Source organism: Struthio camelus, chromosome 26 (genome assembly GCF_040807025.1).
Source record: "Struthio camelus isolate bStrCam1 chromosome 26, bStrCam1.hap1, whole genome shotgun sequence".
NCBI lineage: Eukaryota > Metazoa > Chordata > Aves > Struthioniformes > Struthionidae > Struthio > Struthio camelus.
In genome coordinates, this window is record NC_090967.1 from 3,960,200 (window position 1) to 4,101,866 (window position 141,667).

The 141,667-nt window shown below is 44.5% G+C and overlaps 4 protein-coding genes and 1 long non-coding RNA gene across 42 annotated transcripts in view; 3 read left to right on the plus strand and 2 right to left on the minus strand.

The window, feature by feature from the left end:
• Positions 1–389: 389 nt before the first annotated feature.
• On the plus strand, positions 390–12,324 carry ACER1 (alkaline ceramidase 1). 2 transcript variants are annotated; one of them, XM_068919882.1, is made up of 7 exons: positions 390–627; positions 2,563–2,666; positions 7,789–7,903; positions 8,278–8,416; positions 9,788–9,925; positions 10,533–10,670; positions 11,686–12,324. In XM_068919882.1, exons 2-7 carry the CDS (start codon positions 2,574–2,576, stop codon positions 11,852–11,854), a joined length of 792 nt encoding a protein of 263 aa, XP_068775983.1. In that variant the 5' UTR covers positions 390–627; positions 2,563–2,573; the 3' UTR covers positions 11,855–12,324. The 2 variants fall into 2 exon arrangements, with proteins under 2 accessions (XP_068775983.1, XP_009665466.2); XM_009667171.2 differs by lacking the exon at positions 390–627 and adding an exon at positions 2,185–2,402 and having other exon boundaries at positions 11,686–12,323.
• Positions 12,238–17,204, minus strand: LOC138062333 (uncharacterized). Its single transcript, XR_011136388.1, has 4 exons — positions 17,163–17,204; positions 15,638–15,737; positions 15,136–15,230; positions 12,238–14,229 (listed from the first exon to the last, which is right to left on the minus strand). It is a non-coding gene; the product is annotated as an uncharacterized lncRNA (long non-coding RNA).
• Positions 17,205–25,834: 8,630 nt separating this feature from the next.
• MLLT1 (MLLT1 super elongation complex subunit) lies at positions 25,835–55,296 on the plus strand. Its single transcript, XM_068919880.1, has 12 exons — positions 25,835–25,960; positions 28,877–29,057; positions 31,843–31,925; positions 40,834–40,977; positions 42,676–42,801; positions 44,747–45,292; positions 49,032–49,119; positions 49,973–50,084; positions 51,415–51,514; positions 51,742–51,813; positions 53,524–53,595; positions 54,106–55,296. Exons 1-12 carry the CDS (start codon positions 25,949–25,951, stop codon positions 54,232–54,234), a joined length of 1,665 nt encoding a protein of 554 aa, XP_068775981.1. The 5' UTR covers positions 25,835–25,948; the 3' UTR covers positions 54,235–55,296.
• On the minus strand, positions 41,736–87,013 carry ACSBG2 (acyl-CoA synthetase bubblegum family member 2). Of its 19 annotated transcripts, XR_011136387.1 has the most exons (17): positions 86,802–86,875; positions 73,938–74,067; positions 71,110–71,189; positions 70,279–70,520; positions 69,146–69,234; positions 68,461–68,581; positions 67,900–67,980; positions 66,892–67,041; positions 66,497–66,673; positions 65,626–65,807; positions 65,124–65,357; positions 64,181–64,398; positions 63,058–63,197; positions 61,772–62,018; positions 60,954–61,112; positions 42,154–42,331; positions 41,736–41,936 (listed from the first exon to the last, which is right to left on the minus strand). XR_011136387.1 is itself a non-coding variant. In XM_068919871.1 (16 exons), the coding sequence occupies exons 2-15, from the start codon at positions 74,036–74,038 to the stop codon at positions 60,997–60,999; spliced, it is 2,178 nt and encodes a 725-aa protein (XP_068775972.1). In that variant the 5' UTR covers positions 74,039–74,067; positions 80,765–80,953; the 3' UTR covers positions 41,736–42,331; positions 60,954–60,996. The 19 variants fall into 19 exon arrangements, 18 of the variants coding, with proteins under 18 accessions (XP_068775972.1, XP_068775968.1, XP_068775978.1 ...); XM_068919871.1 differs by lacking the exon at positions 86,802–86,875 and adding an exon at positions 80,765–80,953 and having other exon boundaries at positions 41,736–42,331; XM_068919867.1 differs by lacking the exon at positions 86,802–86,875 and adding an exon at positions 74,441–74,578 and having other exon boundaries at positions 41,736–42,331.
• A 7,019-nt stretch (positions 87,014–94,032) lies between these two features.
• The window catches only part of RFX2 (regulatory factor X2), a 64,950-nt gene continuing 17,315 nt past the window's right edge, over positions 94,033–141,667 (plus strand). The window contains exons 1-6 of one of the 19 annotated variants that reach the window (XM_068919888.1): positions 94,033–94,190; positions 125,594–125,706; positions 128,573–128,662; positions 129,627–129,706; positions 131,628–131,892; positions 136,615–136,689. In XM_068919888.1, coding sequence (XP_068775989.1) covers positions 125,602–125,706; positions 128,573–128,662; positions 129,627–129,706; positions 131,628–131,892; positions 136,615–136,689 — 615 coding nt within the window. In that variant the 5' untranslated portion in view covers positions 94,033–94,190; positions 125,594–125,601. Of the gene's footprint in view, positions 94,191–122,106; positions 122,267–124,570; positions 124,857–125,593; positions 125,707–125,759; positions 127,006–128,572; positions 128,663–129,626; positions 129,707–131,627; positions 131,893–136,614; positions 136,690–141,667 lie in introns of those variants that run through there. The other 18 variants (XM_068919886.1, XM_068919895.1, XM_068919887.1 and 15 more) reach the window with 18 other exon arrangements.

Below are 141,667 nucleotides of genomic sequence, written 5' to 3' on the forward strand. Positions count from 1 at the left end.
ATAACAAAAATAAAGCTAGAAGAAGTGTTATTTACTTCTGGTAATAAAATACCCGATAGCAGTTGGAAACAATCCGAAAAGTGGCTCAAATTTAACCCCTGAAAATGAGGCAGCATCAGCTTTTTGAGAGTTTTTTGGTGAAAACTGTTGTTCTTTAACCAGCTCTGCGAGGGAGGCTGTACGGATCAGTCCCTCCCCTGGGAAAAACAGGGCTAGGATTGGGGCGTGTGCGCGTGCGCAGGTAACCTGCCTTGGGGCACACTGATGATTTCAGGCTGCATTTCTACCCACTCTTCCAACCCTTCCAGCTCATGCTTCTCTGCCCTCCCTCTCGGCCCCTGCCCACCCAGCTGCATCAATATAAACCCTCCAGCCAATATGTTGCCTTTGGTGCCCGGGAAGGTTTGCCTGGAGGGTGCTCATGGCTCGTGCCTCATCTCCAAGTTTTCTCTAGAGACGGAGCAAGGGTACTGGCAGCGGCGGGTGGTGAGCTCACACCTTGGGCACTCCTTCAGAGCTAGAGCAGCAGGGCAGGTTACAGCTCCAGCTTTGCTAGAAATCTTGGAGATCCTGAAATTTTGCCTCTCCGCGTGGAAGCGGTGCTTGTCTGTCTCAAGGGACACGCAGGTAAGTGGGATGGGGATGAGAGGCGAGTAGCAGGCGGGTGGCCGCTGGGCGCTCCAGCTGCTGTTTCGATTTTTCTGTTCCCTTTTGCTTCTTCTGGCTTATGTCTTCTCCGTTCCTTACCTACCTCTTGACTGAAGTGTGTTCTTCTGGGATTATTCACCACCTTGGGTCTGATTCTTTTTTTTCACTGTGCAATCACTTGTATCACTGTGAAAGCATAATGCAGAGCATCAGGGAGCAGGAGGATCCATTTGGTGCAAATGAACATATGGAAACCCAGGATGAAGAAGCATCAGACCTCAAATCAATCTACGTACCATCTATTTTATATTTCTTCTGTAGCTGCAGTCTCACCTTCTTCGGGGAACCAGCCAGCCAGGATTGAAAAGAGGGCATCATTAGCTTGCAATTTAAAAAAAAAAAAAAAGCGATGGAGGTGTATCCACAAGTCAGTTTATCTGGTAAAAGCAAGAGGTAATAGAAGAGCTTATTTGTGTTAGTGTTACACTCTTGGGTTTTTCTCCCTTTGAACTTATTTTTGGGAAGAGAAGCAGAGGAAACCCTGGTTGCCTCACACCACTGCACACCTCCAGCCACCACTTGACTCAGCTGACAGCAGTGTAAACAACGACTTGACTGTTTCTTCACAGTAACACAATCAGCTGACGCATGATTTTAAGATAAATTTCCCTTCCCTCTGTTAGACTGAAAGCTGCAAGAGTTGTCAAAAAAAGAAATGTTTTCCAGCCCTTTCTGCTGGTGCCTCGGGAGCTCAGAGAGGCTATTGGAGTACTTGATGTCATCCGTGTGCCTGTTCATTTTTGTGGAGCTAGAGAAGCGCAGCCAGACTGGTTGGTTTAACACTGTCCAGGGACTTAGCTGCTCAGCTTCAGAGATTTTCTGTGGCTCTTGAGTACCAAGTATGCAGTTGCTAGGGGTTGGATCCATCTCTTTAGCTATCTATCTGCCTCTAAGATAGCTCCAGTTTCATGGATTTGAGACAAAATATGCCAACTAAGGGACCTGGTTGTAATTTTTACTTTTCGAAAGGAATAAAAGGGCTGTGAAATATTTGTGTCGAGGAGAGGGGAGTCTTTGGCATTGGGAAGAAAAACAGAGAGAACAGGTTAGATTCTTTTCTATCCCACTAGTAAACACAGCTTCTGTCACCATCAGACGCCAGGGTGGGGGATCTGGCGGTGAAGAGCCCACTCGAGATGTGAAGCTTTCGCTAGGGTGCTAGGACAGCGTTCACATGGGAGGTACATTCGAGGTGACATCCCTGCCGGCAGAGAGCCACGTCCCCAGGGCTCTGCTCCACTCCATCGGTCTCCAGTAACACCTAAGCTCTGCTCTGATGCTCCTGGGCTGAGTATAAGGCAAGCACCAGCCTTCAGGAGGATACTAAGAAAAGACTAATAAGAAAAGAGCCAATGAGCAATAAACCCAGCACAACTGTCCACTCCCAAAAGGTAGCTCACAGCCCTCAGAGCACAGGGAAGTCCTTTCTGCAGAAAGATCTGAGTCATAAAGTGAAGCGAAGGGAAACGACAGGGCGACAGGGACAGGGTTGAAATGGGGAAGCATCTTATGGCAGCGAGGATCCCCAAAGAGGGACATTAATGCCGTAGATGGGGCTGTGGTGACTGTACCCGCGCTCAGAGTTCAAGAACGTTTCCTGGGGTGATTTGTCACTCGTGACTCGTGGGGGAGCGAGGAGGAAATATTCTGCAAAACGATGCGCGCTGGAAAGAGGATGAGCTTTTCACAGCAGGGTAAGGATGTTGCGCTGGAGCAGGCTGGTGCAACACGGGTGTGCATGTGTGTGCAAGGGGCAGAAAGGCAGGCAGAATACGTTTCTCCCCTTTCCCTTGGGTGTGCAGCATGCGCCTCCCCCGGGTGCACAACTAACCCCTTTCTTTCCCTTTTGCAAAGGTTGCCCAACGATGCTGAGCATATTTTCCTACTTGAGCGCAGAAGTCGACTGGTGCGAAGGCAACTTTGAGCGCTCGACGATTATCGCGGAGTACTACAACACTGTGAGTGCTGGTGCATCCGAAGGGCAGGTTGGGCATGAAGGCAGCCGGCTCCTGGCACCCAAGAGCTGCTTTTGGGAAACGAGAGACAGGACAACCTTGTTTTCTCTCTTCCTGCTCATTCCTTTGAAACTTCCTGGTGTTGGAGGGTGTTTGCATGGGGAACCTTTTCTGAGTTTCAGGTAAATCATGGGACTTTTATTGCTTACCAGAACCCGTTGCTCACAAAACTAGCTGGGATCAAGGATACTTTTGGCATATATGGGACTAAGTTCCCACTAAGAAAACCCTGGCAGTGCTCCTTAGCCCAGATTTGTGAGATCCTGTTATACCAGTCCTGCAGCTCTCCTGCCAACTGGGGTAAGTCCCACGCGGGGCTCATATATTCCAGCTAAACGTACAGGAGTGGCAAAACTAGAGACAACACTTGCATGAACTTTCTCAGGCTGGCTGGGAATCCGGAACTCAAAAAGAGGAAAGTTGATGCATGAACTAATTTCACCTCGTACGATCCGCTTTGTAACTCAGACTCCATCCAGCTCCAGTCCCTTGAACGCAGCCTCCTGGCTCGAGTATGACCAGAGCCATCTGCTTCTGTCTACAGAGGACTCGGTAGATAGCCTGTCTCTGTGAGCGCGTCCTTCTACCTTAGTGCCATTAAAAGTTGGCACAGTCATGAGGCATGTGGATTTACAACTCTTCCAAAGGCCTTGTTTATGACTTTTAGCAATTACTGTCTAACACTGGAAGTTCTTGTTTCTCATGGAAATGTCTCTTCCTTTTCTTTTTTTTTAAAGCATTTCCTGCTTTTAATAAATTGCCCATAGTAACAATAATTCCCTCACTCAAGTCCTGCAGCTCGCTGGCTCTAATTGCCCTGCTGGTGTCTCAGAGGAGGGATGCTTGGGCTGTATTTAGTTATTTGAGAAGGGCACTTGGCCAAAATTAGCTGTCCTGCTCAGGAGAGGATGCGTGCTCCTGATCCAGGTAGCCACGTGCAAGAGCAGCACGCCTGATGCTGGTCTGAACCAAATCCTGCTTTCCTCTGGCACTCAACCAAACCTGTTGCACTGTTGCTCATTACCGGCCGTGTCTCCCTGCTGGATGGGCTCAGAGCCCCAGAGCAAGGAAGAACTGGCAAGGAGATACTGAAATCACTTCTTTGTGGATCAGCATCTCAAATGTAGCTGGAGACGTCCAGTGCCTCTGTGGTTTGGAGTCACACTGGCCACACTGGAGAGGGGCTGATTTCCACAAAGCGCACCAGGATCTGATTTGTTCCTAGACTGTCAAAGGGTTTAGCATCCTTAACACACCAAGAAGTGTCTTAGGAGCTTTCCAAAAGCTCTTACACATCTAACTTGCCTGTGTCATGCTGCTAGACACCAGGTGGCACGGCCAGATGCTTAACTGCCTTCCTTAGGACCCAAGGCCTCTGATTTCCATAAAACATTGACTCTTGCTGACTAGGTTACTTGTTGCACAGGCTTCTAAACTGCAGAGCTGGACTGGCCTGAAGGACAGTATTTCGGATATGATCCCAGCACTTCTGGTCTTCCTTTCTCTCCTCCATTCATTTCTTACCCATATTCAGATTGCCTCCTCTCTGTGGCAAACTTTCTGAGCCTTATCTTGTTGGCCTGCCCTGGGATTATCACATTAATATTGGCTTCAGTGCCAGTTTGCCAGAGTTTCAGACAATCTGGGAATCCAGCCAGTTCATCCCTAAGGCTCCTGCACCACTAAGTCAGCAGGGCTTCCTAATGGAGCATCCTCTTCAGCGTCTTCCTTCCAGCACTGCCTGGGGCTCGAGTCGAGTAGTTTTGTGCTAGCAGCAGCAACGCGCTCTGTGTCAGCAGTACTCGCTCTCGGCCCAGCTTGGGATGGATGCTTTTTATTAGAAATGAGCAGCAAGGGTATAAGCAGAGAATATAAACAATATCCCTAAGTACCTAATAATTAATACATGGTGGCTCATGGTGGTGCAGTTCAGCAACAAAGTGATAACTACTTATAGTGACTCAGTGGCCCAGAAATTTATTGTCTTCTGGCTGTTCATAGGAGAATAGGATTGTGCTACAGGGTCATCAGTCAGGGGCCTGTCTTTCTGCCATCATTTCTTTCCTGAAATGAGTGATCAGGATGCTGGTAATGACATCTAGATCCTTAGCAGTCCCTCTGGCAAAGCACTAGTAGCTCTGACGCTGCCGTCCATCCAGAACTCCCCAACATGTCCGTCAACTGGTAGAGATAAGCTCCACTGCAAGCTCAGATTAGCCAGATCTGCCCAGACAAGCACTCACTTTCACACTGTGTCGGAGTCACGGTGCAGTTAGCCCGGCCATCTGCATGGGCTCAGGAACCCCGCTGCATCACAGGCGCATCGCTCGCTCATGTGTCCAGAAATTCCCGCGCGGGAACAGGGCAGCTCCTTCTCCAGCACTTCAAAATCACTACACAAACAGCTGTTTCCTGCCCCAAAGCACTGGCATGATGCTGCCATGTCATGACACGCAGCCTCGTCTTCTGCTACACAGATCTGGCTATTAGGAACTTGCTGTACAGGTTGGGATAGCCTCTGAGATGTCTTTGGCCCTGGAGGCTCTTGTGTCAGCTAAACCTGGTTCGTTGGCCTTCAACTTAATGAATACACTCCAGGCCAATGAGGCTTTTAGAAATCTTTAATTGCAGAAAATATTTGTCTTGAGTAAGGACTCGCATTGTGCCTGGCTTGCTATTACACCGTTGTTGTGCTCACGCATCCAGTTAGAGTCTGAAAACCAGCATCTCCTGTCCAAATCCATATTGGAGGCCCGTTCTCACCTTGTCATGGATGGAGAAGCAAATTGGCTCTCTGCAGGTCTCTCCTTCCATCTTAGCCTGCAAAGTGCTGAGTTGCACAAGCCCTGGGGCCTTTCCCATGCTCCTGCTAATGCACTAGGATTAGAGCCATGTCCCTTATCCCAGTGTTGCTTTTCTCCTAGAAAGAGATCCCGGGATAAAGGGATCCCGTGGCAAATGGGAAAGCATGGGGCTGAGTCGCTCTCGCAGGTCGGTTTGTACTTTGGCTCCATCACCACTCTCTCATCTCCCAGAAATCCTGGGCAGAGGCAGCTGGCGCCTCCTGGCCAGCACAGCTCAGCCAGGTATATGCAGAAGCCAGGGGGCTAAGGCCGAGAAGAAAATCTGCAGAGCTTCCTAATGCGTGTACTGGGAGCAAAGCCCTTCCGACTGTGTTTGCAAAGGAGCTTGCCACGTGCTAAAGGGATGATTTAACACAGCACTTGCAAAATCAGGGCTTCTGTCCTGTCAGTGGTGAAGTCCCCTCATGGATGCAGTTTTGTAGTGGCTCAGCCCCTAAGCTCTGAGTTTGGCTGCTCTGCGCGGATTCATTCTGCAATCTCTGTTTCTGTTGGTGCTGTTCTCCTGATTATTCCTCCCCTCTGATATCTGATCTTGCATTTCTCATACCAACTTAATGAAGCGATAACATTGCTATCATGTAATTAATGACGCTGTTGCAATGCCCAGTGCAGCAGGGATTCAGACCTCTCTATATGCAATCTCAAACCCCCGCATTTCCTCACTTCTGACATGCATGCTGGCACATGCATGCTGTGGCCTTTTCTGCAAGCACTTCGCCTCTTCTTGCAATCCCTCCTTGTTTTCCAAAAGCCTCTTTTAACTATTTCACAGGGGAAAAAAAATGTTTGTACAAGTTGTTACTTTAATACATGGTTTGTTTTCTCGATCGTTTCAATTGTTCCTGAACTATTTGACCCTGAGTACGTGAGTAGGACCAGCACTTCCCTTTCCATAGGTGGAAAAGGAATATGCCTGGATTTGTCTCAAAGCACCTATAGAAAACCAATATGCTTGCTCTGAGAATTGCTGTTAATATGAGCATCAAGTTGTTTCATGGAAACCTTGGTGAAGTTCAAGATTAATCTCTGGGTATTAAAGGGAATAGAGGCGTTACATTGAGCATGACTTGTGTTTCCCTCTGGAATATGAGTGGGTGTGTTTCATATCTATGACAACATCCCTGTGATTTGCAGCTCTGTTACTGTAAGCTTAGATCCCAAGGGACCTCATAAGCCAAGCTTTGATTTTGCAATTGGCTTGTGTATGGAAAGGTCTGCTGAGGGGTGAGATTCCAGCTGTGGAGGTCAGATCCCAGGTTTGGGCCCTCATTTAGTACCTAGCTGGAAGATGAAAGGAAAACAATCATCAGGGGGAGATAAAGTCATCCTGGTAGTTTGCCAAATGGCATTTTAGCAGGTGGTTCTGCACTGCCCTAACAAAGCCCCAGAGAACTGCCTCGCAGCAGCAACTGGGCCCCGGCAGCAGCGACAGGCTGAGCTTCAGTACGATCCCCTCCTCACCCCAGCCAAACCAAAGTCTGCCAATGAAGCAGTTCGGTTGAACTGCAAAACAGGGCAGAATAATTACGCTGCATTCATTTGCAAAGTATGCTTAAAAGATGTTTATGACTTTACATAATTACTAATGTTCAGAGTACCTGCCCTTCCAGGCCAGATGGCTTTGCATGTGACACTACAGGATGTCACCTCCATTAAGTCCCCACCTACAACTGTCCTACTGATCCTGCTGCTCTCCACCACACCCACTCCCGGTTAACGATGGTTTTCCTAACTGTGGCTGCCTTGCTCCTCGTGCCCATCCAGCCCCTCGTGGGGGCTGGCTGCTGGCTGAAAGGGGCAAAAGCCAGTCAGGGAGTTTCTGGCAGGCCTGGCATGGCAGGAGAGGGAGAGGGTTGCAAACAGGAAAGCTTTGGCAATTTGCTTAAGGACACAAGCCAAAGATAAACCATCACCCGAGGGGAGCACGCTGTCTTACCTTGGACTCATTGGCCTGAGAGGCTGCTTATATGGAGAGCGCAGCTCCCTGAAGCCCTTGCTGCCACAGCAATAGCTATCCTTCCAGTTCCAGCCTCGAGAAACACCTTTGTCCTTCCTCCTGTGCCAAGAGTAATACCTGCCTTCATGTGGTTCTTTCCACTAGAGATCAGTATCCTCTTCGTGGAGAGAGATACTGAGGCATAAGGTGGGATGGGACTTGCCCAAGATCATGCAATAAGCTGAATGTGCCTCTTGTTTTTCAGATCAGCAATGTAAGCTTCTTTGTCCTTTCTCCTGCCCTGCTCTACCTGAACCGGCAGTACCGCCAGCAGCGTGCCTTGCCCTTGTATTTCGTCTCTGCCCTGCTCCTCTGTGTAGGTGAGTGCCAAGGTTGTGAGAAGACCAAACTGGTTGCCAGAGTACCCAGCTGTTCCTCTGCAGTACCTTTGGCTCTGGAGACTGGTTCAGTGGCCAAAGCACAGGAACAAGCTGGGGTGGGAAACAGGACACCATGTCTGTACGAAGCCCTGCAGCTCATGATTCTCAATGGCTAGGGCTGCACAGCTCCCAGCCCGGTAAATCTCTGTGGTGCTCTGTGGATTGACTCACTCAGGTCTGCATTAACTCCAGGGTCTGTGCCCTGCCCTTGAGGAAGGGAACATCCTCAGGAATTGCCCCCAAGAACTTCCTGGGCAAGATGGGCTTGCTCTATGACAGAACTTTGCTGACACAGTCTGCCTTGTTCCTTGCAGGTGTCTTCTCAATGTACTTTCACATGACCCTGAGCTACGTGGGGCAGCTCTTGGATGAGCTCTCCATCCTCTGGACATTGGCTGTGGCATATTCCTTTTGGTACCCAAAGGTTTACTTCCCCCGATGCATCAAGAACAGGTATAACTCAGAGAGACATGTGGTTGCAGGTAGCAAGGGGAGGGATGGGACTTTGACATTGACGCAGGTGATCCACAGAGTTCCCCCTATCCCAGCTAGCTGCCCTGCAATGGGTCACCCATGAGGTTACTGCAGTTTGCTCTGGGGCCAGATCCTCCATCACTCAGCACTAGACACGCTGACAGTGGAAGAGTAAGAAACTTCCTCTGAGGAGCACTCGGCTGAGCTCCTGTTGGCTGGAGCTACCAGTCTTTGCGAAGCTTATCAGGAAATTTTGCATGGAGAATTTCAAAGTCAGAGATTTGGGCATGTTGTTTCTTGCATGTGGTGTGGCTGGACTGGACAAACCTGTGGTTTGCCATGTCAGGAATGTGCGGACTGCTCATCTGTGTAAATTTGCCAAGGGGCTGGAAGTCCTGCTAGCCCTCAGGGAGAGCACAGAACCATCTGGGGAAGTGTGGGACCTGGGGGCTTCACATAGAGTAGGAAATTGAATGTTCCTGAGCACCAACATTCAATTACCTGTGCTGTCAAGTTGTCACAGCTTCCCCTGCCATCCATAGAGAGTTTTCCCTGAAGGCTGATGGGGTTTTCCCTAGGACAAGCTGGCCCAGCTTAACTCTCCCACATTGCAAAGGTTGTTTGCAGGGGGGCTGGCTGGGCTAGAGGAACTCAGCACAAAAGATGGGGAGACTGGGTGGGCATAAAGCAGCAGAAACAGGAACCCAGCGGGGCTTTGCTCAGAGGATGCTCACACCCTGGCAGGCTCGCCAGACCCCTCTGAGCCAGCCCAGCTAGGAGCCTTGCAAAGGCCTGCTCCAAGCCTGCGCTTCCCATGCCAAAGAGGAGGTCATCAGGAGTTCACTGTGGAGACATGGTTGGGGGAGGCAGGGAGTGGGGAAGGGACCTGAGAAGGGATTTGCATGTGAAAGGCCTCTTTAAGCTCTATTGTTGTTCAGTCAGCCCAAATCTGCATGTTTGCACTGCTGAAACCCCTGCCCACCGCTGCCAGGGCTCTTGCTCTGCAGTCCTTCCTTGCGCAAAGCTCCCATTGCCATGCTGTTCTTTGGCATCACCATGAAAGTGCCCGAGTTACCTTCTAGGTGATGTTCCCAGCTCTGCCACAGACTCACTGGGAGGCCTTTGGCAAAGCACTTTCCTGCTCAGTGCTCGATTAAAAGGGAACAGTTACCCCTGTCTTCCAGTCAGGACTACCACAGAGGCTGAGGTCAGCTGTGTGGGACAGATGGGAAGTGCTGGAGATGGGTTACCTCTCCCAGGCAATGAGCAGGACCTCTCCCATCACTATCCTGCACTACTGTGAAACCCTTGGGGCACTGATACTCACTCCCAACTCTGTCTTCTCTTTAGGAAGCACTTCCTGTGGTTGAGTGGTGTCATCACTGTGGTCAGTACCCTCATGTCCTTCATCAAACCGGCCTTCAATGCCTATGTGCTCAACTGCATCGCCTTCCACTTGCTTTACCTGACATGGCGAGAGCTGAAAAAGTAAGGAGGGGTCCGGGAAGGGCTATCTGCACATCCTGGCATGCTCACAACATGGCAGTAAGTCTGTACAGCTCCGTGCCCATCACTCAGTGAGGCCCAGGGCTTCATCAGACACATGTTGGGCCATCAACTCTGCAAAGAGCTGGGGTAGCCTGGGACAGATCTAGGAATGGGCACAGGCAGGACTGTGTGCAGTGGGATATGAGAAGGCCACTTGGCCCAGCTATCTCTCAGCATGAGGACAAGCCATGGGACAAGTTGGGACAAGTGTGTCTTATCCTCAGCTGCTATCTCTGCAGCTCCTTCCTCTTCATGTGGGCTTTGAGAACCAATGTGGGGTTGGGAGGAACCCACTAGGATGTGGGGAGAAGGCAGGAGGGGCCTCAGCATCTCTTAACATCATTCTGGCCCGGGGAAAGAGTCAGGAGCCCCTGACACACAGCCACGCTTCTCTGATCTTTGTGGTCCTGTGAATCCTTTCCAGTAGAAACTCAGTGGGTTTTGCCCTGTTGCACTAATAGCAGCAGACAGAAACTCACAGGCCCTCTTGAAAACTCACTTTCCTTCTAACATAATACCTCGCTCCCTCTGCACTCATGTCTTGCAGATGCAAAGACAAGCGGGTTCACCGGATGGCTGCAGTCATGGTCATGTGGTGGGGACTGGCCATCACCAGCTGGATAGCTGACAAGTGGCTCTGCAGCCTCTGGCAGACGATCAACTTCCCCTACTTCCACAGCTTCTGGTAAGGGCTGCAGCAGAGAGGCAGGAAGCCTTGCTCAGCCATTTGAGGAGTGGAAGGGCCACAGCTAAGGAGGGATGGCTGGACAGCCATGGTACTTGACAAGGGAGCAGATGCATCCTTGCCCAGTCCTCTCCCCCTTTCTTCTGTGACCACTGATGCTGCTCCTCACCCTGGCCTCAGCCCAAGGATTTGGACCTAATCACTGCTTAATATCCCTTACCTCCTCAGCACCAACCAAACGATGTTTTGCAAGCTGAATTGTTGTGAAATCACTCCTGTTAAGAATCTTGCTTTCAAAAGGTTGCATCTGCTCCCAGGAAGCTGTGTCATGAGAGCTGTGACTTGAGTTATTTTAATAACCAAACTGAAAGACAGTGATTTGCTTAAGCAAGACATTTCAGTGCCTAACCAAGTGCTGCTCTAAGTGCTACACACTAAGCACATCTCAGATTCATCCACACAAATCACTGGGATGATTGGGTTGCGGTTTAAGATACCCAAGGTCACAAGGTTATTGCTAGGAGAGGTGGAATGGGTGGTTTGCTTTGAGGTTTAAGTCCCCCTCTGTGTGTGGAATTGCCTCAGACATCCCTGTGCTCACCGGGCTCTTCTAGGATTTCCCCTTCGGCACAAACCTGCCAGGACTCATGCTCCCTGCAGCCCTTGTGCATCATGGGATCCGGATCTTTCCCTGTCACTCAAGTATCCCAGGATCCATTCCTCCCTCCACCCCATCACATGACCTGATACAGGGATCTGATGGAGGAACAGGGGGAACAGAGTCCCTTTGAACAGGGCTGGTGTCTTGAAAGCAGTAGATGACGTTGGCACAGCGTCCATGCATATTCATCCTTATGGCAAAGATGGCCTAGTGTGTGTCTAGTCTAGCTGAGCTCAACCCCGTACTGGCTCCAACCTCATGGCGATGATGCTGGCCACACACCATAGCAAAGTGCAGGACGGGTGGGTGGTTGAGTTACCCATCTCACATATGTCTTCTTGGATTCCTTGCCAGGCACGTGCTGATAGCCATATCTCTCCTCTACTGCTGCCCTCTGGTCATCTACTTCAACATCACCTACGAGATGCCATCGTTTAAGCCAAAGCTGGAATACTGGCCCAGCAACTCCTGGCCTGTTGTAGTGCCTTATGTTGCTCTGGAGCAACCCCACAAACAGTGCTAGAGCCAGCTGCCCTCAGGCATCTTTTGGGCACAGGGTGCGTGGTGCACACACGTGTATCTGCACGGGGAACACCTCAGCTGCGCACTTGCTCCTTGAACAAAGGCAATCTGGCTAGCAAATGGGTCAGGGAGTGGCCGAGGCCTCATGATGCTGGGCATGAAGCAGGGTGGCAGCCCCCAGCTGGCTGGAAGACTCTGCCCAGACCGACGTCAGGGAACGAAAGATCTCCTCCTCCAGCAGATCCCTACAGAGAAGGGGAGGGAAACGGTGCTGCTTTCATGTCTTCCTCATTAGTCAAGCTGTGGCACCCCTTGCTGACAAGGGCACAGCTGAGAAGACAGAAGCCAAAGTAGTGAGCCAAACTAGTGACAGCTAGGTTTTTTGGGGCTGCTGTAAATATTATTATTAATTTTATTTATTGATGTATGTGGTCTTGCTCTGGAGAGTCGTACATTAAAGCTATGGACACTAATTTGCAATGGGCCCCTTTCTTTCCCCTGACTGCACCATGACCCCTATTATCTGCCAGCCACTCAAATAGGGTGGCCAAAGCTCTCTCTGATCTTGGGAGAGCTATTTATAAAAATAAATCCTCCTGTGCTCAGAGGACAGTGATAGCCCAAAAGAGACTCTGCTGGCCTGGGTCCTGGGGTGCTCTACCTGCCACCTGGGTTCACACCAAGCTGCCAAGCTGCTAAATCTGCAAAAGACCATGCTCTAGTTTCCTCTCTCCTCCCCTTCCCTTCCCCCTCTGCTGCACCTCACCTTTCCATGTGCGTCTCCATCCCCTTTTTCACCCTGCAGTGATGATGGCCACGTATAACTTGGTGACTTCCCTGCTCATGGAAATGGCTGGCTGGTGGCAGAGAGTGAGAAAAGGAGCCAATGCATTAGCTAAATGCTTGGGGAGCTTTGGAAACACAGAGCAATAGAAGGCGTAAAGCCCCAGAAAAACATCAGCGTCATGCCATGGGCACGGAGCAATGCTTTCCGGGTTCTCCTCCCAGTGTGCCAAAGATGAAGGTGCTTCCACAGCCACAGGACGTTCTCAGAGCCTTGCTGCGTTATGATGACAAGTTGGACCATGCCAGGCATCCGTGTCCTTCCACGAGCAGCCAAGACGATCTCTGGAGAGCACCAACAGGCTGGCAGAGCTGCTGAGGATGGCTCCCTGCAACGCAGCCAGAACCAAGTAACGCAACCCCAGGGAACTGCAGGGTCTTTGGGCCCCTGCAAGTAAAGCAGAAGCAGAAGCACTTCGGGCTTAGCCCCTGTGGGAGAAGGTGCTGCACAGCCTGCCATGCAATGCCGGTGCTGTGGCCCTCCTGCAGCCACAGCTGCCTTGTGGGTCCCTCTGCAATGGTCCCCAGAGCCACTAGATGGCAAGTTTGGCTCATGAACCCCAAGCAATATTTCATCTTGGGAAAGGGATGCCTTGTGCAAGGGCTGAACCCCCAGGCCCAGTCCCTCTGCCTGCTCCATCCCTCGCACAGGGGACAGCCGACTGCACGGCCACTGGTGAAATGCCTGCACAAGACACAGGACAAGGGGGACTCAGTGCCCTGGCCTTTGTCTGCTCTTGTCTCCCCACGCCGGTGCCTGTCTCCTCTCTGTTCTCCTCTTTGTCTCTCCCACATGCCATCAGTCTTGCCTCTCCCTCTGTCACCCTGTCTCCCTTTCACTTATCCTCTCCGTTTCGCTCCCTCTTGCTCTCTCCCTCCCCGCTGCACCCCTTCCCCCGGCCCATCACATTCTTCTACAGCCTATTAATAACTTCTGGGCAATTGCACCGGGTCCCCGCTGGGTCCAGCCCCTCCATCGGCGCTGCCCTGCACAGCCACTGAGCGCGCCGGCAGCAAGTTCAAAAGTGCAGCAGGGCTTTCATATCCTTTCTCCCCTTCAGGGGGTGGAGGAGGCCGGCTAGCAAAGAAAGGCCTTGTTGCCAGGGAACCTGGCACAGGAAAAGGGGTCACCTTCACCTCCGCCAGGGCAGCCGGGGCCCTCCGGAGATGGACAGGTTCCAGCAGCCCTGAGAGCCGGGGATGCTGAGAGATGCCATGAACGGAAGGAGGCCGGGGTGAGGGCGCGGAGGGCTAATTGGCCGTCTCCAGCGAAGCAGCCGGTGTGATGCACTGCAGAGAAACCCAGAGGCAAAATTCCCTGTGTCTTATGGTAATAAGGGAGGTGTTCCAGGCGCCTCTGCGTTGAGAACAATGTTGCTGCAGTTGAGTGACTGTAACAGGCCCTGATGACAGCCAGGGCCGCGTTAAAAATGCCTATTCAAGCAGATCAAGACATTGAGAGGCCTCGTGGGGATCTGAAACCCTCAGGGATTTCTGGATGAAGCCAGAAGCTGAATCCCCAGCCCTGGGAACCTGCGGGGGGAAAAAAAAAAAAAGAGAAAAGAAAAGAAATCCACAAAGCAGCTTTAAAAGGACGGCAGCGCCTGAGGCAGGGCCTCCTGCTCCAAGCAGGGCTGTAGCCTGAGTGAGGGAAGCAGCCCCGGCATGGATACGTGACTGTGGTCTGGGCACGCCAGAGCTGTACAAAGTTATTTGAGGCTTGGGTGCCACCTCCAAAAGATCTCTGAGCTGCTGGGGATGCCCTATCCTTCCTGCAAGTGAGCCACGCTTCCAGCTTGCGGGGTGTAGATTGCACCGTAGAGCTGACAAAACACCCCACAAAAACAAGCGGGGCTGTCAAGCGGATGAGCCAGGGCTTTCCTACTGTGAGCTGAAAAAGATCCTGCAGTGACGGACCAGCACGCTAGAATGGTAAAGCTGGGAGCCCTCAGAGAACCAATGACAACTGTGGCCCCGTTTCAAACCCCCGAGGCCGTGGGGAGCTCTAACGGTACCTTCTGCATCGGGACCCTTAGACGTGCGTGTGCCTCTCCAGGCATAACCAGCCAGCTCATTCAGCAAAGTAAGCAAAACAGGAAAGCAGGCAGGGCAGGCAGAGCTGCAAACCCCCGCACTCAGGGATCTGAGCTAGAACTGATTAAAATTAAACCTTTCCTTTCCTTATTTTTGCCAGATGAGCTTTAACTCGGATCATTTCCCTGATTGGGTTCACCATGTGGCTGCCTAAACCACAAGAAAAGAGGCAAAAGAGGGAGCAGGAATGAGGAAGAGGACAGAGAGGCTGCTTCTTTCAACTGACGCCAGATTAAAGAGGTTGTGAAACAATGCCATCAGTTGAGTCTATCTGGTGCTATTGCAACACAAATGAAATAATATTGATAACACACCAATCTTGCAGGATCCAGGATTAACACTTACCTGTTCTGCCGCACTGAGTTGCCTCCTGCTGTTACAGATTTACACTGCAGGATTTGGCCCGCCGACTGGAAACTTTTCAAGGCAGAGTGATTTATCTGTAAAATACATTGCACATTCATGAACCTGCTAAATAATGCAGGAGTACTTAATAATAACCCAGCCCCTGCTTTTAACAATGCCAGGAGAAGAAATTATTTCACTGGAGAGTCTCTTATGCCTTTTGCAAAAAATCTCTATTTGTTAACTGTCTCAAAGGGCAAGGAAGATGATAGTTCTGTAACATACAACGAACGTCGCTAAGTCTCGGGATTTTACTGCAAGCCTGGCAATCTTTATGATTGATTTAAAGAACCAATTTCTGGAGTCATGTTAAAAAAACATCAATTCAGCTTTGATTTTTTTCAGTTTCAATCTCTTAGGTCTGCAGTGAAAATCTTGAAACCACGAATGCAAAGGGCTGAGAAACTCAGGAAGCAGATAGATAAACTCCAAATATCATTACCTTCAGAAGTCGTCCTTTCAATTCTCAGCGCTACTTTTGAGGTTTGACCCAGGATTTGCAACTCAGGGGTTGGCAATCTGTTACACACACCTTGCAACTGCTAGGAAAGAAGAGGTTTAATTTTTGTTACTGTTTTACCCACATCCTTGTTATCCACATTTCATATAGGACAAAATTAGCTGTAGGGTCATTTAAAAAAATGCCAGAATTGTCCAGACTGACAAATCATTCCAGATGATTTTGCTGGACCGATGAAAGGTATCAGGTCCTTATTAGCTGGAAGCTGCATTTCAGCAAACACTCTGTCATCATGTTTGCAGCGGTCAGGGTCTTGAAGGTGCCTGCCTATGCCTTACTGTATGTGCTCACACGGTGGATGCACACATGATCAGGGACGGTTTTGACCAACCAGCCTAGAGGAGATGTGGGTAAAAGTTGCTTCTTAATAAGGAGGAGCATGGCTGCTACCTGGCCAAATATACAAGTTGACAGAAATATTTTTGATCAAAAACTTAAATGATTTTTTCAATCATTTTTATAAACCTTTATGAATTAGTTTCACTTGGGAACACACTTTCACTGCTCTTTCTGGAAGAAAAACAAGCAATTCATATTTGTGGTTCAAATAACTTCAATTCTCTAGTAATGGTTGCTATCAAAATACCTAAAATTGATGGATTAATTTTTCTGTGCCTTCACATTACATTTCAGAACATTGGTTCAATTAGGACTGTTCTCTACCTTTTTTACACAGTTTCTATGAACATTCAGTCACTTAGGTCCCAATTCATGAGCACACTTAACATGTTTTTCTAAACATGCATTTAAGTGTTGAACTGAATTAGGTTATTCTTCTGAACTGGCACGTTTAATCTCACTAGCACAAATATTTAACAAAAGGCAAAGATACCTCAAATGCTGAAGTATTCACCGAAAGCAACATTCAGTTGTGCACTGAGTTATAAAATTCACAGTCTGCAATTGATGCTGCATTGATTTAGATAGGTCTTCCATAAGAGACCAGATGTCTCTGCTCACTAAAATGGTTAAGCATATGTTTAATTTTAAGAATATGAATATTTCCATTGGTATCAATGGCACTTGCTTACACTTAAGAATATATTTGGCTGGGCTGGAGCCCAGAAATAGTGTCATGTAATGCCAATAAAGTGCAAACTGTAATATTTCTCTAAGTGCTTTCTGGGATCAATCTAAAAATTAATCAATGAAGAACTGTAATGTGAAAATGTAAAAATTAATATACGTGAGATTTTGCTGTTTACTATTCTAATACTGCCAAGAATTAACATCCACCAGCGCACTGCCAAGTGAAATCAAAAGCAAATCTGTGCAGAGCAAAAATGGCAACAAGTTGAATTTGTTATTCATCGTGAATCATCCCATCCCAGACTTCAAGATTTACTAATGTAACATTAAATAACATTTACCATCCTGACAGAAAGACATACATAGAGATCAAGGACGGGATCCGATCCCATTTGTACCACTTCTAATGTGGACTAACCTCATTCAGCCCAGAGGATCAGTCCAGTCCTATGTGGATGCCTGAAAGAGAGAACAGAATCTGCTCCGTAACCCTCGGTACAGCAGGGAAGGTCCTTGAGCAAGGGTAACTTGATCAAAATATCATAGCACAAAGGATTATAAAAAGAAATTTCCACTCCTGCTTACTGTGCCTTACAAGACCCCAGGATTACCCTCTTACGAGTCAATGATACTTTCCAGGCACAATACATTCTAGGTATTTAAATTTTTTCTCATAACTTCACTCATCACCAGCCCAACAGTACTGCTGTTGCCAGTGACCCACATGGACTTGGGACATACTCCTTTTTCCCCTATGATGGTATTGTAACATAAGCAGCTATATATCCATATGCAAATGATTGCTGTTTTCAAGCTGTTCATGAGTGACCTAATACACTGCCCATACGGTAGAGTAATATGTTTTCCACATATGTCAGATGTTTCATGACACATTTCATGCATATATTTAAAATAGATAACACAGCATATAAAAATACACAGGCAATGAAAGAAAATGCCCTGCATCTGCAATGTTTACATAATGCATTTCAAAACTGCATGAAATGTGTCCAAACCGATTGTATTCTTCATCTATCTAAAATACTGATGGCATAAAAAACGTATGTATAATGGATTCATTCATGAACATGTATTATACGCCTCATACCGATGCCGGAGTAACAAAGGGAAGGAATTTGTTACAGCTCTGCCTAGAGAGAGGTTTTTCTGTGTCATACTGCAACCACTTCACAGTGTAGCTACAGAGATTTGCAAGTCAGTTCTCCCCGTCTTGGTTAAAATGGTATTTGCTGCACGTGTACGTTGCTTTATATTCCAACCTGTCTCCCTTGCAATTGCTATGCCTGGGCCTTTATGCAACAAAACTGAGCTCCAAGGCATTTGAGATATGCCAGGATATGGCTTTGCTGCAGTCAGACCGACGAGTGTCACACAGGTAGCTACATCATCGACAGCAATTAAATTGCAGTGGTATAAATTTCAGCATCCTAGGCTAGCCCAGTTCCCTGAGTCACTGGCAAGTTCGCGTAGCCCATACTGCAGCGTACTCAAATGCTATTGTACCTGAGCTAGCTAGATTAGAGCTGGTTTGCATACATCTACATACGTTGCAACCCCCCCTTCAGCTGCTCTGTAGACAGGTGAAAGCCACGAGGAAGCTCTAAGCTGTTCTTCTGGAGTCTGTCCTGACAGTAGCTGACCCAGAAGCCACAAAAATCAGGAACTGCCATTAATTTGAATGTCACAGGCTCTGAAATGCTGCTCCTCCAGCTCTAGGTTGCCTCACAGTCTGCTCTGAGTGCAGAGAGGATCAGACCGTGAGGCTGGGTATCTGCTGATGTCAGAAACGGCCAGTTGATCTGAAAACTACCAAGTGGGACTACTGGGGCTGGAAAGAGCAGAAACACCAGTCCCCAAAAGGAGAAGGCACCACACGATGCGAGCCAGCGCTCAGGACGCTCAGAAACACGACAAACAGAAGTGTAGGGCTGCAGCACTGCTACGTGCCAGAGCCCTGGGAAACTCCAGACACTGGGAGTGCCTTGGCCATGGGCAGGCTATATCCCAGACAATGTATTTGTCTGGGATAGTAATTCCTGCCCCATTCTTTTGCACTCTCTTTTCAATTCAGAAAACAATTCAAAATGGTCTTTTTGGTGCCGGTCAGGTGCCCCTTCTGATCTCCTCCTATCATGACCTATATTTTTGGAGCTACTTTTTCCCCTCATCTGCTATTTTTGAGTGGCCTAAAGGTTATCCTGCCTAGGGTGACAGTCACCAGTCAAAGTGTGGCCCCTCTCTGAGCGAGCAGATGAGCACCTTCCAATGATTTTGGCATCAACCAAAAGAAGGCACATTTAAAGCAGACACGAATGTCAGCAGTGAATCTCCCTCGCTCCCATTGTACCATGATTGTGTTAGCTTCAACGGGCACATAAGGCATCTGGATCCATCCTCTCCAGCCTGCACTTCTGCACGCAGCTCGTGTTCAGCGTTGCACAAACCCAGCCTGTGAAATGCTCTTCGTGGCAGGTCTGGCCAGCTCGCGGGTTTGGCAGGACCCAGGCCGCTACATCACTTGGCCAAATCTGACCTCTGACGGTAGCGTACCAGAGAAAGGTACTGTCATCTGACGGCTGCTCTATAGCCAGGCGAAATGAATTGATAGGTATCAATTCAGACTGCTGTGGATCAGCAGCTACATTGTAATGCCAACCTCACCTTTGGTGTTAATGAGGCCCCTTCATTAGCAGCCTCGAGCGGAGGGGTCAGGGACTGAATAGAGACAGACTCCTTTCTCACCCAGAAAGCTGGTCCTTCTCATTCAGAATTGAAGCACGTTAGCGGGGCAGTTTGAAGACGCTTGTGCTGCCCATGTTGCATCTGCAAGGGACGTGACGTATTTGTGACTATTCATCTGGCGCCTTTCACCAGCGCTAAATACACAGAAAGAATAAAATAAATTCTCATTGTGTTCCAGCTTACTAAGAAAATTCTCCCTCTTCCTTCTGGTGTGGAGGGGTATTGTACGTTAAAAGCCTTTTGCATTTTTCAGTAGCTATAGTACACTATAATTTAGATTTTCCTCAGGCACAAAAGAATTTAGTTAAGCTAAACTGTATTACAGTGTTTTTTCCTACTAAGTCCTTCATTAATAAGGAAACTAAAGAATTTCCAAGCTGTCTGTAATTTTTCCCAGATGCAGCTAGTAGTTGCTAGGAGTATCTTTTTGGCAATCAGAGTTTCTGGCTATTAACAATCTGGACTTTCACTGTACTATCCTGGTGTTAAATATGTGCTGCGAATACTGTAGTATGGAGTGTGAACTGGAGAAGCGGGGGGAGGGCAGTGAACAAGCAAAGCAAACTCATTTTTAGAAGAATAAATATTGCTAGGATTAACAGCTGATTCAAATGAACACACTTCCCTGCAGGGATCTCAGTGCCGATTAGCAAACCAGGAGCCCTGCTACATCAGAAGAAGCCATCGCTGCAGAACTAATTTCTTCTCGCCCACAATTGTTTTCTCTCTTTTTTCCCTACCTGTTCTTCTATTTTCTCCCTGGCAGCCAACACGGACAAGCCTTACAGTGAGCCTGTAGAATGGAGTCAAGATGATGAAGGCCACAGGCAGTAATACACGAACTGAAGCAGCATCCAGCTCCCCTTGGTGGGCTCAGGAATCTGAATCCTTTTTTGACTTCAGGTTCAGAGTGTTTTCTCAGGCTGAAAGCAAGGATGTGACACCATTATCGGCAAAGCCAGGAGAAAGATCTCCAGTCCTTATTACCTAAAATATTATCAGTTCTTTGTTTCAATTGCAGTTATGTTCATCTTGGAAACACCACAGAATATCTAGCTCATCAGATGTGCTGTACAAAAGCAGTCAAGTACCATTATAATCATTTTACAGATGGTAAGAGACAGCAGTGGAGTGACTGACACAAGCCCAGAAGAGCACACAGGGGTCTTTCCGCTCGGTTGTGTTGCATATGTACACACAGTGGAGGAGCACATTTTCTGAGAACCTTTGCTCAAATGTAAGATCTGTGTCTTTAAGTCCATGGGACCAGCTATTACAAAGATCACCGTTTGCTACCCTGTCGGACTCTCTAAGCACTGGAGAGCTGCTGGCTGGCGGGAGTCCAAGCCTCTCCAAGCACAGACCGACCACAGAATTTGTGGTCTTCAGCGCACAAAGGAAAATCTATGTCCTTGTACCAGTTCACCAAACACACCAGGGAAGATGCAGCTGAGATAGTAACGAGAAAATAATGAGGAAGGACAACAAACAGTGAAACAAGCTTGTTTCTCTGGGGATAGGAAGGACAAGATAGGGCTAGACAGGCGGCTGGATGTTGTGCTTATAATGTACATGCAAATGTACACACACACACACACACACACACACACACAAATGTATACATTGATCCAAGGGTCTTGGAGGGGATGTGTCAGCCAACCATCCCAATGGGTGATGCTAAGCCTATACAGCTGCAGGATGAGACGTGTTGTTTGGAGGCTGCCAAGTGGGCAATATAGGGGCCCTGGGTTGCATAGTAATTGGGACTATTTGGGGGGCTCAGCAGTGTGTTCCCGCAGAGAGGAGAGAGCCGAGGAAGAGGGAAGCAGCACAGGAGTGAGGAAAGGTGTCCCTAGGATCAGTTTGGATGTTTCTTGCCTGCTCCCCTCCAGTCAGAGCCTTGCAAAAGCCAAAGTGGGATCTGCAGCGCTTCAGTTCCTGCTGGCCCGGTCACCCCCAGGAGGTGTCTTGTGGATGCCTGAGCGTGGTCTTGCTGGTCCAACTTGCATATGACGTGGCTTGGACTCATTTCCTTGTGAACATCCCAGTTGTTGTCTCCTTCGTTGATGCTCCCCATAAACAGTGAGGTTTGGCCTGTAGAGCGGTCACGGTGTGTGTTGGCAGGGATGAGAAAGGATGTGTTGCACCTTCCCAGGGCTGTGGATTCCCCTGTGCTGGGCGACATAACCCAGAAATCGTTGCCATCCCCAGGTTTAACTGCCCGAGGCAGGGACAGGTGTAGTGCAAACTCCTTTTTCTGCTTTATTTTCCACCATCCCTGACCCTCTGGGGACAAAATTGGTCTTTGACATAGCTCTCTACTGTGGGCCAAGCCGGGTGAAACGGACACCTTTCAGCCCAAGACAAGGATCTCTGAGGCAAGGCTCTGGAAGGAAAAATATAAAGCCCAAGCAAAAATTAAGGCAGAGCTGTCGTGCCTGATTTGCATATTTGAATATGCAAATCAGATCTGTTTCTTATCCATTGGCACTGGACCTACTGTAGATGGCAGCAACACAGCGGATCTCTGCCAGAATACAGTGCCACAAAGAAAGACGCTAATTGGATTTGCAGACGCTTATTGCAAAACCCAGAAGTTGCTGGAAGAGATACAAAGAAGCAGGAGCTCAGCCCACGGCTGTCTTGGGTGCTAAGGCACTCAACTGACAGCTTGTTAGTTTGAGATGTCCCTACAAAATTAGAAGTTTGGAGAAGCCTGAGTGACTGCTGGCTGCACCTTCCCCAGCACTAACAGGCACCTGAAACTCCCAACGCATTCCCATAGAGCCTGGCAAATTTTCTGCCTTTGGCTGTGATTATTTCTTTGGAGCTTCAAAAGAAAATCGGGGCTAAGTTTGGTCAGCACGTGGGCTGGAAACCCTCCAGAACAGGGAAGCACTAGTAGAGCTAATGTCAGTAGTAGGAATTTGTCTCCTAAAATATTTCCACACTTGAGTGTAAAGATACCCCAGCAAAGTTTAATCCACTCCTGCTACCTGTCCCAGCATGGAGCCGGGATGTGTTGGTCGCCTTTGCCCCTTGGAGCAGGCATCAACATAATGATGTGCTTAGCCTGAAGATGGTACCTCAACTCCTTCATTATAGCACGGTTTAATAGCCGGCTTTTGGATTGCCCTTGTGAGATGCTTTTCTCTGTTGAGATAGAAAGCTGAAGTGCCTGACGCTGGGTTTCCAGCTCCTGACTTGGAAGTTTGTCTGACCCGAGGCCACAGAATAATGAAAAGCTGGAGGAGCGACTTGTGTCCAAACCAGCATACGTAAGCAAGAATGGGGAAATACGGTGTCTGTGCTGAAGTGGGAGGGTAGCCTGGGTACTGCGCTCCTCTCCTGGACTTCCAGGTGTAGCAGTTTGGGGAAGAGCATGAAAAGAACCGTAAAACAGGTCTGGAGAAAATAAACGCGCACGGAAACAGTCACCAGTAGAAACTCAAATACAGAGCAAATCCTACTGATGTTTCAGAGAGAGAGAGACAATTTTGCTGAAAAGGGGAAAAGTTCAGGGTCTTGTCTAAGCAACATTTCTTGTGTCAGAAGCAAGTTCAAGACAGCAAGAGCAGAGTCATAAGCACCGGAAAGATGGAGATATTTCCTGGAAGGATGCAGCCTTGGGAGCATGTAGGCACCAAGGACTGTGATGAGGCTATGAGTGAATAGGGAGGACTGGAATTAGGAGTTAGAAAACAAAAGATTTAGAGCACAGAGTCACGGGCAGGGGAATAATGTCCACAATTAAAGATATAAATGAGAACTCCCAGAGAAAGAGGTCCATTTCTATGGAGAAGAAAAGAGATTGTCCAAGGAGATGTTTCTTGGGACTGCCTCAGACAGAAACATGGCAAACTAAAACTAAAGCCAGTTAAACAAGAATCCAAAATAGGCTCTTTTTTTCTTTTTTTTGTTAACTGAAGCGATTAAGCATTTTGCTTTACTAATAATCTTCTATCAGGCCGATGAGGTAAACTGGCTGTTTAGAAAGATTTGGGAACTGATTAATCCTTGCCTGTGGCTATCAGTTAGCAACACGCACACACAATGTTATTGGCTAACACGCATTTTTCTGCTGCCTCGCGGAGATCAACAAACTATTTCAAACAAGAAACCTGCGCGAAGGAAAACCCTGCCTTGCTTCCAAAAGCACATTTGCTCAGAAACAAGTCACAAGCCGCACTCCTAACGGCAGTCCAGCACTAACAAAATTGGGCAAAATAATTTAGAGCTCTAAGAAAATGTAAACAAAACCCACTTTTCAGATGCAAATGTCACACTTCGAGTCAGCAGCGGCGCTGAGAGAACCCGCGTTCGCAGGGCGGGCGGCTTTTAATGATGCCTTGGCCACAGCCAGCGGTCCCTTTCTCAGCTAGGACAGTGACCTCCGGGTCTGGTCCCACAGCTGAAGCCTGCGGTTGAGAACCACCGTCTCACTGAAGGCATCCCTCGCCGCATTTGCATTGCAAATGCTCCCCCGGCGTACACCAGCAAACGAGATATTGTTTCCCCTGCCAATTTGCTCATGCAGCAAACAGCCCTTTCCCCGGCGGTCTCCATCACGGCACAGCCGCCGGGAGAGAAAGATGCCGCCGGGCCGGGCGGCTGGAGCACGGAGGCAGGCGGCGGGCAGCGGCTCGGCCGGCCGGGAAGGAGCTCGGGGCCGGCGCTGGCGCGGCGGCGGGATAAAGGGAGATTTGGGGAGATGGTGGGAGAAGGAGGGGGGAATCAAGGAGGCTGAGGGAGAGCGAGGGGGAAGGAGGGAGAACGGAGGGAAAATGAGGGAGGTTGAGGGAGAACGAAGGAGACGGAGGGAGACGGAGGGAGATGGAGGACGACTGAAGGAAGATGAGGGAGACTAAGAGAGATTGAGGGAAAAATGAGGGAGGCTGAGGGAGAATGAAGGAGATTGAGGGAGAATGGAGGAAAAATGAGGAAGACTGAGGGAGATCGAAGAAGGCTGAGGGAAAACGAGGGAGACTGAGGGAAAAATGAGGGTGAATGAGAGAGAACAAGGGAAAATGAGGGAAACTGAGGGAGGCTGAGGGAGAGCAAGGGAGGCGGAGGGAGATGGAGGAAAATGAAGGAGAATGAAGGAGACTGAGCCGAGAGTGGAGGAAAACGAGGAAGATGGAGGGAGAACGGAGAAAGATGGAGGGAGAAGAGAGGAAAAGGAGAGAGGAGGAGGGAGATGGAGAATGAGGGAGAATGAAGGAGACTGAGGGAGAATGAAGGAAAAATGAAGGAGGCTGAGGGAGAGCAAGGGAGACTGAGGGAGAGCAAGGGAGACTGAGGGAGAGCAAGGGAGACTGAGGGAAAAATGCAGGCGAATGAGAGAGAACAAGGGAAAATGGGGGAAACTGAGGGAAAATAAGGGAGACTGAGGGAGAAGGGAGAACGAAGGAGACTGAAAGAAAAGGAGGGGACCTGAGGGAAAAACGAGGGAAACGGAGGGAGAACAAGGGAGAACAGCACTGTCGGCTTCCTCCTCGACCGAGGCTCAGCCCTGCCCGTCCAACCCGGACGGCTCTGACCCCGTACTGGGAGCGGTGGTTTCCCTTGACCTCAGCTCACTCGCGTAGGAAATTAATAAACGGACGAGATGAACTGACACAAGCGGCGGGGAAGCGCAGGCCGAGGGAGGGAAAGGGGCCAGGCGGGCAAAGCAGGGGCGCCCAGTAAAGCCCAGCGCTGGTGCCCGTGGCAGTCCGCTGCCTAGCTGGGCTGTGCTGGGGCCGGGGAACCGAGCAGGGCGGCCGGGAGCGGGGCCGCGCCGCGCCGCGCCGCGCCGCGCCACGCCACAGGCCGGGCTCGGCGGGGCGGGAGCGCGCTCCACGGCGGCGCGCGGCCCGCGGGCTGGGGCGGAGAGGCCCCGCCCCCCTCCCGCCCACTGCCCCGCCCCTCCCGCCGCTGTCCCCAGCTCAGGCCCCGCCTCCCATCCCCGCCCCCTCCGCAGCCCGCCCGCCGCCTATTGGGCGCGGCGGCCGCCCGTCAGGCGGAGGCCGGCGGAGGAGGGGGAGGCCGGCGGCGCCTGGGCGGAAGCCCCGCCTCTGGGCGTGAGGCGGCGCCGCCATTGGTGGCGGGCGGGTGCCTCTCTGGTGGCGTCGGTTTCCGGTTCCGCGGGGCGGGCTGCGGGCGGGGGGGGGGGTGGCGGGGCTGCTGCCTGTGAGTGACACACAATGAGGCGAGCGGCGGCGGCGGGGCCGTGAGGGGCCGCGACCGAGGAGGCGGCGGCGGCCGAAGACGACGACGACGACGGCGGCGGCGGCGGCGGCGGCGGGGAGGGGGGTGGGGGGAGGACGGAGAGCGGCTTCGCTCGGGGGGGGGTAGCGAGGGGGGGGGAGAGCGCCCCCCCCGCCGTCCGCCCGCCCGCCAGAACCGCCGCGGCGGGAGCGAGCGAGCGAGCGAGCGGGGCCCGCGCCGCTGCGCCCAGCCATGGACAATCAGGTGGGGGGGGGCCGCGGGGGGGAGGGGCCGCCCCATGGCGGCGGGGGTGGGGGGGGCGCGCACCGGCTCTCCACCCCCGCGGGGGGCGCGGGCCCCTCCCCGCCGCCCCTCTTTTTTGGGGGGGTGGGGGGAGGGGGCGGTGCGGCCTCGCCGGGATGGCAGCGGCCTTCGCGCTCGCCTTGGGCGGCGGGTGGCGGCGGCGGCCTCGCTGCCCCCGCGGGGTGGGGGGGGGGGTTAACGGCGCCGGCGAGCTGCCGCCGAGCGGGGCGGGGAGCCCGCTGCTGGCGGGCGGGTCGGTGCGGCGCTCGGGCGAGCGGCAGCCGAGGGCTGGAAGTTTTACCTGAGGTGATCTGGCAGGCGGCCGCCGGCCTTTTGTGCGCCGGGGCGGTAGGGCGGGCAGGGCGAGCTGCTCGCAGGTTACCTGCGAGCCTGCGGTTGGCGAGGTCCGCCCGGCTGCTCTTTGAATAGTAACCCAGAGGAGGAAAAGACAACGTCGATAGCTTTTTCAAGCGATTTGCGCAGCAAACAAAAGCCGGGATGGACTTGAGGGTATTTAGTAAGAAGTTGAAAAGGATGCATCCTTTGTATCATTGAATAGGATTCGGGTTCCCCTTTGTTGAGCGACGTGCTTGGAAAAGAATAATCTCCGTTGTCCGTGGAGCAATTCTGGGGGTTTGTTCTGTGGGGAGGGCTTGTTTTCAAATTTGTTTCGACTTCTGGCCTAATTCATAGCGATTGTTAATTGGACCTGCGTGTGAGGAGCGTAACAAGTACAACTTCTCACTCTTAGCTAAGCATTTCTATTTTATGTTTAATTTTGTTCTTCTCCAGATAGTCCCATCTGTTTCTCAGCTAAAATTTCTCAGCCGTTTCAACCAGTAAGGCGAATGCTGTAAAGTGACAGCCATTTGCACCCCTCAGGAGAGGGGTACTAACTGGCAACAGTAGCACAATTTAAGGGGTAATTATGGAATTGATAACGTGAAGCTGCAGAGCAGACTGCATCAGTTGATGAGTGTGGATGAACACTTGCCTGAACACTCTGGGAAATATCCCAGATAAAGCATACCCACAAGCACCTTCCTGTGTGAGCTTGGGATTTAGGCAGACCGTCTCCACGTAATGCTCCGCCACCACAGAAGAGATTTCTCTGCTTGGCGTGAAACACATCCGTGCCTTTTCTTCCTTACTCCGTAAAACGACATAAAAGAACAGACTGCAGTGTGCCTTCATTTTTAGTGCAGGAGTGAGATGGAGCCAGTGTAGGTTTGTCCTAAAGCACAGAAAGGGGGAAAAATGGCCTGCCAAGAGAAGTAACTTGCAGGGGAAGGTAACATAAAAATAGATTTTTAGGTAGATGAAGCAATTAAATTGGATGCGTTTGTCCCTGCGTCTTAGAATTGATGCATTGGATGGTAGCCGAAGGTATTTCACTGTAAAGATAATAGCCTGAAGGAATATGTTAAGGTTTTTTCAGCTGAAGTTAGAACTGGACTAGGGTTCAGGAAGATCAAGCTTTGATGCCTTGTGCTGTGTAGACTTCCCGTGTGATCTTTGTAAAACGAAGAAGAATACTGAGGTTTTAGAGTGATTTATGCTTTCTCAGAAAGTGCTAATCATACTCTGAAAATCATTCTCCTGTAGCATGCCAGGTTGGATATGCAAAATATCTTTCTGAGCATTAATCTTGATCTTAATCTCTGTTGCATTTTCTCAGTGGCAAAATGAGGCTAATACTCTCCCTAAGCATTTGTCTAGATCTGAGGGATTCCCTGAGTATATGTTTGTTTTCTAACATCATGCTCTCAGTTTGGGCCCGTATGTACTTGTATTATAGACAACAAATAATGATACCTCTCCTAATGCCAATGGAGAACCGACAGAAAGAACAAGGCGTTTATTTTCAAGTCTTAAGTGAAGAAGGGGGTAAAGACTAATAACTGCCCCGTTTGTTAAACTTCCATTTGCTGAGGCTGGATTTTGTTGTGCTGAGTTTGAGATGGTTGTGCTGCTAGTCAAATTTGTATAATGTGCGTGCACAAATTTAACCTAGTAAATAGACAAGTAGCTTAGGTGTGATTCCTTGTCTCTACAGGTCTTGCCCTAAGATTTCTTGGCTTTAACTTTTGTCTGACTCATGATTGCCTTTCCTAGGTTACATTTTTTTTTTTTTTTAATTCCTTTGCTTTCTTTTGACTGTGCGGGATCTGCAAAAATGTCTAGATCATCGCAACTAATTTCATTTGACTTCTAGACATCTAATTTTTTTGATGTGCTTTGAATGAGGCACTGAATACACCTTTTATTCTGTGATTAGACTAGGATTCAGAAATGCAGATCAAAATTAGGTCATTTTAGTGCAAGCTTTTGTTATACCTTAGGCTTTGTCTTTGAAAGTCCATAAATAAAATATGTAATAAATACATGTAATTCATTAGAGTATAGCTATCATGTTCCATGTTTATTCTAGACAATATCATAATCCAGCACTTGATCATCTAATTTCTTCTTTTCTTAAGATTACTTTTCTGTCAGTGCTATGAATTCTGAGAGCTGTGAAAATCAAGTTGTTCCGTCTCTGACACTTTCTAGTAATAAAGATTCTGTGATTAGAACTTTGCTGACAATTTAGTCGATACATGACGCAGATAATGCTACCCCTCTTCTAAAGCTGTTTTCTCTGCAGTGCTAATATTAGGAAAATAATTAGGTGGGAAATGGCACTAGGAGCTATTTTTATTAAATCTTTTCTGATCGACAACAGTTTAGTTCTCGGAATAAGACTGATCTCCTTATGGAGGCAGTTGTGTTCTTCTCCTGCGGATACCTAGCATCATCTGTCTGTGAAGCTCAACGTTATACGTAATATGTAATCTGTTCCATTTTGCTTATAGTATTACCTCTGTCCTAAAACAGTGCACAGTTCAAGTAAAATTGGAGCTGGGGCACCGAGCCCAACTGCGGAAAAAGCCCACAACCGAAGGGTTTACTCATGACTGGATGGTGTTTGTCCGTGGCCCAGAGCAATGCGACATCCAGCATTTTGTGGAAAAGGTGGTCTTTCGGCTACATGAGAGCTTCCCTAAACCCAAACGTGGTGAGTATGTTTTTGAAGATGTGTAATTAGGCCTTTTCTGCATGAGAGAGCATTGTGCATCTTGGTTTGGTCTTGTACTGTCACATTTCTATAAAATATTTTCTTCAAGAGGAGCAAAATGTGCATTGTATGCACTTGAATCTTGACCTTTACCATCTCTGTTTGAGGAAGGTCAGGGAGAACGGGACCTTTCTCCTAATGAAAGGGTCAGAGGTGAGATGCTTGCTCCTCTTATTTAAGCATTAGTATTTTCAGGTTCCGAAGACGCTTAGTGACAGCAGAAGGTAAATAACGTTGCAAAATGGGAAAGAGGGGTTTGATTAGTTAATCTGAGCCTACAAAAGCTGGAAGCATGTGATTGTTGAGAGGTTCTCAAGTACTGGGATGGTATATATACTCTTAGGTATGTTAACTTTTACATTGGTCAGCAAGCAGCTATCAGAATTCCTGTGATTTCTAGTCTGCCAGTGCCAAGTCAGGTAGTATTTAAGCCAACGTAAATCAGTGCTGCCAAAGGGGTGGTCTCTTTACCTCTGGCTGTACGATTCAACTGCATGTGTACGTACAAGCGCTGTGCAGTCAGCTAGGTTGGGGAGGTGATCTGGCTGGGGAGGATATAAAAATTTTGTAACGTTATTTTCTGCTGGACTGATTCTTTGCTCTTTCCAACTGCGCAGCAATATGAACCTTATTGTTGGCACAAGGACAACAGGAATGCAAGGTTGAGGTGGAAAAGCAGGAATTGCCCTTTTCAGCAGCAGCACAGACTGAGATCTGCCTAAGATTGTGCAACTGCGTTTGCAGTGTTATTGTTAGGTAGTGTTACCAGGAATGCTGACAGCTAAGAGTATTGCTATAAATTACTTCATAACACACATTCTTTGAAATACCATTTTTGGAAGCCTGCTGGTCATGCAAGATGTCTTAGGACTACTGACTTCACTGGTTATTTGTGACAGTCCACGGTGGAAAGTAACTCGAAGGTGTTCAGCCCATAAAGATGGGCATCTAATATGTATGTTGATCATATCTCCTTCAAATTGATGCGGTAAAACTGATGTATGATAAGCGATTGTGATACTGAGCTGGAAGCTAATGTATAGAATAAAAGTTACAGTCTGCTGTTACAATAAAAGTTACAATCTTGTCAGCCAGCGTAGTTAGTTTATTACAAACATCTGCATTGGGATGGTGTGTCTTCTTTGCTCAGTAGGTTGCCGTAACATCTACCTTTAAAGAGGCAATTTTTCCCTTCTCAGGGTTTTTAAGTACTTTCTTAAGCTTGCTCATAATGCCAGTTTGCTTTTGACCGAAGAGTGTCAGGATTGTACATAAATTGTGTGGCATATGTATAATACTTCTTGATTCATTTGGAATGTTTCTTGAGATGGTTCTCTCTTACTGGAGCAAAAACTACCAGTGAGGGTAGGCCTGTGCTGCTAGCAGATTGCTTGTATAGTAATTTTAATTTGTTAGCATAGGGTGGCAAAAGAACAAAGACTGCCTGGCAAATAGTCTTAAAATTCCTGATGCCATTTTGGCAGTGCTGCTGGGTTTGGGTTTTTTTCCCCTACATCATAGGATTTTAATATGATATCGGAGATAAAGCAAGTCAAGAGATTTTGATTATTTTTAGATGTGCTCTTCTGTCATAGTTGAGTGCAGGGAATTTTGAGTGCCGCTTACTAGTGCCTTTATGATGGTAGAAGTGCTTAGAACTGAGGATAATTTATCTACGTTAAAGGAAATTAGTTTGTGTGTGTTTTAGGTTTGCAGGAAATACCATTTCCTAATCATATTAATCACTTGAAATTCTTTAGAGAAAGTAAAAAGACTTGCATTAACTTTCCCTAATTACTTAATTGACTTTATTTACATGTACTGAAGTGCATGAATGATATGCAAGTGCATCCAGTTCCCAAGAGGGAGAACATCTGTGTTGATCTCATGTCTCTGGTGACAGCAGTTCTGTAAGGTTAAGTCATGGCCAAATGGTCCTAGAATCCTTTGCGTCAGCTACCAGTGCACTGAAACGCAGTGGTAGATGATAGGAAGGATTTTGTAACGTAAAGATACGACTCATGGTGGAGCAGGAGAAATTGGGGCAGCAAGCTTGTAGATTCAATTCTTGAAAGTGATTACCTTCTGTTATTAAAGCTTCTGCAGAAGACAGCCCTGTGACCCTTAACAGCAAGCTGTTTGACCTTTTGCTATTTCCTTGTATGTGAAATATATAACTGTTTACCTGCCCTTCAGGTTTCTTGTGAGGTTTGGAGGAAACAGTTTGTAATATAGCTATTATGTAATTATGATGATTGAGCATTGCGGGAGAGCATTTCAAGGGAAAAAAAATCACCTTGCACATTATAGAGTTTTGGTGCATGAATGTCATCCTTCGAAATGTGAAGTTTACTTTTTATACTGCTGGGATTCCCACCTCTTGGGAAGTCACTTTGTTGCAAGACAGCTTTAACTGGCAGTTTGCATTGTTGTGGAACAGCAGAGAAATGTAATTCTGTTCCTCTGTGAAAGGGAGAGGGAAAGAATCTGGTTGAGTCTTTGGAATGGAGTGTGTTTTATGCTTCCTTTCTGTGGGAGGAGCTAAGAAGAGTTTTCATGCTCTTAACTAAGCCCATGACCACCATCTTATTTTGGTTTTCAGGAAGGTCAATGCTTTAAATGCATCCTGAGTTGTCAGAGACTCATTTCTCATCTTGCAACTCCTTTTTGGCTCAGAATAAATTGCACTATATTACAAGATAACATTTGTATGTTCTGTTTTCAGTGTGCAAGGAGCCCCCGTACAAAGTGGAGGAGTCTGGCTACGCAGGCTTCATTATGCCCATTGAAGTGTACTTCAAAAATAAGGTAGAATCTGATTTCTGGTCTTCTAATTGTTTTGAGCTGTGCCAGAGTCTGAAAGTGCCTGACAGAAAGACTCTAAATTATGTGACTGTTTTATGTGTGTGTTTTTTATTACTCTAATAAGTAGAATTTAACTGGGAGTTGGAAACTCCTGCCAGACTTAAAAAGAAAGCTTTTAGTAGAAATGGAAGGGTATAGAAAACTAATATTCAGACAATGTGATGGACTATGAGATTCTAAGAAGAGATTGTGCTACTTGTCACGAGGTTTTCTACCATAGATAATATTGAAGCAGTTTAAAATGTTTTATGCGAATGTGGAAGTAAATCAGCATTAAAACACTAATTTTATAAAAAATCGTAAATACTGTTTTGGGTATGATCTATATTAAAAAGTTGGTTTTATTTACAGTCTTGTTAAAATAGCTATACGAGTAGCATAGGCCCAATACAAAGGTTTGCGCCTATAGGTAATGTACTTGCAACTATATTAAAAATATTGTAGTTCTGATTCAGTACTCTTCCAATAAGAAAACACTAAATATTTTAAATCTTAAGATGCATTGCCAACAAATATATGAAGATTAGAATTTGGGGTTTATCACATGCTGTAAGTCCTACCGCAGAGGCTGCATGCTGCATGACTCGAAGAAAGTTACAAAAATAGGGATTTGGTCACTTGCATTCATATTAATTCCATTTCAGTGCAATTGTTTTGTTAAGCATAAATACTGGATCTTTTCTGGTTTTGATTACTACTTTTGGAATAAAATGAAAAAGTTAAAAGTTGCTATGCTTATTATTCTGAAGAGCAACCTAGATAAACTACAAATTTAAGCATTAAGTCACCTCACAGTATTGTATGCTCTCACCCACTCTCCGCCCAAGCACAAGCCGTTACCACAGGTTTTGTGTACAAACAGACCACATATAATAACCTAATTCTACTTAGTTTCACAGCATCTTTTACCAGTGCATCTCCCACAAACATATCTGACTGTGTTTTCCTTCTCACCCTAATCTAATGCAGTATACTATTCTGGTGGTGTCACTTATGAATAATTTATTTTTTAGTTTGTTTTTTGGCCTACCAGATTGCTCTTGCCCCTCTCGTTAGATTTTATGAGTCTGATATAGTAATAAGTCAAATAATGAGGCTGAAAACTGCCAGACTAAATCTCATTTTCTAAACCTGGGAACGTTTTGCCCGCAACTTTCTTGGGGGTGGGGTAAGCCAAAAGGATGTGAAGAGAAATGGCAGTTAGAGGGTAGGGGATGAAAGTTGTTGATAGAAGCAGCTTTGCTGGCAAGTACTGAAAACTATGACTTGAATGCAAAAAACTCAAAGGCTTAGAAGCAGTTTGACTTCTGGTGGCTTTTCTGAGGTTTTGAATAGAAATCAGGAAACTGTTCATCTGCACTTTATGTTGGCTCAATTCAGGTTCAAAATTTACCTTTACGTTCCTGATCAAAAAATGTGCGCTCCTCCTGTCTAATAGCTTGGGAGGGGAATCTTGCATGACTGATGAGTGACCTATGTTTTGTTGCTACTTTTATCTCTTTTTTTTTTTTTTTTTTCTCCCTTCTTCCTTCCTTTTTCACCCAGTGTTTTCTCACGCTTGCTTTTTCCCTGCAGGCCTCTTTTACATGTTCTCAAATCCTTCTCTCTCATTGCTGCCTCTCCTTTATTTTTTTTGTATTTGCACTTGTTTGTGTTGTCTGCTGTCCATATTCATATGTTTTCTGTCTCTCCGTTCTTTATATTCACATGCTCCTCGCAGAGTATGGAACTGACAGCTTTTCTGAATATAACTTGGTTTCACGCCCACCAGGGTCATCGCTTCTCATTGTTTCTATAAACACGTGACTGCATACTTGTTCTTTCTAATGTTAGGGATGTGATGGCTTTTTTAAATAAGGGAAATAGGTGGCCCCTGTTCTTAGTGGAAACAATGGAAGTAGCAGTTACTTTGGGAGAAGGCAACTTGTTTTTGACATTTTTGTCTTCAGAGAAATGAAAAATAAATAGGAAAATAGCTTTAGTTCGAAATCTTTTTTTCAGATCTTCAAAATTGCCCAGTTTTTTAGATGAATGTATTATGGAGAAGTTCTCTTCCACTTTTAATCTGATTGCTGAACTGGTTAATTATGGACCTTAGGACAGCACCTCCACCGTGTTAAATCAGTGCAAGCAGTGGTTGAAGGGGAGAACATAACTTCCGTCTTCCACCACATCATTTGAACTGACCCGTGTTTTCAAGTTCAGCCATGAACTTGAAGTATGTGACCTATATCTAAGTTTTCTGAAATTTGCTTTTATTGATTAAAAGTGATTTTGTAGTCCTTATGGCAGGAAATGTTATATTCTCTATATATTTGGAAGTTAAACTTGGTATATACAATTCTTGGAAGCTTAGAAGCTGCCTGCAATTGTGAAAGCTGGGCTTCTCTGACCGCTCTTGCCCATCTTGAAATACTGAGTTCTGTGATTATTTCAGGAAATGGAAATGTAAGAGCTGAATGGTGCTGCAAAGAAAGAAACGCAAAGACAGAAGATGAGCCCAGCCTGGCACGTAGTAGAAATAAAAAGATGGAGAAAGAAGAAAAAGAGCAGGCCTGGCAAAGGTTTAAAATCCAGTCTGTGTTCTCCTTCACTGGTGAATGTGATGTTAAAGCACCAAATAAATATTTACTACCTGAAGGCCATATGTTCACTCTGGTCTCTGTAAACCTGTTGACACTGGTGGGGATCAGCTGTTTTGTGTGCAGCATATATTGTTCTCAATTTCCCTGAATTGATTACAGCGTTTGGAACTCATCCTTGAGTAACTCTTTTCAAGTAGAGATATTATGAATTGATTCTGGGATTGCATAGAAAATGCTGTGCTTCATAGGTGACTAGACAGGATGGGCAGGGTGGTGCTTTCTGGCCATATGTTCCCTATATTCTAGCACGTTTTTGTTGAGGACGGAAGTGTCCTTTCAGTTGAAAGGAGAATTGCAGTGGCTTTGGGATTTGTTTAGCTTTGTAAAGGTGAGAAGGAAAAGGGTTTGAAGAGAAAGTGAGCTATCTCTGAAGGTTCATCTTTTCTATAGTTGACTGAAACTTTTAATTCCATGGTTTAAGCCTCCTTTCTTAGCTTTTTCCGATCTCTGTCCTAAGTTGTTACTAGGTGATCAGTAGTGGTTGTCAGAGCCAATGTACTTCTTGCTTTGGCTAACGAAAACATGGTCCTGTTCACTGCTACAGGAACTTTTTTTTTCTTTTTTTTTTTTTCTCTTTTACTAAGAATGTCTTAAGAATGTATCTAATGAACTTCATCAGGGACTTTTTTTTTTTTTGTTTAAGGCAACTTTGCATAAAACTGGCCATTAAAACTCTTCCTCTGTGTGCTTTTTTCCATTGCCTGTTTGGAGTAGGAGAGTCAGTGCTCTTGGCACCTCTGAAGCTTTTGATGCCTTTCTGCCTCACAAGGAAGTGTCAGCAGAGTATTAAGTGGAATAAGAGCCGGTTTTTACCCTGTGCAAATATGGCTATGCATTGGTGGCATGTGTTTATCCTTCCTGTGCTGTATTTACCTCCCCATTAAGTAGGTGCCTTCTCGGTCTTCTCATTTGAACTATAGAATATGTATTTTTAAATGCTGATGTGAACCTGGGGAGTTTGTATTTCTGAATTTTCTGGATTGTCCTAGTAGCTCATACAAGCAGTAAGATTTGCATTGTCATTTGATATTGGTGACCAGCTAGAGTCTTTGCCTCTGTAACTGAACCTGGAAAATAAATGGCAGGCTCTCAGCAGATTAAATGAGAAAGCTTTTGAAAGCACAGTTGAGTAAAGGTACCAGATCATTTGGGATTGTTGGACTGAAAATGTTAGTATGCTATTTCTATTTTTAAACCCTTTGTGTTTCTTCCTGTAATGAGGGCTGCTGTTAGTAGCTTCTGGTGCTTGAATCAATACGAGCTGGGTACAATAAATGCATTGCTGTTTTTCTATAACTCTTCCCCTTCCCTCTCCCCCACCCGATTTCAACAATCTTGAAATTTTTTCCTGGTCTCATTGTGATCTCCAAATACAGCTCTTAAGGTGATGGCATACATTTTAATCTGGAGGCTGTAATACAGATATTCCTTTGGTATTCAGCTACTGTTACATTTTTGCATCCTAATCAAATTGGAACCAAAAAGGGGGAAAAAAGCGGAAGACCTAGTCCTTCATGTTATTCCAAAGTAAGGCAGAAGATATGAATGCAACATGGATAAGCTGTTGTATTAAGGTCTGCTTAAAGATACTACCTCCAAATTTCAGAGTTAGAGATAAAAGGGTTCCAGTATTTGCATAATGGAATACACATAATACATGGTCTTTTCTGTTAGCGAAAAGGGAGATGTGTGAGGGGGCAGAGAAATCAGTTTGGTTCTTCCAGTTAGATTCAAAATAAAAATATATATATTTTCCCCTTCCTCAATATTTATAGTTATTATATAAATATATAAAAATATTGGAGGAAGGGAAGAATGATCTGATTGTGACTTTCAAAGCAGTACATGAGTGCATGTATAGCAGGGTAGATGAAACTAAAGAATGCTTAAAACAAGGTATTGGGAACAGTACCTTCAGTGAGATAATAGTTCACGAAAGTCTCCTAAGAAAGGCTGCTGAAGAGCTTATTTTTACCCGAAACACTTTTACTCAACCAATTGCTGAATTATTGGGGCAAGGTTTGCACCAGTTTGAGAAAAGCAGATTTCAGCTGTTACTATTTACTCAGTGTTGCTGAAAGTTGTGCAAGGAGGAGTTAAAATTTGTTATTTTGTCTATACCGTAAGCACAACCATTCTATTGCTCGTGTTTTTATATCTGTGCTGTATCATCTTAGGTACCAAACCTTCAGCACTTCCTTGTGTGCTGCTGGTGAGCAGTGCATAGTTTTTACTTCTGTTCTGTTGTAAATTCATATGTATTATCAGTGTACCCATTCTTCCATGTGAGCAGACTGTTTTCCTAGCCAAAATACTCGTGCTGTGTGTGTTTCAGTAGCCCTTCAGCTTGGCATATAGGTAAGCAGTTCTGTAGGCTAGATGTATTGCAGTGCCTGGCAAGGAGGCATTGTCAAATGTAGCAGTTTCACTAGCCATGCCAGCATCAACATCTTGCATTTGTAAGAGCTAGTACGTTATTAAACGCTTGTCTTCGAAAATTAGAAAAATATACTCACGGCTTAAAGAAAGTAATTGCCTTAAAACAGGGGAGAGTTCCAAAAAGCAATTATTGATTTAATTAGCCCTGTACGATCTCAAAAGAGGTAAAGGTGGTTCACGGACTTGCTAGTAGAGTGGTATCATCAGGCTACTGGCCTTAGAAATGGATATTGGGCTATTCACTTTCAAATGTCCTATCTCAAAGCTGGGTGGAAGACTAGTCAAACGGGTTGTGCAGGCCTGGAAAGGGGGTTTCATTTATATAGGCGTTATGAACCGGTTACGGATAAATAACTCTGTCAGGCTAGATCTATGGCAAAAGGGAAGTAGTGTTAGATGTTATGGTTATTGAATAACTATGAGGCTGCTTCCTTGGTGTGCTAGATTTTTGTAGATAATTATGTTTTATGGCTTTCTAAAAGTGATTTATGAGCCTTAAGCACAGGCTACCAGTGAAATTCTTTTGATTTGTGTAAGTGGCAAAGGGCACACCCTGCCTTAAAAACAGGACAAGGAAATTTTAACAAAAGACTTTGAAAAATTCCTGCTCTTATGAAAAGTGCCAAAAGAACTTTAACCTATTACTTCAGAACTCAAAAGTAAAATAAAGTGACTGTAGTATTCATAACAGTGCAGTAGCAGTCAGTGCAGACAGGAGGCTAGAAAATAGCAAGGTAAAAGCATAACGTGTTGAGGTTTGGAGACCGGTGAGGCGGGTTGGATGGAGGGAAATTTATAGTATCTGAAAATGGATTATAGCTTGGCCCTAACTTTGCAGTACGCTCTTCTCATTTACTTCTCTACTGGCATCTCAGACTCAAGGGACAGGTAGAAACTGAGGTTCTGAGGTGGCTTCCTCAGAGATCCCCTACCAGGTTAACAGTTTCGGGTCTGAATTGACAACTGAATTGTAATCTGAATAATAACAATATCTTCCACTTCAAAATTGACGTGATCTAAAGCCTTTCTTGGAAGTGAGGCCCTTTAGAAAGGGTTGTGGTTTCTGAGAACAGCAGAATATTCACAGAAAGTCTCTCCCCTTTTCAGTTTCTTGATTTTTATTTATTTATTTTTTCTTGTCAACATCAAGGGTTGAATGTAAGAAGGTGGAATCATCTAAGGGTAAAGCTTGACTTGCCTGTCTAGTTGCTCAAGCAAGTAACCCAGGAGTGCATAAAGTGACAGATGTTACAGTGAGGATGCTGACTGCCTGGACCTGAGTTCTTGGAATGAAAAAGTACCTGCCCTCCATTGCACCTCCAAGTCGGAGGACAGGTAGATCCCAACGTCTTATTCAGAAAGGTCTCAAAAGTGCAGCACTGTGGATTCAATGTGGCTTTCCACTTAGATGTGTAGGACCAGGTCAATTCAGAGAAGTGTTCCTGGGTTTTCCCACGTGCTTTTTTGGAGAGGGAGAACCTTTAGGAAGACTGGGTGGATTAAGATTTGGAGTGCTTTGAGCCGTAATTATTAGCTGTCAGTGAAAGCAGTAAATGAAAGGAGTATTTGTTAGCAGCTCTTTGCCTTGAGACTTTTGCACTTTTCTTGTAGGAAATATTTCTTTCAAAATTCTTGCTGTGGAGTTAAAACTTGGAAATGCAAAACAGTGCTGTAATCTTTGATGGAAGTATTCGCTTGGATGTGGGCTCCTGATGTCCTGAGAGGATGGAAAGAATATTTTATGATGATACTTGAATGAGAGACAGTTCCCAGAACAGTCATGATCTCCGGGTCTGAGAAAATCACCTTTTAAAACTTTTAATTTTACAAACAGTGGAAGCTAATCATAGAGAGAGAAGTATTTGGGAGGTTCTGTGATACTTTTGAATCCATGTAAATAATGGGGTATGTAAGATAAAAGGCAAAGAAAGAAAGCAAACAGGCAAATGACAAAGCAGAGCTCTGATAATGTGGGATGAAAATCTTTGGCTAAAGGCTGTTTTTGCTAACATATCCAAGATCAATTTGATTCCATGTTGTAAACTAGGAAAAGCATTTTAGAAACAATTCTTTTTAGGCCACGTTTGGATTTCTATTCATCCTTCATTTAAGTTTATTAGACTTTGAGGGACCCTCTACAGCTGCTGTTGTTAGTGCGTGCTTACACTGGAGTTACAAATGCAGAGCTTACTAATGATTCAGTTAATGAAAATGGTCCCTGCAGCAAAGCAGAAAATGATGAGGCAGTACATTTTGCAAGTATGTTTTTTTCCTTTTCCCATTCATGTGCTTTAATGGACATCGAACAATTTCAAGTATGCATGTATTCTCCAGAACTCTTCCGGGAGAGATCTTGAAGACCCTGCCTTGTTCATAGGATATTCTTATTTTCTGAGATGAGACCTTTTTGTTGTATGTAGTTGCTTGGATGTCTGTCTTCCCCTGTTCTGGGGAGTTAGGATCCAAGAACTTGACTCCCAGGTAGGCTCACGGTAGTGATCTTGTTGTAAACCAGGTGGGGGTTACAAATACAAATTTCATTATTAGGAGTACTTCAGTTTGTACAAGCAATGGCTTCTCTAGCTACATTAGTATCCCCCTAGCAAGCAGCAGGAATCAGTGTGGTCTGAAGCAGTTTGACGCTTCAACCTATTTTCAGCAAATCTAATGGCTTGGGCTAGAAGCCTGCGGCATCTGTTCCCATACAACAATGCAACTGCACCAGGAAATCAAGCTGCTGGATATGAATTGTGGAAGAGACTGCTGTGCAGCTGCTTGATGTTGCGCATTGAATGAGGCATGTGGGATGCATTCATGTCAATACTGAATGTACTGTAAGGCTCTGCATGTTTTACAGGAGGGTCTCTTTTGCAACATTTGAATTTTCCTCTTGAAATGCAGTAGACAACATAATACTAGGAAATGGTGCATTAATATTTGTAATGAACAAATAGGATGCAGTATTTCCAATTTTTAAAATGGGAAGGGATTCCAACAGTGTTCTGTTCTGTATAGCAAATGCACAAGGGTTTGCTGTGCTTCTGCAGCAGGTGGAACAAAACCAGTGAGCCGCAAATGATCCCCAACACGCATACAAACTCCGGATTTCTTCAGTGAAAGTGTTCTTAGAAAGTTCAAAAGCCTAGGATATCTTCCCATTCAGCCACTGCAATATGCATATTGAAAAGGATTTTCCAAAACAAGTTGTTCTTTTATCGTTGCATTTAATCTTTTTTTCTGTATCCGCAGATATCCTGTGAGTTCAGAAGTTGCCCTTTCCCTAAATAAAGGATTATGCTTTTCTTAATATTGATATTTACAGTTCCGTTGTTTCCCAAAAAAGATAGGATCTGACTTTCAGTGAAAACAGAATATTAGATAAGGCTTGTGAATTTGTTTTGCTAGGATCACTTGATCTGCTTTAAACAGACAATTATCAGTTAGTATCCTTGTCTCTAGTTGTGCGTGGTGTTCTGTTTGTGTGTGTGTGTGTAGTTTCCCTCTCCACCCCAAGAAACGCCCATGTCTGACTTTCTGGTGAAAGGTATGTTGACTTCAGGCATGTTAGACACAATTTTTTTTATTATTATTTTTATTTTTTTCCCCCTAGCTTTGGAAAGCTCTCTGATCTCATGATGAAAAACTGTGAATGCAACACTCAGTGGGATTTTTTTTCAGGATTCTTAGGAGTGACCGTTTGAAACCTTTAACCTAGTACACTTACCAAACTTTTGTTTTTCCAAAGTCTTCTGCTTTCTTGGTTTTAGGAGGAACCGAAAAAGGTTTGTTTCACATATGACCTGTTCTTAAATTTGGAGGGAAATCCACCTGTGAACCACCTTCGTTGTGAGAAACTGACTTTCAACAACCCCACTAAGGAATTCAGACGCAAACTTATTAAAGCTGGAGGGGTAAGTGCCAGGGGGATCAGAGATCTGAAGAGGTTAAAATCTGTAGTCTTACTGTTTTGTTCTGTGGCTTCTTTTTACCTGCAGCCGAGCAGGCTACGGTTCTCTATGTTCATCTAAAGGGATGACCCTGTCAGTTCTTGCTTCTGGTTATGTAACTGCAGCGCCAGAAGCAGAACTAAGCCATAGCTTGTGTGATTGTTAGTACTTTATTTTCTATTTAAGTATAACTGTTAATACTAAGGCAATAAAACCTCTCCAGAAATGGGGAGCTTGTGAATGGTGCGCTCTATCCATCAGGCAGTTAGAGCTATCTGTGACCTATCTAGTGTCATGAACTATATCAGTAGAGAAGAGCTCAAGAAAAGGGAGGGCTTTCTGTGTGTTCCTGTTTCGTTTTGGCCACAGGAAAGCTTAATACTGAGCGCTTCCGGGTTAATGCCCTTCCAACCTGGAATCAACTTCTTGTTGCTTAGATAATAAGGAAAAGTGTTAGAGTTTAGAATAGAAATAGCTGTGGGGAAAAAAGAAATAGATATAATCTTAAAGGCAAAGTAAGGATATAGGTTGCTACAGTGGATAAATTACTACTACTGGGAAATTAATATGCGGTGGTAGACTAAAGAAATTATCTTCAAATAACTATACAAGATCTAGGCAATTTAGTACCAGTCACAGAGTGCATGAAATTATTGATCGATCTGAGGATGTCATGATGGTATTTTGGGGCACCTCCATATATGATAATATATAACTCCATTCTGTTCAAGGACTTTATTCAACATAGGCTTAATTGCTGGCAAGAATTTCTTCTGGAAAACATCTTTCCAGCCTGAACAATATTTAAAAGAAGAGGAGGGGAAACTTATGTGAGGAAGTCTGTCAATAATAAGTTGCAAGAGTGGCAAGTATTCCAAACTGATCTGTCCAGGTCTTTGTCAATAGTCCAGTGCTTTTCTGCCCTGGAAACAAAGAAGGTGCTTATTTCAGCCATAGTATGACTAGAACATAATTTACTTATTAGGATTTTGGTCAGGCATTACAGTATTCTTGAAATATCAAAGTGTTTCATCCGCGAATCTCTTTTGATGCCATTCATCTAAAATCTTTTTGACTCCGTACTTCATCTGCAAAAGCTAGGGAATACATTTTTTCAGCCAAACTTTTTGGAGGGATTACCTTGACTGAATATAGGGAAGGTAAGAAGGAAGGCTGTTTCATGGAAGTCCGCACGTTGTGCTAAAATCTTGTCAAGAGATAGTCCCATGGATTTTTTTTTTTTTTTTTGAATTGAATCCAACTTCTGCCACATTGATGGAATCTTGCACATTCCTTCCAGATTTACTTTGCTTCCAAACTGTTTGAAGAAAAAGAGCATTTGCAATAGAACATACAGTTCTTGTCCATAGCTCTGTTGCCTGCTTGTGCTCAGAACATCAGAGTTCCCTTTGGGAATGACACTTGATATTACATCTTGCCTCTCGTTCTTTGTGATTTTAATGTTCTGTATTTCAGGCACTGGCTTGGGACTGAGCATCTTAACTGGAATTATATAGACAATATCTTTTATGGCCTTTAAGGGGAGAAAAGATCTAAAAGATGAATAACAGTGTATTTCTTGAGCAAGTGACTTAAGATAAACATGTGTTAATAGCCAATGTTACTTTACTCCTATATAATTTTTCTCCTCTCTATTACTAGGTGATGGTAATGCCAGAAGGAGCAGAAACTGTTTCAAGGCCAAGTCCTGATTATCCTATGTTACCCACAATACCACTCTCCGCCTTCTCTGATCCCAAGAAAACCAAACCATCCCATGGGTCAAAGGTCAGTGAAGCTTGCTTTTCAGTCATCCTGAGGTGAAGACTTTTCAGGACTCTTCTACTAAGAACTTACTTAGCACCTGCTTGTGGCTATTTCTTATTCTGAAAACTTCCCTTGTGCTCTGTGACTGAGTCTTTGGGCAATCTGTATCATCCTTTCTTTCCGGCAATTTCTTCCCACTTAGAGCATCGATTTCCCCCATTCCCCCCCTTCCCCCCCCCCCCCCACAGTAATTAACAGAGGAGATGCGGTGGTCAGCAGCAGAAATTGTCATCTCGTGTAAGCGTGAAATAAGAACATCTGACTAGGATGTTTCTTCTCTTGCCCTCTAAATTTAGAAGGCCTCTTTATGGTTTGTTAGCCTTCTCTTTTAAAATTTCCCTATAGAGAAGTAAATGCCCAAGACTGGGACTCTCTGGTGAACCAAATCTTCCTACTGAACTGGTAGGGCACATAAAGTTGCATTAAGTCCTCGCTGATTGTTCTGACTTATATCCGTGATGCTGAAGATGAAATATGTAGATCTTTTGCTGCCTGTCATGTAAAGCTGTGTTCTAAGTCCTGGGGGATTTCAATTTCATAGCAGCAAGTAGAACTATCTATCAGTAGAACTACGGGTATAGTGGTGTAAAGAGCATAAAATATACTGTACTTGGTGAAACTAGTGATTTCAAGATTTGATGTTTGCCTCTAGCCATATCTAGTTCCTGAGACTTCAGAAGAAGCCTAAGTTTTTTCCTTTCACTTGTCTGATGAAACTCCCTTTGTGTAGTTGCACATAGGAGAAACAATTCTCTTTATGTTCACTGGCAGTGTGAATTGAAGCAGATTACGTACACTTCATCAGTCTGAACTGTCACAAATACTAACAGCAATTCATTTTATAGCATAATTCAATTCTGATACCCATTTTCTTTAGGGCTCTGAACTTTTATTATGCTCTGGCCATGTCTTCTGATCTTGATGTTGTGGAACAGAATAAAGATGGCTTATCTGTTAGTGGCTGATTTAATTTTTGAATTAAGCATTAGAAAATGGAGAAGAAGGAAGAAAAATACAGGCTACATGAGCTCTGGTGAAAATTCTCAGTGGCTAAAGAAACAGCCATCTCCTGCTTCCCTTCCTCCAGGTTGCCCTCAGAGATGCACGTGTGTTTGTATCTCAACCTGTCCAGTTCATGTTGCAGTGTTTCCCTGCAAGACTCATTTCTATAAGTGTTTTGAGGTCATATAAGTTGCAAAGGGAAGTGCTCCTTTGCCATCCTGTATACCTGTCTCCTGCGATAGGCAGGGACCAAATGATTGCTGTCTCAGTGCTCTCATTAAGGTTGATAAATACCTGCTGTTATCAGAGACTTTGGCTTTCTTGTGGTTGTGGGGGAACTGAGTGTTTTTGCCAAGATGCGATTTGGTTGACATGCTGAGTTCTGGGCTAGGCTGCCAAAATAACTCGCTTTTGCTTTGGACATGATTTAATCTAATAGATCTCTTCAGTTGACTGAGTTTGGGGTTTTGTGGGTGTTTTTTTGGTTTGGTGTTCTTTTTTTTCCCCCCTAAAGCTTGGGTGTACTGAAGGAACGGTATGGTACAACTTTGTGTAACACAGCTTGACTGGGTTCCCTCTTATCTGGCTGTAGACGTTTGCCCTGCAGATGAAATCTGAGCTAAACATCTAACCTCCCTATATAGACCATGGGAAGGAACAGGCATTTCTGAAGCATGTTCCATCCTGTCCTGAGGTAGATGTTTAAGTGCCTAGTGTCAATTTCTGTCCATCACCTGTAAAGATATCTAGATGTCTACCTCAAAGGTAGATAAGTTATAGACATCTGTGGGTGGATGGCTCCTCAAAAACAAATGCCTCTGTGATTTATGAGAATGTGTTTTATAATTCTGTGCAAAGTTTCAGTTTTTGACCTAGCTTGCATGTTTCTTTTGCTGAATTTTAGGATGCAAACAAGGAAAGCAGTAAGGCATCCAAGCCACACAAAGTAACCAAGGAGCACAGAGAGAGGCCAAGGAAAGACTCTGAGAGCAAAAACTCCTCCAAAGACCTTGAAAGAGAACAAAACAAGCCTTTGAAAGACTCCTCCAGAAAACCAACGGAGAACAAACTGCCCAAGGAGGAGAAGGCACCTCCAAAAGCTGCTTTCAAGGAACCAAAACTGGCCGTGAAGGAGACCAAACTGGAGAACACTTCTCCAAAGGGTGGGCCACAGCCGGAATTAAAGTCTTCCAGCAAGAGGCCCTCCAATGTGGAGTCACCAAAGCCTAGTGCCAAAAAACAAAAAAAGAGCAGCTCCAAAGGGGTAAAGAATATCCTAGGGACATCTCCCAGGACCTCGTCTTCCTCGTACCCAGAGAAGAAACAAACCAAGGAGAAGATGAATGCCAAAGTGGAAAAGGTAAAATCTGAAAGTGAGGCCAAGGAGATCAAAAAGCCTGTGGAAATGGAGGAGTCAAATTCAGAGGATGAAACTTCTTTCAAGTCAGAGGTGAGTATGGGTTCATCCTTTATCAGAATTTTTGAGCAAGCTGGTTAAATCACTGCATGGAAAAAAAAAAAAAAAAATCTTCAAAACACTCCCTCAGACAAGACAGAGCACCAGACTGGCAAATGCTTAGGCGTGGTTGAATCTCGAAACTCTTTGAAAATACTATCAGTATCATCACTACTGCTACCTGCTTTACCTCCTGTTTCGTGTGTGCACTTCTATTTAGATTTATCTGTAAGCGGTTATCTAAATGTCAGAGTTTAGGGTTATGGTCTCTTGTTCATTTCTTGCAGTGACGTTTTTAGAGCACGAGTATAGGCTTAGATATGCTTTCTACCTGCTTATGATAACATGCTTTTGAGCCTGACCTTACTTTAGAAATGGAGTGAATAATTTCAGTTTTGCTTCTGAAAAAAAACCAACATGAAATGTAAACAAAAAAAACTTGTTCCTGACATGGCCTCTGAGAAATGCACTATTGGCTAAAGCTCAAATACAACCACATGCCACTAAACCTAAGTAAGTTGTGTTGTAAAACATAAACCAAATTATGTGATTCTAGTACTATTTTAAAAAGCTGTCTAAATATTTCTTTCGTTTTTACAACTCGGAACATTCCTCACTCTCCATCTTCTAAAAATTGTTTTCCCAAAGAAGGCAAAAAAAAGTAGAGGGAGGGGAAAAACACAGCCCAAATCCAAACTCTTGCTACTTTTCTCTGGTGTGTTTCATATTTACTGTAAAGAAGCCATACATGCCTTTATAGGAGTCACAGAATAATGTCACGTGAATTTTTAAACTGCTTCCTACTGACCGCTTCTAGAAAGATTTGTTTTGCTAGAATAAATCTGCTAGGGACAATTTGTAGTGTGATTTAATTAGCCCCATGATACAGTAAGTATTGATGGGTTTATTCCAAAAAGAATTTTTTGGCAAAAGAGTCCCGATAGAAGAGTTTATTGAGGAAGTGGTAATTTAAGTTATTCTGTGAAGCTTTGTGTAAATTAATTAAATGTGTAGCTTGGGGGCGGGGGGGAGGACCCAGCAGCTCCTCTCCACTTTTAGCCTTGAGCCTAAAGCGCATCAGTGCATAGCTAGCCCCTTATCTGTGTGACATACGTGGCCCTCGTTGCAAACTTCTGTCCTCTGCTGATCGCTGTTAAGTCCTAAATATCTTGTAGTCCGTTATGTCTTAGGTGCCATCCCTCTGGGACTCGCCATGCAACTGTAAGCTGATACCGCTGTTTGACTTTGTCCCGTGAAACCACAGACTGTGGCTGTGGTTCCACAGCGTCTACTGCAGTCTTGTCCTTCCCCCGCCAAGCTGTACGCTTCCTTGTCCTCTCGTGCACCAGCTCTGATGTTTGTCGGATGCTTTACAGGGTTATTAGAGTGCTAGCCCGGGAGGAGGATAGGAATACTCAAGTTTGCGAGGGGGAAGGAAATGTGGCAGCTGCCAGTCAGGACAGCCTAGGTTGCTGGGGAACTTGAAGCTTAAGGGTATAACTGCATAGTACATCGGCATCAGCAGAGAAGACTGAGTTCCTTTTCCACTCTGGGGGTTGCTTTTTCCTCCCAACACAGCAGTTTGCTACTCCATCGTTTGCACTGGTACAGCTGTTGGTGGATCTGTGTGGTAAGCCACATCACTAAAGCGAATGAGCAGCTGGAGGTGGACTGGGGCCCGGAAACTCTTAAATCAGCTTCGCTGCTGAAGCCAATGTATTGTGCAACGTGCTCTGAGGCTGCAACTCGGCGATTGCTTTGAGTTGACATCTTTGCAGGCTGCTGTTGAAAGGAACAGCCTTGCTCTCATTTGTGCTGCTGGCACGAGTGCTCATGTGACTTTGTAGTGGCCTGGAGGAGTTTCTCCTCTTCCAGCTCCTGCTGAAAATTAGTCGTCCCCTCACTTTTTTCTTTTCTTTAAATTCTGTTTTATTTTTCAGCAAGATCAGTTCCCTGATCTGGCCTCATGCTTGGCTGCCTGAATGCTGGTGCTGACAAAAGGGAGAGGCTGAGATGTGAGGGCAGGATTGCTTTTTTTCCATTGTCGGCATGTGCTTTTGTCATATCACAGTGACTGTGAAACGGCAGCCCGAGCGTGTCCAGCTGGATGCCTCCTAAATGGCTGAAATAACTGACAGGGTTAATGGCAGAAGGAGAAAAGAGGGGTGCATACGACTTCTGACGTGTGTCTGCATCGCATCTCCCATTAAGTCCCTGGGGGGAACACCTGCTAGACTATCGGGAGTCAAAGATATAATAGGATTGAATCTGTGGGTAAGACCCGAGAGCTGTGCTCCCTGATCTTGAAAATACTACTCTTTACTTTGATGTCGTTTTTTAAACAGACGGGGCTACTGCAGTGTGCCAAAATATCAGATATTGCCATTGTTGAATGACTCTGCTTTGGTATTGAGTAATTTTTAAGTGTAGTAATATCACTTTTTGGCACTCTGTTTATCCCTTCTTAGAACTGAATAAATGCAACTCTAATCTTCGGATGATAAACTATACAGGGGGGATGCTAGGATGAAAATGCTGCTGCCACCTCTACTTGTTAATGCCCAAAGCTGCTGATATTCCTCTTCCTACCTGTTGGCAATGTTCTCCTTATAATATTAACGTTTTCGATAGTAAGGTATGTTGATCAACAGGAATGTGAGCTTTTTAGCCCCAGCGTTTGGTTGCAGAAGTGATAGGTGTATTCCTAGGAACGGTGCAATGAAATTGAAATGCCCAAGGGAATTACTTAAATAAAGCAATATCACAGTACTTGGAGAATCTTTAATCTAGATCCCAATGAGAAACCAGATAATCTTTGAGAATACTGTAATGGTCACTTTTGCTCTTGGGGATGAAATATGTGGTTTAGCTTTCACTGCCACCTTGTGGTCCTTTACACTAAAGCATGTGATTGCTATACAAATACTCGATTTTATGTTTAAAATGTATACAGCATTAAAATTTTGTCTCTGGATGCTGTTAGTAGCTATAGTTCGTTGCATCTTTTTACTCTCTTCTTGCATGGTGTGCTTCTGGCGTTTCTTTAGAATAGTGACAGTCAGTGGAGTTGGTTTCACAAGAGTTTAGCTAGTTTCTATTATGTTTTCAGAATCCATTTGGAAACTGCATGGTGGATCACTCAAATTGGCATAGAAATAACTATGTTGAGGGTGTAGTAATAGTTCATAATATTTTTAAATTTTGGAGTCAGATGAGCTAGTTAGGAAAAGCATCCCTTCCGTGTTTAATGTCTATTGAAAGAGGTGCTCAGAAGGAATCTTGGTGGGTTAAAATACATACACATCTGAAAAGAAAAACTGATGTTTTTAAAGAGAGCTTTGACAATTATGCAGGGCTGTATGTTGTGTGTATATCTCTCACACTTCAAAATAAGCATTTTTTTTTTCTTTCCACTTTGGCATTTTTCAGGTGCTATTTTGCATCATTTGAGATGATTTGAAGCTAGTGGCATGAAGGGTTCTGTTGGGAGCTGTTGATGCTATTGCCCAGGTGTGCTGGGTTACAGGAAACCAAAGTTTTCACAAATGTGTTTGTTTATCTTGTGTTTTGTATATTTTTTGTAATTGAGAAACTGCATTCAGTGATGTATGATGGTGTGGAGTTCTTGAATCCTTTATCTCACTGTGCTCTGGTCTGGACTTCTGGATTAGAAAGGTTAAGATTCTTTTTCTTTTTTTTCTTTTGTTTTTTTTCCCTTTTATGGGGGGTTAAGTCTGTCCAGTCCAGCCCTTCCAACTCCAGCTCCAGCTCCGACTCCAGCTCTGACTCTGATTTCGAGCCATCTCAGAACCACAGTCAAGGTGTGTTGCAAGAAATAAAATTTGTTAAAGTCATCCCTACATAATTTTGAAAGGCTCATGAGAATTAGATCTGTTTTTCCAACACCATATATAAGGCTAATATGACTTTATTTTATAGAACCACCTGCTGAAGTTGTGACACTTCATTTAAAAAAAAAAAAAAATGTTAATGACACAGCATAACCATGAACAAATATTTTTGTTGTTTGGCAGTTAATTTATGAGTAGGTTCTCTCTCTGGATTTGTCTCTTTTCCTGTTGACTTTGGTTTCTGCCTCAATTTATAAATGCTTGTTGCTGCTTGATCTGTAGTAACCCCAGACTATTTCTTCTCCAATCTCAGATATGTTCTAATAGAAAATAGGGATGTTAGAGGCCTATTAATGATACTTGTCATTTTGGCAGTGCATAACATTGCTTCTTGTTCTGAATCATACAATGAGAATGCAAAGAGATATACTGTGGCAATGGTAAATTTTCTTACCTTAACAAATGCTGTGTTGCTACAAATATTGTCTTTTGAGTGACTTTTAAAACAGTCCCCAAATGCATGTAAAATGTGTCCTTTTGTTTTCATTACAGAAAAGAGTGGGTGGATTTGGAGGTGGGGGGGGCTTTTCAGAAGTTAGGCAGTTCTTAAAATTTCAACTCTGCTTTAATTTTGAGAGGCAAGAGTACAGTGTCTCCTACTAGTGTCTTTGAGCAAAGTTAAAATACCTGTGACATCTTTCTGAGAAATCTTGTTTTAACTTAATTATAAACTAATCCAAGTTTAGATCAGAGTGTTCAGGTGGAAATTCTGCTGCGTATGTCCCAGATGAGTGTTGAACTGCTGTGTCCTTTCTCCTCCCAGGCCCACTGCGCTCCATGGTGGAGGATCTGCAGTCGGAGGAGTCCGATGACGACGACAGTTCTTCTGGAGAAGAGGCAGCAGTCAAAGCAAACCCAGTCAGCCGGGATTCCAGGTGGTAACAAATCAGGAGGAAAGATGCATTGTTGTTTCTTTGCCCTCCATATTTTGTGTTTTCAGGTGCCCTCCTTTGAGAGAGGAATCAAAGAGATGAGGATATGCATGAGGGGAAAGTGTGAGAGAAGGGGAGAATGGACAGATGCGTGGGGTGCTTAGCACAGCGTAGGGACACAGAAGAGTCGATGAAAACAGCAGGGTGAGAACAGAAGTGGATAAGGAGAATGCCACTGAAGCTCAAAGAGAGGAAGCTACTGGGAAGTAGTGTGTATAGAGCTTGCAGGTGTTAGTGACTGAGCCCCTTGAAATAGTCATCTAATTGTCTTTTTCAGATCTCTGCTGAGCTGAAGGGTGTGGGACACCTTTGATCTGCAGAGATTAGAGAAGTGTCGTTGAGGCTGTTGGCATGTGTGCTCTTCTTATTGCATGTTACCAAGACAAAACTGAGAAGTCTTAGTCTTTGCTGATAGTGCTTGCTGACAGTTGGTTACTTGACTCCTATGGGACTTGGTTAACAGCTGTTTCCTGCTTTAGTCAATCGAAATAGTTGAATTTCATCCTTCTCCCCTCAGGAAATGCTGTTGTAGCCAAACCTGGAGTCCCAGGCTACAGGATACTTGAAACCAAATGCTTGGCCCAGATAGCAGCTGCAGATTTCAGATGACACTTGTGTTCACCAAAAAATAATCCTTTGTGTTGCACTGTGTCATTATCAGCTCAACAGGAAGTGAGAGACTGAAAGATAATTTTTATACCTTTAGGAGATGATAAATAAATGCATTGTTTTTCAAGCCCTTCAGAATCAGGATACCTGCTGCAGATGATGCCACAAGATGATTAAGATATAAAAAGGAAATCTCCAAGATCAAGGCATAGCGGGAAAACTAAATGTTTTTTTTTTTTTTTTGCCTGTGTTCTTAGTGGAGGTCTTAAGAAGGTTTTTATGCAGGACCTCACAGTGATTTTTTTTAGAATAAATCACGAAAATGAATGCTTGCTGTTGGCCAAAATCAGATGGTACTTACTCAGCAGCTCTAAAGAGGCTTGAGTATGAAGTAGCTGAACTGCTAGCTGCAACGTATAAACTAACTAAAAAACCTACCTAGTCTGCCTCCCCAGGGAATAGAAGATGGCAAAGCTGATGTCAGCTGTGACAAAGGGGATTCTCAAGAATTACAGGCAGTTTCTCCTGGGCAATGTAATATGGTGTAAAATAATAGAATTAATGGGCATTTTTTCTGTTTCACTTAACTCTGTGTGGTTCAGCTGACAGCAAAATAATTTTCCCATTGGCTGATGGTGCTAATTCTGTGCTGCTTGGTTTTCAGACTGAGCCTTAGCGACAGCGACAGTGATAATAGTGCAGACTCCTGCCTGCCAAGTCGAGAGCCTCCTCCTGGTCAGAAACTGCCCCCAGCAAATAATAAGGTATTGCATCCTACATGTCCATACAATGCTGCTTTCCATCAGTCTCGGTTCCTGTATTATGTTCAGTCTGTGGTGCTAATTTTGGCTGGTGCCAAAGCTTCACTGTTTCACTGTCTTCATCAGACAGGTAATTTTTTTTCTATTTGTTGCTGTTGCATCCAAACGATTAAACCACTGTGGTGTCTGAACTGATTTTGGTCCCTAAAGGCTATTTGTTTTACCCTCAGGCATCTGGAAGAAAAAGCCCAGAGTCTTGTAACAAGCCAGAGAAGATCCTGAAGAAGGGAACTTATGACAAGGTATGTTTGAAGATTTGCGTGTAATAGAATTGTTGGTTACTGGCTAACGTTTGTGAGTGAAAATAACTCGAGTCATCCTAGCCTGTTCAGATTGTTCTGCCTTGGCAGGTTAAAGGCTTGAATACAATGAAAAACAGATGTTGAAAGAATAGATTTGGGAGATTGACACTACAGAAACAATATCGTTTTAATAAACAGACACCCGAGTCTTTTCCATGTGCAAAATGCCAAAATTGCTTGATTGGTTTGTCTTAACAGCAGTGTGGCCACTGCTGCAGCGGTGAGCGCCTCTTCATCAAAAGGCAGTTTTCATCTATCTTTGATCTTACAAATTAAAGATTGTTTTATACTCTGCTTTGCCATTTTAGTTGAAACCTTTGTTTATTCAGTGAATTTCCCTTCTTTCTTGCCTCCAAGGAAAGTTGAGCATGCTTCTAAAGCATGGCTAACTCGCAAGAAATAGCTGAATTCCAAATTGTCCAGGAAGTTCTTCCACTGTGTTTTTCTTTTTTTTTTTTTTTTTTTTGGCAAATAAATCAATTGAATAGAAGGTTAATACTTTTCCTTAGTCTACTCATTGAGGTCCTTAGACCAAAATTACAGTATCGGTCTGTAGCTCACTTTTCTGTTTTAACACTTCCTCAACAGGAGAATAGAGCGCAGGTTAATTAGTTAATGTTAGGTCCAAGTATGATCTTGGAGACAACTTACATCTGAGTCTCCTGTTAGCTACAAAATCTTCTACCACTGAGTATTGTTAACCATAGCTGTGGTCTCTTATTTGAGACCAAGTTTGTAGGTAATATCTTTTATATTGCTACTTAGTATAGATAGAAGCAGACGCATTTGAGACCCATTGAAGTGACAGAGTGCCTGAAATATCATGAGTGCTTTTATAAATATATCAGCTCGTGCTGCAAGAGTATCATTCAATGCTGTTTGGGTGTTTTGGGAGAAATGCTTTTTCTCTGTGTGAATGAATCTGCTGGGCAGGGTGCATCTCATGATTGTTTTCTTTGCCTTGGTACAATTACTTAAATGAGTTCAGTTTTGCAGATACAGACATGAGTAACTCTGGGACAGCTCTTCAGGTTAAGAATCTGTCCTCTGTGAGTGCTAGCGGGCCAACAGAAACTTGCTTTGTTGGCTTTTTATAAGTTTTTTCTTTTCTTTTCTTTTCTTTTGTAAGAACCATTAAAATGCTGTTGAGCTTGTAAACAATCTTGCACTTCCCAATGTGATAGGTATAAAACTACCTGGGAACAGAGTGCTCGCAAAGAATTTTTTCTTACCTACTACAAAATGGTGTTCAGCAGCAGATTGCTGGGATGTTGGTCACTGACCACTGATGCAGGTATTTTCAGGTAACGAGTAGTTACTAGTACAAACTACTGATAAAGAACTAACACTGAAGTACACCAGGGTTAACTTCACCATTTCCTAGAAGCCATTCACAGATGTTTATTTAATAGAGTGCCATTAAATAGTCTAGCTGGTGATGTTCAGACCATCTGTAATTGTGTGAAGTCTTTAGTCTCCCAGTACTTAGTAAGGATGGAGGAGGCAGTAGAAAACTTAGGGAAAACTTGGGAACAGAAACATGCCTGAAAGGGCTTCAGGTTCCTCTGGACCTCAGTAGGGAAGTCACTTTGGCAGTCGTACGTACATGCCAGGTATGTCACTGTATTTCTGTTCATGCCTCCTTTACAGGCCTACACGGATGAATTAGTAGAGCTTCACAGGCGACTAATGGCACTACGAGAGCGCAATGTGCTACAGCAGGTAGAGATTATTTGTCAGTTTTTTGGCAAGCTGTTGTACTCTGATAATCTTTGTGTCCAAGGGTCTCGATCAGACCCCTGCGATGCTTGAAATTTCAGTTGCTTTTCCTTCGTGAGAGGGTAAGGTTCACTTTGAAAGCAAAGATGTGTAGAAAAAAAATCAGATATGCATGCAATGCTTTTGTTGGAAAAGGTACACAAGCGTGGTTTGGGTATCCTTTCTCTGTCATCCCGTCAGCTATCTCAAAGCTGGGCTCACCTGGTATACCTTAAAAGGGGAAAAACGTGCCCATGTCTTTTTCTGGACTGAGCTAGTCTGGAGCGCAGGAGAAGCTGGTTTGCTTTCTTGGGAGAGGGCTCCTCTTGTGGTGGGACACTCTTGCCCTCTGAGGCTATTTTAAAGGGATGAGGAAAGGACTGGATGGGTTGCTTCGTATCTGCTGGCCTTTCTGGTGTACTTAATCTTTATAGGCTCTTTGTATGCATCTCTGCTCATCTCCTTTCTCTACAGATTGTAAATCTCATTGAGGAAACTGGGCATTTTAATGTTACCAACACAACCTTTGACTTTGACCTCTTCTCCTTGGATGAGACAACCGTCCGTAAGCTGCAGAGCTACTTGGAAGCAGTAGCAACATGACGCTTGGCCTTAGAAGCAGGCTGCTTTTGAAACCAGAAATCCCGTTTATTTGGTACCAGGAAATAAACCCATGGAACTAGGCCTTCTTATTCTCTTGATTCTCCCGAAGCACTGCCTTAGAGAACAGCCATGCTCTATGAATGCACAGCCAGCTGCACTTTCTTGTAGGCTTCAAACAAGCACCCATATTGCTGAGTCTGTCCTCCCTAGCTTCATAAATAACGCTTGGGCACAGGTCCTGAGTAGAGCAAAAGATGTGCTGCTCCTAGCTGCACAGTGTGACCTTTTTGGGTTTTACTTCGAGAAACTGTGTTGTAAGAACGCATTTTTCAGGCGTCTCTGAGATCTGAAGAAATGTGAACGATGTTTTCTTCACTAAATCTAAGGACCAGCCTGCCTGCAGAGAGCTCTAGTGAGTCAGATTTCCTCCAGCTCCGTGAAGAATTGTTCATGCTGTGTAAGCAAGATTGGCTTTTACAAAGCTAGCCGAGTGACTAATAACAGAGAAGGCTTCCCAGGGGTCCCGCTGGTCTGTTCCAGAAGCGGACAGATTCCAGTTTTGATCACTTGCAAGTTCTGTCGCGGTTTGGTACAGAGTACTGCTGTAATTTGGCTCCCCGATTCCTACGAGGCATCGCTCCACATGCAGAACGCAGGACCTTGCTCTGTGTTTCAGCTTCCTGGAGAGACAGTTTGTGCTCTTTGAAGAGGTCTCTAGAATCTGCTGTCTCCCGTTGGGGGTTTGAGACATCTTGTTTGTTGATCTAAGCTCCTAAACAAAGTCTCACTCCTTTCAGTCTGCTTTAACTGTAATAGGACTACAAAACTGTAAGCTGTATATTTTATATATATATTATATATATGTATGTACTGTATGTATAAGAAGGGCCTAGTTGGGTCTTATGATTTTAAGGGTGTGTTTTTTCTGTTATGTTTTTTAATGGCTATGGCAGGGGAAGGGCGCTTAATAAGATTTGACTTGTTTGTTAAAATGCCTCTTGTGGACAATTTTTAGTGTATGAAAGCTGAACAGCAATCTTCAAAGCGTTTTGTGCTCTGGAAGGGACTCACCTGTCTTATTTTCATTTGTCAGTGTTTAATAACTTTGCCAAAATACGTGATTGGTTTTTGTTCTGTGTTCTCAAGGATGAATCTTTCCTACATTGGCCCCTATAGTAGTGGCTGTACTTTGGGAAAACCAAAACAAGGGAGAATTTTTATCTCGGGACACACCTGGAAAACTCTGATACAAAAACAAGTGAAATCAGGTTTGTTTCCTCCTCCCTCTTCCCTCCCCCCTGCCTGTTCAAGTAATGGCAGGAAACAGTAAACAGTGAACACTAATCCAGAAACTTTTATATATTTCTAGTTAAACTAGTATTGACTTTCAAGTATTGTCTGTATGTTAGGTGGGTGTGGGGAAAGTCTTGTAACTTTTATCAAAATTGTATTAAACTCCTGTTTCCTAAATTCAGTATTTTCTTAAAGAATTGCTCGGTTTTTCCAATCAGTATGTAAGCTTTTGCCAAATGTTAAGCGGGCTGCTGGCAGTGAGGAGGAAAGCAGCAGTTCAGAGGAGCCCTCCGCTACTGAACAGACCTCCCACGGCTGTAAAAGGCCCCTGTGGGAGCTGGGTGAGTTGCATCGTTCCAGGGTTTGCTGTCCCTATCCATTATGAAATTGTGGTCCCTTGTTTTGGGTTGCCCTGTTCTTTATCATGGAAGTGTTGCAACTGATCAGTTTAAGTGGCAATATGATGATAAGCTTGTTTGAGTTGGGTCATGTTGACCCGATTCCCATTAATTTTGTCTCTTTGTACCATCTTTCATGTGTCTTGTATATACAAGTCAAGCTCATGCCAGGTGCGTACCCTGTCACAGCAGTGATCTTAGCTGTTTTCTCTCCTGATGGACAATGCCAAGCCTGGATAGAAACCCTGTGCGCAAACGTACAATGAGAAGGTGGAGGACTGCTAGAAAAGGAGGAGCTACAGTTCTGTCTCGAGGCCTGCCGCTGGATAGCCCTCGGAGGAGGAGGTCACGCGCAGTACGCAAGCTGCCACAGATTTCGCCCTTGTGCTGCGTCAGGCTTAGTGGGTATGTGCGAACTATTAATAGTCTCTGTTCAGTCGGTCGCAGAGAGGAAGCGAGCCTCGTAATGTCGCTGGCATCCCCGGCCCTTACTCGCTTGGCGTTTGGAGCAGCCCCAGGCGTGCAGTGCCGTGTGCCAGCTGCCCCCCTGAAGGGCTGGGTTTGGTGACACTGTCCCGTCCCTGAAGCAATAGGAGCAACAGTGTTAGCCGCTCCGCGTCTTAAGATCTCCCAAGGTTTTTGCCTCCTCTCTCCTCCCCAGGTAACTTACCCCCAGAACCATTGCATCTGTGTCACCCGCACTGACAGCGTTTCTCCCGGGACTGTAAGTAGCCTCCAGAGTTATGGCACAAGGGTTAAGAGGTGCGCCTTCCTTCTCCCCCTTCTCATCTTAAGATCTGAATCGTTGTGTTGCTCCCAGCTAGTCCAGGAACAAGCGTTGGAGGGTGTTCCTGAACTTAGCTGGAAGCACCTGGGGCTCTCACCCAAGGCTGTGGCACCATCCTGTCCTGGAACCAACTTTATTTGTGAAGTCTAATGAGCATTGGTGGGAATTTTGTTTGGTTTTATAAGAAGTATTTTACACATGGATTTTTTTAGACTGTTTATAATCTCCTTGAAAACCTGAAATAATAGAATTGTTCCCCCAGCAATAGTTCTTCTCCACTGTGTGCACATGCTGATTTGTTACTAAAAGGTTTCTTGCAAGTACTTAGTTGTTCTACAGAGTTGTTGTTTTTTGGGGTATGTGGTAGCATTGGGGACCACATGAGGAATGACTCTGCAAACAAAGAATGGTCAAATTTGGGCCTCATCTTGTGTCCCCTTCTAGTTACATATGAAAGAGTTCCCTGTGTAGATTCTCTATAGGCTGGCTGAATGCTGTTCTGAACATGCCATGTACAGGTATTTGTGGATAAAGTGTTTGTTCTTGTGTCACTCTTGAGAGCATGGATGGATTATTGTAAAATAGGAAGGAGGTGGCAGTGCTGCTGTTAGCATTGCTTCAGGTCTTTGAGGATGTGTAGTAACTTGCATTGTTTAAAAAAAAAAAAGGAGAAAAAAAAATACAAAATTGACTTCTAGCCATAATGGTTTTTCCAAGGAAAATGGACAGAACTCTGTTACTTTTCAGTGTCCTTCATCTTGTTACTGAAGGCATGAACAAGTGATGATCAATCTGAAGGCTTTCAGAGTTGCTTTGAATTGAATCATGTGGAGGTAAGATTAGGACACAGCTTTTCCTTTGTCCTTGGCCTTTGTATTAAAGGGCAAAAGAGGGGTCAGGAGTACTTTCCTGTTGTCTTGGTCTGATATGTATTAAGCCTTGAGGCTTTGATTACTGACATTTACTATTAAAAAAGGATAGGCTGGCTGGATCCCAGAACGCCAGCCTGAAGAATATTGGACACATTGGTAACGAGACTGGCTCTGTTGTGGTCAGACTGAATATATGGAAGTGCAATGATTTAGCCACCGGTTCTTATACTGTTGTGTGCGGTGGCAGCATCAGAACGAGCAAAGAAATTGATGCAACAATCCAGGAACAGTTTTTGTCAGATCTTGAACGTATTTGATGGTAAGACATTAAAATTCCCTTGTGGAGCTTGCCCCATCATGTTCTCTGTGAGCAGAGACCTAAGTCACTATGGTTCAGCAAATTTCAACTGTAATGTTCTCTAATGCACTATAGCACAGTCGGTGTACTCAAAAGAAGCTTCTCTTATTAATTCGGGTGCCTGGCACTCACTAGTGGGCATGCTTCTGTCAATGCTATAGACAACCATTGTGCACCTTGTACGAGTATTACTTTGAAAAAGATGAAAAATCAATTGGTATTGCTTTCATGGGGGCATGAAATAGCCATCAAAAACTAAAGAGATGAGTTTGCACTCCTAAAGAAAATGTAAGTACTTCAACGTCTAGATAATTTTTAATTGTATTTCTGCCTAGAGCCAAGGTATTAAATACCTTGTCACTTGAGGATTTTAAAAGTTGTGTTGGGAAAGGAGTTCTTCACTCAGCTGTAAGAAAGGCAGCTGGCCCAAGACTAACTTCAAGATTTAAAAAAAAAAAAAAAAAAATCATGTTTGTAATACATCACAGGATTGTTTGTCCTGAATTTTAAACTTTTTGTTAAATTTGTGGAACTATGGAGGAATTTTCTAGAAAAAGTGAAATAAAGTAAGATGGAAAAGCAAGACTTCAAGGGTTTTTTTTTTGTTCCTCACATTACTTCTCCCTGGAAAGCACAAGGCTCTTCTAGAACGCTTTATCTAAAATGTTTTCCATTAGAAATACACAAGCACTGGCCTTAGCCCTGGCACCACCTTAATGTGTGCTTTTTGCAGCTCCAGCTGTAGCTCCAGTGCCTCCTCCACAATGCAGATGATGTGGTGCTACTTTTGCTATAGGCTGCAACTCACTTGTAAGAGCATTTCCCTGCCTGAAGTAATCTCAGCTATGGTCTCGCCCCAAACAGGGGGAAGGCAGAAACTAGCACTATCAGGAGCAGCAAAACTGCCAGTCCTTAACTAACTGCAGTACCCACACCTGCTGCTCTTCAAAAATGCCCTTGGTCCTTGGCATTGCAGGCAGCACAGGAGGTAAAAAGCAAAGAAAAAGTAAACTTGTTTAAAGTGCAGGCATTTGGGGGAAGATAAGGCATAAATGGAGAACAAGTGAAGCAGAGCTAGAGCAGGGATTCCCTAGCTGCAGAAATGTGAGCTTAATCCCCCTGCCTCTGACTAATACAGTATTTTCTACAAGCTGGTCCTCCTTCTTCTGCAGCTGAGGGAAATATCTTTGACCTTAGTTGATAATTATCAACTAGTCAGCTCTATCTCCAGGTTTCCTTTTTCAGATTGCTGTGCTAAGGCAAAGTTGACCTTTTTCCTGCTCATCAAGGTGTATCACCCTGGACCCTGAGCTCAACTCTGAGCTGGGGGTTATTTTGCAAGAATTCCTGAAGGGGTAAGAGAGACAAACCAGAGAGTTTTCAACTATTTATTACGCATTCATCTGAAAGTTGAGACATACTTCAAATCATCCAACTGAGAACAAGATCAGCAGTGGTTGTAACAGTGCATCAACCATACTGTCATACAAGTGCTGTCAGCATGTGAACATTTCCCTTAGCTGTTTGCTCTGGTAGTAAGCCTAGAGCAGATGTAGCATTTAAGGCTCAAAAAGCTCCTTGAGTGCCCAGTTCTGAGTACTGTCAACCAGCAAGGTTGCCAGTACCTATCAAAACCTTGCCCACCCCAGCAGGGTTTTGATATTGAGTAGGGCCCTAGGTACATAGCCACTACAACTTACAGCCAGCAGCTTGCTTGAGCTATCTGCATTTATTCAGTAGCTTAAGGATGCCCCTCCCCTGCATGGCACACATCCCCCTCTGCCAGCTTAAGGGTGGGAAACATGCAGAACCAGAGTACAACTGTTCCACTTTTATTGTATTAAGATCAATGATTTCTAGTTTGAAATAAGCCATTTTACAAGCGATCTTTCATTCACTACTGTGATTAACAGTCCCTCCGTGCATTCAGCAGATTAGAATAGCTGCTCTGCTCTAATATGCCTTGCAGAATGGTTTAGATGACCTTCAGGAGTTATTTTTAATAGGTACTTTCAACATGCACTTTGTAGAAGGCTTTCCAAATCTACCCCTAGCCTACATTTAATTAATTAAATGTAAAGGCTCTTTACATTTGCTAGAGTGGTTGATCACAGTTCTGCAGACAAATCACCCTTTGAACAACTTAGTTCCCACTGCTGTCTCCTATCTACACATGCACGTATCAAACCTCAGGCTATTCCCCCCCCCCCACCACCCCAACAAGTTTTGGCATTTTACCCATTTAAAGAAGTTCTAGACAAAGCTTCTATGATTGCAAGACTACAAATTTCACACATATTTGTACAGCCTTATAAATAGTCCCTTTGTGGAATGCTTCTCAAGACACAGGCCATGTATATTTTTCAACAATATAACTCATGGCTTTATTATAACTCAACAAGCTAGAATTGAGGCTCAAAATATTGCACAGACAGACCTAGTAAACCCCAGGTTTCATATATGCCTATCCCATGCATACAGCCATATACCATGCCTCTTGTCTGAGGCAAGACAGGTTGCAGGGGAAAAAGATTTAAAATAGTTCAGATGTCAATCAGCATGCAATTAAACATGCATCTAAAAGAAAAAAGTACACTGCTTAAAAAAAAAAAAAAAACCACACACATTGCCTTTCCTCCTCAGCAGGAAAACTGCTGTTTGTTTGTTTTACATTCAGCTCACTGAGAGAAACCTTTGGTTAAAACATAACATAGGCCATGGTTTTATAAGATAAATAATGAATTGCCACAGGAGCTATTCTGCAAACATTTTTGTCCTTATAAAAAGGAAAGAAAAAAATAAGATGCAAAGATATTTATAAATAATCTCAGCATTAGAACATCCATACAAGAAAACACTGGGCACTTAACACACAACATACTATATAGTAAAAGGGTCAAGAGTCATACAGTTAAAGTGATTCAGAGGGGCTGCATGATGACTGAGCCTCCTTTATTTCAGCAAAACCCACTTAATCCGTCATTAAGAGTCCATGCTGATAGTACACTTACATAGCAGGGGAAGAGTTGCATACCAAGTCACAGAGCCTCCATGTTACTTCCGAACAGCATTCTCTGTTGTAGTTGGCGTATCCGCATCAGTATAAAACCGATCAATTTGGTCTTTATACTTCTGTGCCACCGCTGTTCTCTTCAGTTTCATTGTTGGGCCTGTAGGGAGGGAAATACAACACAGGGTTTTAAGCAGGACAATTTCTACAGCTGGCGTTGTTTTGAGACACAGATCAATACTAGACTGAAACAAGCCTAGCGAAAGCTTCAGAATGCACAAACAGAAGCCGACTGCTACAGTGCTCCTTGCGATTAACACAATCGCCATTCCTTCCCCCGTGGGTTAGAAACAGCACAACCCTGCAAGCAACAGTCAAGGCAAGACCGATTTGGAAGCACTGCTCAGCACCACCAGGCAAGTCATTGCTGCCCAACAGAATTAGGAAGTGCAGTATAATCCATCCCACCCTGCGGGCACAGGAACTCCTTCCCCAGCTCTGCTATACAAGAAAAAAAGTAACGAGCTACGGCAAACGCTTTTTGCTGACCACCAGCGCTTTGCAAGGCCACGATGGCTGACAGTGCCTTGTGCTACCCTACCTTTCTGGAAGGGCTTCCATTTCCCAAAGTTTAACTGTTTGACAGTAAGGAATTGTAAAATACATTTTAAAAAAACAAAACAAAACAACCTACGACACGGTAGAGCAACACAGAGTAAAGGCCTTGGGTGGGTTTGCGTATTAAGAGGCCCTGGCTGTGTTATCTGGCATCCAAGAAAAGGAATGATGTAGGGTAAGCCTAAATGCACCACCACTCACCGAGCTCTCCCCCAAAGAGAGAAAAGTCCTTTTCCAGAAGGGCCCACTTCTGGACTTTCTGAGCATTCGAGACTGCTCTGTCATTGACAGCTGAAATTCCCTTCTGGATAGCTGCATAAACAGCTTGGTCTTTGCTACTTATGATTTCAGAGACTTTGGTAGCCTTGCTGCCCAGTTTGCAGCAATATTCAATAGCTTCTGGAGTGAGGTCATCTCCTGGCTCTCCATTTTCTTCATTTACTTGGCACTGCAAGACAAGTTAGAACAGGTAACTTCAACATTACTAAACACTTGATTCCTTTTATATTAAGATGCTTTACAACCGTGGGAAGCTGCCAGATTTCCTTCCCACCTCAGTACCAATTGTAAAAATCAACCACTGTAATTTTCATAAGCTTTACGCAAAAAACCTCTGCTTCACATGAAAGCTCACCGAGGCAAAATCCAAATTAAACACCCTCAGATCTCCGCATACTCAACATCTGTGTTCAGTATTAAGGAGTGAGTGTGGTACAGAACAGCCCTTCCAAATTCTTCCTGTGCCATCCCAAGTAGATCAAGCTAAGCAAGACTCTGCCATACCCCTTTTCCTGGTCCACTGCTTTACTTTACTACATCCCACAGCAGCGCAACATGTTGTCTGCTGGGAATACACACGTGCAGCCCAACTAGCTCCAGAGCCTTGCTCAGTGCCTCTTATGCAAGGGCAAGGAGGCTGGCAGTCAAGGTCTCACTGAGAAGCAGTTTCCAGTGTCCTAAAAACCACAGGCCTGCAGGGTCTCCAATCCTAGACAGAAGAGTCAGTGTAGGCCACCATGTATGCGTCACTATAGAGTTTAAAGCCAGAGTCTTAAAAAGAAATCACGTGACAGCTCGTTACCATCTAGACTGCTCTGGGAGATGCTGAAAAATGGGTAAGAAAAGCAGAAGGGTTTCTTTATCAGTCTGACTTTTGTGTCTTTTGCTTCTGTTTCCTTCTATTTTCCTGTCCTACGTGGTACGGCGAAAGACAGTTGCCCTGAACAGCAAAAGAATCTCATCATCTGATCAGGTGGCAAATACTCATTTTCCTGTGCTGTTACAACTGGTGTTGGCAACTCAGCTAGCAAGTCACGCTCTGTGATGCCTCCAGTCTCTAGAGGAATACAATACTGTTGAACAGTCAACAATTATCCTTCCCACTAGAATTAAACACATGCAAAATAATCTACGTCCTTTCGGCCCTATCCCATGGTAGATTCCCCATCCTATTCTCCATTATTTTAAATAGGCAGACTCAATCCTACCTTTAGCGTTAGAAGCATAGCAAGGAATTTTGCTTTGTCTCCAACCAACATTGCGTTGCTAATGATGGGAACAGCCTCTTTTACAGCATCCTCAATCGGAACAGGAGGAATGTTCTCACCTCCAGCAGTGATGATGAGCTCTGGAACACGTTCAAATTTGATTAATGCCTAGAGCTTTCCTCTTCCTTCCTTCACAATCTGAAGTTACTTTATATCACCTTTGTGTCTGCATAGATCAAACTGTGAGCCTGTGCCCCAACGTTCTTGTAAAGCAGCCAACCAGAAGGACTCTTGTCAGGCTAGGACAGACAAGACTGAGGTACGTAAGCGAACAGCATGTCCAAAGCCACCTTAATGCTGCAGAGATGTTTGTAACTTGGAAACATGGGCTTTGGAGTAGGAGCACCAGCACCTTAGTACTCTACCAGAGACAGTCATCTTAGAGAAGACGTGCAAGTTGGTACACCCAAGTTGTTCCGAAACTTTTAAGCCAAAACTTCACTGTGGCAGAGCAGAAAGTTTTAGAAGCTACATATACAGTGTGATACAGAGCACAGGTAAACCTGCCTTTCTTGGCTGTCTTTTATAGAATTCTTAAAAGGAGCCTCTCCACATGACTGTTTTATCTCTTTGTAATGATTGCAGCCTTATGTGAAGTTGGATTTGTTTAGTGCTGGTCAAAGTGCTAGACACTCAGGCTGCTCCCAAGAATTGCTTTGCTGCAAGCCATTTTCACAACAAAGTTAAGCTATTGTTTTCTATTAAAGGTTAACTAGCAGAGCTAGTTGAAACTGGAGGGAGTTGACAGTCAAGACCCGGACAGGTCCAGCACTGCAGAACAAGCCAGTGATGCATTAACTACTGCTTCTGAAAGCAGGATTTCTTCTTATGCTGAAAACTCACTCTTTGGTTCAGAGGTCACCTTCCTTCTCTGATAACACAGTATGTACTCATGCTGCAGGCATATTCCTATTAAAAGCTTCAGTGGGAGAAGTGCTCTTTAAACATTCTCTGATGCAAGCCGTGACACAGGCCCACTTAATTGGCATGATCTGACACGTTGTATCATGCATGGTCTTGTGTAACCTCAAGACAACAGCTCAAAAGTGAGGGGATGCATTACCTTTAATTCTGCCAGTGATGTAGAGGAATCCATCTTTATCAATCTTGCCAAGGTCACCTGAATGCAGCCAGCCATCTTTATCAATTGCCTCTTTGGTTTTTTCTTCCATGTTCAAATAGCCCATAAAGACGTGTCTTCCTGAGAAGCAGATCTCCCCATTGCCCTCACCATCTGGCTCGTGAATCAGTGTCCGGCAGCCTGTAATTTCCTTTCCACAGCTTAAACAAAGAGAACACAAACCCAAACCCAACTCATTTTTTCAAATGCAGTAGCTAAACAGCAGAGCAAGATTATAGCAGTACTCACTCAAGCTAAAGTGTTTGAACAAAGCCAGGCAGCCTTTTATTACCACTGCTGCAGCAGGAAATTTATAAACTTAAAAGGCATCTGCTTATGTAATGGAAACTACAAAAAAAAAAAAAAATTATTGCAGAGAGATCAGTGTTCACACACCTGGTGTTTTCCATGTTTTGTTCTTGAACACCTGAGGTTTAGAATTAGAAGATTTATGTTCTTGATAGCAAACTATTACTGATGGTGGTATTTACTCTGTAGACTAAACACTTGGGGACTGAGTAAGCCATTCAAAGCAACAGCAGTTTGTTCACTGCCTTTATTAATTTGATGTTAAGGTGGATTGTAGGCTAGAATTACTAATTCCGCTTTCCTCCCATAAATCCCCTGCTTCCTCCTCAGTTCCTAAAGAACCCAGGCCAATTTAAATTTAAGTAGCACTGTTTTCCTTGGCAAGTCTCTTCGCCTCCACTATGTGGCCAAAACAACTGGCTCCCTAGTTTAAAAAAGAAAACCATGCACACAACAAGACTCTAGGGCAAGCTGAAAGAGCTGAGCTCATGAAAGAGCTGCAACTCATGCCAAAGAAACCTTAAAGCAGTGCTGCTGCTCCCCATCAGCACTGCCCCACTCACAAAAGGATATTTACCTGGTAATCCTGAACGCGTGAGGCAGAGAGATTGTCTGAGGCCCAGAGCTCTCGCTCATGCCGTACAGCTCATACACAGGAATGTTCAGACTCAGAAAAAATTCTAGCGTCTCTTTGGTAATTGGAGCAGCTCCTGTGTAGCACTTTGTGCACCGATCCAGTCCGAGAGCCTTTCGAACTTTCTTATATACCAAGTGCCTGGCTAAGCGGAAGTTCACTGGGACTTCAGTATTCCTGTAAAAGAAAAGTTATTACAGAATCTCAGACAAAGTAAAAACTCTTCCCCACTCCTCATCCTCCTCCAATTTTAGCGTTTAAAAAACCAAACCAAACCAAACCAAAAAGCCACGCTCCCCCAGCTAAGCCCCAAGCCTTGGTACCACTGCTATCTTTGGCTTTTATTGTCCATGAGTCCTGGCCCATTACATGCAACATAATTTCCAATCTGATACTAGAGTTCTCCTAAGATTCTTAACACCCCTTAAACGCAGGTTGTAATTACCCATTCATCCGTTTCAGGTTTGTCTGCAACCCGACTTCCTTGGCCCAGGATGCCACTGTTCTTTTGAGTGCAGATGATTTTGCGCCTACACATTTCATTTTTTCTTCCATTTTTTCCCAGACACGAGGAACTCCCAAAAAAGCAGTTGGCCTCACCTCCCGCAGGGTGTCTACCAAGGTGCCCTAAGTGAAGTAGAATTTAATACAGCTTTCAGAACTGCTTTTGTACAGACCTCAGGACAACACCGGTCACTAGCTGAGGCCTAGGACTCTGCCATCAATTTTTAGTAATCACTCCAATTTTAAACTGAAATGCCACCACAGCTGAGGGCAAACAAAGCATCACCAGACAATACCAGCTCTCGTCTTGCCACGCTCCACAAGAGTAAAGAAGCCCAGAGATACTCGAGCACCACGCTGGTTTTGAAGAGGTAGCAAGAGTCAGTGTTTTCAATGCCCATGCTGACACAGCATCAAGGCAAGAATCTCATTGTTCTCTTCTCAGGACATAGATTTAATTGTGGTGGCATTTTGCAATATGGACAGAGCAAATACAAACCCATTGCCCAACCATGCCATTAAAGCAGAGAACGAGTGTCAGATGCTATACCAAGGAGCTCCTTGCTGTGAAGTGCTTGGCCAGCTCATCCTAGCTTGTAATACAAAGTCAAAAAGCAAAGGTCAGATGTGCCACACTCTTCAAACCAACACACCCTTAAAACAGGAGCAATCTGCCGCTATGCAAACAAACTGAGTTAAGATTCTGATTCCAAAAGCTATGTTAAGTCTAGCAAGTTTGTTTTAAAGCATCCTCCTAGGCTACAAACAGGTGTATAGATATAGGGGTTTTTTTTATTATCTTATATTTTTACCTTTAATGCATCTGGTTGAGCAAAGAAAACTTGCGCGCCATAGGTTAATGGCAACCAAATATCTATCATCTGCGCAGCAATGTGACTGAGGGGCAGATAGCTGACCACCCGTTCTTGCTTTTCTGTACCATCCGTGAGTTGTATGAAACGCCCCGCTGCTGCTGCAGTCCACGTCAACTGAAACAAAAGGACCCAATTTAGTAAGACGTGACAGCTGTTCTAAGCAGGTACAATAAAGAACATGCAGTTCACAAAGCAAGTCTAAGACTCCCTGTGATCTAGTTGAAGGGCATACCTGATACTAAATCTCTACTTTACCACCCTCAGCACCCTCACCCCAAGCGCATAGTTCTTGGAACGGGACCCATCTGACAGCAGTAGGCACAGATACTTACATTGTCATGACTGAGCATTACTCCCTTTGGCTGTCCAGTTGTTCCTGAGGTATATATTAGTGTGCAGCACTGGTTAGGCTTCTGTGACGCAATGATATCCATGAGACTATTATCTGTAACATGATCGGCAAGGTCCATGAACTGCTCCCACTGTATACAGAAGAGAAGAACTCGATCATTTTGTAGACTTCCACATATGAAATTAAACCCTTTGCTACACATGAAGAGAAGGAAACTTATTCAGGTTATTAGAATGACAGGAAATCTAGTCACAAAACAATAGATACATAAAACACTAAAATCCTACGTCCAAATTCAGTACAAACAGGCCTGACAGACTTTGCAAGAGGTTGTGAAAGATGCAGTATTAGCCCCATGATGTTTGCTGACTGCCACTGGAGGCAGGGAAGGAAACAGAAAAGGAGAGGCACCTACCTTGAAGAACCTTTCTAGTTCTGTAGCAGTTACTTCCTGTAGTTTTACTCGTACCTTGACTAATAGAATAGTGCCAGAAGCTTAGTGTAATAATGCTGTGGCTGCACTTCAGTGGGAGAGGATGTCTAGAGAGGGTGATTTTTGTACACCCAGGGTACAAACATACAAACTAGTGCCAAAAGGAAAACAGTACTGTTGTCCATATGAATGCACAATCTTAGTTTTGGATGTACTATTCTTAAATGTAGGAAATTATATTTAAAAAAACAAGACTATTGTGGGCACGTTGCACTGTAGCAACCTTGCTATTCATTGAGAGCGTCAAGTAGAAATAACTCTGGGACCTTACCCTGCCTAACAGAGGTCAGTACACCAACACCCTTCCCTTCTCTGACATGGATCGTCAAGCTTTGAGCAACAGTAAAGATCTACCACTTCAGCTAGGGAAGTGATCCCTTACTAAAGCCAACAGGAACTCAGATTATGACAGTCTCATGGAAGGGGTGGTTGCTTGCAACCCATCAGGCTAAACACTGGCAATATTTACAAGCCATTAAGATGGCCAGTACTTACAGAATACAGATTTGGTCTCTTCTCCCTTGGTTCTTCCCCATACATGATAATAGCTTTCAGAAGAGGTAGTTTATGCTCAATCTGTGTTAAGAATGGAGATTCATCAGAAATGCTTAAAAGGAACAAGCAAGTTTTAACTCAACCCACCAGTGAACGTGCAGCTATCTACACAATGGACTACACTACTGTTACTTGCCATTTTAAGTAAAGTTAAGATAATCTGGTCTGTGTTATTGCAAGGAGAGAGGAAAGCTTCAGCAGAGACAGTAATCATTTGGACTGGGATGCTGCCAGACAACCTAGGGGATTTTCAATTGTTCATTTTGGCTTGTGATGTTTTTTAAGCTTGAGGCTCTGCTATACTGTGGAATCACCATTTAACTTCCCCAAGTGAGAGTTAGCACCAGTGACCAGTCGTCTGGCTTGAACTGATGAAGCTTACTTGGTGTGTTCCCCGTTCACCTCTGCTTTCAGATACAGCATTTCCCACAAGTATCTTTACCCTCCTACATCTGTCAGTAGGATGCTGTAGCCTCCAACTATTTTAACAAGTGTATTTACTTCTAAGATTTTCTGCAGCTGTTTATGGTTTTCCACAACAATAACGTTAGCATCACAGTTCTCTGCTACGTAATGGCAGGCCTCAGGAGAGCTTGTAGTGTAGATACCAACAGCAAGTCCACTACAAAAACAAAACAAAGCAAAATGCAAAATTAGAGGACAAGTAGAGTCAATGCCAAAGAATCAGTCTGTTTTAAATTTTAACAGAGGAAAAACTTTAGGAAGAATATCCCATAATAGAGAACAACAGGCAGTAGAGGGCTTAGCTTCAAGAGGAAAGGCTCTGTACTGGGGCATGGGAAATGTCAGAACAGTGTAAGGGGCCAAAGTGTCTCAGATGGAAAAAAGCTATCAAAATTCAGTACTGTGAATCTCTAGCTTTTCCCATCATCATATTTTTAATCAAAGTGCAAATAAGCATGCTTTTGGATTAACTTGCTGATCAGCTTGTTTTGAGAGAAGTATAGGGCTAAAAAAATATATATTTTTAGTCTCATTAATTCATAATCAAGTAAAAGGATGGTTTCGGTTTTAGCTATCCTCGTTAGATTCAAATTACCCAGCCCCTCCCTCCCCCCCCCCTTTTTTTTTTTTTTTAAATCAAAAACAGCTTCTCATGTAACATGGAAATTACTATCTGAAGGCTAAAGCACAATGCACATCAAGAGACAATACTTATTCTTACCCTGCAAGGATCGCTCCAATGTCAGCAATAAACCACTCTGCAGCATTAAATCCCAAGATGCATACTCCATGGAAACGCTCTAGTCCCAACTGTAAACAAGAGATGAGGTTACAGCAATCTTGTTTTCCCACTGAAGAATGCTTAGAGTTAATTGACAGATCTTTGCTGCGAGCACAGCGTCAAGAGAAAAGTTTATGCTATTAGATAGGGTAATTCATATTGAAAAAAATCCCCAAGACTTAACATGGAGCCAGTTAAGTTTCACATCAGACATCGTCCTACTTTATCAGTAGGCAGGGAGGAAAAAAAGTTGTGTTGGTCTGCATTCATTATGATTAGCTTACCAACACAAACAGTATTATAAAGCCGCAATCTAGCTAGTTATCAGTTCCCTTTGTGGTCTTGGGCTGGGAAGGAGAAGGTAAGAGTTAAGCTAGACAACACCTGCTGAGAGATACAGGCATTTCATATAGGTTAGATATATCAGACATTATTGATGTCAAGAACAACAAGCTCCAATGACAGGCAAGGGCATTTTGCTATGAAATGCCAAATGTTGAAGTCCAAGTCTTTCAAACCACTTCAACTACTCTCTGGTTTTGCACCACAGAGAGCAGAATTACGTATACTGGAAGCTCCCACATCAGAGAGAAAAAAAGAGAGGCCTTAACTTCCAGAAATGAGACTTTGTAATGGTAACAGGAAATATATGTAATGTTTGTTTCTCTCCCCTTCTGAGTGGCTTAATAGCCAACAGTACAGCCAAAAGGCTCAGCCAGCTTTGACATTTAAGTTGGATTCATATGCATCCCTTGAAGATTTTTCCTGGAAAGATTAAAATTTACACGCCTCATAAGCGGCTTTGTCCAGGTTTGCCAATGTCTCAAACACCTCAGCTTTAATGTTTTCATACTCGCTTTCATTTAGTTGAATGGAGAAGCAGCTTGTAAGAACTTAAACAAAAACACTGTGATAATTGCCAAGATGTTATGGCATTTTCAGGTATTTCCCTGTCATTTTAGGACTCAGCTACACTCAGAGAATTTGCAGGTTTAAGACACAGTTGACTACAGCCATTTCAGTAGTCAAACTGACTGAAGGTGACGGAGGAGAAGAATTCAACAAAAGTTTACCTTCAGAAAGCTTTTTGCTGCAGTCCAACATTCACCATAGTACGTCTTATATGACACCTTCATCCAACGGCCATCCTTTTTGTATGAAAGGGCACAACAATTACCGTATTTTTTAACGGCTTCGTCAAATAGCTCAGGAATTGTCTTTGGTTTCTCACTGCCTATGCCATGTTCATCCATCCTCAGTTTGACTTCTCCATCTCGTTGTGTTGTCCACACACTGGGGGTAGGAGGTGCAAACACTGGTTTGGAAGAAAAGTGTTCAACATCTTGTGTTTAGAAATTGCTTGCTGCCGTAATAGCAGTGTGTGTGCGTGTCTCAAACATATGAAAGCAAATGCTAGCATGCACCTTTCTTATGACTTATTTCTCGTCAAGTTTGCCATACGACTCCCATTATTTTAGATCAGGACTAATAGATGAAGCCTCAGAAGTACATTCAAAATTTTGTTATGTTTCCCTTTTTGTTTACCTCCCCCTTTAATCTACTTAAGGGGATGACCCTATTCTACCCTAAAGCTCTTGTACAGGTAACTGTGGCAGCTTCCTGCAATGATCAAATACACTGTGGTTTTTTTTGTTTTTTTGGTTTTTTTTTTTTTAAGGACAGAAGCGTATGATTATCGGTAGATATGCATTAGACAAGTTAAACTACCTATTTTACTCCTTGAAGTAATCACCAGTGCTTCATAGACTAAGTTCAAGAGGTTTCTGTAGAGACCATTCTGTAATTTTGAGGGTCTTCTATTGTTATCATTTAGTAAATTACTCTCTCTCGTTTAAATAATAATTCTAGGCACGCAACTGTAACTAAAATTCCTTTCTGTTTACCTTTGCAATGCAGCATGTCTATCTGAGATCCCTCTGTCTTAGTATCTTCAACTGTCTCAGCGTTGTGGACCTCAACAATTCTGCAAGGCAAAAGCAATTAGTGCTGGATAGACTTTAACACACTGGCTGAAGAACAATATAAGTTCATTCACATTGTTCAGATGTTCATTTCAGAGAACCCATCCTTGGATGCCAAACAAGGAATAGCGGTTCTTCATCTTCTGTAGTTTGCTTTATCATTCATTTTGCCAGCTCAGTCTGCATGGATGGCAATGTTACAGCCCTATCCCAGAAAGCCTGCAAGCTTTGCCTGTGTTTTTTTTGTTGTTGTTTTGGTTTTTTTTGTTTTTTTACACACCCATGCATGTTGTCCTAATTGTAACTATCCTTTCAGATAAACAGAAGGAATCCATAAACATGGCATCCAGAAAGCAGCCAGAACTCAACACCACAGGTCTGCTGTATGTGCCTGGAACAAAGAGTCTACAGCCTTGAGAAAGAGAGGGACAGGAAGGGGCATGCAGATGTGGTGCTTTTTCTCTTCTCTGCAACATGTGAGCGTAATGAAGGGGGCAGGCCCCAGCAGCCTTACTCCTATGGAGTACAGCAATCACATTAGTAACCTCCTGGGAGAGCCCCCAAAGATTTCCTGCAGAAGGCTAGGCCAGCTGAAGAGCAGGAAATTGTTTTAGCAGGAAATCTTCTTCTCATACGTTTTCCTAATAAAGTCACTATATCAGACCCCACCAGATGCTTGTGAAGAAATTGAAACAGTCAGTCTCAGACATGTTCCCTGTCTTCAACCATGTTAATTGCAAGGAACTTGTACCAGCGTACCAGTTGACAGTTGTCCCTTTTGTTTTCAACCTTGCAAGATCTGGTAAAAGTCCACGTGCCAGCTTTTATAGACCAGAGTTCTTCCTCCTCCCCTTTCCAAATAAAAAAAACTTTGTCAAACTCATAAGTAATGAGGATACAGAATAATTAAGTCACATGTCCCACTCTTCAGACTGCAAGTTGGAAGCTAGATCCTGCGAGATTTGCTATTCAGTTCTCTGTGCTCTGCTCCCTACAATGACACCTCTCACTTCCGACTAACAGGAAGTTGACACTTGTTCCTGTACCCTAGGCTAATACCCCACTTGTACCATCATCTGAGCACTAAGGTCCAAGTTTTAGTCTACCCAAAATTGTATCCCGCAGAAACAAAAGTTCCATCTTGCCTTGCTGAACAGTCCTTCCAGGAGTCCTTGGCTCCAGGCTGTCACGAAGGTGTTTGTTTCTTCACATCAATGCTAGATATTTACTCTTCCCCATTGCAATTTTTGGTGAGAAGTTGCCTTTTTAAGTACCGACCCTCAGATTTCAGAGAGGAGAGCACCTCCCGGTGTCCCCTCCCAGGGTCTGGAAAAGCCATGGCCTTCTGGAACGCACCAGGGTCTCATGACATCACAGACATCTGCCCACTGGCTTACCCCAGCCCTGCGCACACATCCCTGTATTTCTGCAGGGGCAGGTCTGTGACAAAAATAAGCCCCAATATCTCTGTCTATCAGCACACACTTGCAAATAGGCAAGTGCCTTTCTGGAATGGCACAGAACTGGTTCCATGCAATATCCTCAGCCTAATTCTGGCAGGGTTCCACCTAAATGTCACAATTTCCTCCCTTTCTACTAAATCAAAAAGATAAATCAGCATAAGGTACTATATGAATTTCAGTGTAAAGAGCAAGTGGTTGCCTCTATTACGTTTTCTCTGAATTTCTAGGGGATGGTAAACTATAATTGCTTTGGACGTTGATCTCACAGGATTTAAGGCACAGAGAAAATGCAGTATTTCAAGAAAACAGTTAAGTTGGACATGGCTAGTCCTGTGTGCTGTCCAAAAGCAGAATTGCTTCTCTGATCTAATCTGTAAGCTAGAAACCAGACAGAAGTAAATCAGAATTTTTTAATCACCCAAAGGAGTTACTACATCTTTCCTACTATGCACTTCCTCATCATTACTGAGGACGTTTTTCAGAGCGCAGATTAATCATCAGTTGTAATGGTTCTGCATCATTTCACTACCTGCTTTTATAATCAGAGCATGCAAGTGACCCAGTAAAACAACCAGAAAAATTTCTCAGCTATTTCCCTTATAACGAATCAAAAGCTGTCCTTTTCTCCTCGTTACTATATGCAATTCAAATACTGCTTGAAAAATAGGTAAGCAGCGTCTTGGAAGTCTGTCAGCTATATCCCGTTATGCTGTGCTGAAATTTAGACCCTTAACTATTAGCCTGCTCTTTAGTAAGAGGCTATTTAGATTTGCAGATGGACTAACACATTGCCTAGGTTGATAAATACCAGCATATGTACTGCAAACAAGCTGCCCCCCAATAAAGGCACACCTCTATCTGGTTAGAGCAACATTTCACAAACGAATGCATTACCCGTTATGTACTCTAAGTATTTTAGAAGTGCCTTCCCAATTGGCTAGATTTAACAATTATGCAAAGTTCCTTTACGAGAGGTGATCTTTTTGACTATGTAGAATATTCTACCATTCCTACGTTTTAGGTATATGTTAAATGCATACTTTATTTCATAAGCCTGGACTCTGTGTGGTAACTACATACAGCAAATATAATTCGGTTCCTCTTCTCCTTTTGAGATAGCTAGACCGTAGATCCAACTTTCAGATTTTGGAAGCAGTACCAAACGTTTGAAATTTCTTCCTAAAAAAATCTTAATGCCCCAATTAGTCTAAATAAAAGTGCCAGAATAATAGCTATATCCTATGTATACAGTCACCACAGAGAAAGTAAATCTTAAATTAGACAAACCTAGCTGAAGAGTTGACCAGTACATCATCCAGTGACACCTCACACTTCCCTTGAGCATCTGAATTAGGATAAGCCGCGGGGATGGGGTCTGCAAGTGCCATACGTGTATCTGACTCACACAGCGTTGTCCCTGTAAAAACAGTTGCTTAAAATGAAAATAGAATCAAATGCCACAGTGAAATCAGTTCCCTTTGATGCAGCTATCTGATCAAGGCAATCCAAAAGCAGACGTGACTCAAAACTGCTGTATTTGCACGAAATACAGTAAATTCTAATAGTGGATTAAGCGCACTTAACATCACGCTTGGATCATTTGAAAAAACTAATCAGAAGTAGAATATAAATCCACCCTCTCATCCAAAAATGAGCATGACATTTGCAGTTTTTAAGAGCTACTGTGAGGCTAACATTTAAATTTTACACTCTCTTGCCCAAAACACTACTGTTCAGCTCTCAGATCTCCCCCAAAACCAACCACTGCACAGTTCTGATTTCAGTCTTACAGTGCATTGTCTGTGCTTTCGTGCAGTCTTTCCTCTCCGCAGCCTCTCAGGATGAGCATAGATGTGTAATATCCTTTATTTTTAAACTAGCGCCCACAAGGCAGATCTATAGTATCTTATGTCATGTGTTCCCTGCCTTGCAATTGGAAGTGGCCCATCACCCCACACCAGGCTCCTTATAAGGAAGCTCTAGTCATGTGCCTCCTGCCTGCACCACCAGGGCATACAATGAGTTTTTAAGGCATGCTGGGACGGTGGAGGGTTTCTTTTTTCCTACCTGCAACACACCCACAACAGCTGGGAAGGGACGCAGCCCTTGGCTGCTGCAGAGCTGACTGCTCTGCATCGAGCTGCATTCGTGCACACTACAGACTTAATCTGCTTTTGTAAAAATAAGCCTTTGACAGACGTTGTATTTTCGGCAGCTTCCAAGCTGCTTTCAGTGAGTGTTTCGGTACCTGGCCATTACAGGGTTTCATCCCCTAAATGAAGTATTTTCTAATACTGAAAGCAACATCCATTTTGTTTGCATTCCTCAAAGGCCTTTGATGCTTATGATTTGACAGCTGAGCTTTAATCACTTCAATGAAATCCTAAATGATTGGCGATGAATCTCATTATCTTTTTAAAAAGCAGATTTTAGCTTTCTATTTTGTACCTGCATTAGACAGAAGTAACTTGAACAGGCAAGGTGAAAAGCGTTTTTGTCTGAACAAAGACAGACATTAGATAAAAGGGCTCTTTCCTTTAGCTAATGAATCAGACACTAGTAAGCAGGGGCTGAAAGAGGAAGTGACTCTGCAGCTTTCTGTTTCTGACAAGGACAGAGAAAACTATAGCGATCTGCAATCTATAGCATGCGGACCTGCTTCCAGCCCAGAAGAGCACAGCCCTCCATCTGTTTCCTTGCCTGCACAAGAATATGATGTTGCTTAAACCATGATCTGCTGCTGCTACAGGCTAGAATTCACAATACAAAAAGAGTTTAATTAATCAGAGCTGAGAGAGCAGCATCTCCAAAATCTGAACTCTGAAGCTCTGAGATAAGTGGCAGACATTGCCCAAAACCCCCTTCTAGACTGGAACACCAGAGCAGTTTATTCCATTCTTTTAATAAAGCAGCTAGGAGAAAAGGCATCTTATCTCTGCAGAGTAACCTAGTGCCAGTAACACACACCCAGAACTGTGAAACATGGGCTTAGTTCCCTCCCCAGCCTGGAGGAATTCAAACCCACATCTAGGAGAGTGTGCTAGCTACCAGATTGTATGGTGCCTGTCTGGAGGTGACGCTACCACCTCTCCTACACAGGAAGGGGCCTAGTCACAAGACTCCCTTTCTCAAAACCTTACACACATTTCTTCCCCAACACCCTCACAAAGACAGCAAGGAATGTAAGACTCCCCCCTTGCCCCTGAAGGCAGCTTTTCTCTCTGCACTAATGATAGCCTTTCTCTTGCCACCTGCTTGTTAATACAGCAAAGAAGTTTCACCAGAAAGGGTGAAGGTGTCCTCACTCCAGCTATCCCGCAGCATAGCTGGGCATGCTCTTGGGGAGTCAAAGGTTGGTCAGAATCACACTGGGCAAAGGAAGAAATTGAACTCAGCCTCACACCTCCCAGACAAGCATTTTGGCCAGTAGGCTGTGGGCCTGCCCCCCTTTCCCCCTCCCATCACTCAAGAGGAAAAAGCACTTCAAATTGGAGAAAATAACTGTATTCTGCCCTCAGTATGCTGTGCACATGTGCTATTCACAGAGACTCACCGGTACTGGGCAAAACCCTGACAACACACCTACAGAACAGCAGCACCTCCGTGCACACGCTGTAGCAGAATTTTTGGAGCGACCAAGTATACTTGTACCATAAAATATAAGCCTGTAAGCAGAAAATTGAAGTGCAGTTTAGTTGTGCGAGTTCCGTCATGAATTTAGGCCATGGGAATACCAAGTCAGTCGTGCATTTTATGTAACAAGCGCAGATTAGAAACAAAAGTCTGCCAATACACTGACGCTTGGATGTTTTTTAGGATTTTTTTTTTTTTTTTTAAATTCCTGAATACCTCGAGACTTGAGTCTGGAGTCAAGATAGCATGTACTGCCTGCTATGTGAACTGTACAGAAAGTTCCTGCCCAAAAGGTTCCACATGTTTTTCCTCCCCTCAACTATAAATCTGAGGTAGGTAAACAGCATGCTAGTTTACTGATCGTACCACATTGTAAGAGGTCTCCATAGTTATCATAACTAATGCAGCTGCTGGAAAGTACAACAGTTGGCAAATCGCTTACACAAGAAGTATTATGCAAGATCAGTCAAGTTTTCCATGAAAGAGACTCTCTGGACTCATTCCACTTAAAGAAATAAAAAGCGGTTGTCTGAGAGTTAAATAAATTGTGTTGCAAACCGTTTCCTTTACTTCTACATTAATAATGACTAAGTCAATATATTAAGACAACGTCACAAAGTTTTCTCCAATTGAAATAGCTCTGAGGATTTCCCAGCAGCTGAACTGGACAGTTTCTATAACTGTGCTCAGTTCTAGTCAAAAAATTAAAAATACTGTCTACTGCAACCTGATGGCTATTCATCTTTCAGTCCACCTATTGTGCAGTGGGGTGAATCTGGAAGAACTTTGGTATTTAAAATTAACCGATCTCAACATTTAGAAGGTACACGCTGTCCTTACAGGGGGAAACTGCTAGCAGTTTTATATTATTGCTCATCAGTAACCATCCACTTTTAAAATGTGGAGTTTGGTCTTCTTTGGCAGAGGCCACCAACTTTACGGAAAACTCACCACGTCCACCCCTTTTCCCCTAAATCATCACATGAAAGAGCAGCTTAAGAAGCATGCCTCTATGCCCTGACTGAATAACCCAAGAACATTTAGCTCAACTGCACTCTTCTTCATGTTCTCTCAGGTTCCATATTTCTTTACTCTCTCATCTCCTTATTTTTTTCCTGCTTTACCCATAGGATCTATGGGATCCTACCCATTTTCCTATTGTTATTAGAGCTGCTAAGCAATATAGCTAGCACTTTTGTTCTATGATGCTTACAAGCACAGCTATTCTATATGAGCTATAACAAAAATAAACACACGCTCACCAGGTCAAGGCCACAATTTTTTATGGAAGCTCTATGAGAGCTCAGTAGGGTCATGGATGGTCCCGTCCTGCCACATAGTATTTCTTGAGGAGACCACATAATATAACGCGTCCCGTTTGTTCAGTAACATAAAGAACACACACCTAACAAAAACCTGATGGAAGAAACCTCATTTTTAATGAGGTCTGTGTGTCAACATTAAGTCATTTAAACATGGAGCTTTTTTTTCCTGCTTTGAGAAAAGGAGCTGTATCCTAGAAGAACTGGAAGTTTGTGAACTATTTCATAGAAACAGCTTTGGAGCTTCACTTACAAAACAAAATAAAACATTGACTGTATGCAAACTCTTGAAATAATCCACAATACAGAAGTGAAGGTTTCATTTATAACAGATTCTGAATATGCCTTTACTCAAAATACATGGAGAACTTTAAAAACATCAGTTCAAAGTCAAGTTATCGACTATGTTCGTCAGTCATCTCTTAACATTTGCTAGTACAAGTCCACTTTGTTTCCTGCTGCTGCTTTATTTTCTTTTACTCACAAAGACACCACATATGATCCTGTCTGATTTCCCCTGCGCAGACCAAATTCAAGGAGCTTGCCATCTTATCCCACCGTCTTTCCAGATTTCCACCAAAACTGAAATTGACTTTTTGTTTGTTTTCTTTAAAAACTTATTAAGTTAAGGAAAAGAAGATAAGCAACAAATGACTTTCCCTCTTTTAGATTTCCCTCTTCATTTTTAAAAGGGCAGCAACATAAACTGAACAGTGAAGTTTTCTTCCTAGACAATACCCCTGACTATAGGTAAGCATATGGTTGTACTGTAAAATACTCTGATGCCCTCTAGGTATACCTTGATACATGACAGAAGGAGCAGAGAGCATGAAGAAAATTAAACCCAAACCCTAGGAGAATGATACCACACCAAACTCTTGAATGAATTGCACGACTGCAGATAAACATTTGAGTCCACTGCAGCTGCTTCAAGGAGCTGAATTTTTAGTTTAATAAAGCTACCAGCAGTAAGATATTTCCATAAGTAGGTTTAGTTACCGAACATACGAGGTTGTCGGCTGGACCTATAGCTTTCCCAACTTGAGGGGAGTGCCTGTGTGTACTGAACACTAGAGGGCCTAGAGGATCGCCCAGGGCAGGACCCTGGCAACGCAGTTTTCCGCCACGTAAGCCACCACATGACTTGTAATTCTCAGTTTTATGCAGTTTACCTCTCCGGAACATGCTGGGGAATTCACCTAAAATATCCCAAAGAGACTCACCAGAAGGCTGTTTTAAGTTCCTCTTTCCCAAACTACTATTCAGTGTACTATGTGATCAGCATTCATTCATTTACTTGTGGAAGGGAAATCCCCTCAAACACAGAATAAAGACTACTTCAGAAGCACACGAGTGTATTTGCAGAGGCACATCATCTGTGCTTCCGCCAGCTTCCACAATATCCAAGACTTTCTAATCTCTACTTGAGGTTCGGTCAGATTCACAGTTTGCGATGCTTCTGATACTGAACATTTAAGTCACTTAATATTATTTTACTGTTTGTACAGGTGAGGTACTTTCTTGCATAAGGTAATAGATCAGAATACAGGGAAGCAGCCTATGCTTGTCAAAAAAAAAAAAAAAAAAAAAGAGCGAGAGAGAGCGAGAGTGAGAGAGGCATAACCAACTCCCCTGCAGGAAGCCAGCTCCCATTACCATGTTACTGAAAAGTAAACCACATTCAGGATATCATTGCCCTCAAACCAGTTGCTAAGATCTCTAGCTTGCCTGCCTTTCTTGCTCTTAATTTAGCAGAAATAATTTCTATGTGAACACATGCACTTCAGTGCAGGAAGAGAAGTTAAACAGGGTAGAATTCACGATAGCTATTCATAGCACAGGAGGAAGTCATGGAACTTCTCTTATTTAACTTTCATTTTAGCTTCGACCTAGAGCTCTGGCTCATTAACAAAACAGAAAGTTCTAATTTTTTTTTTTTAATTATTACTATTTTAACTGTAAAGTCAAAATATTTCAGTTTTCATTTGCTAAGCAACCTTGTTCATGACAGTGTTAAGTGGTTTCTACAACTGACAGAAACGTGGCTCATAATTCCACAACGAAAGAGCGAGACCCTCCAAAACTGATCCGTTTAGCATTCAAGTATGATCACTGTTTGAATCTGACAGCCAACAACAGCTTGCGAGATTATAAGTCTGTCATTCAGCACGTTTGGAAAGTCCTGAAAATATACTGACACCAAATACTGCAGAGGAAAAAAAAAAAAAAAAGTTTGAGCTCTTGTACCAAGGTCTACACAATCACATAAACAGTCAGACAACTCTGGCCAAAAGACATGCGACCCATTTTCATAGGACAGCTTCCAGATACCAAAGGAAAGGTTACCAAAGCATATGAACCTGCTGTGAGAGCCACAAGAGCCCTCCCTCCCCAACCGTGACACAAGCAACAGGTTATTCAGAAATGGAAAAAACAGGTAGGCAGGTTTATCAGACACAAGTGATGCTAGTACCAAGCAACTGGTCACACGTAGCTTCCCCCCCTCGCCCCGTAGTAAGTTTTCTGTGAAGCAAGAGAGCGACTCACAGCCGATTTCAACCGTATCAGTAGAAATTGCTGCAACAAGAGCCTAACTAATTAAACCATACCTGCCACATGCAGCTAGCTACACAGAAAAAGAGGAACAAGACTGAAAACAGGGAGGTAAGGCAGCAAGGACAGCACGCAGCCCGATTCCTCAAAGAGAGCATCGAAACGACGCCAAGCAGCAGCCTGAGGCTCAACGGACTTTTTGTTTGTTTACACAAACTCTGAAGTAAAATCGGTTCCCCCTCGGGCCACGCCGCCCACCGAAGGGGCTGTTTTCGGTGTGGAGGCACGCTCTGAGGAGAAACGGGCGGTCATCGAGGCTCACAGGGGCTGGCAGCTGCCCCGACACCGCGCGGGGTCAGCGGTTGGCTCAACCTGGACACGACGACCCCGAGGGCGCCCGACCGGGACCGGCTCCAAGGCGCCGGGCCACAAGCCCGGCTTCCCTCAGCAGGGCGTAACCCTCCCGTTTTCGATTCCTTGGCAGTTATTTAGCCCGCGTAGGGGCTGTACCGAGCCCCCCACCCACCCCTCAACCAGAGTGCAGCCACCAGCCCTCGGAGGAGAGCGAGGCCGGGAGGCGGCGCCCCCTCGCGCACGCGCCGTTACCTCAGGAGCGAGCGGGCGGTGATCTCCGTGTGGCGCTGCAGCGGCTGCCACGCGCCGCCACGCGGGGCCCCTTTAGAGCCCTCGTGACGGAGGGAGGCCTCGCCCCTCCCCTCCCCGCTTGAAAGCCCCGCGCGCCCGCGCCACGCCGTCCCATTGGGCGCCGCCGCGCTCGGAAGGCCGCGAGGTCCCGCCCCCCCTCCCTCCTCCTCCTCCGCGGCAACTCGCGGCCGTTGACCCCGTGGCGGCGGCGCCGCCGCCGCCGCCGCCTCAGGTGTTCCCGGGCCCCGCGTCGACCGTTCCCGGGGGGCCGCTCGGCCCCTGGCCTCTCCGGAGCGGCCCCCCCCCCCCCGCGGCGCCCAGAACACCCCCAAACTCGCAGCTGGTGAGCCCCCCCTCGGTAGCCCGGCCCCGCGCAGCCCCCCCCTCGGGGGGCAAGGCCTCGGCGAGAGCTGCGCGTCGGTGGCCCTGCGGCCGGCCACTCCGCGCTGCCGCGAGGCGGACCCCTTGCCTGAGCTGACGGACTGTCAGCCCGCGCTGAAGGCGAAAAATAAGAGCGAGCAAGTGCAGGGCCTCCGCGGCTGGACAGGAGGCTTGAGTCACGCTGCAGTCATTTCGAAACAGCTGAGCTTTAGAAACAGCTAATAGCAGCAGTTTGCACGTCGAAAACGCCCGGCAGCTGCAGCTGCTCGAGTCCTTTACCCCCAAATGCAGTCGGCAGAGATGAAAGCGAGAGAAGAAATGGTGTGGTCTTTACTCACAGCTGAAGCGTTGCAGCACAAGGGAGAGCAGTGCAGAGGCTTGCCCAGCACAGCTGCGAACTAACTAGCAACATGCTGCTGCTCTCCATTCAGTGCAGACAAAGGCGATCGGCTGGGCCTGTGCTAGACAGCGCTAGGGCCACAAGCATCGTGCAGTTTTGGCAGCAGCAGATGCGCTGAGCGGTGCAAAGGCAGTGTGGCCAATAGGTTACTGGACTTGGTGTTTGAACCAGCGGTCTGTTCCCAGCTCCCCCGCTTTCTGTCCTTCCTGCATCTTGCTTATTTAAATCTGAGTCCAATAGCACATAATAATTAAAAAAAATGGTTGGGTAGATTATCATCTAGAAATAAGAGCAAATAATTAGATGAAGTTGCAGAAAAGCCAAAATTTTGTCTATCCTATTAGCAGAACAGCTGTACCCACATTGAATTGTTGCTGCTATTTTGCTAATGCAGAAAAAGGATTTCTAAGCATTGTCTTCCCTGCATACTCTGCTCTCCCCACCACCTTCCACCTATATTCCCCCTTCACACTGGGTGGGGAAGATATGGTGTGAGCCATTTAGTTGAAGAGAAGACCTAAGGAATGTGTCATGAGAGGAGCTACTGCCAGAAGATCCAGGGATGCAGCTGGAGCAGCAAAAAGTCCAAAGAACAAAACAGTGTTAAGATACAGCAGCTGGGGAACAGCAGCAAGAGCACAGAGAGCCCTTGGCTGCCAAGTCAACCCCCAGAGCCCCACACTGTGAGGTCTGCAGGTCCCGGCCCCCAAGAATTTTTGCTTTTTCAGCTGTTTGTCAGCTTCTGCAGCCTGAGCCTTCTCCCACAGCTCCACTACGCTCCCCTCCCTGTCCCAGCTATCTCATCAGCTCCTTTCTGCAGCCTGTCCAAATCCCCTGTGTGGCTTCATTTTGATTCAGATGATTTGAGTTGTTCTGAAGAGCAAAGATACAGCATCCAGAAAGTTGGAAATATCTGTTAAACCCAAAGCAGATTGCTAGCCCTCTTACTCCAGATTCCTACCTTAGTCATTAGCCAACACCTACTGTCGTGACAAAGGGCACATAATTCTCAAAAAAAAAAAAAAAAATTCAGTGGCCTGGCCCCAAGGTTAACTGATGTGGTGGGAATAACCAGTTCTATCTTTGGTGCTGCCCTGACCCAACAAATGACCTTGTGCAAGTTACTTTTCTGTGCTCCCAGCATCCTTATCTATCAACCTGAGGTTGCAACACCACAAAGGTAGATGTCCTGATGTTTGCAAAACTTTAGTTCCTCACACCAAGGGGGCAATGCATTACTGGCAAAGGACAAGATAAAAGGAAAGCACATGATCCAGAAACGCAGATACTCCTCTAAAACTCTGCCACAAGCAGTAGATGGACTGTTCTCACTGCCTGCAGGGCATTAGTTTCTACCTTGTAGTAAGAACTGGGATTAGCCAGAGCTGGCATATCTATAAGAACTGTTATTACTGGTTGGTCACAGAACAGCCTAGCCCTTTACAAACAGGGTACTTAAGCTTGAACTCTAGGGATAGCGAGCGCCCCAGCTGACTGCACCTTTTGTCAAATATCATCATTACTGGCTCTACATTTACTAGTAAATAACTTCCATAGAGTGCCAGGGTTCTCACTTTCCGAGGCACCAAAAGCAGGTTGGACCAAGCAACTCCAGGAAACGTTAGCAGAGTACAGAATCACTCACCTAGGCTGAACGTTTGCCTTGGCTGGCGAGGCCAGGAGAGACAGAGAAGGCTTTGCAGGTGACAGGTGTTCAGATCACACGTTTGGGACTTATTTTATTGGTTCCCTGCTGACTGGACTTTCAGGTCATGAAAATTGCAACCGGCATGAATTATCCATATTGGCACGAAGGGGAAAGAGTGGAATATGCACCTTAGTCCTGCATTCGTTGGCTACAGGTGAGGAGAGAGGCAAGTGAGGAAACATACCAGTTTCTACTGCCTGCATAGAAATTTTCAGTCTTGGGGACTTTAGAGGCCAATTTCTCATCTGATGATAATCAGCATAGCTCTGCGGAAGAAGGTATGTGCTATTTCCTGCCAACATCAACATCCAAAGCAAGGCTGGGTATTTTACAGTAAAGTGCCAGGTAGGTGAGCATAGTGCCTTGGTGTTTGCATCTGTAGAATTAAGACAACTAAAATTTGTCTTACTGGCCAAAGTTCCCGGACAAACCATGAGAACTGCGGGGAAGTTGTTCTTGATTAGTGTCTGACTGTGGAACAAGCTTCCAGAAGATATCTGGCAAATCCCAATATTTAAGAAATGCTAAAAAACCCTCCCCCTTTATAATGGAAAGGCTTCTTCAATGTCACTAACAATCAAAGTTTCATACTACCTTTAAACTGTGCTTGTGAGACAAAAGGAGGTTGTAGGAGAGGGGGACATGGCTGTAAATAAAGCCATCTCAAGCTCTGTTGGCAATACAGGATAGACTTTGAAGGGAAAACCAAAAACTCCATAGATTCCATTTTATTCTTGCTGGTAAGTTTTGTGGGGAGGAGGCCCAAGTACTACAGTAAGTACAAAACACAAACGTATATGACGTGGATAAAGCCTCCAGTTTAATGTCCCCTTGGATCACTTACAATAGCATAGTGAGGTCTTGCATTGTCTATGCCTAAGACTTTACGGTTTTTTTTTTTTTAACTACTATGTGTTAACTACCACCTTTTTCCCTAGGGCGGACATGGCTCTGGGTTTCTAGTCTGTGTTACCATTTATGCAATCATTTAACTTATGGTAATGGAAGACTTGGGGGGGGGAGTAAGATCTCATCAAGGTCAGATGCATCTCATGCAAGATGTGAGAGATGTAGGATAAGTGCCTTGACAAGGCCCAGGATAAACGCAGACTGGGCCCTTGGTATTTTAATACTTGTATATCTCAAATCACCTGACTGTGGTTAAGAACACTAGTGTACAAACCACATATTTTTTCCCCGCAAGATGTTGCCATTTGGTAGGTGAAGCTGCTTCAGGGTGCTGCATTCATCTTTCAGTTTGGCCACAAGCTTCCCGTGACCTACAGAAAGACACTCAGCTTGTTGGTGAAATAGAAGAAATTCCATTTGTGCATTCTCTCCTCTCTGTCTCAAAAGAAGTATCATCACTTAACAGAGCAGCAGAAAAGAGAGTGGAAATAAGTTTCTTATTTAGCTAAACTGTTCCTCATATGGAACAAGTCATATCTGCCTACTTAAATGACCTGAAACAGTTTACACAGCTTTATTTTATCACCCTTCCACTTCATCCCTGGCATTGGATCAGGATCTGTAAGTTATTCTAGGCTAGCCTTCTTCCAATCGAGTTCACAAATTTCCAAGAGTTAGTGGCAGCAAGTGACCCAGCCCAAAATGTAGTTGCACCTCAGGACAATGACTTGAAAGATAGCAGGGGAGGGAAGGGAGAGAGGAAACTGTTTTATCAATTTCCAGATGAAGTGCAGCACGAGGAGAATGAATGCACTGAGAAAATGCGATAGCAAATAACGGGTCACAAGAAAGGCATAGAGGCAAAAGAGTTTGTTTAGAGCACAATCATTTCTAAACATAAACAGATCATGTTATCTTTCCCACCAAGGACTTGTAACATCTTTCCTCCGATCACGTGAAAGGCTCTACAGCAAATAGGTGCAAGTTTCTCTGGAGAGGAGGGGAAAAAGCAAAAAAAAAAAAAAAAAAAAAAAAACACAGAACACCAGATTAAGTTCTAGAGTCACATTCAACTCTCAGCTGTCACAAATCAACATAGCTCCAAAGGCAAGGAGTCTTCACCACCAGCTGATAATCTGAACTTTGTTGACTCAGTAAGGCTACTCTATAATACATGAGCCTTATGCAGTTCCATTCTCATAAATAAAACTGTAGCAAACAGTCCATCTGTCCTGTCTATAATAGGCACAAACACCTTTCTATTTTTTTAATACTCATTAAAACATGTATATTAGTGGATTTTGAAACAACATAGTATAGACAAATACTGTCCATTGTTTTACGCAACATGCAAAGTGTTGTATGTGGCATACACATTTATGGAGTGCGAAAGGGAGTGGAGAATTAGCCCCAGAATTTCTAGCCCGTATAATCATGTAGCCTGATGCTAGATATAATCTCTCTTTACAAACCTTGTCAATGTCCTTTGAGCATCAGTGCTAAAACCACATTACTGTGTTTTTAATGCCCAAGGGTATTTCCAATCTTGAAAAAGAATTTGATGGAAAGCAGTTTGATCCAAAATTAGATGCACACAAAAGTTACATGTGTAAGAGGAATGCATTTCCAGCAGCCCAGAATGTTAGCTCTGTCTCAGAAACTTCAATAAACAAAAGAATTGTATTTTCTTCTCACTACCCTAGGATAAAAAACAGCAGGCCTGCTTCATGATTACCAAGGAACTCTGTTGCAATGGTGTTACAGTGTCTACCAGGCACGTCTAGCCCAAAACAAGAACAAGGCTGTGTGCCCTGTCTGCTCTCCCACTTTAAACTGTGTTGTAACTGAGGAAGAGGATGAATATGTAACTAAGGTAAGAGATAGCAACACGGAAAACACGTCCTATCACTTGATTACAGCAGAGTTCAGATATCATCCTGTGTGCCTTGAGACAATATAAACAGAGAAATTGCTACTGATCAGTTGATTATAATTGGAGCACAGTGCAAGACCTATGCCCTTGTAATGCAGCCTTAATTATTAATAATCCATAGAGCTTTTTAGTATTTTTCTAAGAATTTTTGCAAGTGTAACCTCACTGTAATTTTAAAACCCCCAAATTTTAAGATGCTTTGTCATAAGCATATAGACCTTACCTATGCAAACATTACAGCTGATCAAATAGAAAAGGTTCAACTTGGATGATCAGGTTCCAAACTGCTCTAAGACTTCAACCTTTTGTTACAATTCTGGATGAAAAAGTGACCTGAAACACCACAAACATTCACAAAATAGGCAGATGGAAAGTGATTGTTCTACCACGCTCTGGTTTTCAGAAAATTCAGCCCCAAGTTTATCTGATCAACAAGTGATTAATACTACATCACACGATAACAACTACTTAGTCTTTACCTAGAACTAGCCTATTGCTCGTCCATCTCCTAGAACAGCCAACTGTACCTGTAAAGCTACAGTAGCATAATTCTTGATAGAAGTTTATCTGCTGAACAAAACTCTCCCTCAACAGCCTAACCTGACAGTTCTAGAAAAACATTTTAGAGCAGATGAAATTATTATTGCCCCTCATTGCCCCCCTTTACCTGAGTTGCTGCAGTTCACAGTGCTGTAGCACAGCCTCACTTTGCTGCCAGTCTAGGCTACGAAGCCGAGTTTTGTACAGAGGTGGCTGAAGCAAAGAGACACATTCCTTTCTGCTGACACTTGTGTGGATAACAGCTTTTGGCAGATGTTTGGAATGGAGAGGTGAGCACAGACACAGCCAAGTTAACTACAGCTTATGTATCAAAGCCCTAGGGGCTCAGCTACACCTCACTTGAATATGGCTGAAGGTGTTTGTTACTATCCCTCTTCCAGCAGGCCGCTGCTGCAGAAACCCAAGAGCATTTCCCACCTACTTTAGCACCAACAAGGCAGCCATCTTAAATAACGCATACACACCTCTTTCAGATCCAACACAACGGCAACAGAAGTTCTCATCCTAAGGCCCTTGTCACTACCCATCAGCTGGTGATTATCAACCCTGTTAATTTGCTGACGGTACAATCGTTTCCTAAATCATGCAAAATCAATTGATCTGGCTTAAACAATATAAATAGCTGGTCTAACTTAATGCAGCTGATTTGGCCTGATACTAATTTGGGTGATCATTTCTCAACTTCACTGCTGGTAACGTTCACCTCCAAAATGTATGAGAAGATGGTGTGAATTTAGGGCAGTAATTTTTCCGCCAGTGTATCTGGCTCAGGAAGATATACAGCCATTGTGTAAACCACTGAAGAAGGTGGTTTGAACTAATGACAGATTTTGCCCGTGTGAAGAGTGGGTGTTCTGTTCCGTTGGGAGAGAGGTGGAGAAAATGTCATCTCCTAACAGGAAGAGGTTAAAGTGGTGGAGGTATAACATCTTCAACTAGAAGTTGTCTGCCACTAGCATTAACTAGAAAAAAGAACCCCAAAAACAAAATAGTACTTTTCTACCAACGTAGCTGAATTCACACGAGGGGTTTTTAGAAAAAATGAGAGTGACAGCCTGGGGTAAGTTTGTGGGTGTTTTATTTATTTTTTTTTACAGCCCCAGTGAACATTGCTGCACTGACTAAACATGGAAATACAAGCTAGATCCTCGCTGGCCTCACCCCTTACTTCTGGGCATTGAGCAAGTGACTTGCCCAACTCAGTAGCTGTGCCAGTGTGTCTGTGGTTATCTAGGAAACAGAGGGAGTATCGTTAAACTGATTGCATTAGAAAGGAATTTTTGTGTTTTACAGAATGGAATTTAACTGTTCCATTGAAATCTTATGCCAAGACTATTCGGACGTTGAGAGTTTAATTGCACAAACATTGCCTCAATACAAAAGTTGTATTGACATAAGCTATATTGATTTAGTTAAATCACTATGACTATATTTGATTATGTCCAAGCTGTGAACACATCTTCTTCTGGCTTCTGTTAGCTGAGGAGGCTAGGTGTGGCCTGTGTACACTGCACATCTGTCATGGCTGTGTAAAGTGTTTTTTCCAGAATTTCCAGACAGCTATGGTCAAAGCAGAGCTGATTAAACTTCAGATAAATACTTAGTCATTTACCTTTGCTCTGAGAGAAAATTTCCAGAGGAAAAACAGAACATATGGGTTTCTAGCTTGGCTAGCAAAATTGTAGGGGGAAGACACAAGGCTGAGAATAGTAACCCCTTCAAGCAGTACCGCCCGTGTCAAGAGGACACCAGTCGCCAGCCTCACAATGCTGAGCCATGAACCCTGCATTTCTAGGTCTGTAGTTATTCAACACTACATGCACCAGTCTAAGTAGGCTGCAATGCAAACAGGTATTCCAGAGAATTGGGCACCTTTTGCTTCTGACTGTTGTGATACTTGCTGCCATCCAAAGGAGATATAAGAAAGGGCAAGGGAAGGGCCAAACACCCTTTCTTCTTTCTCTCGTCTTCAGAGCTCAGCTGTTCTCTTTCAGTTAGGATGAGGTTGAGAGGAAAGCAGTGCTCTTGTATGTTGTCATGACAGGAAAGTGCATCCTGTAACTTTCCTGTAATTGCTCCTGTAAGAGCAATTACAGCCCTGAAATCACTTTCCTGATGAAGAAGCTTGCCGGCAGAGTTGGCAGAAGAGGACATATGATATGATGCTGTTGGGAAATTCCAGTATGGCCTTGGAACAACTACACTCATAGATTTATCCTTTTAGGTCCAGCCAAAGGCACTGAACAGAGTTGTTTTCTTACCAGCAGCATATTCAGAGATTTATGATGCAGAAGGCTACATTCTTGGGGCTACAATTTGAGCAGGCACTGACCCAGCAGAATCAGAATAAGAACGCTGCAGTGCTCTAAGGACATAGCAGCTCCACCAGGAAAGGCTGTCATTTCAATTTGCTGTTAGACCCTTTAGACCAGTTTCTTCTGGAGTATCTGGTGTGGAGATATACTCTGTTCTTCTGAAGTGATCCTCTTCAGCAGCTACCTGCCTAGAAAAATAGAACTTGTCTCATCTGCGTCACAATTTTAAATCACTGTAAATTAAATGTTGTAGCTGACATATTTAAAAAGTCTATTACCTCAGTTTAGATAATCTTATCTTGCATTGGATAATGCTGTTTATACTTTTGTAAAGGGGATGGGGAGAGCTACCCATTCAGGCTGCTTATATTTCACACCAGATGCACCCAATTTACTCCAGTAAGGATATAAGGATGACATGGACAGGGATGAATCTGACGCAGAAAGTTTGTAGGCAGCAAAGTGCTGCCTGGGTTGGTACCTGTATAACAATAGGGATTCTCCCCATTACAGCTGTCTAAATACAAGCAAGTATTTTTCAAGCAAAAACCCCAGAAAACATTCTTTTCATTTCCTTTTTACAAAATCCTCTGAGAAATTTTGCACTTTATCAGTAAAACAATTCAAAGGAATAGTTTGATTCAAAGTTTCATTCCCAGCCACCAAAACTGCGATGTTTTCTACAGATAAACATGACATTTCAAAGGATCGCCCTATGCTTGCAAGGCATTTGCTTCCATCAAAATACCATTTTCTGTCAAAATTTCCTTTCTGTCCAATCACTTCGAACAGGTCCTTGGAGCAGAGATGATGAAAAGGGATTTAACTGCGTTCCAGTTCACTTTGAGGAACGTGCCCTCGTGTGGGCATCTGCTGTAACTGCAGCAAACGGGATGCCTTGTTAGGCCTGGTTTCTTCTCTTCCCTGACCATTATGGACAGCTTTCTTAGAACAAGACTACTTCCACTAGATCGACCCTGGCACTTTATGGGCTGAAATGAAAATGATGAGATCTGGCTTATGCAACAGATGCAAGAAACAAGGAAAAATTAATCCTGGTGACCAGCTTGACACAACAAATCATAGACAGGTCCGAATTAAAAATAACAACCGTGATTACTACCCAGTTCCAGGAGGGAACTGGCTAACTTCCAAGATTTCTAGTAATTTATCAAAGGTTGTATGCTTGTCATTATTAAGCATTTCAGGATACTGCTGGCAGTGTAAGACAAGATGAGAAACTTCTACTTTTGACTTCATACAATAATTCACACTTCTGAAAACATAAGAATATATCCGAATGTGTTTGACATTTGCTTTACAGTGGTATAAATGCTATGCAAGACACAAAGTGGTGGAGAATCATGCCCTGGGACTAAAGTGACAGGTCTGCAACCACACATTGCAGGCAATACTAAACTGGGAAGGACTGCAGGCACTTTTGAAGGATTTCAATAAGTTCTTAAGAAATTTGAGCAATGATTCGAAATAAACATGATGCGATTCAGTTTGACCGAATGCAAAGTACTGCGCTTAAGCAGGAATAAATGGCCACATCATTATAGGATGAAAAATGACTACCTATATATCACTTCTGTAAGGAAAGACCCAGATTTTCCATGCAGAAAAAACAGAGGGAAATTTCAATGGTTCAGGGTCGTTTAATTTAGAAAACAAAAGATTGAGGGGAGATGTGAAAACTGTCTTCAAAAACATCCCAAGTGGCTATGAAGGAGAAGATATTGATTTGGTCTCTGCTTCCCACAAGAAAGAACAAAGGGCAGGAACTTGAAATGCAACAAATGAGATGTAGCTTAGAAACGGGGGGAAGGTGGGGAGGGGGGAACAGTCCAACTATAAGATTAGTTAAACCTGGAATGTGTTTCTCCCTAAGGAGAGTTTGGACTCACCATCACCAGGAAATTTTAAGAACAGGTCAGGTACAATACAGGTAAAGTAGGTCCTGCCTCCTGGAGGGATGTTCATGTGTATGAGATGACTTCTCAAAAACTATTCCATCTCTATTTTGTACTATACTGTTTATTAAGCAAAGACCCCTTCCTAAACAAGTTAATATTTTGAATACCCTTTGCTTAAGGGTCTACAATCCATTAAAAAAAAAGGACTTATTTCTTCTTTGGAACTTTTGAAAACTTTATCCAACGTATCCTTGGTGCTCATACGAACAACTCTGTTCTACGGATTTTTCCAGTATAATTCATTTAGTAACCTATTTAGAACAGTTATACTAACCCAAAATCCGTGGGTAGACCAAATCCTAACCAACCAGCCTTCCTGATTCCTTCAAAGTCCAAATCTCTTGAATTTATATTAATTCACTCACTCGCTTTCTCTCGCCCTCTCTTTTGCAGAAACTCCTTTCCGGTTTCCAGAACCATAGAGAGAACTGAGACTGGACTAGAGCACAGAACTACTGCAAGGTATCAGCTTTCATTATGCAGGCCTTACTGCTGGAATTAAAACAAACAGGATAGGAGGTAGGGAGCAGAGCTGCTCCCCCTCCTCTGTTAAAAATTCCTGTGATCCTCCTTGCCATCTCAGATCTATGCAGGACTCATTGGTCATTTTAAACTTGACAGAGATGTCTGGGATAGAACTCAGTTAACTACGTGTGGATCTATAGCTTAAGCTTTGTTTCTCTCTCCCCCAACAATGTAAAAATATCGATTACATCTGCCCCTGCTACCAACTGGTACTGATGTGATATATGTTTTTCCCCAGTGTCATGTTATTATAAGCAGTATTCCAAAGACCTGTAGTGCTAGTCACATAAAAATGTGTCTCTGAGTGGTCACAGGATCCTGCAAATTTATATACTCAACATAAGCACTTTTAGCTGTTGCCCAGAACTCATTTCAGCCAGTAGATGTCTCCTTCACACACTCTCCGGCTCCATGGGCTGACTTAGCTTACTTGAAAGAAAGTCTTCCTGTTAAAGCAATTCGGAGTTAGAGCCAAGCGTTGTAGACACTATTTCTTAGCTGGTTCGTTAAAACCTGCGATTAACGTTCCACCAAGAAGCAACTGTTGTTGACAGATAATTTTATAGTGTCTGACGACTTATACCGCTCACCCATCACATCCCCCCAAATCTTCCCCCCAAACTTCAAACCCTCCGAGTACATTATTTCACCCGCGCCGGAAACGCAGCCCATTCTGGGGTGAGAAGTGGAAGCTGTATAACAGCATGTAACGATGCTACACGGCAATTCACGTTATTTCTAAGGAATTTGCATTAAAACAGGATTTCTGATCGCTGAGCTGCCTGTGCTCCACTCAGACCTATAATCCTCTGTTTGTTGTTTGTGACTTCACAATTGGTTGCTGTGGAAACGAATTTGATGTCATGGAGAATTATTAGTTCAGGTAGGGAGAAATAAGCAGCAAGAGCAAATGAACTCTTAAGAAACAAAGAACCTGTTTACATGCAAATTTCCTTCTGTGGAAAGGAGTGAGGGAACAGAAACGCGGCTTATCTATAAGTAGACTGTTTCCAGAGATTTTTGTCAGCTACCCAGGAGCCAACAGGAACTTTTGGAGATTTAATATCAGAAAAATTAACTGCTTTTTTATATAAAAAATTGGAAAATGTAATTAATCTAACAATACATACCTGGCTCTCTATGTAATTCTACCCGAACTCTACCATTGGTGATTTGGGGTAACCCTTTGTCTCGCTTCTCTGCCCTTTCATGAATTGGCTGTTAACTAGAGTTGTTAACTCTTTGGTGCAAAGGATATTTTCCTTTCTGGCTTTTGTACAGTGCACAGCTCGGAGGATCACTGATTGTGGGGGACTTCCAGATGCAACGGCAATATAAATCGTAAACTCATCTGCCTGTTTTCACATAACAGTAACTGGCAACTAGATGTTAGGGGTAGGGAGGCAATAAACGAGACACTGGGAATTTATCACACCTGGTAAATTCAGCAGTCAGATCTCATCCAAACTTGGTTAAACACAAGCAAACAAAAACCTCTGAGGGACGGATGTGTTTTCAGATTCCAAGCCAGTTTTCTAGCGCACTCCTGAATTTCATATCACGGCCTAACAGTGGAAGGGCACTTATCTCACCGCTTATCTTCCTCATGCATCCCTGTATACCTTTCCCAAAGCAGAAAGTGAGTGCTGTTGTCCTGCAGCAGATGAGATGGGCCTGTCTTTGCCCCTCGCGGGCTACGGGGGAGGCCCTCCCTCAGCCCCCTTTCTCAGCAGAGCACCTTCTCTCCGAAAGAGCGCTTTGCCCGTTCTTCTCCCCTGATCCCCAGGCTGATGCCTTGGCCCTCACCTCCTCCCGTATCCATCGATCCCTATTTTTTGTCGCTCCCCCTTCTTCACCAGCCACCCTCAGTGCCCCTCTCCCCCCAACTCACCTCCTTTTCCAACAGCCCATCGCGTCATCTGCTCCCCCCCTCCTCCTTTTCCACAGCACTCCATCTCTCCCCGCTTCCCCAGCTTTCTCAGGCCTCACTCTCTCCCAGTCCCCACCTGCTTCACCAGTCCTGTCACTCCCTCGCTGCCTCATCTTGCTTCTTTTGCCACCAGCTTCCTTCACCCCCATCTTACCCCAGTCACTTCAGCCTCATCTCTCCACCAGCCTCCTGCACCCCCATCTTGTCCCCAGCCACTTCACCTCCATCTTGTCCCCCGTCCCCTCAGCCCCATCTCTCTACCAGCCTCCTTCACCCCCAGCGTGTGCCCGTCCCCTCAGCCCCGTCTCCCCCCTTGTCCCCCACGACCCCCCCACCCAGGGCGGGGGAGCCCGGCCCGGCCCAGCCCATAACGGCTCCCGCACCCCCTCGTCCCCCCCTCACCCCCCCCCCCCCGCTGAAGCGCCAAAGCGCGCGCCAACTCTCGACCCCGCCCCCTCCCCGGCGCCATTGGCCGAGGCCCGGCACGTCCCGCCCCTGCGGTGACCGACAGCCGCCGCGCCAACCACCGGCCGCGCTGGGCGGGACACGCCTCCCGCCCCTCCACCGCTGAGCGGGCGGGGCCCAGCCGTGACGTACGGGGAGAGGGTAGCAACAGTTGCCTCGAGACCCGGCGCGAGGCGCCATAGTGACCGTAGCCCTGGAGACTGTTACTTGCCAACGGGAGCAACACGCAGCCCCGGCGGCCGGAGCCCAGCGCAGCCCGCGGAGCCCGGCGGGGAGGGCAGGTGAGCGGGGGGGCGCGGGGCCGCGGCCGCCCTGCGCGGGGGGCTCGGCTCGGCTCGGCTCGGCGCGGGGCAGCTCGGAGGGACGGGTCCGGCCGCGGGACGGGACGGGCCTGGCCCGGGACGGGGGTCCCGCCCGCTGAGGGGGGCCCAGAGCCGCGCGCGGTGAAGGGGAGGGGGCCGAGACGGCTGTGCGGGGCTCCCCGCCGCCGCGGTCTCCCGGAAGACGTGGGGGGGGGGGCGTCCCGCCCGCGGCGGCGGCGGCCGGGGAACGCCCCGCGGCGGCCCGGGAGAGCCGGCGCGGAGCCTCGGCGCCGCCGCGGCGAAGTGACGGGTCCGGCGCGGCGGGGGAGGCCGCCGCCCGCCTGCCTCGGCTTCGCTGCTCGGCCGCGTGGCGCTGCGGCGGGGGGCTCTCCCGGCAGCCCCCTCGGACGGCGCAACTTCAGGCGTCCGAGTTCTGTGCCTCTTCTCGATACCGAGAATAAAACTCATCCTCTCGCCTGCCGTGTGCTGCTGGTTTGTGTTCCTTCGCGCTCCGGTCGCCTCGGAGGAGGGGAACTGGATACGTCTCTCGGGGATCGGCAGCTCCTCTGATAACTAACTTGCTGTTATTATTTTTTTTCCTCTCCCGAGTCTGAGCATCAGGTTTTGTTCTGTTCAGGCGCAAACCTTGGCAGTCGCAGGAACCCTTAACAAACTCCTTTCGTGATGCTGCTCTTTCTGTTTGCTGTGAGTTTGTAAATGCATGGTGTGAGTGTAAATTAAAAGGGGGAGGGGAACGTTAGCCAACTGCTCGGGCTCCTCTTTAAGAAACTTGTATACCTTTTGTTTTGTCCCTTCTTCCCTGTGTGCCTCAGGCTCTCTTACTAGTCTTCTTAACTGCACGGTTTTGGGGAGGGGGCTTGATTTCAACCCTCTCTTATCCATTTAGTTTTGCAGCACTCTGAAATTCTAGTGTTTTGTTTTTTACTGGTTGTCGTGAAAACTGAAAGAGGACCTATTTTAAAGCATCCATGGGCTATTCTTGACTTGGTTTCTCCTGTTTGTTTTGAATAAAGCATGTTGTGAAATAAGATGCATCTCCTGCTAAAGCAGGATTTTGTGTATGTGCCTATTTCAAGCATGAGTTCCTGCAGCCTGATTAAATCTTTCCATTTGACTTAGATACTAATCTACTGTAGCTTATTTTTTTTTTTTGGTTTTGCTTCTAAAAGAAGCAAATCTTACTTATTAAAGAGTGAAGTGGAATACCTAATAACTCATGGTCTACTTCATATTTTTCATATGTTTGCTCTTGGAATACCCTTAAACTGGTTGTGTTCAGTTTCAGATTCGTTTTTCAGTCCAGACTTTCATCTGCCTCAGTCCAAGCTTTTGAACTCTTTTATCGTGGCTGTGAATCATTTGAGAACAGGCAGGAACTGCTAGTTGTGGGGGGGGTGGGGAGGGGTGGAAATCCAATCTCAAAATATAAGCCTTAAGTTCCCAAAGACTTGGGTCTATGCCTCCCCTAATTGTCTTCCTGCAGCAGTTTTCTTCAGTCTCTTTAAGATTAATTCAATCTTATCTCAAGTGAGTTATTTTAAAGTTATGTGACTAGTGGAGGGCAGGCATATAATTCCCTGCTACAGCCGATGTGGAAGGGAAGGTATCTCAGAAGGACGTATCATGGTGTGGATCAGCCTCTAAAGGTATCTTTCCCTCTCTGTTGAGAGGCTGAATGAGCGAAATTGGACATTTGACTTCTAGATGGCTAAAGTCAGGTGAGAAAAAACACACTCTTAAGACCAAATTGTGGATACTGGGTACCCGACATCAGGATCGGTCTGTAGTGCTCTGTATGTAGTGGCTCCTGGTGTCACTCGTTGTTTCATTTTCACAATCTTTGGTCATGTTAAAAACAAAACAAAAAGAACATGTTTCTTTAATTTTCAATGTTGCTATCCAAAGGGACATGAGATTTATTTACATTTGTTGAGACTTGCTTTTACTTTGCCTTTTGGCATATGCAAATGTGGGCGTATTCTGTTATTTTTGTTTTTGGCCTTTGGAGTTCATGTTCTCAAAGTAGTTTCTGTACCAGCAAGGTTTGGAAATGCTCATCTTTCCAAAGGCAGCTGGGATTCGCATGTAACTAGGATCTTGGCTGTCAGGGTGCGAACACACACGAAAGACGGTGCGAATTGACAGAACTGAAATGTCTTTGTCCCTACTTGCCTTCTGCAAAGCGGGAAGGGTACTGATGAGTTCATGGATGGTGATGGGAGCGTGCAATGCTGCAGAGGAATGGAAGAGCTAGGCCTGTCAAGCTTCGCGCGGGGCTCCCACAGGCATGCCCTGCGCTGCCTTTCCCTGCTGTGGCGTTTGCATCTCGGAAATTCCTGCCGTAGCGCCGTGTCCCTGCGCTGGGGCCCCGTGCGCCAGCTCTGTTCGCGCAAGGGCCCGGCGTCAGGAGCCGTAACGCCGCGCCGCAGCGGGGCACGTGCAACTGGAGAGGATCAAGCCTTTGCAGGCAACTTGCTGGGTGACACGCTCAGGGCTAAAGCCCCGTGCGGCAGATTCTCCCTCCTCACATCACCTGCCCTCTCAAAGAGCGCTGCCTTGACCTTTGTGTACTTGTCACATAAATCGAGGCCCGTCCTCATGAGGTGACTTGGCCAAAGAGTCAACCCTGTTGAGTTGCCCACCGCAGGGATGGGAGGGAGGGAAGGCAAGGGGTCTCCCGTGTCAAGACCGCAAGTGGAGCGAGGTCTGTGGAGAGAGGCAGAGTTAAATTGTGTGTTTAGAGGTGTATGTGTGTATATATATTTTTTTTTTTGCACACAAACATGTACACTAACTATATATGTAGTATGTGTTTATTTGTGTGTATCGGTATGTCCGTGGGCATGTATATGTGTACCTCCACAAAGGTGCATGTGAAAGACATTTTCTGCATACTTTTGCATGCATAAGTTTGAAATGGTAACTTAAGGCCATAATTGGTGAAGTCATGAGCAGCCAGTGGCTCCAGGGAAATCGGCAGACGTTATGTGCCCTTGCTATCCGTTAGGGGCAAATTCTTCAGCTGAAAGTATTCCTCGCCACTAAGTCACCTTTGTTCTTGTTACCCTTCCTGTATCTTTTTGTGACTAAGCGTCTTTGAGGCAGATGTACGTTTAATGTTTCAGTCAGTGGTTAATAAGTGTCGCCTTTTCTAGCTTGATCAAAATAAAATAGATGACTCCAGTCATTCTCTTTAAATAGTCTCATACTTGTAACACCTCGGAGCATTCACAGCTGTTAAGTTTTAATCAGAGCATGTTTTCACTTCAATACAGGCTTATAGACATAGCTGACTGAATGTATTCTAGCATATTTACCTTGTTCAGTTTTCGTACTCAGAATCCAAAAGTGTCCTATGGTGTGCAGAGTCACAGAATAGGGAGGGCAGTGCTGATTCAACAGGCTTATCTTACCACTCAGCTTCTCAGCCAAAGTTTCTGCTGGAGGCTGCTGAGATATATTTAAACCAGTTTTCCCCTTTCCCTCCCTTGAAACGAATGCCAGCGCAGTTAGCGCCTGGACGCCTGCCAGCTGGAGCAAAGTGCTGTCCTGCCCAGCATGCCAGGGCTTGCAGCGGGTGTTAGGAGAGGAGCGTCCAACCTCCCTGTGCGTCGGGCCGTGCAGCTCTGCGACTGGGGATTATGTTTCTGATATTGGAAACACAGGCATGGTTTCTTTCTGTAATCTGTGCTTTGAGACTGGGTATTTTCTCTTATTTGTACTGGCAGTTCCTTATTCCTGCGTTCAAACGGTCACAAATCCACCTTATTGTCTAAGAATGTACTGGCTTTCTCCTGTTGGGCTGTCTCGGTCTGGGTAGCACGTGAGCTAATTATGCCATAAATACATAAACAGACAACAGAATAACTTCTTCAGCACCTTAATACTTGAAGCAAAGAGGAATCCTGTTGTACAGAGCCCTAGCTACAGATAACCACTGTTCCTAACAAAGCAAGCACGGAGAGAACTACTTCAGCGCACATCAGTACGCAAACTGTATTTCCAGTTAGGAAGAAAAAAACTTCAGCTTTGGCTCGTGTTGCTTTTATGAAAAATTGCTATGTTTGCGTTTCACCCGGCTAGTATAATTAGAACAACGTGAAAAAAATCGAAATTTGCATAGTTCAGCTGACTTGTTTCAAAAATATTTAGTTATGTGTACACGTGTGGTTTCATGTCAGTGAATGTAAAAGTTCTCTTTCGCTTCTGTTGATGCTTACTTATGACATAAGGGGGAAAGGCAACATCTATCCAACCTTAAATTTACAAGGAAACTTCTGAAGTAGCGATAAGAAAAGGGAGAGAGAGCAATATTTACTTTTTTCCTCCAGTGTAAGAGTAGTAAGAAGTTTTCCTAACTGCACTTCATAAACTGCTTTTTTTTGTTGATCCAGTGTTATACAGGACTTAAGAACTATGTAAATGCCAAATGAAAAGTAATTTAAAGGCAATAGTTAAGTATGCTTCTTTCTATGTTACTTGATAGAAATCTAATCTAGAATTTATTTTTCTGAGCGTAATAAACGCCCAGGACATCACAGCATAGTACAAATGTGTCATAGCAACTAAGCTTTGAAAGAGACTAACAACTATATGTTGCAAAGAGAGAGGGGTCACAAAATGCTGTGCCGATGATGGCTTTATATAAAACAAGCGTAAAAAAAAATTGTAGCGATTCTTTGTTTTCTTGTTACAAATGAATAGTTTGAAGTAAATCCTCGGTGTCTCTAGGCCAAGAAACTGAAAGAAGGAATAGTTGCGCTGGCTGCGGTTATATTCTGCACTGATGCATCATATGCATCAGCCGCTGCGCTTAGTTCGTTGATGCATGTTATGATTGTTCGGTATCCAGATAATTTCTTCTGTTGGAGATGGTTCTCTGCCTTTATATGTGGGAATGTCTGACTGTATGCGTGGACAACTGACAGCACGTAGCTGTGTGTGTACCGTGATGAAGACTGACAGTTTGAGATGTGCCCTACCTTCTGTGGCTCAGTGGCTTCTTACCCAAATTTCTTTGGGGTAACCCTGCTCTTCTCATTACAAAGAACATACTGGAGGATTGGAACGAATTAGTGGGGGAGGAGGAAGGACTCATGTCTAAAACCTTCCCCCCCTTTCCATGGGAAGCAAGGAACCCCTGTTGTGATCTTCTGAAAGTACACCTGGTGAGACAGCCACAACCAGAAACAAAGCCTCTGTGGGTGCCACCATCTCCCAGGTCTGTATGGGGACCTCTCTGGGCAGCACCAGCTAAGCTGAGAAAAGCATTTTTCTGTTTGCTGCATCTCTGCCCTGAGTTTTGCTACCATAGTTACACGCTGCTGAAGGGGTGTGTTTCCTTTCTGCACCCTTGCCAGCTGACGTTGTTCTGCTGTCAGAAATTTGTAGTATGGGTCAGGATTTCCAAAACGGAGTTTGTTCAGCTGCCATCATAGGAATGGACTTGTAAACGGTGTTGTAATGTGGTGTGCAGCAGCACATCCCCAGGTTTTAGGTCAGGGAGCATGCACAAGCAGGAGGAGACATGCCTCCAGTCCTGCTGCCTCCGCTTTTGAGGCAATGGCAGCAGCTACTCTTGGCGTTATACACGGGTGGAGGAGTTTGCTGTGTGAAATTTTCATTTTCCCCATCTCTTCTAGGGAAGAGGTTCATGGCTGGATTTGTGTTTCTCTTTGAAATATGCGACTTGGTTTTCCTGGTGGGGACCAAACACATGCACGTGTGCCTCACCCATTACTGCAAACACATACACATCTCCTTTGCATACATACTTCGAGTGAGTGAATCCTTGCAAAGTCCACGTGGTGTGAGTGAATCTGGGTGTGAAACAGGATGATGGTTCCATCTCCTGAGTTTTATGAGTGCCCAACTCATTTTGAAGCCCTAAGATGAAATCAATACTGAATCTATGCTGTGATATACCAGTTATTGAGGAGTTAACTTCTGTGAAGCACTGGAATAATATGTTTGTTTTTTCATGGTCAATGCAAGGTAGAGGGCCCCCATTGAACAGAGTGCATAATTAAGGATGTTCCTTCTTCTGGAGATGTCATTATCTCCGACTGACAGGAGACATCAGGGAAGAAGAGAAAAGGGAAAAAGCACGGGTGGAATGATGATAAGCAAACAACTTGAGCATAATAAGCAATTACCTTAGCTGCCACCTGGTTAGTCGTTGTAAGACTATTCTTTAGTATTAGCTTAAAATCCTATGGCCACCATGACAACCGCAGAACTATTGTGGCTAATTTCTGGCTCAAAACATACACCTGATCAAACATTCAACTTGCTTGGGGAATTATATTAGTTGTTCTATTTCATCTAATCCCTGGCAGAGGGTATCTGGCATGCTGGAAATTCAGCAGGTTTTAAAAAAGGAACCTCATGCTGACAGATAACATCCACAACTGCGCTAGATAGGGCAATGTTTTAGAGGGAACTGAAATCTTCATGACTATGAGCATAACTGGGATAGGAGGTTGGGAAGAAAATTCTCATCTGGCATGTTATTCCACAGATAGCCAAGTTTGGATAGATGGGATCATGTTTTGTACGCTCTGTTAGTATTTTGTGTGTGTGAAGGGCAGGGTACTAGGCTGAATAACTGTCTGGCCTCAGCATGACCGTCCTGAAATCACCAAATGTGCGTACGCAACTCTGGGCCTGTGAAGGTCCTGTTTTACTGGTCCATCATGAGCAACTAATATGCTGTGTTTTGTGAATCTTTGAGTTAGACTGGGCTGCCTTTGTGCAGCTGAGCAGGAGACGGTGGGGCACTTTACAGTAAGCTTTTTTCCCTAAAGTGGTGCTACTGTTAGTGGAGAAACCAGGGCACTGGGCATTTAATTTTTGCTTACTATTGATTATGGACAAATCAGCAATTCTACGCCGCTGTAAGCAGTGGCCTGAATATAACGTTGGTTGAAGTTATTCCAGTCACCTTACTTGAATAGGTTATTTATGGCTGTAGAGGAGGGTAGATACATGTCTCTTCTAGAATGACATCTTTTGGAAAAAGGTGTTCCAAGGCATAAACAAGCTAGAAGATCTGAACATGTTGCACAAAGATCTTCTCGTATTATGTTCCTCCCAGGACTGGATTATGTTCCTCCCAGGACTGGATTATGAACAGATTAGAGCTCCCCTACCTTAAGTGAAAGGCCTTTTCCTTCTTTCTTTTCCCTGTTTGGCTTTCTCCGAGACCTGATCCTGAGCTGAACCAGTGCTTGATGATGTGTGGGTTGGATTAGTGCTTCTCGTGCCTGGGATGAGTTCAGAGGGCTTTGGTGGCTGGTATTAGACAACTGCGTTACAGCCTTAAGGAGCTGCTACTCTGTGTGCAGATGAAGCTCCAGGACTGGTTAGCAGGGCACAGGCTGCAGTGACAGCAGAAAATGGCATTCATCTCCCCATCGTCCGGTGGCCGTGGTGGCAGAGGGTTTCACTGCCACCTGAGCACAGAACTGGCTGAGTCTCAACCCGGACAAAGATGGAGAAAGCAGCCTGTCCTTATGCAGCAGTTTATCAGTGCCTCCAGCTGTGGCAGTTTGCTTCTTTTTCAGTATTCAGCCAAACCTTTTTAGCCTCATGCAACCCAGGCTGCAGCTGGACAAGAGAAAGCATTTGTTGAGGTGTGGTTAGATGGACAAACGGTCCCTCTCCCTGCAGCTGGGGGGTTCGCAGGGAACAAGGCTGATGGTCAAGTCTTTTGTCCCATTGGTTCACCCAGTTTTGGGGGCCTGACTGACAAGCAGGCAGTAACCTCATAAATTCTCTTACCTAGACTGTGTTTTTGTTTGAACACAAAATGGAACTTCTGAGTAGCCTCTGATAAGACAAAGATTAACGAAAGCTGGGAGGAAGCGAATTCTGAGATAAGACCAACCTCTCTGTATCGTAGCTATGCTATTGGTAGGTATTGCAACCCCCCTGGTTCTGCGCGAGGATATCTTTCTTCTCTTTCTCTCCCTGCCAGCTGTCCTGTAAGGTGAAGAGGAAAAAAAGGAAAAAAAAAAAAAAATCAACTTCAAATCCATTTCTGGGGTGTGAAGAGTGGGGGTGTGGGGGTAGATGTGAATGAGTGCCCATGGATCAGTGCTGTCTAATTTGTCTTCAGTCTTTGCGTTTAAACAAAATATTGTATGTGCTGTTTAACCCCCCCCCCTTTCTCCCCAGTAGATGAAATGTAGATCTTTTCAAATATTCATGACCTTAAATGACTAGTCATGGGAGGAAGTCTTTCTTTAATAGGTAGATAATAAGAGAAATAATGGCTTCTAGTCACCAAGCTGATCTTCAGAGCTTTCTTCTTCCTAGCAAATATTTATTCTTTTTACTATGATAGATGCACGCCATTGTCCAGAAGACTTGCGCTAGCCAGGGAAGTGAAATATCACTCCCCTCACCCACGTCCCTAAACCCTTGAAGAAGTAGTGGCTTGCCTGCAGGCTACTTGCCCTCCACAATTGTTTCCACATAAACTGCAGATTTCTCTATATTAATTGCCATTCTCCAAAAATGTAAATATAAATTCACTGTTCGTGTTTTAGGCACCAGGTCTGTTACGCTCACCTGCTGAAGCTAATGACCTGCCACACTCTGTCTTGAGCCAGGTGTTGTAACAGTAAAGACTGTTCCTACTCGTAGGTCTAGAGATCTGATGGTGTGAATGTTTTCACTTAGGAATAACATTTGCCGTGATAATTTCATTACCTCCCATATGATTGCTCCCAACTCTGTGATCAGATAATATTTACAAGATAGGAGCCATTGGCAGCTGTAAGCAGTTAAATGGCTAGAACTTCTGCTTGTTATACTCATAAATTTACTTATTTAAATTGCAGAATAGTGTCTTGTATGCTGCAACCATTAGAGATAACTGTGCAAGCTCAGAGTTTTAAGCCCTATAATTAGTGTTTAACACTGTGGTGGAGCATTAGAAATGCTTTTTGCCTTTTACCACTGCCGTTTTTACATCTGCATTCTTCCTAGTCTCGATGCTGGCTGAACCTCAACACTTCATTTTTAAGCAAAAAGTATAGTCAGAATTCCTGGACCGCTTAATAACACATGTGACAGGAAGCTTACCTAGATTCTGAGATTTGTGAGACCTAGTCCAGTATTTAATCTCTCTCGAGGTAGAGGCACTAAGTCAGTAACGCTTCTTTCAGACTTATTCTCTAATACCAGTTCAAAACCATTAATAGTTGTATTTATCGCAGTGCTGAGAAGCCCTAATATAACCTGATAATCCATTATGCTGAGTGCTGTGCAGAAATACAACAGAGCCTGGTCTCTGCCCTGAAGTGTTTACAGTTTTGTTGGACAGGCCGCGGAGAGAAATCATCTTTTGACAAAGATGAGGGTTAATTCTTCTGCGCTGGCAGCGGTGGTTTGTCAGTCACAAATCTGCTTCTGCGGTCTCTATCCAAGACATTCCAGCGTTGTGCTTCATCAGTCGCCTGCTGCTTGATCTTCCTTCTTGTTGAGGGCAACAGCTGTAGATACAGCCTTTCGGTTACTAGGGAAAAGCGCGATGTGTCTTCAAGCGCTGGCTCTAGAAAGTAAAATATCTTTAGGGAAGTTAAGATACATAATCCCATTAGAGATGGATTTCGCTGAGAACCAACACTTTTACCTTCACAGAGGAAATGCGTGCCATATGAGTTGTGTCGGTGCTTAATAAGCAAGCTGCAGGCTCTAATTTTAGAGTTGATTTGAGGGAGTCACTATTCTGATTCTTAATATACTGTGAGGATGCAGCGTGCTCGAGTGTGGGCCAGGCACTGCCTTTCTGTTTATTCCACTGTATCTATTGTCATGGTGGATTACGGCTGAGCTGGGCAGTAGATTGCAGGGTAAATCTCCTTTAAATATCAACTGTGGACCAGGTACTTCCCTGCATCTGCTCCAGGGAGACAGTCACCCATAAAAACATGAGCCACCTCACTAATGCTCAGGGGTTTTCAGGCTGCTGCTGTTGCTCTGTAGGGAAATGCGCTCAGTCTTCCAGCTCCACAGGTACCATGCAAGCTCTGTCTTTGTTTCTCCTTTGCGAAAAGCACTAATCATCAGTTCCTTCCTAAATGAGGACTGAAAGGAGACATTTTAATTTCAGAACATCTGATAGCCTGTGTCTGTCACAATAAAATCTCTTCATATGTTAATTCAAGCCCTGGGGCTCTATCTATATCTGGGTGTGTGTGTATATATATGTATGTATGTATTTGCACATTGTGATATATTGTAGCTCCAAAGGGTATACCGTGTTGAAGGATGTTTCTTCCATGTTTCTGACGTACCTCCTTGCCCAAAGGCTCAGTTCTTGCCGGTGTTTCCCTTGGGAGCAATGTGCTCTCCTGGGGGACTGTTCCCTGAGGCATAAATTAATCTCTGACCTAGCAACTCCCACCTCTTTCTGCTCCTGTCTCCACTTCTGTCCTCTGCTTCAATTGCTCTGTGCCTTCATTTCCCTTTTCCATTAGGGAAAAATTCAATACCTGCCTTTTCCTGGGAGCTAGAGAGGTTGAGATGGGCAGGTTTGTAAGGATTAAGATTTGTAAAGTGCTTTAAAATCCTCAAACAATTGCCGCTTTATTCACGGATCAAAATCACACACACAGACACTTTTCTTGTTTTAAAATAGTGCCAATATTGCTCTGCTTCATGTCCTTTCAGGAGGTTTTGTGCAGACACGCTTGTGCCTTTTATCCGGCCACTGGAGAACAGAGATGCATGCAAGCTCAGCTGCGGCTGCTGGGTGTCCTCGAGAGGAAGTGCTTGATGCTGCTCTTGGCTCCCCTGGATGTGCATGGGAACTGTAATCCATGGGAAGTGCCTGCTCGGTGAATTAAACTCCCCAGTTTGCTCCTAATATAAATTACCAGCTTTCTTCAGAGGGCTGGTGATTTTTTGCCAGGTGCCAGGGTACTAGGAAAGATGCTGAAACGGTGCTCAGAGCCACGTTTTGATCCTAAAGATTTTGCTGGGGGAAAACCTTAGGTCTTGAAACGCTTTGGAGGGAGAGGATGATTGTCTGGGGGATTTCTTGCTGTGACTCCAGTAGCATGATTCTTCACCCTGCCTTACAATTGAAGTGAAAAACGTACATTGTCGAGTGCTTTAAAAAAAGTGAACTTTTGAGCAAAAAGTACTTGGGAGTGTGAACTATAGACGAGCTAGCACTCTGCTCTTCCATGCTGCTCTGTTTGCAGTACCTGATGTGAGAGACAAGATCGTTTCAGTGACACTCCCTCTTTTTGCACGTTTCAAGAGATAGTTTATGCTGTGGATTAAATTTTTCCAGCTGTATTCTAACTTCTTGTCCCTAAAGCTCAAGCTTTTTTTTTTTTTCCCAAAATGCCACCAAATAACTGAATGAATACATCATACATTGTAATCCTTATTCATATTCCCTGAAGAATTGCTTAATACTTTGGTGATGAATCTCTTATTAGTCTATTATTAAGGAATGTTTGCCATTGCTTTCGTTTTGGCAGCTCCTTGGTTCATTTTACATTCTGATGTTGGAGAACAAAACACGTTTCACGCTGTGAAAGCCTCTCCTGATTTCTCCCGACTTTCTTCATATAAGAGGATTGAATTGCATGAGTAGCCAGAACATTATGCAATATTTCTGTTGAAGGGGAAAAGATAGACTATACCTGGATGTATGTCTACTTTACACTTTGGGCTTATGCTCATCCTAGGCTAGTAGTGACTTGGAAGATGGTAATAACTAGTAGCCTGTGGCCTTTATGAAATTTTATACCACCTTCTCCATCAGATTTATGGAAGTTAGTAACTTGCCTCAGAAAATTAAGATTAGAGTTGAGCTTTTTCCAGTGTTTTCCCTGGAAGCATGATTTACCCCAGTCAGCAGTAGCATGTGCTGATGGATGGAAAAATCCAGGGCCAATTAAAAAAAAGATATGCAATAATAGGGTGTAATAGTGTACTAAGGGATTTTAATTTCAAGTTCCCCCCACCCCACCCCTACAAATCCTACCCAGCTGGGTACAGTGGGTTGCCTGTGTTATTCCTTCAAGACAAGAGTGTTGCAAACCTATTTTGGAAGGTAAATTAATCTCTATATTGATCCTGTTTTATGAGTACATAGGAAGAGTGAGCGTTTTCCCACTGCAGAAGCACGTCTGTGCCCAAGAGAACATTATGCGTGCACACACTCACGGGACTGGAGATCAAGGCTAGAGCCCTGATTTTTCTGCTCTTCACAAATAGCTTCAAGCATCCCTGCTGTAGCTGTCTCGAAGAAGACAACAATATCTTTTGTGAATTTAATGTAAATTACTTGTAGTATTCCGTTGAGTCCCTTTCTTGAATTGTATCTGTGAAAGATCCCTCTGTAGCTTTATGGCTATTTTGGAGATTCAGCTAGCAAACTTTTTGGCATATATGGGGGGGGGCCGGGGGTGGGGAAGTGGAGGAATCTTATGTGCGTACTTAGCTGAGCAAAGTGCATTATTACTTCTACTAGAGTACTTCTTGCCTTCTTGCCTGAGTAACATAAGTAAAAAAAAAAAAAATGCAGAGGAGTTGATATTTTCTTTTTGTCTCCCATCTGTAGCTAGTAACATTTCTCCACTAGAGAAAATGAATGTATTATCCTTGGGTTTTTTTTAACACTATTAATGCCTCGGTTATGTGTACGTCTCTGACCTATGCTACTGAAGTATATCTACTCACTCCAGATGTACATCATAGTAAATCATAGTAAATAAGAACAGAAACCAACCCTTATGGTTTGGAAGACTGAACTGGAAATTGAGGATGAACAAAATCTAGTTTTTTGTCTTTGAAACAGGCAGATGGGATCGTTTAATATATTGCTCGCTAAAGTTTATTTTGACTGAAGTCTGATATCAAGTAGCATCCCAAGCAAATATTTAAGAATAAAATACCGTATTGCTGACTTATAACTCTGTTGCTGTTAGCTTAAACTAACTATGGTTATAAAATCATGCGTATTGGCATGAGTTCTGTTAGCAGAGCAGTAATTGTTTGTATAGAGTATTTTAGATCAGTTGTGTTTTCAGCTATTACGTTAATGGAAAGCATGTTTTGACATCTTCCCCTGAGCTCACTGACTAAACTGTCTAGATTTGGAGTTCTATCTGGCTGCCATAAAGAAACTGTCTTTCCTCTCTTCCCCACCCAAATCTATTCTCAGTCCATAAAGGAGCCAGAAAAAGGTTAAATTTTGATTTCTCTAACAAAGGAAACAAATCATTTTGCTTTGAAAATTGGCAGTGCAATTGACTTCAGCTACCTGCTTAACTGAGGCTCTCTAGAGGTGTTGGATGGTTTTTTAACATGCCTCAAGTTGTTTGAAGCACGTTTATCTTGTAAATACCTTCGGATCATAGCCCATGAGACCCGTGAGTCAGGGAGTAGGAAAGGGTCAAGTGTGGCTAATGTAGAAACCCGAGTCCAATATTTTGTCAGAAGAAACATCAGTTCATTCTGTTACGCAGTGCCAGAAATATCCACAATTAATGCTTCTCAGCCTGTCCTCTCTCCCTTTCAGAAGTGCCTTTTTTCCCCCTTTTCTTTGTCTTTTGGGAATGAATACTGCAAATATGAAGACTTACTCTATGGGATGGTGAGATTAGCGTTTGCATATATCTTCTGGCTTTCTATTTAGAGGTTGGTTTACGTAATTCACTCCTTGAAAGGAAAGCCAAGGGAGAGTAGTAATGGGTCAATATCTGAACACTATATAATTAAAAAAATATATATAGTAATCCTCAATACCACTGGATTTTTTTTTAAACTGTGCAGCTCAGACCAGAGAATTGGTTTGAGGTGATTTAATGGGTCTGCCGGTGTAATCTCTCCTGTTGAAAAATCCATGGAAAGCTTTGCACCCCGTACAGCACATCTTCATTGTGCTTTGCAGCAGAATAAGGGGAAAAGTTCTTGCTGAAAGTTCAGAGCAATTAGGTATTTCTTGACTTCTGCAAAAAGAACAGAATGGCAGCTCTGGAAGATGCTTAAGACTGCCGTGTTCGACTCGTGCGTCTGAAGGCGTTGGTCTCCAGTTGCTACAGCTCAGACAGCATCCTCGCATCTCCTTAACTGTTCCAAAGAGAAAATAGCTGCTCCCGGTTCTTCCAGCTTTGATACAAAACTTTTAAGTCAGTGTCACTGTGAGGGAGACTGACCTTGCCTATAACAATAACAAGTTTTGTTAATCCTTGAACTGTTAATTAGGCTCTTTGTGTGAATTTGCAAACATCTGGCGGGGGGGGGGGTTCCACCTTCCTTCAGGAGTCTGAAAGAAGCAGCCTGATACCTCCCCCTCTACGGCCGTTTCAATTGTGCGTTTTAAGATTTAACGTCTCTGTAACCGTTCTTGGCAGGGGCCTGAGAAGGGGCAGGTATCACACTCGGGTGAGCGCGAGAGCCGCGTCCATCGGCAGCTGCGAGGCCGGTGGGCGACGGTTGCGTGGCGCAGGAGAGCCCCCCAGCCCCGTTTGGGGGGGGTCCACCAGCCTCTGAACCGTGCCTGAACAAACACGTGTGACGGGCCGCTGCCGTTTGAAATATCTATTAAGTAAGAATAAGAAGCTGTCACAACCATTGTGTCTTGTGGTCATAACTTCTATTTGCCAAGGTAATCCACTGTCCCCTTCCATCACCCAGGACAAGGTAGCATATTGCTTTTCACTCTGCCTCTTTTGCTCCTTTACAAAATGCACTCTTACTATTTTTGACCACAAGAATATCCCTTGAAAACTCTTTGTCTTTGCTAAGGTTGCTGCACTTTCCCACTGGTATTTGCTTTGCTAATTATTTATCCCTAGGAGGGTAGTTACTTTGTTTTCAGCAGCTGACACCTTTCCTTTCTAGAGGAGACGGATGTTTTTCCTCCCTTGCATAATTTAGATACTATTGACAGTTTAAAAAATATTTTGCAGAGTAACTAGGTACTTGCATTTGACTGCATGTGAATAGACTCTTTCCATATTTCCATCTGCAAATTACAAAACTGTTCTATGAAATTTACTGTTACAAAGGTTTAAGGACTCTGGTTTAGTTTTCATTTAATCAGCTTACTCTGCAGAGGAAAATTTTTATCAAGTCTGGCAGTCCTCTTAATAGGTGTGTTTAAGAAATTAAATGATTCTGATTCTGGTTCCAGATGGGCTGTGACATTGGTAAAAAATGGAATTATTGCTTCTCTTCTTAATTGTGAAATGGGCAGAGTAACACCCAGTGGTCACTGTGTATTAAGAGATTTGCTTTAACTTTAAAAGGTTTTGTGGTCCTCAGCTGTAGCCCGCTATTGTTGCTTAGAAGTGCAGCCCACAACCCAGGAAATGCCTCATAATTTGAAAAACAAACATTTTTCTGGCTGGCCTCTATTAAAGGCACCATTTAGCCAGAACACTCGTATTAACATCGTGACATGAATCAATAAGCCACTCTCAATTAAGGCAAATACTAATTGTTTGGAATAAGGAAATGTGATGTTTGATATATAGTGGTACCCTTGTAGCCTCTAATATGAGGCATGCATGGGGGAGGAGAGGGCAAAGGTGTAAAGTAAAGCAGGTGCTCTCGTTGCTTGGTGCCTTGAGGTTTGATTGCAGTGGGGTCTTCATGCACCTGAGGAGAGGGTCTGATCAGCAGGACCTGCTCCGTAATTGGAGTCCTTTCCAGGCTCTGCAGAGGTGGGTGGATGCTCTCTCTCTGTGCCATCCAACACGTGCTCTGGCTCGTGGTCTCCAGTGGTCTCCGTGCAGTTGCTCAGTTTGTGAGCAGAGGCATTCTTAGCATGCCTTCCAGTGCGTATCGTAGCTACACAGCATCTAATTGCGCTTTGCCACAACAACTAGCCAGCAAATTAACATGACAATGGATCTTAGGGTTTTGTAATTACTCAAAAATGTCACTGGGCCTGCAGGGTGATGGGCTCTGGCCTATCGGCAACCTGGCAACCTTTCGTTCCAGGGCGGCGGGGCTCAGTCACTTCCTTCTGGTTGCTTTGCAGTCGTCTTGCAGGTGAAAAATCTGTTGGCAACTGTTCTTCCTGAGAATTTGTTGTTGCTACCACCTCCCTCCTCTGTTATGAAGGGTCCTTCTCGTAATTGCCTCACGTGTCATGCGTCACTGAATTTTGGGAGCAAGCTCTCAAGTGGAGCTGACATGTCAATCTTGGCATGTATAGTAAAGGGACAGTCCCTCAGAAGGGTTTGATCCCCTGGTAGCGCTTGACGCTTGACAGTCGTGTGTGTGACGAGCCTCTGTTCAATGGCAATCTTCTAGATCCTCTTATTACACTGATGCTTAAGCTGGCCATACCTTTAGAGTACTTAAAATACCTAGCACAGCTGGGGGGAAAAACAGACAAAATAACACTTCTTTGGTTCAGGATTTGCAGTTTCCAGATTTACCATGTTTCTCTCGCACGTGCACACATACACATGCATGCTCTTGGAAAGGAAAAGAGGTATTGGACATCTTCGACGGAAGCAGGATCTTGCAAGCATATACGGAGTTGGGAAAAATGCTAGAAGAGGGATGAAGGAAACTCGAACAATGAAGACAAGAATGTTTATCCTACTATTGCTTGGTTTTTAATAGCTCACTTATTGCAGGAATATTTTCTGGTAATAATATTGTTCAGTCACAGTTTACTGCTTTTCAGATATGACCCATTTATATCCAAATTGACAAGTAATTTGGAATCTGATTTTCATGTTACCATTGTGTCATCTAAGGGCAGTTACCGTACTTGGGTTATATATGGTTTACGCTTACTCTGAAGCTGTGTGGTGAAACCGTAGGAATTTATTGCTGAATTTCTTTGCAGACCCAAAGTATTCCTGTCACTTCTAAATGCCAGCAGCTTCTGGTTTCTTCTGGTCTGTCCCAATTCTATGATTTGTGTGGGTTTTTTTGTTTCGGGGTTTTTTTTTGTTTGGGGTTTTTTTTTTTTCTTCCCTTCAAACACAATGTCTACTGAAATCGCCTGAAGAGCCGTCTCTGGCAGAGATGGGGATGCTACTTGCCAAATGGTAGCAAAACTGGCTCGCTGGAGGGAGGGGAGCAGAAAGTCTTCAACATTCACTGTGTAGTCCCTTAAATCGTATCTTAGCTTGCCCTTGGGCAGGGGAACTGCGTTGCTGGTCTGCCCCTGGTTTTGCAGCCCATCTTGGCAGAATTAGGGCTTTATTATCGCAAGAAAAGATCGAACCCCTGAAGGGACGTCTCTTACCATCAAAGGCCTGGATCACCTCTTGCACGGTGTTTCTGTGCAGCAGGAGCAGTGGAGATGTTTGCACTGCTTCACTTTAGGCACTAAATTTAAGCCAGGATTTTGGACACCCTGCGGAGGCAGCAGAGCGAGGCAGGTATCTCCGGAGGGTGGCTCAGGATCGCCGCATCTCCCTGCGCACCAATGCTGAGGGCTTGAGCCCCTCGCGAGGGTGCTGAGGGTAGGCTCTGGGGCTGGACGTCCCTCGCGTCCCAAAGCATCCGCATCCGAGAGCGTCCTGCGGGGCCGAGCAACCTGAGTATTTTCAACCCTACAGAGCTTGAGCTCCGTTTCCAGCTTCGTTTAGCTGGTTTTTGGGAGAGAACTGTCTGCAGTGAATCGAGCTTGTCCTTTTTGGAGGGGGGGGGAGGAATGAAATAATAGTTAATACTTAATGCATTATGAGCAACAATGCTGCTGCAGTTGCCTAGCAGCCAGCTAGACAAGCAGGAGAATAAAAAGGCCCGGCTGAGTGAATGTGGTTGGAGCTGGTTTTTCGGTTTGCGGGTGGAATCCGACCCATGCAGTTCAGGGTTTTTTTGGGGGAGGGAGAGGAGATGGTGGAATTTGCCGCTAATGGATATTTTAGCTCTGTGGGCTCATCACTATCCACTTCCCCCACCCCCATCTGCTTTTCCTTTTCAGTTTTTTTTTTTTTTTTTCCAAGTGTAACTTGGAAAGCTTTAACCAAAGGGAGGTGTTAGTTTTGTATGGTTTCTAGAGTTGGAAGAGGTTTTAAAAAAAAAAAAAAACCCTTTCAAAGCTAGTTTTTCCTTAAATTTAGGACTATATCTTTAGCAGTCTGGAGATCATTAGCATTTCATGGGTTTTTTTTTTTCTTTTTTCAAGATACTGCTGAGCACATGCAGTAAATGCTGTATAGACTGGAAATAGCTGCTGCAGTCGCACTTAACTCTTCTAACATTGCCCTCGTTTGCGCAAAAAGTGGATGCGCAGTTAGTCTTCTGGAAAGTGAAAGTAGAAAAATACTTTGAGGTTGTTGTGTTTTTTTTTTCCAAAGGGGGGTGGTATTTGAGATAGCATATGATCGTACATAACCTGCCCCCTCCCTGCCAAGTAGACCAGAAAAGGCTGAATTAAAAAACACTGGGAGATTAAAAAAAAAAAAAAGCAAAAATAAAAAAAGCTGTTTGTTTAAATATTGACTTTCTGAAATTAGGGGGCCTTGTTTTATTTTTACTGAAAAAGTTAGAAAGCTTGAAACTTTTTTTTTTCTTTTTAGGCATAGCCGGGGTAGTAACAGGACTCCAGAAAGCCGAACTCTAAAGCCCCCCACTAGTATCAGCACTTGCAATAAGAGAGGCATCAACTCTCAATTTTAATACATTTGCCTCGTCCCAGTGGTAACTTTTTAGCATATTAAAGGCAGGAATGAGGGCACTTAAGGGAAAGGAGGGGAATGAGAAAAGTCTTGGGTTTAATTTGCCCATCTCAATACGGGAATAAGAACAGAGGCTCTTTCATGGCAACCAGCCTCTTGTAGTCTTTGAAATGAGTTGATGGGCCTTGGATTAATGCCAGCAAAGATATCACTCTAGTAACTTTGGTGCAAGGACCAAAGACTGGCTGGGTCTAGACAGCAAGTTTTGGCTTGCCTCACGTTTGCTGCAGCTCAGAGATATTTCTGCATTAAAGTGTACCATAAGGCAATAGAGAGGATAGGCAAGGATAATATTAAGTAAAAAAGCTTATTTTGAATTTACTTTTTTTTTTTGTTGTTGTGGAATGAGTGCAAATGGTACCAAATAGCTTCACAAAGCTGCAACTACCTATTTTCTCCCTGTGCTTTAAATTCTGGCATCTCTTAGTTTTCAGCTGTCACTTTTAAGGTGCCAAGCTGTGCTGAGCTCCTGGCTGTCTGGCACAAGGGTCTGGTCTCCAAACATCACCAGGAGAAGGTCACGTGCCTCCTTTAAAATGTCCCTGGGCCTTTCAGTCCTGAGGGCAAGAGGCACACGGGTCCCTCTCCGAAGGAAGGAGATAAACGCAATCGAATGCTAGCAGGCTGCGGAGTACCTTGGTGGTTTGGGTCAGCAGTAGTTTGAAAACCAAATCTTTAATTAAATACACAATTTTTGAAAGGCCTTATTTGAAGTGCTCCATACTGTGGCTTTTTTTCTATCCAATAGATGAGTGATTTCTGCTTTTTTATGACATTTGCCTCGGAGAAGTGAATGCCTTGCTGTAGCTGTGCTGCAACCCCCAGGAAGACGATGCTGTTAGTAGGTAAATGCCTGGGGCAAACGTGCTACGTGCTTGCAAAGAAACACTAAAACCGCCCGACGCCCGGAGATTGGCAGCTTCGGCGATAAGCCGGTGCCGGAACTTAGATTGAAAAGTTTGAGGGACAAATTGTGCCCCAGTTCTGCTCCTATTGATTTGAGAGCGTATGACAGCAGCGCGTGGCCTTAATGATGATTAGCAAGCAAAGCAGAGCTTTTATGTTTTGGATCATACCACTGTGTCCAGGCCAATGATCTGTTTCCAGTAGCCCCAACAAACAACACAATCTATTCTTTATAGAGCGTGTCTGAGCTCTCACTTAAAATCCTCTGAATGAAAATTTTTTGCCTCAAATTTTAATGTTTAGAAAAAAAAAAAGCAAAATGGAGAGTTTAAATTAGTTTCACGTGTTCGCGGCACCAGGAAACATATCTTTCTGGAGAGTTTCTCCTCGTGATTAAGTCAGAAGAGCCACAAAAACCGCGCACCTCCTCCTGGATGCTCGGTTCCCCAGCGCAGCGCTGTCAGCTCGCTTTACCTTGCCCGGGACCTTTACGGGCAACTCGGAAGAGCAAACCTGTTGCTAGTAAGCTAAAACCTGCTTTAGAGAGATCGCTGCCGCTGGGAAATTTGCAGGGACCTACAAATGGGGGGGGGGAAGGCAAAAAAAAAAAAAAACAAGTTGAGAAAGTGCTTGCTCCCGGGGACACAGCGGTGTGCGCAACCCCTAGGCATCGCCCTCTCCAAGAGAGCTGAGCTCCTTCATATTTTTCAAAATAAAACCTTTTTCACAAGCCCCTTTCCTGGGCATCCGCCTGGAAGAGCAGAGTCCAGCCTGTTATTCTATTTATTTCTGAAATGATCATTTTAATTTTTAAAAAAAAAAAAGCGCTCCCCTCCACCTCCTCAGTTACTATAGCGAAGAAATTATTTGCCCGTCCTCCCAGGGCTTCTGAAAATAATCGCTGACATATTTAGTGCGTTTTTCGCCCCGGCGAGCGTGGGCCGGGATGGGGAGGGGGGCAGCGGGGGGGGGGGGGGGGGGGCTGGCATTGTTTGGTTTGGGAAGTGTTCCCGCCGTCGCCCGGCAACGTCGCCCTGGCGACGGGAGTGGACTGTGTCGCCCGTGGCAACCCCTGTTACTTGACAAACAATGTGGGCCCGCGCAAACAGCGCCAGGAGCGCGCGCGCTCCAGCTCTTTAATTGCACATCTGCATGTGCTCCTTCCCCCCCCCCCCGGCCCCAATTAAACGGGTGTTTGAGCTGGGTTTGCCGAAGCCGGCCGGTTTATTTGCAACCGCGCGCCGGGTTAGTTTGCTCGCGTTAAGACTTTGGCCAAGTTGAGAAGGGGTCACGGCCTCCCCCTGTAACGCCTAAAAATAGTCCTAGAATTATGACTAAAGATAATGCTCTCCTCCCGCCCCCCCCCCCAGGTGGTTGCATTTTTCAAAATGACTTAAATCTTCCCCGGAATGACTTAAACCTCCCCCCCGCTGTCGGCTTGACAGCCTGTGAGCACGATCTTGAGCTTGTCGGCGCCGCGGCGAAGGAAACGCTGCTAAAGCTTCGGCTTTGCGTTGTCCTATGGTGCCTGAGCCAAAGGAGGGGTTGGGGGGGGGTCACCTGAACCCCTCTCCTGCCAGATCGGAGCCAGAAAGTTGCGTGGGCTGAGCTGTGTGTCGGTAAGGCGCTCACGCAGCTCTCCGGCCAGAAATACTGCCCGCAGGAATTTGTTGCCTGGATAAAAGATACAACGCGGTTAGTCCTAGCTCAGGAACAGTCTTTTTTTTTCTTTGTAGTTGCAGTAGCCGCAAAGCGGGAGCTATTAGACCGGTGTACATCTGTCGCAAACCTCTTATCTCCTCCTGTTCCTCTTGAATGCAGTCCGCCCCGTTACTGTCCGCCCCAAAAAGCCAGCGGTGCCTTTCTCAAAGTGCAGAATATCCAAATGTCTCTTCCGAACCTGCTTTTCCAGTGACTGCGAAGCAGCCTTTCCCGGAAAAGCTGCATCTTGCATTTTCTCTCTGGGGTCTTGTCTCAGTCCTGGGCTCTGCGAGTGCCAGTTATCAATAACTGCCTTAAATTTCTGCGGATAAAAAACAGGTAATTCCTCCTTTTCACCGGTCTGGGAAGCAATCCCTTCTCTCGCATTACTTGCAGATATGTGTGCTGAGTACTGTAATGAAATAGTTTAACGGCTGTGACTTGTAGTGTTGGGACCCGCCGTGCCCACCTGTGACTCTGAACGCTCCTGCCCATGCCAGTCCACCCCATGGTGGGTCCCTTCCCCGGAGACCTCCAGCCTGCTGGCTCAGCCGCTTCTTCAACAAGCAAATTTGAAGCCATCCCTTTTTCTGAATGGCCACAGTTTATGTTTGTGGCTTGTTCTGCTTAACTTTGTTAAGGACCACAATGCTTGTGAATGGCGCTATGTAAATAAATAACGATGTATTGAACTGTGTTGGCAGCAGTTAACTTCCGTATTTGCCGTTCAGCAGATAGGCATGACGGAAACGGCTGCTGCTGCCGCCCCCCCCCCGTAAATGAAATGCCGGGGCAAGGCGCCTACTTTGCGTTTAGATTGTCAAAGGGCTGGCTAGCTTAAGGACCAGTCAAAGGACTGTCTACAGTAAGAAGCGAGGGCTGACAAACATACAGGTTTAGATTAAAGTTGTTCTCTTGGAGTGAATTTTAAATAAGGGAGTTTCCCCAGGCAGAAAAGTATGGAGCAATGATTAATTGAAGCCCCCACCTTGCGTTGCAGCTGGGCTCTGAAAGGCCTGGAGATGGAGCAGAGTTTAGTGTGTGACTCTTACTCCTCTTTCCAGGTGCGGAAGCTGCCTTGCTGCTCAGCAGATCTCAAGAAGTTGTGTTTCTTGGGCTGCCGCTATCTGCCACGGCTCTAGCAGAACTTCTTCCTGAAGTCAAGGTTTAGGAAGTTCATAGGAAAGACGCAGGTAGTCTCAAGCGTTTGTTGATGGGGCTGTGCTAGCCTAAAAATCTGTAACTGGCTGAGGTTTTTCCTAAAACCAAGCAGCTGGGACTCTTGCAGGTTAGGCTGTTGGCAGACTTGAGGATGAAATGCAACAGGGCAGTAAATAGGCTGTGTGCTGACCTGTACGTGATTTCTAAGCACCGGGAGGGGATACGTTCAGATCTGCAGGAATCCAGTCCTGCTTTTGACACTTAATAATATGAACGTGCTCCAAAACAAAGGACAGGTTTCCATATGGGAGGGAGGGAGGTTCGCAAAGTTGCTTTGCCCATGTTCAGGTCCGAGATCTGCGTGCATGGGACTCGTCGAGAGCTTGCTGCCAGCAACGCTAACCCGTCGCTGCTTCAGCTATTCGGTCTCAACTGGCTCTTAAGGAAACTCCATTTAAACAACCAGCGCAGATACATTCCTAGCTCTCTTCTGCCTCTGTGAAAGTTACTTTTAAAGAAACAGCAAAGATCAGTGAACTGCTCTTACACAACCATTGTATATATGTGTGTGTGTGTGTGTATATATATATATATTACGTGACTCAGTTCCATGAAATCCAATTAAAGACTAAGTGTATATTTGTGCTCTGGTATATTATTAACTATTGCTAATAAAAGCCACTTCCAAATTTGTATTTTTCCATGAGGACCGTGTTTCTGAAAAAAACAGCCATGCTGCTTGCTGTCCTTGAAACCCATGTTTTGGGTTTATCTGTGTTTCCAGGTAACTAGAGCTCTTAGACGAGCAGCGTTCGCCTCTGTTTTAAATTAATTTAACCTAATCAGTGGAAGGCTCTGGTGCCTTCTCTGTTTATAACATTTTGAAGCAATTTAATAAGCAGCCTCTCCAGAATCAGCTTATTATCAAGTTCCTTGTCGTGTTTGCTTTCCCCTTTCCGTCCCCTCCACTTACCACTGCTTATTGAAAGGCTAAAGGTTATGACATGCAGTTCAGGACACTCCTGCAATGAGCTGGCTCGAGTGCCGACTCATGTTAGTTTGGAATAGCAAACTTTGACTGTGATGATCACGAGAGCACGTTCAAAGGGACAGAGATGGCCCAAACCTTTGCCCCCGTCCCCTGCTGAATCAGGGTGCTGGTTTAGGAAGGGATGCTTTGATCTGGTGGCAAAAGGCGGCTGCTGCCGCAGCCCGTGGGGTGCAAACGGGCACGAGAGCGGTCACCGCGGGAAGCGGGGATGCATGCCGCAGGCCCTCCTGTAATGACCTGAGCTCCGCGGGGTGGCTTGGTGGCCCACATCCAAAGCATGGGGGAAGGGTTTTTGGTGTGGAGGTCAAGGCTTTGATGAGCCAAGATGATCTTAACCCACTTCTGTGTTTCCTGGCTCCATCCAAAATCCAAAGTAGCAGGCTCATCTTTCAGGGCTTTTAGGGTATTTTAAAAAACACAAAATATTGTAGATCTAGGTCAAGCTAGTATCACGAGTGCCAGATATATCACATTTTGGAGGAGGATTCAGTTCAGGTACTGAGCAGCACCCAAATGTTTTAAGATGTGCCTGTTACTAACTGTGTTCAGAGCTTTATTTTCTACAAGTATCGGTTGTATTGTCTGAAAGAAAAGACAACTTTACCCCTAACCTCCCTGGTCGAACAGGGTCTGCTTGGCTCGGCCGTCTGAGGGCAGTGAGTTCCTTTGGTTTTACAGACAGGTGAGCTGGACCCATGTTTCCCCCAAGCAGGTCATTGGGTGTAGACATGGGGGCATCCTTGGCCCTTGGTCTTGGGTCAGAGGTGCTTCCTGGCAGCCTGTAAGCGCCTCCTAATATGCTCCTCTGGCTTCTGAGTTTTATGGGCTAAGGACAGGGTGGGGAAAAAATCTTGATTGGAATTTCAGGGAAATTCCTGGCATTCCTGGGAGATGTCATGCTCTGGAGATATGCGTAGGGGGGGAAAAGATGAATGCAGAGGCAGGAAGCAAGCTGGGTTTTATGCAAACGTGGTTTGCCTTGGTTCTCCTCTAAGGTGGTATAATTGACCTGATCACGTTTTCATTCATGTAAAATAAAGTTTTTACAAGCGAAGGAACACTTCCTTTACGTGCTCTAGTTAAAACACACCCAGTGCCATTCCAGGGCAAATCATTAAACAGAGGCTAAGCCAGTAACGTTGAATGAAATGGAAAATATTTAAGAAGGTTTTCTCTGGTAAAATAAAAGCGGCGGAGAGTATGAGCTGATGGATGGTGCGCATGTGTTATGAAAGGAAGTCAAAATCTGCTCTTCCCTGCATTCCTTTTATTATTTTCGATTACTTTGGATAGTATTGAGGGTTCTCAGTAGCAGATCTATTGAACATGGTAATCTTAATTCCTTTTTGTATAGTCAAGCTGATAGATACGCACAGGGAAGAAACTACCTTTTAGGGGCACGTGTGGGACATGGTGGTTAAACAGCACTTATTTTTTCTGAATTGAGTTATTGCTGTTCTGTTTTTCCTATTTATCTAAGCTCCAAGCCAACTAAACCTGAATAAAAGTTCCAGAAACCAAATAACTATTTTAAAATGTAAACCTTCCTTTTAAAGTATGCAAAAAATGCACGAAAGTAGACCAAAAAAAGGAAAAAACTTGACTTTGAATTTTGATCCCAGCAGTCAATGTTATAGATGAGTAGTACTTCAGTTTTTCCAATTAAACTAAAACCCTCCCATTACCACTTGCTTAAAAGGGTTGAGATTTTCAGTAAAACACCAGATATCATGAAATTTCAATTTGAAAATCCATAGCCGTATCATAACCTTGTATATGGAAATTCGAGTATGTGGTTCAGTGGTTATTTTACCCCCTGGTCAGCCTGAAATCCCCTGAACAGAAAGAAAACTTGGGAGCACAAACTGTGCACAGCTGAGCATCCTGACTGTTGGATATACTAGAGCTCATTAACTCACAGTAATATTAAAGATACGTAAAGGTTACCTACTGCATTAATTTAGAGGCAAGTTTGCTGTAAAATACCATTAACGATCACATCCAGCTCTCAAGGTTTCCTGCGATTTTGGTGCCTGTACCTGCATGACGTTTTTAGCTATATATCTTGATGTAACTATGCTTGTGCCTTTCCCTAGGATTTAGAATATATTCCCTGAATATATTCTATATATTGAGTTTTTATGTTCCATTCATGCTATTTCAATTGCATGCAATTCAGGATACCTCATTTTAGCTGCAGAGCTCATGCAGCTGACGTTTGCTTCCTGCTTAAAGAACACCCAGCATCAGAAAAAATAAAGTAAAGCATAATTATAGCAGGTTCACCTGGAAAAAGAAACTTTTTTCCACCGTTCTATCTTAATGTGAAATGAACGCTATAAAGTACATCCTTCATCATCAGATATGTGATTTCCCATTGATTCTTGTAGTTTGAGACAACTCTTTTCCTGGCAGATTTTTATGCCCCAGATTTAAGCCCCAGAAATCCTCCTTGAGAAGTAGCTGTTAAGCCCGTTTACAAATGGCAAATGGAGGGTCAGCGGAATTATTTACCCGGCAGAGGTAATAACATCCACCAAGGTTAACCGTGAAGCTTAAAAAATAAATAGCTGTGAGGAGCTTCGTGCCAAAGTTAGACTTATTGACTATTCTTAAAGAAAAAAAAAAATCTCATCCAAGACATTTTTCCCTTCCCTTGCTTGTGTGCCAGTATTATATTCTGTTTCAAAAGGTTTGCCAGAAAAGAGATGAATAAAGGAATTTAAAAAGTCCTTTAATAAGGTCTGGTGACTGAGAAAGCTTTAAAAGCAAATTACAATTTTCCCCTTCATAAAATAGTTCATCAAATGTTTTGTCTTCAAATGAGCAAGTAATTCACTAAAATGATAACAATTTTAGTATTTTGGAAGCAACACTCCTACAATTGTATGATTATTCCGGACTAGAAAAAGGCTGGTTGCTGGCTTAGGGTAGCTCATATTTTTTACATTTTTTTTTTTAACCTGAGAAATTTAAGGATATGTAAATACTTTAGCTAAATACCATATGTGTATCTCTTCACAAATCTGTTTGCACCCATGAGAGCCAAAGCAGTGTGCCAGTCCCACCCATCGGGAGCTTCCTGATTTATGTAAGACTGCTTTTTTTTTTTTTTTAAAAAAAAAAAAAAAGAAAAAAAACCCTTCAAATGGTAGTATTTTCTTCTAGTCCAAAAATACCAAGTAGATAGGCACAGAACTAAAACAAAGGCAACTCAGTGATCTGCAGCCCGGGGAAGGTATGACCCGAGGACCGAAATCCTCCTTTACTTTTAAGTCTCCGAGCGGGGTGGTGGGATGGCTACTCGGGCTCTGCCAGCCCTGTGCTTACATGTCCTGCCCACTGAGGACCAGAGCACTAAAGAAAAATAAACCAAATATTTTCTCTGGCTCTCATCAGCAGTGGCTGTTAGACGTTTGAGGTCTCAGCATTTAGCTTTGAAACCCTTTTATTTTTCTTTTTTTTGTTTGAGCATTTGGGAGCTGATCGTTTCTATTGCAACGTTCTGCGGAAAAACGCTTGCGCCTGCTCTTGGCCGCTCGCGTTCTGCACGGCTCCGGGTTGCGGCGCTTGCCGCCTCCGGCACGAGCCCCCGTTCCCCGGAGGTGCCCCAAACGCTGCTGCGCGCTGTCGTTTCAGCCCCAATCCTGCTGGGTTTTTTTGCAGGAGCTTGGGAAGGTGGTTTCCCCTCTCTTCACTTGAAGACGGCGTGCAAGAGAAACCTGTGATGTTTACTTTGATGCCCGAAGTTTAATCCCCCCCTTCCACTGCCCTTGCTGCAAAGTTGAACATGAAAAATATTTTGCAATGCTCCTCTTATCTCTGTTTTCCCAGCGTTTTGGAGCTGGTTTAGGCAGGGCAGATTAACACAGGCAAGGCTATTTACATGAAGGCGATGCGGTTTGTGAATGAAGTAGTAACAATTGGGAGTTTTGATCAAATGTCAAGGCTTGTGATATTACTACTTGCCTGTCTCAAAAGCACTCAGATGCTGACAGCCCTCTGAGACCAGCGCTTGAAAATTATCTTGCATAGGGGAGCGTTACCGCTTTTTTAGGAGTGGGAAAATTGAAGCATAGGAAAGGGGAAGCATCCTGTTCAAGGTCACAGAGCAAGCTGGTGGCCGAACCAGAAATAGCACCCAGAAGTTATTAGCTTTTTCTGTATTTCCTTTCCTGTCACTGCTGTTTGCCTGGATACGGCGATAGCTCTGTGTAAACAGAAGGTTTCCAGCGCGCAGCAGCCTCCTTATCTGCCTGATTCATCCAGCGATGATGCAACCTGGCGCTGGGGCTCGGCAAAGGCGTCCCCGGCCCCGCGCGCCGCTGCTCCACGTGGCATCGCCGGCCCCGTGGAGCAAGCCGGGGGGGGGGGGTTGAACTTGTCTCTACCTGAAAACGGGCAGGTTTGAACCACGCTGCTCTTGCCGCGGTTGTGTTCCTTGCGCGCGGTCAGAATCCCATCTGCAGAAATAACCCGCTTGCCTTTTTTTTTGCTCTCCTTAACCCTGTAAGGAGCCTTGAAGCTGGGTAAGTCAGCTGTGGCTTCTGTTCCTCCCTGTCTCATCCGTAGTTTTGTTTACTACTAATTACAGTCGCTTCGTTTGTGCGTGCTCAGCAGCACCGCCGGGGCTGCCCAGCTGTCACCCTGTTGAATTGGCCGTCAGAAGCCATGAGACACCTTTTAATAGCCTCTGCCGGTGACTTCTGCTAAGGGAGAGCTGCGCCTCGCGCCCTTAGCAAGGAGCAAGTGCGCCTAGGGTGAATCCCTCTTTCTTAGGCCTGACCTAACAGAAAAGCAGCGAGTCCTGCATCTCTAGGAGTCAGGAGAGCTTGCGTTTGAGCCATTGCGTGCGAGGATTGAGAGCGCTGTAAAGCTTCCTCTCCTGTGGGAGGTGAAAAATGAGATTGGAGGCTAGCAGCGAGTCCTTTCATGGGCATTCGCTTTAGAGATGCGGCTGGAGTGCCAGAGCGCTGCACGAGCAGGCGGCTGAGATCCAGCAGCTGATGTTCGTTCAGCGGCTGCAAGGGCGCTCTGCGGCTCCCGAGGAGGGGGAGAGCAAGGCTTCGGACGCCTCGTTTCCTCTCCTCTTTGAGAGCTGGCGATGAGCTATTTGTTCCTCCTCTGGAGTATGGGCTCGCGTGCGTGCTCGCTGTGTTCCCAGGATGTGGGCAAAGTCATGGTGCACCTTAGGAAGGTTCCTCGGAGTACGGGAATTCGGCTTATGCTGTACGCTTTCCAGCAGCGCAGATTAACGTTGGCAGATGGCATACATCTGTCTCTCCAATTCTCAGGAAGTGCAGGATGGCTTTAGTGGGAAATGAGTTATCTTTTGTCCAGGATGTTCCACTAATAAAATAATAATAATTCTTGCAAATGTGCTTTGGGGTCTAGGACTTCTGTGTCTGTCTACCTTGCCTGGAAGTACCAACTGCAGATTTCATTGGGTTCTTTATGTCTGGCTTCATCATCATCATCGGTAACAGAGCCTGCGTTTTGTAACAAATCTGAAAATAACGTTGATTTATTTGGGCAGCAGACAACTCATCTTCCTCCCTGCCTGCCTCTCTTTAGGTCATTTTGCCACCGAGGGGAAACAGAAGTCAAAAAACTCAGCAAAGATGAGCAGGTGCTGATTTTGAGATGGCATCGCGTCTGCGTGTCCTCTGCTCTGCTCGCTTTTCCTCTCGCAAAAACCTAGAAAGCTGTGAACCGAAACCCAGAGCGTGAATGATAGACAATAAAACACCCTTGCAAAAGTTATGAGAACATGCATCCTAAAAGTTATCCCTCTACTCTGCCTGAGAGTGTTTATATGAGCTATGTAAACTCACCTCCTTTGCCAACGGCACAGTGCTGGCCAGCTGTTTACTTGCAAATAATGCTGGTCAGCCGGGGCTGGAACAGGTGGAAGGCTCTTTCTTAAATTTGCAGAGAGAATTATTATTATTTTTTTGATCGCGCAGCGCTGTTGCCACTGATATCTTTGCACAAAGGAGTTTGGGTACCGTTTCAAAAATACGTTCAGGCAGCGATGGGAAGAAGCAGGTGCCGCCTTTATATAGCGGAGTTGCATAAAATAGTAGTACGCGTCTGCTAAGGACGCACCGTGCGTGTGACTTGAGGGCTGGGAAGGGATATGAATGGGGCTAAATAGTGACTAAATTTCTTCATCTTGTTTCTGGATTGTTAAATTAGTTTGATGGCTGTGTTTGGAGCAGTGACTATATGCGTTCTGTATCTTCTCTTTCTCTTGGACGCAGGAAGGAGGTATGAAAGAGAAAATGGCTTGCAAGGGGTTTGGGTGAAGTTCAGGAGAGCACTTGTGACTTCCTGATGTTCAGCGTGGCAGGGCTGGGTCAGCGCTGACTGAAAACATCTGCAAACCTGTTTTGTGAAGAATTTGTTGAATTTGAAGTATTTGGGGTTTTTTTCCGCAATAGCGGAAGGAGAATATACGCATCATTTTTGTAACTTCACCTCCCATCTTTGTCTCTTTGCCACAGAGAGCTGTCAAACGAGCAAGATCCTAAGCGTGTCCAAAGTGTCCCTCAGTTTCTCTCTTTACTTTTTGCCTCTTAACTTGCACAAAGTTAAGGAAAAAGTTTAAGCATCAGAAGAAGAGAAATAAAATGGAAAAGATTTCACACCCTTAGAGTTTGGAGGCTGTTTCACTCTGCAGCAAGACTGCGAAAGGAGAAATGACACCGCTCAAAATCTGGATGCTTCTGAATCTTTGGTTTGGAAGCAAGAAACGGTCTTAAAATAGGTTTAAACAGGAACTTTCACAAGAAACTGAGGAAAAAGGCTTCCACCCCCCACCATATTACATCAAAAAAAAAAACAAAAAACACACATGCACAACCCAAAATGACATTGGCTGCTCTTGGGAAGCACCCCGGCTGCAGCCCTTGCTTTCTGCCGGGCGACTCAGCCTTAACGGGCTGTGCCGTACGGGGGACGGACGTGGGGCGCGTGGAAAATGCCGAAAGGGAGCAAGGAAGCCCGGGAGGCTGGAGAGCGTGCGCTGCTCCGCCGTGGGCTCTCCGTCCCCAGGCAGTTCCCACGCGGCCCTGGGGACGCTGCCCAGAACCCCCAGGGGTGGCCGAGTGATGCTGGGTGAGTGCTGGGGCCGGAGGGGCCTGGGGCACTCGCAGGTTCCCATGGGGTTGGTTGCGCGCGAGCAGGACAGGAGGGCGATGGGTGTGCGTCCATCCGCTTGGGAACCTCGGGGAGGCTGGTGTGATTTTTGGGAGAGGGCAGGGAGGTGACAGCGGAGGTGTTGCTTTGCATGGATGGGTCCGGGAGGTGTTAATACTTTAGTGAACTGTCGTTTTACCATTCATGTTTCATTATTGGTTGTGATTCTAAGTTCAAATTGACAACCCCACTTTCAAAATGAATGTATTAGCTAACCTCCAGGCACGTACTTCACTTTGATAAAAATTTTGCAGTAGTTAAACATGAATAGGCAGAGGGGGAGGAAAAAACTGATTTAAAAATATGTTCTTATTCTTACAGATCTGTAGTTACTCCTCAGTATGACACAATAATTTTCCAATGCTACTTTTTTTTTTTGTTATATTTAGAAGTGCATTTTCTGTTCCTTCCCTCTGCTTTCTGTGGAACAATTGTGCAACTTTCTTTTTTTCTTAATATAATACCGCATCAAAATTAGATCCAAGACTAAAAAGAGTCCTCTGTGTAGGAAGGTAGCTACCTTCCTTCCTAGCACTTCCCCTAGACCTTCCACTGGGATTTTGTTCCCGGTAGCCACGGGTTCCTCGGGCTCTTTGGCCGTGATCGGCGAGCAAAGCTGTGCTTTCTCCGGCTCATCTCCCCTGTGGTCTCTTCAGCAGTGAGCATGCAGAGTTCAGAGGGTGGATCAGACTCAGCAGCTTCTGTGGCTCTTCATACTTCAGCTTCAGCCCAAGCTCCAGTAGTGCAGCCCGTGCCAGCATCTCAGCAGGTAACGTATGCACAGCTGGTAATGCCGTTTCCATGGAGAAGAGACCTGTTTTACTGGTAGATGGGTTTTAATTCAGGGCTTTTATCTGGGGGAGGGGATTGTTGAGCAGTTTATGTTGAGACAGTGGTGGGAGACTGTTCATGGAGATTGCACTGATAAAGGCTGCGAACATTTACATATATTAGCCCTTCAAATGTGCAAACTTCAAAATGTGGAATTTAGATTTTAACTTAGCTACCTAAGGAAATCACTTCATGCTAGTTTGATGTTTGCTTCGCTGTAATATCCTGTTGTCATTATTTGATGTGTCAATAAAGGCAGCAGAGAATTAAACTGTCCTTGAAGGCATCTCTAGCAACTGAAGTTCTCAAGCTCACCAGAGAAGAGAGGGTGGGAATGTTAGTGCAGGTGTGGGTGGAGGACCCACACACTAGTTTCTTCCTTCCCTTTGGTAGGTGCATCTTGATATTTTAAATTAAATCGGGGCGGGGGGTCATTTGCGTGAATACAATGCACTTGGAAGGTCTTCTGGTATGAGAAAAAACGATAGCTTCAGCTCATGAATGAAAACTACGTAATGCAAAAAGGGAAGCGTTAAATAAGATTGGTTCCTTTTTATGCCATTTAGGGAACTATCAGAAGAGCTTTCTGTCCGCCCTTAAGGAAGCTGGAGGGATAAGAGGATGGGTGTGTAAACAGCTACACCCTTCTTTCTGACTCCCAGCTGAGCAGAAGTAGCTGCCATTGGATGTTGATGAAAAGGAACAATTAAAAGTTGTGAATTGATAGGAACAGGACACTGGCATTGGGTGATTCAGTAGTGTATGTTTGGCCAGCTCACTGTCATCTTTCAGCCCTCACAGTGGGGGCTTCTCTGGGTAACGTTTCTCGCTCGCCCTGTAATAATGTGAAAACTGCTGATTAATGGCATAAAGTATCTTAGGAATCAGCATTCATTAGTTTGAATTTGACTGTGGCAGCACATTAAAGAAGTTTAGAAAATCCGTCGGCTTTGGATTATGAAATTATCTGGCCAGCTATTCCCGGTGCTGGTGTTAATGACGCGGCGTATCGAGCGGAACTGCACGGATTGCGGGAGACCTTGGCGATCTTGGACGAGAGTTGAAGAGGAGGAACGTCTAGAGAGCCTTCCCTTCTCACTATCAGCAAAAGAAAATACTAGCAATGAACTACCGGCAGCATGACTGGTGTGAGGCTGAAGCCTTTGGTTTTGCTGATTGCTGGTCCACCTTTCAGTGTGAGAGAAGGCTGTGTGAACAGGATGGCCTCATCTTACAGGTTGGGGACGATTAATTTTCTTGGTCAGAAACTAGTAGGAGCAACCAGGCAGGTGGTGATAAATTACAAAAGCAGCTGAGCTGGGTTGCTCTGCCAAAGGAGGAGGAGAGATGTGTCATTTGGTAAAAAGCTATGGCAGAGAATAGGTTAAAAAGTAGGAGAAAGAAGCCGTCCTCGTTGAGGCTTTGATGCAGTTGGCATTACCAAGGCCTGGCTTGAAAAAGGGCTTTTAACATTCCAGTCATGCCCTGGTTATAGCCTCTTTTGGAAAGAAAACGGGCAAAGGAATGGCTGGCATGAGTGTACACCAGGGTTGTCCTTATCGCTAATTCAACTGCAGGATCTCAAATGTATCCAGACTCAACCACTGAAGGTCAACCTGGGGACTGGTGATGTTGAGACTGCCTAAAAATCTAGGCAGTTCTCAGACTCCTGTAATTCTGCCAGAATAGAATTTCTGGCTGGTAACAGAGGGCATGCTGGAAGGGTGTCAGAGAGGAAAATCCAAAAATATGTATGTGTGTAAAGTAGCCAGCAATTGTCAAGGTCTCTTCTAGGATCTGTGCAGGACCGTTTTGCGTGGGACAGCTGTTGTTCTGTTGGCCCAGTTTGCTGGGTATTTTTAAAGCCTCAAGCCACTGAGGATGACTGTCTCCTTGGAGAAGGTCCTCATCAGCTTAAAATGCCATACTGGTATTTGGCTTAAATGTTTCCTTTCTTACTTGCATGCCAGTATGCTAGGCTCTGTTCCCACAGGCCTCGCTGAATCATTTCTTTCCATCCATCACATCCCCACATTTGTTTTACTGCAAGGTGTTTAGTGCTCTACGAGATGCTGCAGCCTCAGACTGAATGTTGAGCATAACGCAAAGAGCAGGGAGGAAATGGGAATGATGAGGAGGGTTGGAGGACAGTGTTTCGGGGTAACCACTGCAGCACTACTCAAGGCATTCCTGTGCTCTCTCTTGTGGAGGTTGTGCAAGGGTGGTTGTGCTCGCCCTTGGTTGGTTCTGCATCTCCCTCCTGGCATTTGGGGGGAGATGCAGAACCAACTTAATTTTGTTGCTGGTGGAAACCATGAGGGCTGTGGCACTTTGCAGTGTGGGATTTTTTTTTTTTTTAATAGATCTATAGCAGGAGGCAGAGTGTGATTTGGTGTAGCAGCCATAAAAGAAGAAACTTTGCAGCCACAGTGTAAAAATGTGAATGTGTGAGGAGTGATTCCTCTTCAGTTAGTTGTGACCGAACCTTTCATTGAACTGCTTTTATTAATCGAGCATTTGCTATTATTCCCTTGAGTGTTGATTGAAAGATGGGCCATATCTGAAAATATGGATTCAGCTCTTTGCTTTTCCCATGTTGAAAGTAGTGATTTCAGACTAATGCCCGGTGTCCCCTTGGAAGGAGGATAGGGGACTCACAGGGTAGAATGAGGCAGTGATAAGGGGTACTGCTGCCTCTGCATTTGGAGGCAAGCTTTCCATGAAAGCAAATACCTAACTTATCTCCGTTATAGACTAACAGCAAACTGAATGTAAGCGTATGCTATTGTGTCTTCTTCTTTCAGAGGGTTTTGGTCCAAGCAGCAGGCTCCGCTCCCAAAGGAGCGCAGATGCAGCAGCTCTCTGTTCCCAGAGTTCAGCAGGTTCCACAACAGGTAATGTCAGCGGGGTGAGACACTGCCGTGACCTAGCGTAAAGAGGACTTGCAGGCTCTCTCTGTCTCTCCTGTCCCACGCGATATTTCAAACTGGGTCAGACACCTATTTAGAAAAATCTGTGCCATTAATTAGAGTTGAGTGCAGTCAGAATCGGCGATTAGTGGGAGAGCAGCTTTCGCCATCTCTCTTTCTTAGACCAATAACTCTCGAGGTGTTTAAAGTTTAGAAAGAACCTTCTCTTTATCAGCTGTCTTGCATACGTTTAAAGATTTGATGGTTGTTTCTAACTGCCATTTAAAAAGCAGTCCTCTTCTGTAAAGATTTTATATTTTTTAGAGTCAAACTGTTTGGGATTTTTTTTAATTACACCAGTCAGTGTACTGACCACATTGTAGCTTCATAGAAAGGTTGGATGACTGAGAGTTGTGCAAGTGTTTTTATTTATCTGAACTCTGCCTTTTCAGTCCTTGTTTCCTAAGAAACCAAGCATATATGGTGCTGCTTCATGTGGACAGTGAGTCCGACTTTCTTGACTTTCTCTCCCAGCAATTTTTTATTTGGTTGCTCAGTTTCAGACAAGCTTTGACAGAGGGTAACCACGTACCTCCCAGACTAATGAAAAAGGGGGCTGGGGTGCAGACGGACACTGCCAACCTCTTCTCTGAGGGAAAGGCTGCAGCGTGATCTCACCCTTATTAGTCAGCAGAGAACCAGCCCTGGGACGGCGTGCAGAGGAAATCCAGCTCCATTGTTTCCACTGCTCATGGAGCAACTACTTATTTATTTATTTATTTTAATTTGACCTTTTAAAATAAATGCATCCTCTGGGATTCCTAAGCTCATTTTAAAAAAAAAAAGTCAAGGTAAGGTTGAAAGCGGTTTAAGGATGAAATATGTAATTTCTCCCACTGTTGCTAGGCAATAATATATCTATAACTCGCATTTATGCTGTTTGTTTCAGGTGCAATCTGTGCAGCACGTATATCCATCCCAGGTCCAGTATGTGGAAGGAGGAGAAGCTGTTTATACCAATGGAACCATGTAAGACTCTCTCATTCCTAGTAGCACATCCTCCATTTCACCCAGCTGGGTCTGAGCCGTTTGGTCCTTCCAGGCTCCTTCCATGCCAGTGTTGCTACTGGCACTGCCCACCATTAAAAGGAGGAAGAGGAGGAACTCTTTTACAGGCTTCATTGTATGCGTGGGTGTAGCTTCAGCCAGACTCCAGCCTTGGAGGAGGCATTGTACTTCATGGAAGAGGCAGTTCTCTGGGGAATCCTGCTCTTTTATGTAACAGGGTCCAGTGTTTTCTTTTCCCTAGCCCTTTGTGTGCAGAAAGGAGGTGTGACTTTAGGAACCAAAGCATAACTCTTTTCAGAAGCAAGGAGTTTAGCAAATTTTCTGTTGCCTCTGCTGCCTTCTGAGATGCTCTCAGCTTTGTTCCAGTATGGTGATAGCAAAATGACCTTCTCTTCTCAAGAGACCCTCTTCTCATATCGTTGTGCTCAATTGCTTTGTGTTTTCTTAGGCATGTTCCCCGCTATGCCTTCGTGGTGCCACGTTAGGGTGCTGCTCCAACCAGCGTGTAGGTGACACTGAGTGAGTGCAGCTCTGCAGTGAGGTGTGGATTTTCTTCCCATCTTGCCTCTACTCAGAATGGCATGGTTCCTTTGTAGAGTTGGTGAGATTATTTTAAACAGTGTGCTGCTTCATTGCAGCTCGCTTGTTTTGTAGAGGCTCTGACAACGCTTACGTCCGGGTTTTTCAGAGCGTGACATGACTTTTTTTTTTCTGGTCTGCGGTTTGGATGCTGACTGCCGAAGGACTCCAGTTTCCAGGGTATTTAGTTCTAGTCAGGGAAAAACCCTCCTCCAGGACAGGAGGGGATCAAAGGGCTAAAGAGAAGAACATCATCCTTTCACTGGTTGTCCTGAAGCGAGGAAAAGCTTCAGGTGGGCTTCCCAGTGCTGCCGCTGCACTGCTTCGGCAGCTCCTGAACTGTAGCATTGTATAGATCCTGTGGCAATGTCACAGCAAAATACTGCCCACCCACCAGCTTTTTCACAGGGGTTTGCAATGAGGGTCATCATCTCCTATACTGAAAATTGAAAATGCCATAGGTGAAAATGCCAGATAAGGCCAATTTCCTGTTCCGTAGCAAAAACGAGACAGAATCAGAAAACTTCAGTTTTCCTAGGAAATGTTTGGTTTCTAGTCCCTGAATGTGTAGAGTGACCTTCGAGCTTGTCTTTTTTTTTTTTTTTTCCCCTCCTCTCTTTTAAGGGGAAAACTATTGATGTCAATTAGCTCTCCATATTAGTTCTAGAGCACTTAACACATCTTAACACTTGGAAAAGTTTACCTAGGTGCCTAAGCTGCATTTTCAACAGTTGCGTAAAAAGCTTTAGACTTTCAGGTGTGGCTTTTTTTATGATACTGTTTATGAACAAAGGCTCTTGCATAGCCACTGCTGCACTAGCAAAATTGTGCTTTTAAGGGAATAGTTTATTTTATCCAGTATTAACTGCGCAAGGCAAGCTGTTGGTAGGGCTGAACTCGCAAGTACTTACTGCTAAAGGCTAGACTTCAGGACTTTTAAAGTGAATGAGAAGTAGACACGTTTTGCAGGCTTCGTTTACAGATTAGGCTCCTGCAAATAAACCTTCCTGGGCTCTGCGTGCTCTCACACGGTGCGTTCCACCGCTCGGACCAGCCGTGGCTGCGGACCTGTGCTTCGGGACTGTCACAGGACAGATTAATGCTATCAGAATTGACTTTTATAGCCAAGTCCAATTTCAATAGAGCAAATCCCGTCGACAATGGAGGCGAGGCCTTTTTTTTTTTTTTTTTTTTTTAAAAAACTTGGCGGAGCTCGCGGGAGCTGCTGGGCGTGCGATGGGATCGGCGCGCGCCTCTCCGCCGGCGCCTGCTCTCCGTCCTAACCGTGTCGTTCCTTTGACAGACGAGCCGCCTACTCCTACAACACCGAAGCTCAGATTTACGCCCCCAGCAGCGCAGCTTCCTATTTCGAACCGCAGGGAGGTGGAGCTCAGGTGACTACAGCGGCATCCTCTCCTACGGCCATTCCCTCTCACAACATGGTGGGCATCACCATGGACATTGGGGGAAGTCCGATCCTCTCCGGCTCGGGAGCCTATCTCATTCATGGGGGGATGGAAAACACTAGACATTCTCTGTCACATACTTCACGCTCCTCTCCAGCAACGGTATGTAGCTCTGCAGATGTTGCAGCTCCGGGGCCCGGAATTATTCCCAGGGAACTGAAAAGCCTTCAGAAAATAAAACTTCCTATTATCTCTGTGTATATGTCTGTATAACGTGTCATGCAAATGGAAGCGAGAGAATAGACACTGGTGTACTATAGATATATATTTTTTTTTCTTTTTTCCAGCAGGAATTTGGGATGTCTCTGGTGGGCAGCAGCTTCTCAAACTTTTTGAGTAGTTTTTTCACTCGCTGAAATTATGCAGTTTGGAGATAAGACAAACTCTTGGGAGTTTTTCTTTTTTTCCAAAACAAAATATTTAACTTTTCAACTCAAAGGAATTGTCTATATTTATGTTTTCTAATGAGTGCACCATGTGAACGCAAGGCTTGGCTTGCCCAAACTGAAGGAATATCTAAAAATATTTTTGATTATGAAGAGACCTGAAAAGTCTGTTATTAACACAGTAGATAATTAGCACATAGTGTGTCATGCTGATCGTCCCAAATGCACACTGATAAAAAGCCTTTATGTATCTACTACACCACTGTGTATTCTGTCCGTGCCATATGTTACAGAAAACATATTTTAGGCATAACGCTGATCCAATAACTTTAAAATTCTCATTTTTTTAATCAAGTTCCTCCAACTATCAGCTGAGGTGCCAGGTTCTTAGAAGCTCGGTTGTGAAGCTATGTGATACTTGGAGGGATAAAACTATTAACCTAAAATAGCCTTTCTGCAGCTAGAAGCTACCAGGGCTTTTATGTCAGAATCTACCAAGTCTTAGTAGCAACTGCCACCACAAAAGGGTTGGAGCTAGTATACTTCTGGGACAGTGGTTACCCTCCTTGCCAGCATGATTTATATGTGTGCATTTATACATTTGTATATAGATGTAATTAGAAATGTAGATGTAATTGAATGTGTGTGGCCAGATTTTAAAATGTGAACAGCACCGCCCAGTGAGAAAAATAGGAGCTGTTTGCCACTGAGCACTCTTGAAAACCTGGCCAGTTAGGCTCCACTTTCTTGTCTCGCAGAGTTTTAAAATACAGACTTTAAAGTTTTTGAATGTTCATGCCTCGAAAGGTTGCCTTTGATCCTGGAGTGAATCTGGTCCGTCTTAGGCAGAAGTAGCTGTCTGTGGGGAGAAGCCCGTAGCTCTAGGTGGAAAAGAAAACAGGTGGTGGGAACTGCGGGAATAAAAGGCCGAAGCATCTGCATTAGCTGAGATTCATTTCTTGCGTGAGAATTGTGTGTGTGTAGTTTAATTAGTCATAATTAAAAACTAGCATTGGACCTTCCTCTTACTTTGCTCAAGCTTGTTATTTTGAAGGAAGTAGCTGCTGATCTTGTCACCTGCGTGGGACTGCATCTTGCAACGCTACACAACATTACTTTTTTTTTATCATTATTATTTTCATGGTGACGGGCCTGATGTCAAAAGTCTGAGCAGAATATGTGTCAATAGAAATGTCCCGCGAACAGATCTATTTTATAGCTAGCTTTCACATGGGACGAGCTGTTTAGGAAAAAAGAAGTGACCTTTACTAAAGTGCATCTGAAATAGATTCACTCTCTTGCACAGAGGAATGAGCTTTCAGGAAGTTTTTAACAAGAAATGGCAGTGGTTCTTGTGGAAGGGCTCAGGAGGGTTGAGCAGTGCATAGAGGCTTGTCTAGAAGACGGTATAGGGATGTGTATGTGTGGTTTCAGTTCTTCCGACATAGGGGAGATAGAGCAGAGCCCCCAAGAACTTTCAGAGCCGCGGTAACTACTTTGAATTTCACATAATAAAGGATAGGAAGATAGTAGAAGGCTTAAGGAAAGCAATGACTAGATCAAATCAATGAGTAGGAACATAATTTTCAGTTGCAGTGTCTTGCTTAAACAGATGCAGAGGCGTGGCTGGTGTTAGAGGCCAGAAAGGCTTTAGTCCTGGTTAAACGTATTTAGGGGCAGGATTAAGAGATTTGGCTGCAGAGGGAAAGAAAAGTACAGCTCATGCAGATGTAGATGAGGAAGCTGTAGTGTTTGCATGGGGCCTTGGGTGCATAGTGCAAGGGGATGGGATGTCAAAGTGACCAGCAACCCGAGGGCCTAACAACGGAGAGGCAGCTGCGAGGAATGGGGAAGTGAAAGGGCTCAGGAGGGTGGTAAATACTTGAGATGGAGCTGACACCAAGCCCTCGAAGGGGAGAACAAGGAGAGCATCTTCAGAAGAGAGGCTGGGTGCAAGGCAGCACTGCAGAGTTAGCAGTGGTATCAGAGCTGCCTCAGGAGAGTGAGGGATGTTTGGTAAAAGTTATTTGTAAACCAAAATAAAGTCTTCAAGTGTCTGTAAACCCTTCCTTCATCTCTGCCGGAACAACCACGTTCTGCTCCATCAAATGGGCTGAAGCAGAACCTGAAGCAGTCCTGTTCAGTGCTGGCGCTAGTCAAGCGCCACTAATCTCCATTTAAACCAAGTGATGCTAAGTGAGGAAGTCCTTGAGGCTTCCTCTGAGTAGGTCCTCACAACTGTCTTCCTTTTGGTCCTTTTGAGTCTTGGTAACTTGTTTTTTAGTGCAGTGCACTCGAGTCCCATTCTCAGGCAGGTTTTTTTGCTTGTTTGCAACAGCTCTCAGCTACTGCTCACTAACTGCTGGACATGTCCAGCTGTGGTTGGGAAACGAATGAACGAGCTTTAAATCGACTTGTCCTGCACCTTCTGAATCACTCTAGGCAAACACAACTTCAGGTTCTTTTCCTGTGTCCTAGGATAAGGAGAGAGAAAACTTTGAGCAGCTCTCCTTTAGTGAGCTTTGCTGGACAGTATTTCATCAGGCCACATGGTGCTTTTGACTGATGTAAGATTCAGTAATCTCAGTCAAGAAACTTAGCATCTCTTCCAGTAAAGTTAACTATTGAAATATTCTTTTGTTCTTTTATCAAAATACCTTCATGCGAGACAGTTTAAGAGCTGTCGTAATGTTTTTTCAGTCTTTCTCCCGTAATCTTTTTTTCCTCCAGATGTAAGGGGTCCATTTTTGTTGGACTCTTACCAAAATACCAAAAGGACAAGTAGTGTTTTTGCGCTTGTGCAAGAGGCGTTGCCCTGCCCTGCTTAGCTATCTCTCCCTCCTGAATAGAGGAAGGAAATGGTGTCTCCCTCTAATGCTTTGACTCATTTCCTCAAGGCTGCATCAGCAATCAAGCTGGGCTGATGAGTTTTGGTTCCTCATGTTTGCATCATGGTGTGCTAGACAATTTTCTTGAAAACTACTGAAACGTGATCTTAGACTGAGCCTTTTTTGAATTCAGTGGCAACTTATTAAGCTAAGTAGTAACACAGTGATGTCACTTTTGGATAGAAACGAAGGGATTTATTTTGGAGGTGCTTGGATGGAGTATCACATTCAGACACTGATGTGGTGCAAGCTGTGTCTTTGGTTGTTGAGGGTTACTTCAGAAGCTAGATCTGATTTGTTCTGTTCTCTCACCTTTCTGGTACAGCTTGCTTTTGTAAAAGGCAGTTTTTATTTCTCCTTTAATCTTTGCCATGCTATGAGTCAGGCTGCAAACTAGCTAGCTAGTAGGTAAAGGAGGCCATAAGCAGCTAGACGTCTGTGCAGATGTGATGCTTTGTGCATGTGCCTACAGATAACTACACGACCCTGCATGTTAAACGATGGCAGATCATAACTTTGCAAGGAGAGTTGCTGATTGCACGTTCCACAGGCTGATTTGAGCCTTCTCATCCTGCCTGCACTAACGGGTCACAGATATCAGGGTTTTGAGAACACCTACTGGAGAGAAACAGCAGGTTCTCCCCCGCCAATCCCTCAGCCTGCATTTTTAGGTTTTTGGGTTGGGTTTTTTCTTTTCGTCCTTCCTCACTAGCAAAAAGTTAGTTTCATCAGAAAGGACAGGACAAGAAGGGTCTTCTGAGCACGAGGCAGCAGCAATAGCTGGGCTGAGCGTAGGAGAGAAGCTAGGTGAAAGCAGAGCAAAGCATGGGGGCTTTTTCGGGGCCAAAATGCCTCACTGTGCCTCTGGTTGCAGAAGCTCTGAGGTAGTGGAAATGGGCACAAGTAGCGTCAAGATGTGCTGGCCTGTCTCAGTGGGAAGAAGATACTTAACTGAAACGTGTTTTTGCCTTGGGAGTCCCCTTGTAATTCCATTTAGCAATGAAGATCTGTTGTCCCTTCCAGCTTATACATTCTGTGCATCAGCCCTTTTGCAGTCCCCACGTTATTTAGCTACTGTTGTTTTTTGCCAAAATTTTAAGAAGTAATAATAACTGAAGTAATTACTTTCAGGTTTCCTTGAAAGGGATGGGTCAAATTGTACCTCTGTGGCAAATGTCCTTCAACCTGCTATAGCGTACCTGTATGGCAGTGTTTTGGTCTGGGCGTGGGGGGAACAGAGAAGAAAAACTACTCTTTTTTTTTTTTTTTTTAAATAATGGACAACACATAGTGGAAGATCAAAAGTCCCCTACTCTCACCCTTTCACCTTAACAGAGGTTCTTGCTGTGTGGTTAGTTTGCATGCAGTACGATAACGTCTTTGCAGCTTCATCCCATAAGGACTGCACCTCATCTACTTGCCTCTTTTTCACAAGCCTGTTGATATAAAGCATTAATCATTCAAATAATAAAGATAAAATCCTGGCTGTTGCTAACTATCTGATTTCCTTTCTTTTTTCCTTTTTTTTTTCCTGTGCACATTTTCTTTAGCTTGAAATGGCGATTGAAAACCTACAAAAAAATGAAGGGATTACATCACACAAAAGCAGTTTGCTCAACAGCCATGTAAGTTGCAATCGGATTTTACAACCTCTTCCCTGCTTTGGTAGGAGCATTATATGTAGCCATTTGGTATACTCACTAGCATGAGCCACTCGGAGCAGCCTGAGATTCAGCTGTGCTGCCCAAAATGGTCCAGTCCCAAGAAACAAGAATTTGCAAAAACTGCCGAGACGCTAATGTTTGTTTGAGGTGTTCTGGATTCTGTTAACTGCCTCTACCGTGTATGTATTTCACTTGCCTTGCAGTGGAAACTGCTGGCAATTAAAAAAACACATTTGAGGAAGTTCTTTCCTTTCACTGGACCTGAAAGATGACTGGAAAATAACTCGCAATAGCTCGGAGTGAATCACGACAGATATCCCCTAGATATTGTGTACCAAAAGCCTACTCCTGTGTATGCTTTTGTTGCCTCTTTGTGGCACAGGAAGACCATTACTGTTACAATGCTGTGCTAAATCCATTTGCTAGACCTCTCTGTTCTCACTACGCCAACAGTTTCCCTGCTTTGTGTGAAGTTCCCACTATTCTACTGCGCTTACTCAGGGTCTTCTGCATCACGGTTTCTGGCTCCCATGCAGCAATGCTTAACAGTGAGCACATGCTTGTGTGAGATCTGAAGGGTCTAATTCAAGTCCTGTTGAAGAACTGCATTGACTTCACTGCTTTTTGGATTAGGCTGAAGCATGGTTCTGCTCTGATAAATCACAGTGCACAAATGGTACTTCTTCATTCTACTAGATTTCCTCTTGCTTGTATTTGGGGGCAGATCTGTTGTCATTCTTAGGTCCCGCAAAAGTATTTTTACCCCTTTTCACCCCTGGTGAAGTGGCCTGGGAGAATGATAGGAACTTTGAACCTGAGCTGATCCTGAACTGCAACCCAGGGTTCCTGCATGAGCTCGATTCCGATTTCATCTTCTAGGAGTTGAAAGTTCCTTTTTCTCTTTGGGAAAACAAGAAAATGCAGAATCAGGCTTGTAGCTCCCGTTCTGAGCATCCGTGCGCAGCCTTCATGTCCCAGGTTGTAGCTGTGCCCATGCACCTGGGCCATGCCCCTGAACACAGCCCACATTTGGCAAATTGCAATTCTTGCTCTGTAGATTTTTTTCTTGTTCATCACAGTGCATAAGCCAGAAATAAACCAGCAGGATTTTCTAAATTCTAGGCTGGATTTTGGGACTGATGGTAAGAAAAGACACTTATAAATGGAAAGTAGTTGATATGGAATATGTGGCGTCCACACTGGTTGCAGTTTTAAGCAGGTTTTTACATTAACACTTTCTGCAAGTGGAACACATTGTGGGCAGGACTTAGGACCAGCCCCATTTCTTTTTTTGCACTGTAATGAACTTGGCACAGGCAGTAAGAAAACTTGCTATTTTTTTCAAGTATACTTGAATCACTGTGCTGCTAATTTATTGTTTTATAAGAAAGATCCAATATTACTTTTTCCAGTGTTTGTAAGTCATGAGTTGATGTCTCTGGAATTGGAAGTGATATAAGTAATTTGTAGGGGTTGTTTGAAGGGTTTGGTATCTTCTGAGCTTGGGGCTGCATTTTCAAGTTTTTCTCTGCAAACTGGAAGATTTGAAACTTATTTCCAATTTTAAAAAGATGAGATTTCCTTTTAATCCTGTGACCCCAGGAACTGGGACTTAAAGATATTAAAAATGTAGTCAAATAAGGAGAGCTGTCAGCCCTGAGCCTTGCCTAGGACTCTGGGAGTTTTCCAAAGTCCAGCAGTATCATAGTTAGACTCCACAGAGTGATCTAGGCAAACAGAAATTGGTGAAGCAGAAAGCACCTTAGTCCTGTTATGGCTGGTGACTGTTTGCAAGTTCATCACAATAAATCTGTGGTTTAAACATTAAAAAAAAAAAAAAATCTGAGCCAGCGCCAGCGAACCTCAGTTACTTCTCTGCAAGATCACTGTGTCCTAAGCACATGGTCAGTAGCTCAGATAACTCTTGGGTTCTGTTTACTTTCATTTAACAGTTTCTTTCTTTAGTTGACTGCCCTGGAGGGGATTATTACATGAAGTGGAATGGGGTTTGCAGCAAGTGTAGGGAGAAACACTTCCAGCATGGGGGCTGAATGGGACTTTGCAACGTTTCCAGGCTACATACTGATGCGTCCTTGAGAAGGAAGAGCTTGAATCATGCCGTAACCCTTATCCCGGGTCCTTCCTCCACAGCTCCTTTATTTAACCGTCTTTCAACATACCCAAGCAACCGCCCCTTCATCGGTTGCTTCCAACTCTTCTCGATGCCCTCTAGAAAGGAGACTGCAGAGAAGGACTGAGTGGAGCTGGATGGCAATGGGTAGTGGCATGGTATTGAAGGAGGTTTGAAAAAAGCAGGGAAAGGGCGGAGGAAAGAAAGAGAAGACAGCAAAGGGATTTCATCCATCCACAGGCTGCGCAGGATGCTATGCCAGGATGGAGTTTGAGCCAGACTGAGCCAGTGATTAGATCTTCCCCACCCTTGTCTTGCAAGTGAAGAACATAACGTCTCTCTTCTCAGGTCACTGTTTGTAGTTTGGCATCAGGCTTAAGTTCTGTTACAAACTCTAAAGCAAATAAATGACTTCATGAGCGTGTGCGTACACGTCAGCTCCCCAGCCATCCCTGCTGAGGACATGGCTCTGGGCACAACCAACATGCTGCCATGGGCAGCTCTGGGTCTGGGGGTGGTTTAGTTCCCTGGCATGTACTATGCTATGCGTGTTTTTTGTTATCTGGGATGCTTCAGTTCCCCTCTCTTTACATTACCAAAAAAAAAAAAAAAGGAGAGCGAGAGATATGGTTATTTATGATTATGTATCTCAAATGCTTGCATGAGTGAAACACAATATTGTCAGGCTTGCACATGAGAAGCAGAAAGTGAAACAGAAGGTGACAGTGATTTGTCAAGGCTCAAAGGAAGCCATGAGCTTGGCATAGGTGACAGAATTCAAAACAGAGCTAACAGTTCCATGTGTTGTTAGCATCGCAAGCAGAGGTGGTAACAAAATACAGTCTCTTGACTTGATGTACATCCCTCTGCTGACAAAAGCTAGGGTGATAATTACACTATTAATTGTGACTTAATTGCCTCTAGTCCTATGTGCAAAAATTACTAAGAGCATAGAAGGTTGCAGAAGCTTTTGCTAGGCGTTCTGTCCCTTGCTTCAAACTCTGTGTTTCAGAAATGTGTAAATTCCCAGAATAAGCTTTTGTTTGTTGTCATTCGCAACTATTTCATGTCAGATTTTTTAAAGAAAGAAAACTGAAGGTATCTGGATGGCGAGAGGATTTTTTACTAAAGCTGTTCATGCAAAATCCGTGTGAAAAGGAACCACCTTTGATAATTTTTAATTTAGCCTTAAAAAGTCTCTGAGCAGTTATTCGAGTGTACTTGAAGTACCAAATATAGAAGCCAAGGCTAATATGAAAACCCCAGTGACACATGATGTTTCTAATTAAATTAGGCCAATTTATTTATGTTACTGAAAAAGCTCCGCTCACAAGCGTACTGCAGAATTGCTGGGTCAGAGGATCGTTCTTTGCCAATTACGAGCTTGCAGATGATGCAAAGAAATTTGAGAAAGAAGGCTACAATTTTCATACGTGAATGCCTAAGGTTGGGCACCTAAAAAGTAGCTGGATGCCTTAAGCTGCCTGCCTGCGGCCCTGCACCTCCTAGGTATTCACAGAATTCATAGGAGTTGGTGAAATAATTTTTTTCTTGCTATCTGAAAAAAAAAAAAAAATCACAGGGCTTTTTTTCCTGTTGGTGAATGGCTCTTACGTGGGAAATAATGGGAACAGAGGGAGTTTTGCCACTACCTTTAATGGGGCCAAGATCTTGCCCCAAAACCTTGGGAACACTTAAAACGAGCCTGAACAAAGGAGTAGGAAAACGATTAGAAGAAGTAACTGTCCCTGGGCAGAAGAGGAATGTAATGACCTAGTGAAGGACGACTCTCCTGCTTGGTGGAGAGAGGCAGGCAAGGCCTGAAGCTTGCGCTTGCATACGATGGATGGCTTAGGGTTTAAAGTTAAGAGTGGCTGTTATACTGAGTAACTTCATTTTAAAAAACAAATAATAAATTACTTACTAGAGCTGGTGGGAACTTTTTTCAGAAATGACATTTGGCAAAACTGACATTTTTAGTGAAAATTCGTAGATTGTGATGAAACTTTAACTGAAAATATTGGCGGGGCTGAGTAGAGGAGTCCTGGTGAGAGGGAAACGTTTATGCCGCGGTGGCTGGAAAGCCCGCAGTCGGCACGCAAGGAGATGAGCCTGGCTCCAGTTCTAGCTCCCAACTGGACCAAGCAGGGACTTACAGATTTGCACCTCTTAGTCTCAGACAAGACACCTGAAATATGCACCACAAATGAGTGTACTTCTTAGTTTATTTGTCATGAAAGCATTTGTATGGGCTCTGTTTCAGTACCCAAAGAAAACCTCTGCAAACCTGGACCCTCAGGAAAAAAGTTTTTATCTTTTCCCAGACAGCCCTGTGTATCACTTTCTCCATCCTCAAAAAGCCATCCTTGAATCCAACTCGATCTAGTTTTTTGTTGAAGATCTTTAAATCACAACAAACAGTCGATAGAAATTAGGTTAAAGTAAAAATGAAATGGAAATGTTCCCCTGCAGTGCTTATAACACACACCAAGCGATGTACAGCTGCACAGTGATTTTACTGGGACTTGATCATAACATAAACAGAAATGAAACTGTAGAATATCTTCTCATTGCTCCAACCAAGTTAAAATCGGAAAGTAAACAGAATAAAGAATATAAATAGAAGGAATCTCTTAATGTTCTCATTTTAAGTGTCCAATGAGTTATTACTAATGCAGGAAGAGCAAAACACAGCTTTTGAAAATGATTTATACTCTGGCAGATTTCTTTTTTAAGCCCTTTTGTGTGTTCCGTAATAAAATTCTAATTCAATAGTGGGAGTTCATATTCTGAAACACTTGTAATGCT

Excerpts from the sequence above, each read along its gene's own strand:
- ACER1 (XM_009667171.2), top strand. The coding sequence starts at position 2,366 with ATGCGCGCTGGAAAGAGGATGAGCTTTTCACAGCAGG. Across the intron at positions 2,403-2,562 it reads GATGAGCTTTTCACAGCAGG|GTTGCCCAACGATGCTGAGC; the intron begins GTAAGGATGTTG and ends CCTTTTGCAAAG. Across the intron at positions 2,667-7,788 it reads TCGCGGAGTACTACAACACT|ATCAGCAATGTAAGCTTCTT; the intron begins GTGAGTGCTGGT and ends CTTGTTTTTCAG.
- MLLT1 (XM_068919880.1), top strand. Across the intron at positions 42,802-44,746 it reads AACCATCCCATGGGTCAAAG|GATGCAAACAAGGAAAGCAG; the intron begins GTCAGTGAAGCT and ends GCTGAATTTTAG. Across the intron at positions 50,085-51,414 it reads CCAGTCAGCCGGGATTCCAG|ACTGAGCCTTAGCGACAGCG; the intron begins GTGGTAACAAAT and ends CTTGGTTTTCAG.
- ACSBG2 (XM_068919867.1), bottom strand. Across the intron at positions 67,981-68,460 it reads AGCTGCAGAAAATCTTAGAA|ATTGAGCATAAACTACCTCT; the intron begins GTAAATACACTT and ends TTCTTAACACAG. Across the intron at positions 67,042-67,899 it reads AGAGACCAAATCTGTATTCT|TGGGAGCAGTTCATGGACCT; the intron begins GTAAGTACTGGC and ends TTCTGTATACAG.